General features: G+C 37.1%; 1 protein-coding gene and 1 long non-coding RNA gene across 4 annotated transcripts; both read right to left on the bottom strand.

Annotated features, from left to right (window-relative positions):
* Positions 1 to 38,229: 38,229 nt before the first annotated feature.
* LOC140617735 (uncharacterized) lies at positions 38,230 to 61,213 on the bottom strand. 3 transcript variants are annotated; one of them, XR_012017954.1, is made up of 5 exons: positions 61,133 to 61,213; positions 55,265 to 55,386; positions 46,823 to 46,958; positions 43,057 to 43,151; positions 38,230 to 38,326 (listed from the first exon to the last, which is right to left on the bottom strand). It is a non-coding gene; the product is annotated as an uncharacterized lncRNA (long non-coding RNA). The 3 variants fall into 3 exon arrangements; XR_012017934.1 differs by lacking the exon at positions 46,823 to 46,958; XR_012017995.1 differs by lacking the exon at positions 46,823 to 46,958 and having other exon boundaries at positions 61,121 to 61,206.
* A 27,060-nt stretch (positions 61,214 to 88,273) lies between these two features.
* RFX6 (regulatory factor X6) lies at positions 88,274 to 143,413 on the bottom strand. Its single transcript, XM_072776857.1, has 19 exons — positions 143,171 to 143,413; positions 142,772 to 143,079; positions 139,690 to 139,813; positions 137,925 to 137,986; positions 127,091 to 127,168; positions 125,797 to 125,824; positions 110,854 to 110,961; positions 107,029 to 107,106; positions 106,809 to 106,922; positions 104,860 to 104,909; positions 102,396 to 102,555; positions 101,140 to 101,284; positions 99,853 to 99,962; positions 98,794 to 98,911; positions 96,639 to 96,761; positions 95,651 to 95,857; positions 94,013 to 94,525; positions 92,954 to 93,166; positions 88,274 to 89,204 (listed from the first exon to the last, which is right to left on the bottom strand). Exons 1-19 carry the CDS (start codon positions 143,411 to 143,413, stop codon positions 89,029 to 89,031), a joined length of 2,958 nt encoding a protein of 985 aa, XP_072632958.1. The 3' UTR covers positions 88,274 to 89,028.
* Positions 143,414 to 144,179: the final 766 nt, after the last annotated feature.

Here is a 144,179-nt window from a genome sequence, read left to right as displayed (position 1 = left end):
CCCTTATTTATTTTTAAAGCCATAACCCACAACTCATGAGGTGCCTGGAGCCTGGCATCATGAGCCAGGGGCAGAAGGGAGTGATGGAAGCTCACCTGGCAAGGACACCGCTGCCCATGGTGACCTACATGATGAAGTGGCTCTGGGTCATCATGACTTCCTCAGGGACTGAGATTCTGATAGGAAGAAAGGGGCTAGAGGGTCACTTCAATGATCCACTGAATGTGTTCCCCCAAATCCATATGTAGTATCTTAATTCCCAAGGTGATGGTATTTGAATGTTGGCTCTTTGGATGGAGTCCTCATGAGTGGCATTAGTACTTTTTAAAGGAAGTCCCAGAAAGTGCCTTTGACCTCTGCTGCAACATGTGAGGACATAGTCAGAAGAAAGTTGTCTAGGAACTGGGAACTGGATCTTTTTTTTTTATTTTTTTTTATTGGAGTTCAATTTGCCAACATATAGCATAACACCCAGTGCTCATCCAGCCACATGCCCCCCTCAGTGCCCATCACTGAGTCACCCTAACCCCCTGCCCACCTCCCCTTCGACTACCCCTTGTTCATTTCCCAGAATTGGGAAGTCTCTCATGTTTTGTCACCCTCACTGATATTTTCACTCATTTTCTCTCATTTGGGAACTCGATCTTACCAAACATCTGATCTGCTCACATCTTTACCCTGGGATCCCCTATCCTCCAGAACTATGAGAAATAAATGTATGTTGTTTAAGCCATTATAAAAATAATAATAATAAAAATAAACATTCCTTAAATTACTCAATTTGAATGTGCCATTCATTTTTTTTTTTTTTTTTGCCTGGCTCCTGATTGGTTTATTCTCCAAATTCAAGATAGTGAAACAGCATTTGAAAGAAACAATGTAAATATTCTTCCTAATTAATGACCCACAAGGTCAAACTTGGAAGTTTTGTCTTTGCTGGAACAAAATTAACAAAATCATTCAGCTATACAGCTGGAAAAGAGCATTTTTAATATGGACATGGAAAGTCATGCGGTCTCATCCTATGTCTTGAATTGAAAATGAGTTAGTTCTTTCTTAAGCTGTCCAGAGCCATTAGAAGTAGGTCTCCCTACCCGCAGATCTTGAATTCCTCATGCCCTTCATACTGACACATGGCAGCTTCAAGAGAAGCCCCAGAGCATCGCCCTCAGTGGGCAGGCTCTTCCTGAGATATAGTGGGCCTCGGTGCATGGCAGGTATGGATGTTATTGGAAAATTACTCTTGATCTAAAATTTATACCAGGAGTTAAACTCTTTCTAAGACTGTAACTTAAAAAAGACAAGGCCAATTTATAATCATATAAATAGATCTACAGGTGTGGAGATAGTGTTAGAATCTGAGCAGTATTTATTTGGCAGTGAAAATTGTGCATTATCTGTGGAATCTACTAGGAAATTATTTTCCTTTCTGGCTGAGATTTCTTCCTGGAACTAATAATAAAACACAACGCAAAAAGGCAGACTTTTTAAAAAATAGGCAATTAATTCATTAAGCTAATAGTTCTAATTTTTCTACCCTATGTAAATAGGTATGAGATGGTCACAGAGGAAGACATAGACATGGCCAACAAGCACATGAGAAAATATTCTGCATCACTTGCCATCAGGGAAATACAAATCAAAACCACAATGAGATACCACCTCACACCAGTGAGAATGGGGAAAATTAACAAGGCAGGAAACCACAAATGTTAGAGAGGATGCAGAGAAAAGGGAACCGTCTTACACTGTTGGTGGGAATGTGAACTGGTGCAGCCACTCTGGAAAACTGTGTGGAGGTTCCTCAAAGAGTTAAAAATAGACCTGCCCTACGACCCAGCAATTGCACTGCTGGGGATTTACCCCAAAGATACAGATGCAGTGAAACGCCGGGACACCTGCACCCCGATGTTCACAGCAGCAATGTCCACAATAGCCAAACTGTGGAAGGAGCCTCGGTGTCCATCGAAAGATGAAAGGATAAAGAAGACGTGGTCTATGTATACAATGGAATATTCCTCAGCCATTAGAAACGGCAAATACCCACCATTTGCTTCGAGGTGGATGGACCTGGAGGGTATTATGCTGAGTGAAATGAGTCAATCGGAGAAGGACAAACATTATATGGTCTCATTCATTTGGGGAATATAAAAAATAGTGAAAGGGAATAAAGGGGAAAGGAGAAAAAAATGAGTGGGAAATATCAGAAAGGGAGACAGAACATGAGAGACTCCTAACTCTGGGAAACGAACTAGGGGTGGTGGAAGGGGAGGTGGGCGGGGGGTGGGGGTGACTGGGTGATGGGCACTGAGGGGGGCACTTGACGGGATGAGCACTGGGTGTTATTCTGTATGTTGGCAAATTGAACACCAATAAAAAATAAATTTATTATTAAAAAATGGTAATTATGTGAAAAAATAATAGGTATGAGATGGGACATAAACAGAAATATATTTTGCAGAAAAATATGTAAATATCAAGAATATAAAGGAGTCAATGCGAAGAGAGATATGAATAAATCAGACAATAACTACTTGAAGGAGAAGTTTTTGTAAATTATATTATGCTATATTGGCTTGTTTTATGCCTATAGTGCATCACTGGAATTGACAATGTTTTAAAATCACCATAAAGCTGAAATAGGAAAATAATAATGATAAACAACATGTCTACCTTAAAAAATATGAAAAGAAAACAAGAAATTTTTGATAAGGACTTGCTAAAATTCAAGACAACATTTACCCAATATGAGCTAAAGGTCAATGTTTTTTCTCTCTCTAGCAAATGCTGCTTTGGGAGGAAAATCAAGGAGCACTATCCCCTGCACTTGCTTTGAACAAAGCTTCCATTAGTAGAACTATAACAGTATTAAAGTGGTTTCCTTCCCCTTGCATATTGCCACTACTTTTAACAGCCTTGGATCTTTAGAACATGAAAACAACAACTTTTAAAAGCAAAGCTTGCATTGAACTTTATATTTTATCAAATGAAAACTCTTATATGTATTTCTTTTTTTTTCTTATATGTATTTCTGAACCCCTTTGGCCTCCACTTCTTAAAGAACAAAGAAGATAAAGATGCTAGTCTGCTAACTGTTTTTGTTGTTGATTTTTTATTTTATTTTATTTTTTATTTATTTATTTTTAAAATTTTTATTTATTTATGATAGTCACATACAGAGAGAGAGAGAGAGAGGCAGAGACACAGGCAGAGGGAGAAGCAGGCTCCATGCACCAGGAGCCCGACGTGGGATTCGATCCCGGGTCTCCAGGATCGCGCCCTGGGCCAAAGGCAGGCACCAAACCGCTGCGCCACCCAGGGATCCCTATTTTTTATTTTATTTTTAATCCAGTAAGTTATGCAGTTCTCATGGGGAGCTTTTGGGTCTTTGCTAACTTCTGAAAGAGGCCATCATTGAAGTCTGGATTTGCCTTTATACCCATGTAAACTTAAGTTCTCCTCTTTTCTTATCTCAGCCCTGAGATAAACTTTTTCTGAGATCACTGGGGATGCTTCTCATGAGGTACAGAGAGATTTCTCACCACTCCTTCTAACCTTGAGTCATCTTCTCTCTTCTGATTCTTTCTCTATTAGTATTTAAGTTTGCTCCAAATTCTCTCCCCTGGGAAAGAAAGAAAGAAAGAAAGAAAGAAAGAAAGAAAGAAAGAAAGAAAGAAAGAAAGAAAGAGAAAGAAAGAGCAAAAAACTCCCTCAACCCTGTATATACCTCTAGCTACTCCCCATGAGGAATGTTGTACAGTGTTTTCCTCAACACCTCAACTCTCACTTATGCTCCCACCCCTTGTAACTGTCCTCATTCATCCCTAAATTTATAAACACCAAGATCAATGATGACTTTCTTACTGCACAGTCAAATAAGCCCTTTACAATCTTTATTTATTTGACTGATTAGCAGCATTTGAAACACTGACTGATCTTCACTCTAAGATTATGAGATTAATATTTTGTTTGAAATATATCAATCACATTAAAAGTTGTGGGGTTTTGGGGATCCCTGGGTGGCTCAGCAGTTTAGCATCTGCCTTCGGTCCAGGGCATGATCCTGGAGTCCCGGGATAGAGTCCACATCAGGTTCCCTGCCTGGAGCCTGCTTCTCCCTCTGCCTGTGTCTTTGCCTCTCTCTCTCTCTCTCTCTCTCTCTCTCTCATGAGTAAATAAAATATTTTAAAAAGTTGCGGGGTTTTGTGGTTTTTTTTGGTTTAGTTTAGTTTAGTTAAGATCTAGAGTGCCTGGTTTCAAACTCCACTCCTCCATTGAATAGCTATGTTATCCCAGGCAAGTTATAAAATTCTTTAACTTCTCAATTTCCTCTGCCATGGGGAACATACTACATTTGTGGTAATGATTAAGACAATGAAATCAAGCTTGGAACAGTGCTCATCAGGTTTTCTTGTAAACACTGTTTTTGTTATACTCGATAATTTGATTTCTTCATTAAAACTTGTTCCCTCAGCAGTCTTTCTCAAATCCTGGCCAATGAGGTTGGATGACACTTGTACTTGGAAAGACAGATTTGGTGATACAGACCACAGTTTACTACATAAAGGAAGCCCAGACAATAAGAGGAGGTGAACCCAGGTCTATCAAAGAAGACTGAGTTGAAAGTAGGAGAACAAAATAATTAGAGATGTGTTTAGATTCCTGAAAGAAGGAAGTTAGGTAAGTAAGTTAGGTAACTTAGTTGTTAGGAAGTAGGTAAGTTAGAAGGAACATTATTTTGATGGAGTATGGACTTCACTTTCTGGCCACTCTAGGTTGCTGTGTGGTGTGGCAAGATTCTACAACTTCCAGAGCCACAGACCATCCTCTACCAGAGGACTGGGAAAAATTGGAGATGGGAACCATTTGGCTAGTCATGATGGGGGGCTAATGGGTCCCTCCAGAGGCTGGGGTGTACCACCTAGCCTCAGATATCTGAGGAGGACCTACATGCCTCAGGAATTTGCAGTGCCATTGAGAGCCATGGGGGGTGTGGTAGGGGGGCTGTCAGTCCTGCCTGTTACCAGTCTGATCAACCTAAGAGAGATGAGGTACTGAGTTCTACTAGCTGCTAACTTTAGCTTTGGAGCCAGTGGAACACCAGCAATGGGAGAGCCAGAGGACAGGGTGGAGACATTGCTTAGATCCAAAGACTTTTTCATTCTGAGCTCCTAAGGTCCCTTGAGACCTGATGGTTATCTCTCTTAACTACTTCTTTTTTTTTTTTTTTCTCCTAACTATTTCTTGAATCTCTCTTCTTTATGTCTGGAATAGGAACCTTCATTCTTGTCTGAATTCCTATAACAATAACTAGTCTATCTCTCTCCAGGCTGGCTGCTTGCAACCTTTTATAATACTGGTCAAACTGAGCTTTCCTTCTAATCAGGCTGATCTTTTAAGACCACAGATCTGATTATGTGACTTTCCCTATAGATATACTTCGGAGGCACCCCTCATTTTCCTCACAAGGCCAGATTCCTTGATACGGTTTACAGGACCCTTCAGAACATGCAGGCTCCTCTAAATTCACTCCCTTGCCTCTCCTCCACTTTTCTCTAGAACTCTCATCCTTTTCAGCCTTTAAAATTATACTGGGGGACATGGCTTAGGTGAAGGCAAATGGTTTTCTAACTCTCCCTTGAAATAAATGTATCCTTTAAAATATCATTTGTTCCCCCACAGGAAACCTAGAGCAGATGGTGACAGTGGGCAATTGAATCCCTAGGGACAGATGTTGAGGAGACAACATTGTACTTTTACAGATTCTTCTCAACAACACTAATCAGGGGAATCGCTGTACTCACTTGGGAAAAGATAGTGAGGGGAAGGGACCAATGACCAGGAGTATTATGCTGGTACTGGAACCACAAAGCCATGGGATAAGACAGTTTTATATCCTAACCTCCTCAAAAGAGGGAGGACTCATCCTATTCAATGTCCTATCTTGGAATCCCTGGGTGGCTCAGCAGATTAGCACCTGCCTTTGGCCCAGGGCGTGATCCTGGAAACCCGGGATTGAATCCGACATTGGGCTCTCTGCATGGAGCCTGCTTCTCCCTCTGCCTGTGTCTCTGCCCCTCTCTCTCTGTGTGTCTCTCATGTCTTTAAAAAAAAAAAGTCCTATCTCTACCACCTAGCATTGTGACTGGCATGAGTTGACACTAGAGTAAATGTTCATTGAATGGACATCTTCAATAGTTCTGATAAAGACCTACCTTTGTAGAAGATCTAGGCCAAATGACCTCTTGAGATTTTAAGTGTCATGAGCTAGAGGGTTAACTAGTAGTGGTTGCAGTTTTTTCAGAATGTGTTGCTATATGGAGGTCACAATTAGTGTTCTATAGTTCAAACTAGTCAGATTGCCTTGTTCGGCTTGTCCAGTGATTTTAAAAGATTTCGAATTAAGATATCAAGAAATCTCAAATAAACTTACAGATCTTTACTGTGTCCCAAAAACTCAGAAGATATGTTAAAATGTACTTATATTCCCAAATACTATATACAGGGTGTTGAGATTTGAACAAGTGTTGCCTCTTTACATGGGGTATGTCCTTTTATTCAAGCCTAGTGTCTAACCCCCTCCTCCTGCCCCACTTCCTGCTCCCACCTTATTGTCCTATACCTAACCTCAATTCTATCTGGTTATGTTTCCTGCCTGGCCCTATAACCACTGGAATTTGTGACTCTGTACAAGATGTCAGAAAAATTGCAAATATAGATTTCTCCCCAACAGAGTCAAAGCACACTTTTTCTCTGAAATATGTAGTACGTGTTTTATCCCCTTTTTTGAAATTGCAATGGCTGTAATCACCAGGCTTCATTGCCATGGAATAGGTCTTCAGAATGAATTAAAGTTTAATTTGATTGGGAAAAAAAAAACTTCCTTCTTTTATTAGAATCTATTCATTTCTCTTCATTTACAAGAATCTTTAAGGAAATTCATCTATTGCATAAAGCAAGGTATATTTGATAATGGAAAAACCATTTGATTTCCAGAGCTTAGCTCTCTTGCTATTTGTAGCTTGTTCCTAGGAGTAAGTTAAGACCTTCCTTTGCTTAACAGTTTGTCTGAAAGGTGGTATTGCTATCCTTATAAAATGAGGGCAGTGATTCATATTGGCTGGGGTAAATGGTACGTTTGCAAAACACTTTGAGTTTCTCTTATCAAAGGGCTATACAAATTTTCTGAAAGGAGTAAGGAGATAATTGTGATCCTATGATCATAGAAATTCACATCACACGTGAGGAGGCAAGATGAGTATTTACAACAAAAGCATGCACAAGGATTCATGTAATTCAGAATCAAGGTAAAAGGGTCTCATGTCAGAAACAGCACTATTAGAAGACAGATCATTATAGAGGTTGTTTAATTAATTCTTTATGGTGAGGAGAAATGCCATTGACACTTCATTATTTTGATACTGAAACCACAATTGGGAGCTTTCAAAATGTGTATGTGAAACCACAAATAGATCGCCTCAGTTCTTTGTGAAGGGAGCTTCTATTTCTCTATTCGAAAGCGCTATCTGCTAGGGATGTCCTTGTAGTTCTTTCCTAATATGTTTTCACACTTTGTTCTTGGGGGTCTGTGTTTCTGTGAATTATTCATTATGGTTTTTATAACTGAAGAAATCATATCCTCAGCATAGGATGGGAAAATAGGATGAAAATAACTAATAACTTATTAAAATTGTTTCATTCAAGCAAAAATGGTGCTCATTGATGGGAAAAAGATTCTTAAAATAAACTGCTATATTAGAGAAGAAAAAACAAGCTCAAATCCAAGGCTCTGATTATTTTTATAGCTTCTACTTATTTATCACTTTAGATATTTTATGCGATTTATGCTTGAGATGGTGATTTTTCTGTAAATCTTTCCATTAAAAAGATGAACACATAGGACCAAGAAAGTGATTTTAAAATTATAAATTTATTTTCTCAAGCTCTGCTTTTTAAACTTATGTTTAAATTATTCACTAGTCTAGGGTGCCGGGTGGATCAGTCAGTTAGGTGACTGACTGTCAATTGCAGCTCAGGTCATGACATCAGGGTCATGAGATCAATCCCCCTCCCTGGGCTCCTCGCTGGGCATAGAGGCTGCTTAAGATTCTTTCTCTCCCTCTGCCTCCCGGCCCCCACTGCATGCTTTCTATAAATCAATCAATCAATCAATCACTAGCCTGATCATTTCCATGAAATAGTTCTTCAGATATATTTTTGGTCCTATGATTTAGGAAGGTGGCTAAAGATAGCAAGTATTCTTTTTTTTTTTTTTTTGCATTCACCACCATCCCCCCTTTCCAATTGGCTCTTAGGAGACTCTTTACTAGTTGCATGACTGGGAGAAACACACTGTGTAAAGGATTGCCTTAAGAGAGATGTGGGCAAGCATTAATAAATGATAGTAAGAATAAAGTAATAAAGAATTTTGGAACACGTTATCACCCTTTCAATCATGAGATATATTTTAATCTTATAGTCTGTGTTCAGTGTCTGAAACTGGACAGAAAGTATGATAAATAGCAGAAGAGTCCCGGCCAGAGCCAAATAAAAAGTGAAGAGAATTGATGAGTGACTTTTGTAACATGATCCATATCCTGTAGGTATAGTTCAACCTAGCATAATATACAAATACCTTTGTGTGAAAAAATACTAAAATAACTAAAGGAAATATGTATCATTTCAAGTGCCATATTCTATGTGTTATGTTGATTTGAACTAGATGTCCTAAAAATCTACTCTTCCATTGTTGATCAAATTAGATGAATTAATAATACACTTCACACTATTAGAAAAACTTGGAGATTGTTTAAGTCTTAAATTATTAACTAAATTATAAACTGTCTTAGTTCAGGGGGTTCTGACTTATGTTCCTCGCCTCCTTATGTTCCTCCCCACCATGTTCCTTTCCTTCTCTCTTATATTCCACATATGCCGTAGTTTGGGGTATTTCATTGAATCTAATTTCACAAAATGCCCACTTCATCCCTGTAGAAACTGATAGTAACTTAGTTAAAGTCCATTAAAATTGAGCACCTCCTGTGCACGCCACATGCCCTACCTTAGGAAACAAGATAAACAAGACCAAATACCACCCTCAAGGTGACCCAGGATGTGGGACAAATCAAACTAGAGAATAAAACAGAATGATAAGTGCTATGACAATAGCTGAATTGTCTTCAGGAGACAGTGAAGCCTTCCACGGAAGAAACTATTGAATGATTACAAGGAGGTTTAAGAAAACGCAGAGAGTATAGCAGTGACAATGGCCAGACATGGGAGAGAACTTGCCAATTGTCAGTTCTGGGAAATGAAAGTGCTTTAGAGGGTATTGGAGGAGGCTAGAGTCTGACCAGGTCATGGGAGCCTCTCCCTCTTGTACCCTCTGAATCAGGGAACAGTGCAAACCTCACACAGCTTCTAAGCCTGAAACCCTGGGGTTATCTTTGCCTTCCCACTTCCTAGCACCTCTCACATCTAATGAATTAAAACATGTTGTCAATTCTACTTCCTTAAGTATCTGCACAGATATGATTCCTTTTCTATCATGCATCTCTGTTGCTTCAGGAAAAAAAAGTTTAAAAAAGTTGGTTTTCTTTCTTTTTTCTTCTTTGGAATAGTTTTCTCTAATCACTTTTTAAGATTGTCTCTTATTCTTCAATTTTACAGAGATTCTTTTATAAAATGTCTACATATGACTTTCTATGTACTTTTCCTGCTTTGAGGTTTCTAAGTTTTCTTGAAATTATGCCTCAACGTCTTCAATTTGAGAAATTCTTGATCAGATATTGCTTGTGTGCTATTCTGTATCTCCTCCTCTTATGAGGCTCCAATTGCATGTATTTTTTTTCCTTTTCGCTGTGACCTACATGTCTCTTATGATCTTTTCTGTATCTTTTTTAATTCTTTATTTAAATTCAAGTTAGTTAACATATATTGTATTATTAATTTCAGAGGTAGAATTTAGTGATTCATCAGTTACATATAACACCCAGTGCTCATTATATCCAGTGCCCTCCTTAATACCCATCACCCTGTGACCCCATCCCCCCCCACCTCCTCTCCAGCAGCCCTCAGTTTGTTTCCTAGAGTTAATAGTCACTTATGGTTTGCCTCCCTCTCTGTTTTTATCTTATTTTCTTTTTCCTTCCCTTCCCCTACATGTATTTGTTTTGTTTTTTAAATTCCACATATGAGTGAAATCATATGGTGTTTATCTTCTCTGATCTTTTCTGTAACTTGCCCTCTTTTTTCTTTTGGTTAGTTAGTCTGGGTAGTTTCTACTGAACTTTTTTCAAGGTCAAGAATATTCTTCAGCTGTGATTGATCTATTGTTTTACGCATAAAGCAAAAGCATCTTGCTTTTTCAAAAACTGCAAGTCTGGGTTAAACTGATGGGTTTAACTGGTTTAAACTGCAAGATGTGTTAAACTGACTCCCTTTTGCCTTCTTGATCCGGTTTTGGTTTTATTTAGTTCAAAATTTCCATTTGACGTTTTCTTGCAGACACCAGTTCTTTGATGAAATTATTTTCATCTGTTTGCTTGAGCATAGTAATCATAGATATAAAAATGTCTAGGGTGCTTGGCTGGCTCAGTCAAAGGAGTATGTGACTCTTGATTTTGGGGTTCATGAGTTTGAGCCCCACATTGAGTGTAGAAATTATCTGAATAAGTAAAACTTAAAAGATTTTTAAAAATTCCAATACTGTTTCTAATTTGTTTCTCTTGTTTTTCCATCCCCTCTTGCCCTTGTGTCTTGGTTTGCCTGATAATTTTTTATTAAACCCTTAGGCATTTGTGTATGAAAAATTCTAAATAATCTAAATGGTAATATTTTTCTCTTTAATGGTTTTAATTTCTAGCAGGAAATTATAGGTATACATTGTCTTGATTTAATCAAGGATTGAGGCCTGTCAAGGTTGGCTTCCAATCTTGGTAAGAACTTGTCTATATTTCTGATTTGCTGTTAGAAAGTAGTCCTTTGGTGATCCCAACGGGAAGATTTGGATGTTTACCCAGGTTCTCCTTTTTTTTTTTTTTTTTTCTTGACAGCCCCTGAAGTCCAATTTTTATCTCTCCAGCACTGTGATACTGCCAGTAACTCTGTTCAGGTTCTCAGCCTTCTGACAGTTGCTTTGTGTTTCCCTTCTCAGACTCTCAGTCTGCACTGCTTTTGATTTCAATGAATGCTTCAGTGGATAAAGAGGCTCAGACTATTTGGCTTACTTGTTTCTTCTCCCCTTCTCACTTGTGTCTTGGATCCTCTCCAGATCCATTATTCCTACTGATTCCTTTGAATCTCATCTCCCAAACAAACTTACTACTTCCCACTGCCTAAACACGCTCCTCACATCCCTCCTATTTCCCTCACATGGTTCCCTCCACTGAGTCAATTCCTATGCCAATAGGTTAGTCTGATTGTTAAACATGTAGTACTTTATGTTGTTGAGTGGTGACTTCTCTGAGAATCTAACCCCAAGTAGACACCCTTTTTGAATTGTCCCCATACCTAGTGTGTATTTCTTTCATAGCAATTCGTTGAGATTATTGTGTAGATATAAATATAAAATCATCCTCTACTAAGGACTTTACTAATCTCCAAAATCCTTGAGGGAAAGACCGTTTTCATTTTTATATCCTCAGTAGCTTAGTATATTAAATGGGTTATAGTGGAAGGTCAATTAATATTCGTTGAACAAATGAACAAATTTCTACTGATATTATTATTCTAATTTACTAAGTTGTTTCTACTGATCTTTATAGCTCTATGATAGTTACCTGATGACCTGTGGACTCAGAATGCTCAATTTGCCAATTCTACTCAGTATGGTTAATCTAAATAATCTATCAAAATCCAAAAGCATCTTGCTTTTTAAAAAACTGCAAGTCTGGGTTAAACTGATGGGTTTAACTGGTTTAAACTACAAAATGGGTTAAACTGACTCCTTAAACCCATCATCCTATATGAGAAACAAGGAGACTTTATACACAACTCTTTTGCTTTTGGTAATTATTGTAACCTGTTTCACCTAATTAAGATTATTAGGAACAATTTAACTTTTTCTGCGAAAGTTGTTCATTATCATGAGATAATACTTCCTTAGAGAAGAACCATATATAGATTGAGTATAATGGACCTCATTGTTTTGAAGCTTTCTTCCCAGTATCTTTGTAAGAAATTAGTACTAATATGCTTTTGAGGAACAACTTCTGATCCTAGGACCTGAAAATCCAAGCCGTATATATTCAATTCCTCCTGTGCCCTGAGGATAGTACAGATTATTTTTAATTTTTTAAAGATTTTATTTATTTATTCATGATAGACATACATAGAGAGATGCAGAGACACAGGCAGAGAGAGAAGCAGGCTCCATGCAGGGAGCCCGGCGTGGGACTTGATCAGGGACTCCAGGATCACACCCTGGGCCAAAGGCAGGCGCTAAACCACCAAGCCACCCAGGGATCCCCTGACAGTACTGATTATACTTGTTATATTCACTGCTGAATTCCAAGAGGTTTTCACAGAGCTTGGCATATAGTAAGTTCACAACATACTTTTGTTAAATTGATGACTAAGTACTAAATCAATGATAAAATATTGGATATAAGTTCTGTCGATGTTAACACAATGAAGATAAGAATATTCCTCTAACCTGTCAGTTACAGAACTATAGAGTCCTGAAGAAGCAACTGAATATGATGACTAATTACTTTCAGAAATAATTGAACATAAAGTATAGGAAAGTCCAAATAATTGTTTTAAGCAGATATAATTTAGGATGTTTATAGACAATTTCAAACAACCTTATTTAACATGCTATTTCATCTTTTAATAATATTCTTGTTTAAAAATTAAGCTATTTGAAAAAAAAATTAAGCTGTTTGCAGGAAACTTACCGAAATATTTATAATGAAGGTGGTTGATTGGTTGCTCTAGTCACCAAAGTTTTCCAGGCTGAGGTCAACTGTTATATACTTTCTGGTACATAACTTTGGAATTTTAATAGAATACTTAAACATTTGAGGAGATCCCTAAAGAAATATTCATTAGAAAAATTTGATCTATAATTGCTTCTGTAACAAAGATATAAATCAAACTGGATTTGATTGTCATAATAGTTTGTTGTCATAATAAAAATTTCAACTTTTCCTTTATCTGGAATCTAAAAGCTATAGATATATGTTCAGTGAATAGCAGAACACATTTCCTGCAAGCATTTAACCATCTCAAACCATCAGGGGCATGGCAGGCACTGCTGATGGATGTTAGGAGTGTTTAGAAGCTGGGCATCATAATCACTTGTTCAGTGATCTATATCAGTATAGATATCAAAATAGTATCTCTATCAAGATAGAGTCTCAGGCCTTCTCTGCTGAACTTCTGATCAAGGATTGCACAAATTATATATTTAAAGTACTTCTCCAAAACAGAGAATAAATAATAAAATCATAATGCTGAAGAGGCCTTCCCTCAACTCTAATTGATCTCAAATGTCAAGCAGAACAGCTAAGAGGTAAAACTCTTTCCCTTTTATAAATCCTATAGAAACCCATTAACCAATTTCTCTTTACAATGTATCTCATCGTTTACCACCCACTTGAAGATTAGCACCTTATATTTGCATACTATACATTACACGTTTTCAAACGAATTCAGAACATTTGCAATGATAAGATGAAAACCTTTTTTCCAGATATATAGATTTTTAGTCCAAGCCCATGGTAATGGTGAGTTCTGACCATTTTAGGTCTACCCAAGAATATCCTCAAACATGTATCAGCCGCTAAAGTACAGATTTGGGAAGAGCTTCTTGCCTCTTTGTTACCGTAGTTGTTATTGTCCAACACAAACCCGTGAAAGCGTCTGCGCTTTAGCTTGTTTACTGTGCATTCTCAATGCCCACAAATGCAAACAGACAGATTAGGAAAAGAGGCAGCCATGCCTTTTAGCGGGCCTTGTGAGTACCACACAAATTGCACCTCAAATGCCTTCAGGTGTGGAAAGACCTGCATCTCCTTTTGTGTAATTGTGAGGCCAATAATTAGCTTCAAGCTAAAGAGGGACTAGCAAGACTTCCTCTCTGATCAGACAGAGAGATAAGAGTGAAACACTACCTGACAGGGTTTGTCCATGGTCCTCAGACAAAATGAAGATTTTAATGGGCTATGGTAAGCTCATTTACCTTAGAGGTGAGGGAAAACCCTTAACAATGAAACATTCCCAAGGACCAGGGAATTTAAAGCAAGTATCAAACATATTTATTGCACTTACTGAATGACAGGGAAATTGGTAGATAAGGGGCAGTGAGCCAGCGCAGATACGTAACAAAAGGAATGGGTTTTTTTTTTTTTTTTTTTTTTTTTTTTTTTTGGTCTGTGCTTTGGGACACAGAGGGAGGGGAAAAACCAGGTCTAGAGTTATGGTTGAAGAAAGCTCATCGGAAAAGCAGTGCTCCACTGGAGCACGTCGCACAAATTGCAACTGCTAACTTCCTCCACTGCATCGTGTCTACAGGCAACATTTGAAACTTGCACTGAGGAGGGGTTGTCCTGAAGCTGATGAGACATCTACAAAGGAGGCTCAAATGGCCATCATCCCTGGTTGTGCGGGCCCTGCGCTGTTGAAGCGCCCTGTCACTAGTCTCCCATCAGTGGCTCTCTTGGCCTCATAGTCAGAAACCTACAGTGGAAATAAAACACTTCTGCTTTTTCACACTACCCATGAAAGGAACAGAAAAGAGGTAGGAGTGTTCTGATCCTTTGAAACAAGCTCCCACACTTTGCTGTCTTGCAAAACCCTTGTGACGTTTGTTCCTGATGCACACGTCCGAGTGGCATTGTGTGCAGTGCATTAACTCAGTGCTTGTTCTGCACTTCACTTGCTGCCTCTCAAAACAGCCACCTTTGTGAGCCCTTTGTGCCAGGAGCCCCCTTCTCCAGCCTGGCCACATCATGTCAGCAGGGGCAACGGAAGTCAGCACTTAATGTGGGTTGACAAGAAGTTGGTAGTCAGAGTCTCAGCTCCGACTCCCTGCTTTTCCATAAATAGTCTTTTGTCCCAAGCAAGTCACTTTGCCTCTGGGCCCTCCGCTTCTCTATCTGTAAGTCAAGGGTGTTGGACTGGTTGAGTTTTAAGGTGGATTCCATTCACTGTAATTGTAGAATTCCACATGGCAAAATCATATCGGCAGGCAATATTTAGATTTAAAATCCTCCCTTGTGCGTTTTGGCAGCCTTTTTATATCCCTTCCTAGAAGAAGATGACTTGCTATGTGTTATTTATCTTTTTAAAGAGTTAAGCAGATTGTGTTCATGTGTAATTTAACATTTTAACTGCATACAACTCGGCTTTCACATGTTCCCAAGAATTTAGTTACCACTTAAGCGTTGTCAGGTTTAGACCAGCTCTGATTTTATTGATTTTATTTTATTTCCAGAATTATTGACACTGGCCAGAATACTTGGATCAAAAAATGTAAATGAGGGGCGCCTGGGTGGCTCAGTGGTTGAGCCTTTGACTCAGGGCGTGATCCCACGGTCCTGGGATCAAGTCCCACATCGGGCTCCTCCCAGGGAGCCTGCTTCTCCCTCTGCCTATGTCTCTGCCTCTTTCTCTCTGTGTGTCTCATGAGTAAATAAATAAAGTCTTTCAAAAAAATGTGAATAGTTTTGGATGGAGTGTATTTTTGTACCCACACCAGGAAAGAATGTGGCTGAGCTGTTTTGGGGGAGCAAATCTTTCCAATATCCCTGCAAGGGTCTCTCCATTGTTTTGCAAGACGTCCCAGGGAGGGGAGACCACTGGGCTAGCCCACAGCAGAGTGGAAGGACAGGGTTTGGTGAATGAAGGGTGCAGTGGGGGTGACTGTTATCTTTTTATCTGAACCAGGTCTCTGGATAAGTTCCTTACCTTTTCATTTTCTTTAAAATTTTTATTTTCATCAAAGTTATTTATATGATTAATTTAGATGATCAAATTGCTCAGGAAGGCTTCTTATAACAAATTATTTAAAAAAAAAAACAAAAAAAAAAAAAACCCAGCAGTTCCTGGTTCCCTGTGCCCCTACTGTTGATTCCAACTCCTTGGGTCAATTGCCTCCCACTACTCACTTCTCCTGCCGTCTGCCTCCACTCACCCATCGAAACTTTTATGGCTATAACTTGATTATTCAGCTTTGGACACTCATAAAGTTTGCTGGTACTGACCACTGACCATACTAGTTCTTCTCTTCTTCCTGGGTACATGAGAAGAATCCCAGTCTACTTGGGGGTTACATTAGGACCAAGGGAGATCGCATGTGAGCAGAAAATGAGAGAACAGATAAATCTATTTCTTTTTAAAGATCCCTGCCAGACACAGTCTACCAGCTTGCCACTGGCTTACTGCAGGCAGTACTGGCTACTGCTCTTCAGGCTTGTTGCTGCCAACCTAGGGCTTCCTTCCTTAGTGTCAGGAATTTCCTTCACCTCTTTCCTGAGCCAGATGCTCTGATTCCAGAATCTTACACCATCTTCTTGAGTCATTCTCTTACTTTGAGAGTTAACATGCTCAAGTACCACCCCCCCCCCCAAAGGTGCCCATTCTCTCGGCCTTTATAGATTTAAACACTCTTTATTCTTTTTTGCCCTCATTTTAGTCAGATTTCAGAAGGAAACTGAAGTTAGTATGTCTACTCAATCTGTTTCGCTCAACCAGAAAGAGGCAGACCAGTGATTTCTTTGTAATATAAACTCAACTTTAGATAAATGTCAACATTGCTATCAAGTGAGCAAGGCTTGCTTTACCCATTGAGGATATTGCCATATTGATTTCCTCATAAATGATAGTATAGTTTTGTTCACATTTAGATGTTGGATTTTTTTTTTCTGTGCTTTCTAAACCCACACCAAAATTCTACTTGGTGCTTTCTGCCCTCAAACCTATGCCTTCTCTCTCATCTTACTGAGATTGAGAGCATACAATCTCTCAGATCTTAAAACTCAGACATCTTTAGTTCCTCCTGCTGTCCAATCCTACATGTTCAGAAATGTAGGTTCCTTTCTAGCCTACCTTTTTGCATTTGGTCCCACCTTTCCCCCTCTTTTTTTTATGTTGGAAATATATAGATATATTAAACACCTTTTCTCATCAATTATTTATAGAATCAGTTTTTAACCAAAATGATGTAGATAGCTTGCTTGGGTAAACATTTGTTTCAAGAAGCCATTGTCAGGCCATTTTCAGAGTTGTTCTCTCTCTCTCTCTCTCTCTCTCTCTTTCTCTTTACTTATTTATATTTGAGTATAGTTGAAACATAATGTTACACTGGGTTTAGGTATACAGCTTAGTGCCTTGACAAGTTTACACATTATATTACACATTATACTATGTTCATTATCGATATAGCTACTGTCTGTCCCATTACAGTATCATTGACGGCATTCCTTATCCTGTCCCTTTTTTTAAAAAAAAGATTTTATTTATTTATTCATGAGAGACACAGAGAGAGAGAGAGAGAGGCAGAGACACAGGCAGGGGGAGAAGCAGGCTCCATGCAGGGATCCCGATGCAGGACTCCATCCCAGGACTCCAGGATCACACCCTGGGCTGAAGGCGGCGCTAAACTGCTAAGCCACCTGGGCTGCCCTATCCTGTCCCTTTTAGTCCTGTGATTTATTCATTGTATAACTGGAAGCCCGTGTCTCCCTCTCTTCTTCACCTATTGTACCTAACCTTCCACCCCCCTCACTTCTGGAAACCACCAATTTGTTCTCTGTATTTGTAGGTCTGACTTTACTTTTTGTTGTTTATTCATTTGTGGGTTAATTTTTAGATTCTACTTATGAGTAGAATATGACATTTATCTTTCTCAGTCTGATTTATTTCACTTAGTGTAATACCCTCTAGGTTTATCTGTGTTGTCTCAAATGGCATGATCTCATCCTTTTTTATGGCTGTGCAATATTCCAGTGTGAGTGTGTGTGTGTGTGTGTGTGTGTGTGTACACCATATTTTCCTTATCCATTCATTTATCAGTGGGCACTTAGGTTGTTTCTATATCTTGGCTATTGCAAATAATGCTGCAATAAACAACATTAGGGTGCATATTTTTTTCAAATTAGTGTTTTCATTTTCTCTGGGTAAATACCCCAAAGTGGAATTATTGGATCATATGGTATTTCTATTTTAAATTTTGTGAGGAACCGCCATATGTCCCACCACCAGTGGACGAGGCTTCCTTTTTCTCTACATCCTTCCCAACACTTATTATTTCTTGTCTTTTTTATTTTAGCCATTCTAACTGGTGCAAGATGATTTTGAGGTTTTGATTTGCATTTCCTTGATGATGAGTGACATTGAGCATCTTTTCATCAGTCTGTCAGCAATCTGTCTGTCTTCTTTGGAAAATTCTCTATTCAAGTCTTCTGCCCATTTTTTTAATCAGATTTTTTTGGGGTGTTGAATTATATTAGTTCTTCACATACTTGAGATATTACCTCCTTTCTATTTTTATTGCAACCCTTCTGGCTTTGTTCAGCTCTTGTTACAGCTCAGCCAGATTTCTGGGCCCTAACAACAACAAAAAAAAGTAGCGTGATTTCAGCTGTAAGAACTGACCAGTGGACTGAAAGAGGCATTATCTTAATTACAGTTCAATTTAATTAAAATTGATAAAATTTTTGATCTTTCCAATCAAGAAAGAAATCCAGACATAGTAGTTGTTTGATCGACGAGGAGCTCAATGATGTCATCAAGAACCCACAGGTTCTTGCTATCTTTTATTCTGCTATCCTCAGTGTGTCAGTAATATCTCCCTAGTAGTCACAAAATGGCTGCCACAGTGCCATCATGTATTCCTTCCAGTCCCCTCATCCCAATTTGACTTATCCCTCCTGTGTTGAGGGAGCTAACTGCATTCTTCCTTCTGTTATATTGCCTACTGGATATATTTACTCTTTACAATCATGAGTTTTTTAATGGCAGCAACTTACAAGTGTATGTATTCCCACAGTGTCTTGCTCATAGGAGGTGTTCAATAAATGTATGCCAAGTTAAATTAATTTACGTTGTTGAACTCAAGGTACTCAAAAAGAACTGTAACTCCAGACATTCCATCAACCTTCAAAGTGTCCTAATGAACTTATCTCTCACTAACATGAGCTAATCTCATTCTTCTTGGAGGGATTTTACTCTGTGAATGGTATATTGATGTTTGGCTGGAATGCAATTTACAGATTTGGAATTCCAAGAAGTTCAAAGTAAACAAAATAGACCAATTGAAGTGATTTAAAACAATATTAGAGATGTGCTTGCATTCTGAACAAAGTCAAGTGCTGAAGGAACACTTATAGAAGGTGTTGATTTCTCATTCTTCTCATCCTTAGATAGCTTTAAATGTTGAAAATGAGAACTGTTCTTTCGTGTTACTTTACTTTTATTAGGTCATTCAATTAATGTACTCAGTCATTCAAATGGCACTTAAACACATACCAAATAAAAACAAATTTATTATTTTTAATACAAGGTCATGCAGACAAGTGTATTAATAGCTATAACAAGTGTATCAATAGCTACAACTTAAGTTTATTTCTCCAGTTACTTGAGTCGGGTTGGTAGAAGAGATGAAAGAGGGTCTCTTGTGACAGGTACGAGATCTCAGGTTCTTCTGAGCTTCCTCTATGCACTAGGGATCTTCTGACATGAAAAATTAAGTCCCACCGAGTTAGGTCTCTTGTTTGGTTCTAGATGTTTCCCACCAGTGTCTTTTGACTTCCCTGAGCTAAAGAAAAAATTGGTGTCTGTTTTCTTGTAAACCTTTTCATAGGATTCTCCTGGTCTGCCATTGCTGCTGGCACTCATCACAAATAATGGCTTACTTTTCAACCTCCATCTAATTAGAAACACATCTACTTTATGAGATCATAAGGTTTTTTTGTCTTTATTTCTATCTACTGATCATTTACAACAATCATTTTCTAATTAAATATTATTTAACAGGGAAGATATTTTCATTCAGTGTTCTTTTAATATATAAACTTTCTTTGCCTCAGTTTCCCCCCTGTAAAATGAGAATAATAGCTATACCTAGCATAGGGTTATTGAGAAATTAATATATGTAAACCATTAGAACACTTCCCGTAGCTAGGACATACTCAATAAATATTGGCCAGTACTAGATTTTAAATCATAATTAACTTATTTTTAAAATGTCTAGTTGCCTACAAAACTTAAGTCAAACATCACTGAATTAATGGAAGACACTGACTAGATTTTATGTCTTTGTCCCATTTGAAGATTTAGAATGATTTTATTAAAAACTAGAAAAATAAGTATGTTTTTCTAGAACTTCTTGCTGTCCAAAGACCCTTTGGGCCTTACATCATGGTTGAAACAAATATACATTACTACAATATTTTTAAAGCACTAATGTCATTGTAATTTAAAAAATCACTATTAGTATTTTTACATGTATAAGAGCTTAAGTCCATTTATACATGGGCTACTAACAATGTGGCCAAATGGCTAATTTGTTTAATAGGTTAAATTTATTTTTCAAAAAAATACAACTTAGTTATTAAAAATGTTAAAAACGCATTTGATTGCTGTTAACAATTTTCGTTTGATTCATCGTACAACTATTATTTAAACTATTGTTAACAATTTTCGTTTGATTCATCGTACAACTATTATTTAAACTATTGGAATTCTGTAGTTTTGATTTTTCATAATTACAAGTAGGAATTAATAGTAGATTTTTATATTGCAAGCATCTCAAGTTTAGACATTTCTATCCTGACTTTACTCCTGACTTCTCTACATTTTGTGTGGGTTTTTTTTTTTCATTTTAATAGAAATTCTTAGAAGAAAGTTATTGAGGTTGTTCATTCAAAGGAAGATGTCAGCTTCAAGTAACAGAAATTTTGAGAATGAATCTTGTCCACTTAATGTAGAAAATGGTATTTAGTCTTGAACATTTAAAAGAATGGGATTGTCTTTCTAAGCTAGCCACATTCTTGTAAAATAGCCACTTTTTGAAACAGAAACATCAGGATTGTTTAGTTTTCTGTGAAGCAGCATGTTTGGTAAACAAATGGAGAGAATGGGAACATTTTTCAGCTTCCTGCAAAACCTTTAGATGCATGACTGCACATCTTCTCTCCAAAGAGAAAATACAAATGAGAGCAACAACTTAAACTGTCCAAACACACGCATTTGTCAAAAACATGAAAATTATGGAAAAGGCCTCTTGCTACTATGAGTTATTATCCTTCGTTAGACTTTGACTTTATTTTAAAAGGTAGATTTTTTTCCTAGCTGTTTCAGAGCTTCTTTGATGTAGCACTGGAAAAAAATAAAGTTTAAAATTAATTTCTCTAATTCAGATTTTTATCTGAGTTTAAAGTGCAATTTCCCGATTTTTTCAACAAACACAAATATACAGAGAAAGATAAAGAATCATATCAACACTAAAATTAAAATTGATAAGCCATTTCCAGAAGATGGTGAGAAATTTCACTTGCTTCCATAGAAGGGAAGGCACAAGACTAGGAAAAACAGTTGCAGAGTTTCCAGGTTGGTGAACTAGAGGAGGAGAGCAGGAGAGTGTTGTGTCTGGAAGGAAGGGAAGCTCCATACTCTCTTCCCCTGCTTTGCCCTATGTAACTCTCCCATCTGGCTGTTCCTGAGTTATATCTTTTTATATAAACCAGTAATCTACCTGAGAAATTGTGCCTGGACCTCTCATTGCTGTCAGGATATGGCCTCTGCTCTTGATAAAAATAAAAACCTGAGAAATCTGGTTTTAATAGCTTGGAAGACAATGCAGTTATCCTGCTGTGGCACCCCAGGAACACTGATTCTAGCCTACAGATTCTGCAGCTGGAAATGTACCTTCCAGCTCTGTCTGCTGTGAGAGTATGGTTTCCAAGCTCCTGCTCACCCAAAGTCTGAGATATTTGGACTTGAGGAAGAATGATATTGGGCTCAGTGGCACATTGCTCTACCATGAGATCTTTCTGAAGTGGAAATAGAAAACAAAGGTCATCTTGGAGAAGAAACAGAATTATTGAGTAGATATGATGACTAGGCTGGAGTGTCCAGCAGGAAAAAAACAAAATCATGAAAGTACTACACGACTGGAATTCTGAATGTTTTGATGATCCTGCCTCATCAACACAGTCAGAATTGATATGGTGATCCCCTGGATATTTTTTTCCTAAAGAAAAATTGAGAAATGATTTCCTATTCTGTGAGCCATTTTGAATCTAGAATGCTCAGTTAGTTCTGGAAAGTGGTGCAGGGCATGACTTCCGAACAGCTCCCTTGGAAATACTGAGGGTCCTGTGTTAGACATAGTCACTGAATTGGGGACATTATGCACATTAAAGAGAGTTCCAGCTCACTTCTATTCCTGGCTTCTAGTTGTCTTTGAATATGCCATGTTAATATTGTCCCTGGGGAATGTCTGTCTGAGGAGAATTTAATTTAAAATGTTACGGGATACAATTTGAAAACTGAAAGAAAAAAAAACCCAGTTGCAAGCCACCCATCCTTCACTAATTAAAAAGATTCACCTGCAGATGAACATAGGCATGGAGATTTTTATAACACTCCCTGACTATTGGAATCTGCACTGACCAACACTGTAGATACCAGCCACATGTGAATATTGAGCACTTTTTCAGTTTGGCTTCTAGAAAATTTAAAATTACATATCTGGCTTACATTTGTGGCTGTCATTATATAGAAACAATGCTAGTCTATAGTCTATGTAATTGCTCAGATGGCCACGGTCTATACCCACTATAAAACTAGGCAGCGTATTTTGACTTGGTGGAGCTTCTGTTTGAAGTGGCTGGAGCAGTTTTCTTCCCATTCCCTAGGGACTTGATCTCAGAAAGCAGGGCAGAAATTGGGTATGGAATGAGGCTGGTAATTAACTACTGATGGTTTCTTACATCAGGAAATTTGTGGAAAGGGAAAACAAAGAAACAGCGCTGGTAGCAATAAATAGATTGAAATGGCAGTTTTTCTTTTATAGCATCGCTACAGCATGTTTGCAAATCATCTAGGGTAATAGGACAAGAGCTACATAAAGCACTTCTATTCAATGGGAAGTAAAGTGAGAGCTATGCCTTTCATCATACTTTTTAAATTATAAATATGAGAAGTAGGTTTATCAGTTCCCATAGAGAGAATAAGAACTAACAGTAATTCTGGTGCTCTATCTGTTGGTAAATTCCAAATCCAGATAGATGTTTCTTCACTCAAACATAATTAAAGATTGGAGAAAAAAGAAGAAACAAACCACTTGGACCAATAGAAAAAACATCCTATGAAACAAGGGAGTAGAAGCACCATACTGAAGGCTTGGTGGAGGAGCATAACTCTTGGGGAAAATAAAAATTTCAAAAGGTTTGAAATTCACTTAAAATTTCACTGGAGCACTTCAGGAACAAATGATTGTGTGGGGACTTTAAATCCTGAGCCAAAGACAAGGTTAAAAAAAATACTGGGAAGTTTCTACCTTGGCCCTAAAAGAGACTATTGCTTCTTATAGTCACCCAGTTGATGTCACTGAAAATGAGATTCTGATCCTGCAGTTGATAATTAATTATGTAGTTGATTGATGTTACAACCTTGTCAGGTTTCATGTAAAAATGAAGGCTTTGGTTAGAAAGAATGAAACATTGAGATTTGAAATGGCTAAGTTTTGAAATGGCACAGCTTGGAATGCCTCAGGGCTCAAATCCCTCTGAGCTTCCTATGCCAGTAAAAGTAGTCCCTGCTGAGAGGCCAATCTTGCCTTGTTTAGGGACTCTATTATGACTTCATCCAAGGTAGCTAGTTTGAGAGAGGATGCCAGCTTTCTACATGATCTAACTTTATAACCCTTCGGTGTCTTCCAATCAATAGTGAGAGCTAGATAGCAGCATATTCCAAGGGGCCAATTATAAACCAACCCAGGAGAAAAAGGCTTATATTCTGAGAGAACTGTAATATTTTTCTAATTTATTTTGGATAGGACCTGGGGAGTATGGCTTCCAGTATGGAAGTATGAAAGTAATAGTTCCTAAGAATGCTAGACCAGATAGGGTAAAACATAATTTTAGAGTTTATTGATATAGTTACGCTTAACAGAGATTTTGGATTTTGTGTTCTAGCTTGAGGAGTTTGGAATTATCTTAATTACTTGCTTACTTGGTAAGCCAAAAGTGGACTCAACAGTGATTTGAACTGAATAAACTTGAGATTCCAAAACCATAATGTGCTCTAATGCAGAAGATGAAATACAAATGATTAAGGAAATAAAGATGGATATAAGGTGGATTTATCACGTATTCCAGTTCATCCTTGAACCTCGTCCCTGAAAGGGCTTAGAAGACAAACCCTTCATCAAGACATGGAAAAATACATCTAATAACAAGGCCCAATTCCCTAGAAAAGTGCTGCACTGGTGCCCTTTGAGGCTAGAAGGAAGGGTGATACTGCCTTTGAAATATGTTTCTAGATTTCAGTTGAAATAATGGGATCGTGGGGTAGCAGAGCTGGGAATCAATACTTAATCTCAAAGATCAAAATACAAAACCTTAATAGGCATCAGGCCTGAAATTTTTATAGCAGCTAATTGATCACTAAGACTGAATTACATGTATATCTCTCCAAAGTCTAAATTAGTCCTCATAACCAAAAGAACTTTAGATCTAATGAACCAAGGCCTGACTTGAATCATTAACTGAGTAACTGACAGACTCAGAGATTTCAGTAAATCTTCCTCCTAGTCTTCCTTAAAGGGATCTGAAACCAGAATCAGAAAATACTAATGATTAGGTTAGGATCAGAGGAAGAAATATCCAGAATTTTGGAGAATTACAGATCCCTGGCTTGGAGTTATTTCCTGGGAACACAGAATGCTACCTATGCTGGGCTATCCCACTTAGAGTGGAGGTTTATGGAATTCAGGTGATAAGTGTAGAATTAATCTCATAGTGAGCTAAGAGAGTCCATGAAACTATCAGTGTTTATTTCATCAATTCCTAAATATGTAGTTGGAATATATTTTCTCAAAGCATCTTTCAGGATCCCCAATTCCTGTCTTCGTCTCTAACATGTGGAGTAACATGGTAGTACTTATAGAAAGCATGAAGTGGAAGTCCCAGGAGTTCCCATTAATTAGCAAAATAGTAAATCAAAGCAATATTTATCCCTGACGAAATCAGGTGATAATATCTTATGAAATATTTGAATGATGGATGTTAGAGAAAAATAATTATTACAAGTTTAATCAAGTGCGATTTCCATTCTGGTTGATATTGCATTGAAGACTCTGGCACATGATAATCTTCAATAATCTTAAAAGTGGCTTGAATGGCTATATACATGGCAAGAATAACTATACACTTTTACCAAATGGCTTCAGGGCTATGTCAACACTGTAACCCTAGAAATTAGTCTAGATTGAGGGACTTGATAATTTTTCTTTCCCATAAGACATCAGGATCATAGAATCTGACAAGCGATAAGAAAGTATTTTTTGAAAATGTGATTCTCAGACCACCAGCAGCAGCAAATGCCTGGAACCTTTTTTAGACATTGAGAATTGCATGATTTGGGGCCTCATCATAGGCTTGCTGAAAGTAATTTTCATTTTTGCAAGATCTTTAAGTGATTTGTGTATACATCAACATTTTAGAAGCACTGCCCTAAATTCTTTAGAAGATGACTCTGTATCTGGATGTCCACTTTTCTCGAAGGACAATTGGTCTGAGGTACGAATCTTTTTTAAAAAAATATTTAGTTTATGTATTCATGAGAGACAGAGAGAGAGAGAGAGGGAGAGAGAGAGGCAGAGACACAGGCAGAGGGAGAAGCAGGCTCCATGCAGGGAGCCCGATGTGGGACTGAATCGCGGGTCTCCAGGATCACACCCTGGGCCGAAGTCAGGTGCTAAACTGCCGAGCCACCCAGGGATCCAGGTCTGAGGTACAAATCTATATTGATTCATGAACAATAGCTAATGATTTAGTCACATTATCAGGGCATCAGGAAAGGCAAGATTGGAGGCTCGGTGACAAGGAGGCCTAGTGAAAAGGTTTGTGGATGAATCTCTTTGGATAGATCTAGAATATGACAATGTTTGCCTTGCCTGTGGACCTCCACTGCAGAAGAGTCTCTCAGTAATCAGGTGAAAAGATAATTTGCTTGCCCAAGTTCATACAGTTCCTATATGAGGAAAATGAAATTCAAACAGGCATTTTGGCTCCAGAGTCAACATTAAGCATGCTTATGCCAAGCACCCTCAAAACCTACCTATAAGAAATTTAGTAGAGCAGTCTACTGTTCATGATGCAGATTTCTCAATGCAGGGCATGGTGAGGGGCGTTGCCTCAGAAGCGGGATAGAGGAAGATAAAAAAAGAAGAGGGGTAGAGAGATACTCTCTTTTGCTATATATGTGTTGAGCACTTGGGAGGAGTCTAAAAATGTGATTAAAGTGTTTAGATATATGAGCTGGAGGATGTTTGGCCAGATCACAATCCACACTCTGTTGCCTTTGTACCAAATTCACTTTTTGGACTCTAGATCAAATCATACCTAAAAGTCAGAATTAGGCAAGGGCTTGGCCAGAGCAGTGGAGCTCATATCTGTAGAAGTCACTCCTGGGAAGAAAGAAACTAAAGTTTAGGGTTCCCTTCCTGTTCTCCTGGTGCTGAACTCTACTGTTCCGAGAGTTCAGCTAAGTAATTCCTTGCTGGTTTATCATTCGGGAGTCCAGCCCCAGGGTAAATTAAAGATTTAAACACAAAACATGACACTTCCACCACTCACAAAGCTGGAAGAATATATCAGAAAATATCTAATTGATCTCAGAATTGACAAAGGAATTTAAAATCATAAAAGCAATGCAAGAGATAATAAGATGTATAGGATGGCATACATGTTTCATATTTCTAAACATCAAAAACAAACTTCAAAAGAAAATGGAAAACATATAAAATGTATTCATGGCAAAAAGACAGGCAAAGTGCCCTTAATAATAATAATATTTAATGACTAGGAAAAACCATGATTCTCCTTAGGGGAAAAAGGGGGAACTAAATAAGAAGACATTTGTAGGACCAAAAAAAAAAAGTGTATTTTAAAGTAATCTCATTTATAAGAAAAGAAATGGCTAAAACATTGAAAGTCTATTTTTAATTCATTAATCTAAGATGTAACCTAATTCTCAATGTGGCCAGATTTTGGTGAAATAGGCATTCTTATTTGTAGTTGGCACAAGTATAAACTGGTTCAGTTTTTCTGGAAAGCAGCACACCTGTGTGCTTCAAGAGACTTACACCTAATTATTTGACCTAGTAATTTCATTTCTAGGAATCCATCCCAAGGACATAATCATAAATATAGACAAATATTTGAGTACAGGGTTATGTGCTACAGAATTTTTACTGGGAAAATTTACTCATATAGTAAACCATAGGGAAATTGTTTAATAAATTATGGTCTGGCCATGTAATATAAAAATATATGAGGACATTAAAGTGTATATCTTTAAATAGCATCAATAACATAGTTTGAATATGCTCATGATAAATTGTTAATTCAAAAAATCTGTAAATAAAGACATAATGTGAGTAGGTAAGATAGACAGATATAAGGGTTGACATGCAACTATATTTAAAGTTAGCACTGTTCATATCAGATGGTGGTGCACTGTGGTCAATTTAATTTTTTCATAATTCATATTTTTAATATAATAAACATATGCTACTATTATTACCAGTAAACAATATGAATTTTAAATTACCTGGCCTGTTTTACTCATTGCTGTGATGGTCCTTATTCTTACCTTTCCCAATATTTTAAAGTACTTTGGGGACTAGCTATGAGATGAATGAATATGCAGAAGCACTTTGAAATATCTTTGGAAAGGTCATTGGTGAATTGTCTGTTTTTGAAATTTTTAAAAATAGGTATACTATTTTGGCCTGTGCAATCTCTCTACTATTTGATATTTATTTTAAAAGTATGTACCAGCTTCTTTCCTAAAATATTTTAAGGCAGTTTACAATACAGAATATATGCAGTTAGTTATTTTGTAAGTAAACGGAAATGTTATAAGCAAATGGAAACTTTGGGCTAGGAGTAAAAGAAAGAAGCAAATAAGTTATTGATAGGCATTCCCATAATTTCTGCAATTGTACAGTAGATGTGACTCGTATGTGTGACTAACATGAGAGAAAAATCATTGAAAACATCATAGATCTTATTATTAGGAAGGAAATGGCATGCTTGGGGAATGGGCTAGGAGCAGGCGGGGAACAGGTCATCAGAATGTTTGAGGAGTGGAGCATGTGTAGTTTGAAGTCCTCCTTCAAAGGTGATTATGGTTAATACTTCTGTGCCAGACATTCTCTCATCATTAATGTCTGGCAGAAATGGGTGTTAGGAGAAGACTCCACGGGCCTCTCATGTTTCTGCAAGTCCTCCAGCTAGAGGTGCTGATTACCTTTATCTTTACAAGGATTTTTGTGCAGGAGAAGCCTTTAAATAGGTAATGTCTCCCTCTAGAGCAGAAGGAAGGTTTGCTTCCTAATATGTTAAAGACAGATTCTTCCTCTGGAACAAATATCACATGAGTTTGCTTGGTGCCCATTATAAAAGATTAGGGTTCTCTACACATGAGGCTTTTTTTTTTTCCACATGGGGCTTTTCAGCTGTGATTCAAAGTCACTGTGTGTGCAGCATCCTCCTGCACCCCTGTCTCATTTTGCCTTGGGAGGCGAGGAGAAGTGTGGCAGGCAAGGTGCCTCTGCTGCCTGGTGTTTCATGAGTGATGAAGTTCTTCACGTTGACCTAGGATGCGGGTCTTTTGCTAGCATCTGTGAAACTGAAAGACTAGCTTATCAGCTTGAAAACTGGGTAAAACTGTAGACTCTCCATAGTTTTTGGCAATGATTTGAAAGAGGAGGCTTTTCATGAGGCCCCAAGGCTCACGGGCTCACATCTAGACTTTAATAAGCCTCTTGCTTCCTTGGGCAAGTCTGTCTGAATGGATGAATACTAAAGTAAAAGAAAGAGAAAGGAGGGAATCATGGAAAGCTAGTGAAGGCCCAAAGTAGATTTACTTAAAGGAAGCTAATTATAATGTATAGTATAGGAATTAATCAGATGGGTTAACAAGGCAGGTAATAAACAAATGCTAGTGATTCCCAAAGATCATTTACTACTAGAGATTAGTTAGTTGTTGAAGCAATGGCTCAAAAATTTAATTATTTCTACATACCTTCTTATTCATGCTGAAGAAATCAGCTAAAAGGATGTCTTCTTTGTGTATAACATTTGTACATAATGACACCAATGCAAGGCACGCTTAAGTCTTCACACTTCAAAGAAATGACCTTTAAGCCACACTTAGGGAAAGTAAGCTAAAATCAGTGGGCATTCCAGTTGCCAAGGACACTTGTAATCATTTCCTTAATTGTCTTTGACAATCTTATCATTAAAGATGTGGGACATTAATTAATGGCGGAACATCTATTCCTGGAAAACTAGGCCTTGGAGGCACAATAGAGAGCTTATTCTCCGTACATTCTTTGTGAACGCTGTTTCTACAGTGTGGGTCATCCATGTTGCAAGCGTTGCCTGGATGGCATGTAAACATTTGGAGCACTCGATTGTATGAGAATTGGATTGAATAAAATCAATGCTGATAATGCTGAAAATATGTTCAAAACCAATGTTCCCTAAAGAAGCTTTTATGCCTAGATTAGTATCAGTGTTTAATTGACAGCCTCTTCACTTGGTTAATTACTCGGTCTATTGTGGCAGGGAAAGGGAGAAAAGGACAAAAAGCATTTGTGTTATGAATAGTTGCCAATAAGGGAATCAAATGAGAGAAAGCTGAACTCCCTGCTACAGAATACCGTATTACAGAAAGTCTTCCTTGTATACCATATGAATTTTTTTGAATGACCGTCCTTAGAAAAATGGAAATTGTTGAAATAGACCCTGTCTTTCAAAACACAAATTAGCGCCTTTGTGTTCTTAAGATACCACGGAGGACAAACTCTGGGGTGAACTTTTTGCCTTCATGCACTTCTGATGGAAATAAATGGATACAGAAACTGAGATACAAAAACATATGTTGAGGATTTATTCTTTGTACCTCTGAACTTCTTTATAAATTAAATGGGTTTCTTTCTGCACAAAAGGAAATAGAAGTTGAGATAGTATGAAAACATATGCATACATTTATTCTTTATACCTTTAATTTATAATATTAGAGTTTATAACAGCTCTTTATTTTCTAGATTTTTTTTTGAAAGAATTTATGGCAATCCCTATTTATTCTGCAATAAATAAGTCAGTTTGAGTTGTCTCCTCTCCTGGCACATCCTCATCAGTCTGATCTCCAAATGTAGTTGCTCCCAAGGAGTCCAAGGCTTAGCCCATGGTCCTCTGCTCTTCTCTTTTTCCAAGTTCTTATTTGGTGGCCTCATTTAGCCTCTTGGCTTTAGCTATCATCTATACATTGATGACTCCCTTCATTGTATTTCCAGTCTGTGCCTTTTCCCTGAACTCCACTTGGATGTCTGTTGAGTATCTTAAACTTACCATGTTCAAATATAAAACCTCTGTGGTCCCCTTCTGCTCTGCTCCTGCCATAGCCCTCCTGGTTATTGGTCCATTTCCTCCAGACCACCCTATCATCCCTACAATTGGAGTAGAACCTAGAATTGGGTTCTACTCATAATTCTATGGGTTCTACTCATAATGTAGAAACATTGTGGGTTATTTAAAAATCTCTCCTCACTTTATCATTTCTTACCTATATATTGTAGTCCCCTAACCAAGACCCCTCTCCTATTCTCTTCTTCTCTGTCATATTATTTTTAGTTGCCTTTCTTTAAAACATAAACACTTTACATATGCTACCTCATTTTAATTCTCATAAAACATTCTGGCATGAGCACGGTTATATTGATTTTATAGATAACCTTAAGATCAGAGAGGTTAAGGGACTTAAAAGGAGCAGAACTTGACTTTAAACCCAGCCTCCCCGATTCCTATGTTTATGTTCTTTCTATTAAACCACAACACATATGATATTCCGGATATTAAACACCTGTTAACTTAATGAAAACATTAGTCAGACCAGTTGTTTTCTGTCATCAGATACTGATGGAATGAATATTTCATTTTCAGGCATTGGTTTTGTTCGACACAAACCTGTATCTAGACTTTAATAAGCCTCTTGCTTCGTGTGGGCTGGAAGCTGAGCAAGTCACTGTTCTTTGTGGGAAAAGCAATGGAAATGTTGGACAGGGAGCCAAGGAAAAGCAGAGGGAGAGAGCATGACTTGGCTCTATCAGTCAAAACCTGATCTGTGCCACAGATACTCATTCAAATGAATTTATGGGCTTTTTAAAAAAGATCATCATTAGTGCCAAAAATCAGAGCCAAAGAGTCATGCCATGCTGACGGATGTGAGGGACACTACAGAACTAAATGGTCAGGCAGGTCCTACAGTTTTATCTCAAACTGCATCATACTTGCATTAATATTTATTTAGGCAAGATGTTTATCTTTTTGTTTCAGTTGAAAAAAGAAATAGACCTCACAAGTCATCTAACTTGTCCTCTTTAATTTAGGTCTAGATTGGGTGGTGTCCAAATGAATGTCTACTGTGTGCTTAAAGATTTCTAGAACAGAATTATGCTCTTTTGCCTTATTCCATCAGAATGGCAGGGATCATTACACTGATTGTATGCTGATCTCTGTATATAGATATGATATCAGCCCAACCAAAGTCAAGATTAGAAAACATTTACTGAGCACTTCTTATATGCAAAGTAGGTATTATTATTCCCAGTTTACAGATGAGAAAATTAAGTCTCGCACGGGTTAAATAACTGGCTAAAGTCATACCACTAGTTAGTTGCAAACATTCTCTCTGGGCTCTACACCTGCAGCCTAGGGCTCTTCTCCTCTGTGATTATTAAAATGGTAATCTAGGACAACGACAACAGTAAAAGTAAACACCTTGCATTTTGATAATGACGTTTTATTTATATAGAAATCTAATCATTCTGCCTTGGTGAGCAGAGGACCTCATACACAATGGACATTATATCATAATGCCACTTCTGTGGACTCACAGCTGTGACTTTGTCCCTAGAGAATATATCATTCAGACAAAATAATAATGGAATATGCTTAATTTATGTATTTTCTGTGTATCCCCACTCAGAACATTCTTTTTAATCCATAAAAAGGAGTTTATTATTACTGAAAGTGGTTTCATATCCATCATTCTTAAATCCAGTTTAAGAATTGAAACCACCAGCCACTTTTAATAATAAAGACATAGCAGAATATTATAGGACCAGCCAGTCTCTACAGAATACATTGATACCATAAGATATCTTCTTAAAACTGGTAGATGCAAACAAAACTGCTTATCTAATTTGTTTATAATCCCTGCGTAATACATCCAATTTGCCTCTAGGATATACTTGGATTTAAGATTTACTATGCCAAGATTGCAGTGAGATTTCCTAGATATTTATCACCAATGAAAGAAACGCCTGTAATGTTTATCCCAGAAATTCACACACAGAATTACAGTAACCTGCTGCTCATCACAGGTTAAGAGGCACGTATGTGTGGAATTCAATGCCTCAGTGATAGTCAAGGCCACAATTTGACAGACATGGCTGTGTTCCTGCCAGAGACACAAGTCTCTATTTCAAAGAAGGCAAAATGAGAAGATAGCAGTAGAGAAAGGAAAGATCTAGATAACAAGTCAAATGAAAAAATGATTTATAATGTTTGGTGTGTAGCAAAACCAATCACATACCAGTTCTATTAAAAGTATTCCAAGTTATATTATAAATATACTAGTGGGTATCTGATTAATTTGACTATGATTGTCTACATTATTCATTTCGGGTCTTAATTCCTTAAGTCTAGAATTTTATTCAATTCCTATACACACATTCAGACACACACACATGTAACAATTAAATAAAATTCTAGATTTTAAGTATAGAATTCTCACCTCCTGGTCACTCTCTAAACCTTACAAATGAAAAAAAATTAAAAAAAAAATAAACCTTACAAATGAGCTGATTTTTTCCATCCGAAGAACTGAAACTCAAGTTCACCAATGTTCTCCATGTCACCAATCCCAATCGACACCCCATCCTCATCTTAATTTGATTTATTAACAGTGTTTAACCCAATTGACTATTCCTTCTTTCCTGAAATACTTTCTTCTCTTAGCTTCTATAAAACATATACTTCTGATTCTGGAGATGGAGGGAATTGACACTGTGGTATCAGACTGCTTGGGTTTGAATCTTTGCTTTGAATCACTGACTCTGTGATCCTGGGCAAATTAGTTTTAATTGACTATAACTAACAATCCTCATATGCTAAATGGAATAATACTAGCATTTACCTGGTAAGATTGTTATAAGGATTTAATGAGCTGATATTTATAAAGCATTTAGAAAATTGCCTGCCATAGAGTAAGCGCTCTAAGAATGTTAGCTGTTGTGATTATTACTAGCTGTCTCTGACTACTTTGTTTTGGTCTCCTTTGCTGACTCATTTTAACCTTTAAACATTGGCATTTCCTGATGCTAGATCTCCACTTATGCCCTCTTCCAGTTCCAGGGCTTCAAATTTCATTGATTTGTTGATAATTCTCAAATATAGATCATCTCTCCTCTGGACTCCAGACTCCCATAAAAAACTGCCTAACTCAAAATAGCCTCAACTATAGACAAATATAACAAGAAGTTCTAAGGCAAAGTTGTTATAAATAACAAGTTGATGGATTTAGCAGCTCAAGGATACCAGTACAGTCTCAGAGTCTTTACTTTTTTTTTTCTTTCACTTTTTTATCTTTAGCACATTAGCTAATTTCCTGGTCACAGGATAGCCATCACATTCACATCCAACAATGTCTAAGGCAGGGTTTCTCATCCTTGGTGATACTGACATTTGGGTCTGGATAAATCTTTGCTGTGTGTACTGTCCTGTGCCCTGTAGGGTGTTTAGCAGTATTCCTGACCTGTAATCGCTAGATATCAGTAGTATCCAGATGTTGCTCATTGTTTCCTGGGGTACAACATTGCTCCCAGCTGGAAATTACAAGTTTAATGAAAGAAGAAACTAACTCTTTTTGTGAGTCTCCTTTTATGAATAAAGGAACCCTTCCTAAAAAACTATCCTGAGGTCTCATTGTCACTTGCCTTTTCTTGAACCAGTCACTAGCCAGATGGATTGGATGGCTATCGTTGGTTTCTTAGTGATTAGCATTTATTCTGGGGATAAGAGTAGACACTTGAACAGAATTGGCTAGGCCTTCCAGAGAGAAGCTGGTGTTGGTAGGAATGGGCAGTGGCCAGGTTTCACCTACTTTGTGTTTGCACTGAGATCAGAAGTTAGTCCATGCCTTTCGTCATCTTGGGTGGACGAGCTTTCCTGATAGCTCTCTCTTTCCTCATAGCTTTCCTCATAGCTCTCTCGTCCAGCCACTCCGGTCTTCTTTCTGTTCCTCAAATACACATTTCCCATTCCCATTTCAAGCCTTCTGTATTTGCCATCGCTCTTCTTGGAATTCTCTTTCTTCAGTGCTCTTTATTGATGGTTCTTGTCATTTAAGTCTCAGATCAGGTAACTTCTAACCTAAATTAGCCTCCTTCTGTCCAGTTACTCTATATTTATTTTCTACATGGTACTTGTTACTTTTTAAAACATACTTGTCCATTGTTGGCTTCCCTCCAACAAAATGTAAACTGCTATGAGCAGGAAAATTGCGGTCTTTCTCCTTCATCATATTCCAGCACCAAAGACAGGACTTAGAATATCATAAGAACTCAATAAATATCTACTGGGTGAATAAGTGAATCAGTGAATGGGTAACCTGAGAAATGTGTTCTGGAGCATATGAGAAGAATCAACTGAGAGATTCTCAGAAATAGCCAAAGGACAATTTAGTGGGATAATTTTCAGTACTCGGTCTGGAATGGGCCTATTCTACAGATTTTGGAATGTAAAATAACACATAACCTGACTTCCACTTTGTGCCAAGATGAAGTAGCAGGGAAAGGATTTACCTTCCTACCTTACACAGCTATAAACAAGGCAAAACATAGGAAACAAGTGCTTTCAGACATTGGACACCAGGCAGGATGGAGCAGTAACTCTTAACAGATGGGAAACAAACCAGAGGAACCCTACCATGCCCAGCCTAATGCCTGAGGTGCCTCCAGGCCACCTTGCAGGGAAAGGAGCCCAGGAAGACCCAAGTAGTTTCCCATGGTTGAAGAGATGGAGTTGGGAGTTCAGAGATACCAAAGTCAGTAGAGTTTGCAAGACAAAGTCCCGGAGAGGAGAATGCTACACAGAGTTTGGGACATCTGCAGGGCCCCTCCACCCCCCATCTAAATCTGAGGACTGATCAGCTCATGCGTGTAAGGAGACTGAAGCTTGGGGGGAAGCACCCTCAAAGAAGCAGGAAGAGCAACCTGAAGAGCTGCCAAAGGAATAGTTCATGTTCCAAGAACCACACTGTAAAGTCCTTGGAATATATACACCATCAGGTAGACCACGCTGAAGGGCGTTGCCTCCATGGTGTAGAAACTTGCTTGAGTCTAAAGGCTGCTCCAACTCTGGCTGACAAAGCCTAGTGGCAAGGCTTGAAAGGACAAAATGATTTCCAAGTAACTTAACTGTCTATCAGAATGGAAACTGAGAATGCTTAATGGAATACAAGAGTATCTAACACTCAATAAGGCGAAATTCACATCCAGCATCTAATAAAAAAATACTAGGTGTACAAAGAAATAGAAAATGTGACTCATAAGAAAAGCCATCAAAAAGAATGAAATCTTGCCATGTGCAACGACGTGGATGGAACCAGAGGGTATTATGCTAAGTGAAATAAGTCAGAGAAAGACAGATGCCATAGAGTTTCACTCATAGGTGGAATTTAAGAAACAAAACAGATGAACACAGGGGAAGAGAAGGGACAATAAAATAAGATTGAACAGAAAGGGAGGCAAATCATAAGAGACCCTTACCTATAAGGAACAAACTGTAGGGTTGCTGGAGGGGAGACAGTGGGGGGGGGATGGGGTAACTGGGTGATGGGCATTAAGGCAGGTACTTGTTGGGATGAGCATAGGGTGTTATATGTAAGTGATGAATCGCTAAATGATATTCCTGAAACCAACACTATACCATATGTTAGCTAACTTGAATTTAAATAAAACTTGGAGAGAAAAAAAGAAAGAAAGGAAAGTCGATGAATACAAATAGATTTATAAATGTCACAGTTGGTAGAATTAATAAATAAGGACATTACAATTGTTATTGCTATAGTCCACAAGTCCAAAAAGGAAGAGGAAAGCATAAGGACATTAAAAGAGACATGGAAGACATTTTTTAAAAGCAAAAACTGATTTTTAAATGAATACTATAATGTCTAAGATGAAAAATACAGTACATTGCATGGGACTAATAACAGGTTAGATATGCATAAGATCAGCAAATTTGAAGAGATAATAAAAAATAGTTATTGAAGAGGGAAAAAATCCTGGAAAACCTCTACAGATTCAGTAATCTTTGGAGCAACTTTCAACAGCGTCATGTACGTATAATTAGAGAGCCCAAAATGGAGGGAGCAGGGTAACAGGAGAAAAAGTTGTGAACAAATAATGCAGGAAAACTTAAAAATTTGATGATAAGAGCAATAAATTCACAGATCCTAGGATTGCAATGAAACCTAAATGCAAGAAACATGAAAAACTATACCAAAATACATTACAGTCAAATTGCTTAATACCAACCAAAAAAAAATACCTCTTTTTTTTTAAGGGTACATTTGAATTCAGAAGAGAAATATAAGAAGACAGTGTACTTATTGTGATAAACACCAGGTGATACACAGAACTGTTGAATCACTATATTGTATACCTGAAATAATATAAACTGTATCTTAACTGTACTGGAATTATCTTAACTGTACTGGAAAATAAAAAATTAAAAACCCAGTGGGGCAACATTTTTAAAAGAAACCTTAAAAAATTACGATATAATTCACATACCATAAAATTCATCCTTTTAAATTGTACATTTCAATGATTTTTTAGTATGGTCACAATTCCTTGCAACCATCACCACTATCTAATTCCAGAACACTTTTATCACCACCAAAACAAACCTTGTTTCCATTAGCATGTTCCCTTGTTCCTATTCTCCCTCCCGGTGCCTGAGCAACTACTGATCAACTTTCTGTCTGGATTTGTCTGTTCTGGACATTTCCTATGAATGGGAACATACAATATGTTACCCCTAGTGTCCAGCTTCTTTCACTCAGCACAATGTTTTCACAGCGCACCCAGGTTGTAACATTGATTAGTACATTAGTACATTCATTAGTACTTTCTTTTTATGAGTGAATAGTATTATTGTATTGATATACCATATTCTGTTTATCCATTCATTAGTTGAGAGACATTTGGATTGGTTCCACTTTTTGGCTACTATAAATAATTATTCACATTTGATACCACTTTTTGTGTGGGTATATATTTTAATTGCTCTTAGGTAAATACCTAACAGTGGAATTGCTGGGTCACTATGGTAGTTCGGTTTAATTTTTTAAGGAAGTTCCAAATTGTTTTCCACAATGGCTACATCATTTTATGTTCCCACAAATAATGTATGAGGGCTCCTATTTCTTCACATTCTTACCAACATTTGTTACTGTTTATCTTACTGATTATAGCAGTCCTAATGCTGTGCAATGGTACTTATGGTTTTGAGTTGTGTTTCCCTAATGACGAATGATGTCAATTATCCTTTCATATGCATATGTGCCATTGGTATATATTCTTGGAAGAATTACCTTTTCAAACTCTTTGCACAATTTTTAAATTTTCTCATCTTTTTATTGTTAAATTGTAAGAGTTCTCTATATATTCTGGATACAAGTCCCTTATAAGATATATGATTTTCTCTGAATATTTTCTCCCATTCTGTAGTTTTTATACAAATTTTTTTGATGTTGTCCTCTGAAGCACAAAAGTTTATAAGTTCAATTTATCTATTTTTCTTCTTTTGCCACTTCTACTTTTGTTCATATTAAAAAGCCATTACCAGGGTGCCTGAGTGGCTCAGTCAGTTAAGCGTCTGACTCTTGATTTCAGCTCAGGTCATGATCTTAGGGTCATGGAATGAGGCCTGCATGGGGCTCGGTGCTGGATGAGGAGCCTTCTTAAGAGTCTTTTTTTTTTTTTTTAAGGTATTTTTTCTGCCCCTCTCCACCACTAAAAAAAAAAAGAGAGAGAGAAAAAAGAAGAAAAAACCCATTACCTAATCCACGTAATGATCATTTACATCTATGTTTTCTTCTAAGAGTTTTAAAGTTTTAGCTTATGTTTAAGTCTGATGCACTTTTAAATTGTGGCAAAAAACATATAACATAAAATTTACTACTTTAACCATTTAAATCTATAGTGTAGTGTCATTAAGTACAGCAACATTGTTGTGTAGCTATCACCATCATCCACCCCCAGAATTCTTGTCATCTTACACAATCAAAACTCAATACCCATTAAACCATAACTCCTTAAATAAGTTTACCCCTCTCCCAGATCTTGGCAATCACTATTCTACTTTCTGTATGAATTTGCTTACTCTGGGCACTTCATATAAATGAAATCATATAACGTTTGTCCTTCTTATGACTGGTTTATCTCACTTAGCATAATGTTCTCAAGGCTCCTCCATGCTGTAACATGTGTCAGAATTTCCTTTTTAAGGCAGAATAATATTGTGTGTGTGTGTGTGTGTGTGTGTGTGTACCACATTTATCCATTCATCTGTTGATGGACACTTGAATTGCTTTCATCTTTTGGTTATCGTAAATATTGATGCTATTAACATGGATGAACAAATATATACTTTAGTGTCTGGTTTCAATTCTTTTGTTTGCTTATATGGTAATTTAATTAAATTTTTTGAGGAACACCATATTTTTTACATAGCAGCTGTTCCATTTTACATTTCCAACAGCAGGGCACAAGATTTCCAATTTCTCCACATCCCTGTCAACCCTTATTATTTTGTTTTTGTTTTATAGTAGCCATCCTACTGGGTACAAGGAGATATCTCACTGTGATTTTGACTTGCAAGCATCTTTTCATGTGCTAGTTGGCCATTTATGTATCTTCTTTGGAAAAATGTCCTTTACTCATTTTTTTTATTCAGGTTATTTGGTTTTCTTTGTTGAGTTACAGAAGTTCTTTATATATTCTAATATTAACCCCCTACTGGATGTAGGATTGCAATTATCTTCTCCCATTTTGTGGGTTACACTTTCATTTGATTGTGTTTCTGAGGCACGGAAGTTTTTCATTTTGATGTAGTCCAATTTATCTATTTTTTCTTTTTATTGACTAGCCTTGGTGTAAATCTGGTCCATTTTGAGTTACTATTTTATTATGGTGTGAGATGAGGTTTCAAATTCATTTTTTTTTCATGTGGCTATGTAATTGTCCGTTTCATTTGTTGAAAAAGATTGCTCTTTCCCCCATTGAATTTTCTTGGTGTCTTTGTAGAAAACCAGTTAACCATAAATGTAAAGATTTATTTCTGAACTTTAAATTCTATTCCATTTATTTATATACCAATCTTTATGTCAATACCATACTGTCTTGATTATAATGGTCTTTTTAAAAAAGATTTTATTTATTTATTCATGAGAGACACAGAGAGGTAGAGACACAGGCAGAGGGAGAAGTAGGCTCCCTGCAGGGAGCCTGATGCGGGACTCCATCCCAGGATCCCAGGATCCCAGATCATGACCTGAGCTAAAGGCAGGCGCTCAACCACTGAACCATCCAGGTGCCCCTATTATCATGGTCTTGTAATAAGTTTTGAAATGTGTGAGTCTGAGTTCTCCAACTTGATTCTCTTTCAAGACTGTTTGGCTATCCTGGGTTCTTTACATTTCCATAGGAATCTCACAAAATCTTGTCAACTGCTGAAAGAAAAGGTAGCTGAGATTTTGACAAGGATTGCATTGAATCTGTATTTCATCTTGCAGATTATTTTTATCTTAATAACTTTAAGTCTTCCAATATATGAATATGATATGTTCCCATTTATTTAGATTTTCTCTCATTTCTTTCAATGATATTTTATGGTTTTTAGTGAGTGAGTCTTAAATTTACTTTGGTAAATTTATTCCTAAATATTTTAATTTTTTTTGAAATTGTAAATGTAATCATTTTCTTAACTTTATTTTGCTCACTGCTACAGCAGAGAAATACAATTTATTTTTGTATATTGGTCCTATACCTTGCAACTCTGATGAAAAATTTGATAATAAATTCTAAAAGATTTTTGTGGATTCTTAGTATTTTCTACATAAAAGATGGCATCATCTGCAAATAGAGATGATATTAATTCTTCTTTTCAAGCTGGATATCTTCTATTTCTTTTCCTTGCCAAATTGCCATCTAGAATATCCAATACAGTGGTGAATATAAATGGCAAGTATGAAAATCCTTGTCTTGTTTGTGATATTAGGGGGAAAACATGAAGTTTTCACATTAAATGTGATGTTACCAGTGGGTTTTCATATATGGCCTTTATTAGGTTGAGGAAGCTCCATTCTATTCCTAGTTTGTTGGATGTTTTTACTGTGAAATGCTGTTGGATTTTGCCAGATTCTTTTTTCTGCATTTATTTAGATAATCATGTGTTTCTAGTCTTTTAATCTATTAATATTGTGTATTACATTGATTGCTTTTGTATGTTGAACCAACCTAACATTCCTAGAGTAAACCTCATTTGGTCTTGGTATATTATTCTTTTGATATATTTCTAAATTCAACTTCCTAGAATTTTATTGAGGTTTTGGTATATTTTATTGTTATATTGGTATATTATATTGTTATAATATAATATATTGTTATATTTGGTATATTAAATTGTTATAAGTAACAATCTCTTTACTTGTTACAGATCTATTCAGATATTTTTCTTTTGTCAGTCAGTAGTTTTTGTCTTTTTAGTAATTCATCAGCTTCATCTAGGTTATATAATTTGTTGGCAAACAGTTGTTCATAGGATTACTTTGTAATCATTTTTATTTCTGTAAGGTTAGTAGTAATGTCTTCTCTTTCATTCCTGATTTTTAGAAACTTAAGTTTCCCCTCTCTCTTTCTATTTCTCCCATCACTTTAGCTAAACTTACATAAACTTGTTAATCTCTTCAAAGTAACAAACTTTTAGGGCACCTGGTTGGTTCAGTCATAGAACATTCAACTTGATGTTGGGGTCATGGGTTCAAGCCCCATGTTGGATGTAGAAATTGCTTAGAAATGAAAATAAAAAAGGACAAACATTATATGGTGTCGTTCATTTAGGGAATATAAAAATTAGTGAAAGGGAATAAAGGGAAAGAAGAGAAAATGAGTGAAAATATCAGTGGGGGTGACAAAACGTAAGAGACACCTAACTCTGGGAAATGAACAAGGGGTAGTGGAAGGGGAAGTGGGTGGGGGGTTGGGGTGACTGGGTGATGGGCACTGAGGGGGGGCACTTGGCGGGATGAGCACTGGGTGTTATGCTATATGTTGGCATATTGAACTCCAATAATAAATAAATAAATAAATAAATAAACAAACAAACAAATAAATAAATAAATGGAAAAACAAATCTTTAAAGAAAGAGAAAAAAAAAGTAAACAGCTTTTGGTTTCAAATATAGCCATTTATGGCTAAACATCCCTCTAAGCACTGCTTTAGCTACATCTCATGGGAGTTGGTGTGTTGTGTTTTCACTTGGTTTATCTAGAAATTCTTCCTAAATTTCCTTTTGATTTCATCTTTGACTCATTGATTACTTATAAGTATGTTGTTTAAGCTCCCAATGTTTGTGACTTTTCCATATTCTTTTCTGTTTCTGGCTTCTAATTTTATTCCATTGTGGTCAAAGAACTTACTTTGAATGATTTTAGTGCTTTTAAATTTATTGAGACTGTTTTATGGAATAACACATGTTATTCCATGTTCCATGTGCACTTGAGAAGAATGGGTATTCTGATATTTGAGGTGGGATGTTTTATAGATGTGTGTTAAGTCTAGTGGTTTATGTCGTAATCAAGTCCACTAATTCTTTGTTGACCTTCTGTCTAATTGTCCTATCATTGAAAAAGGAGTACTGAGGTATCCAACAATTGTTGAATTGAATGTATCTTTTTTCAGTTCTGTCCTTTTGGCATTATGTATTTTGGGACTCACTTGTTAGGTGCTGTGCTAATAATTATTATATCTTCTTGATGAGTTAAAGATACTTTTTTATTATTGATAATGGGATACATAAAATATGTAAATTCACACACAGATACATCACTATCTGTAGTTTTGACTAAAGCTTACACCTTACCAATACAAAAATTCTAATAATTTCTATTTCATGAGATTCCCATCACAAAGGGAAAAAATGTGGTGAATTTGCAATAGTCTGCACTACATTACCTTGCACAGTCTCCAGTGGAATAACTTTTTTCGATTAGGTAGTAATGAAAATTGAAAACTTGGCTTATAATTTTACATATCAGATAAGAGAAAGAGTTTTCTAAAAACTAGCTTCTACCTCAAAATAGTTAAGACCTCATTTCTCCTCTACTGAACATTCTTTGGGTATTGGGGTTATAGGACACTGTTGGAGAATTTTCTCTGCCAGCAGGGTATTTTGTTTGATATTTCCTCTGTTCCTGGTCCTTTGTGTCACAATACTGAGTGAGTTATCCCAGTAGGTAGAAGTAGTATTCCTAGACTTAGCTACACTCAAAAATGACTGCAAATCACATAACTGTAACTCACTAGACCATAGCTAACTACATCTTCAATTCTACTTCCTGTTTGGTTAATTTGTTAACCAAATTCCAAAAAAGATCACATCTATACCATAATGCCACCTACCCCCAACATGAAAGTAAGAGAGACCAAGGGAAGGTCAGAGTGGAAAAAGCTAGTAGTCTTACCTATTGTTGTTAAATTATCTTTCTTTTGATGATTTTACAGATAGAGATGACACATGTACACATTGCTAGGGTCTTCCAGGATCTTGGAAGGAGACCTGCACAAAAGCGAAGGGACCTGAAATTTAAGCTTATGTAGTTTGTTGTAAATCCACCTCTCGTCCCAACTCAAGAAGCTTTGTAATAACTGTCATTCACATATAAAAGCCATTCCATTGCTGAATGTTAGTGCTCTTCTTTTTTTGAAAAATTTAAAAAGATTTTATTTATTCATGAGAGACACACAGAGAGAGAGAGAGGCAGAGAAGCAGGCTCTCTGCCTGCAGAGCACGCAGAAAGCACGACATGGGACTCGATCCCAGGTCTCCAGGATCACAACCTGGACTGAAGCCGGAGCTAAACTTCTGAGCCACCCGGGCTGCCCTAGTGCTCTTCATCAAACCTGATCACCAAAAATTCTTTTCTCTTACACTCACATTTGGTTAACCATATTTACTGAGCACCTACTATATACTATTTTTCTGTACTCAGCCCTGGACATTCAATATTGTACAAGATATACATGTTGCTTCCACTCAATGAGCTTAGAGTCAAAGGCAATACCTATCCCTCTCTAGCTCGAACACTTCAGGTTTGCAAAGGCCTTCTTAGGCCTTGTCCCACTGTGACTAATTCTTTAGGCTACATTCAAGCTAAGCCTCATCTGGATCACCATACCACAGCCCAGCTCAGAGAACCAACGTGGCTTCCCATCACACTGGACTTTAAGGTCAGATTCCTTATCTTCAGTCACAAGGCTCCTATTGCATGCCTCTGAAAGATTCAATGGGTTCATTTCACTGTGTTCCCTATCCCATTACCCCCGTTCAACTCATGAGAACTTCCTTCTGCCATTTGCCCTTTCCATTCAGATATTCCTCTTTTGGATCTTCATTACCTCACTTGCAGAATTATCTCACTCTGTGCAGAATGCTCCTCACACTGGGCAACTATTTCCCTCAAAACTGCCCATAATATGTCCCAAATCCTCCCTGGATCAAATGAGATAGTTTATCTTCATCACTTACAATACACTTTGGGGATAAATTATGTTTTCACTTTCTACATAAAATCAAATTACTAACTATCATTTAGTCCTGAACAGAAGCATGATACTATACATTTAGTAATTTTTTTTAACATGTGGCTTTAGGTAATACTTTCAATGTTAGCATTCAGCTAAGAAATCATTCTCTTCTAACTGGAATTTTGGAGGAAAAAGACTTAGAAATGATTAAACCTGGTCATATTCATACACAACAGCAATCTTTATTATATGATTCAGAGCTAGAGTTCATTGAAGTGGTGTTTGGCTGGCTTTGTTAGGCTGTCTCCCTAAATTAGCTTTGCTTTCCAATACAGATGTAGATATGTGAAATGGTCACCAGCCAAATGCAGAAGGACACACAATCTGGCTGCAAAATATGATGACCTATCTAGCAGAAAGATGAAACTTGACATAGACCTGGAGATGGATGGGCTCAAACTCTTCCCCCCTCCACCCAAGTGCCTAAGAATCTGGTAAGAAATGCATTTAGACCTTGAGGGGAAATGGTGAACTTGAAAATGTACTAGCTGAAAGGTGCAAAAGGCTCAACCCAACCTTTTTTGGAAAGGCAGTCTCTGTCTTTGAGGATTTGTAGACTAAATCTATTATCATTACTGCGGCCCTGCTGATGATAATCGAGGCTCACATAGACTGAGCCAAAATCAATTATACGCAAATCAAATATTCCAAGTGCATAAACAGTCTCTGTGAATCGATGAGACATGTGTGGCCCTGAGGATGAGGGGATAACAGGTGTATGGTCGTTGTTTTCTCAGGGCTGGTCACATGAAAGGAGAAAGCAATGATGCGTGCAGCTGTATTTATATCCTGTATTCAATCATGGAAAATGCAGCATTCAATTTCATTGTCCACCCATTGAAAGTAAGTCTGGAATAATTCTTTTAGGAATCTTACAAGTTATCTGGACACAGAATTTAGCCCTCCACTCTTCAGCTCTGTTGGCTTTTAAAATGTAATCCTGGTCAGTAAATAGAGTATTCTGAAATCTGTGAAGTGGAGATAGTTAAGACACATATATTTTGTGAGAGTCTCTTAGAAATAGTGGCACCATCCCATCTGAACAGGCACAATGCCTCTCTTAACAGATGGCTGGGAGAGAAGGCAGCCAAAAGACCATGTATGAACAACAAATGTGCTTGCTAAGGGCGGGAGTCCAAGTGGTGAATGTCGAAATTGTTTTCCATCCTAAGCTTGCAGGCCTGTGGCAAAGGGAGTGGGGAGTCAGTTGACTCTTGTACGTTAAAGTAAAATGACCAAACAGCTCCCATGACTATGGGGAAGGAGACCAGCAGACTTGGGAGTGGCAGAGGGCTTTGAACATGGAGTTACAAATGCTCATCGTTTCTATATGTGGAAGTCCCTCCTGCTATCTGTTAGCATTGTCTTTTATCTTATTTTCATATATATAAGCTAAAACATGACTGTGCCATGTACACAGGCGATTTGGCATCTCTAGAGATGAAAAATATTTCCACTAGAGGGATCGGGTACAAAGTTACAGTGTCCAAAAAGAGATTATTTATAGGCGAGGAGCTGTCTTGGATGGTTTGTACCCTTCTTGTTGCGCTCATAACTTTCTACCAAGTAAATGTGGGTATAACTAGTTTATTATCTTCTCTCTTGTTCAGGTGCTAGAAGAAACATCCTAAGTGTTGCCTGCACACGTCAAGACCTCTGGAGTAAAAAAGTGCAATTCATGTGAATTTTGAGGCTATGTTGTTGAATGATAATTTTCACATGAATGAGAGTTTTTCAATATAGTCTATGGCTGGAATGAACATTGTAATAGAAACACCACTTTATTGAAGTCCAGCGTCAACGGGCAAAGGATATGTAGGGTGTGTGTGTGTGTGTGTGTATGTGTGTGTGTGTATGAGGATGGGTGCTCTATGCAAATGACTATGTACATATATAAATAGGAGAAAGTGTTAATTGTGCTGAATTTAGCTAAGTTAATTCTTCAAACAACTATATTGATTGACTTATTTTCAGTATTCACCTGAAATGTTACCAAAATGTGACAAAAGACAGAGCAATGAGATAGATAACAGGTTCCATTGTAAAATGACATCCTTTAATTTTAGACTTCTGTTGTGAGCCTTCTGAGTTCTTAGAAGTGATCCTGCTTTTTTCCACTATTATATATTCACAATGAGTGAAGGTAAGAGGGAAGGTAGATCCATTTGGAGCCATCTGTGCAAGTCTGTAAATAAGCCTAGTACTGCTTCTCTAAGAGTAACCCTCCCAGCTGATACCCACACTCCTTCCAAGAACATTTAGGGAATAATCAGTTTCAATCTATTCTTTATCAGATTAAGTATACTCTCTATCATATTATTATTGGGCCCCTTTCATGTTACATGCAGTATGGAGATAAAGGCATTTTAAAAATATCATGTATTTTTAAGTGTTTTAAATAAATGAGAATCTTTACATAAAATAGGACTGGGTTATTAGCCCAAGAATTATCCCATCTGCTAAATCTAAATAATGAAGCAGATATTATTTATTGATAATCCTAAGACACTGATGCAGTTTTGTGAAATACTTTCACAGGAATTCTTTCCTGACCTTATTGCCGCATTTTGTACTTTGAGCTTCTAGGATTGAAAATCAATCACACTGACGACTCATGCTATTAAAAATATTGTAGGAGGGCACCTGGGCGGCTCAGTGGTTGTCTGCCTTTGGCTCAGGTCATGATCCCGGGATCCTGCGATCAAGTCCATGTCAGGTTCCCTGCAGCGAACCTACTTCTCCTTCTGCCAGTATCTCTGTCTCTCTCTGTGTGTCTCTCCTGAATAAAGAAATAAAAGCTTTAAAAAGAATTTAAAAATATATTGTATATAATTTACCCAGTCCAGAGATATTTTCCCTGATATTATCAAAACCTAAATGTTATTTATTATGGTAGCAATTTTGAGTTGCTTGTCTCTGGTTTAAAATAATGTTGCTTTAAAACAATGTAGTTTAAAATGGCCATTATCGAAATTCCTAACTGCTGTTCAGAATCTAGATGAGAAGTTTAAATTTTTAATTACTTTAAATTTTGTAGAACTACAAAATAGAGTTAAAGCTTACATAGTTCTGGAATAAGAATTGTGATTTTATAAAAGTAGAAGATTTCATTTAAAATGCTGGAAAAAAATCAATCGGTTTAATATAAGGAGACATCAATGACTATAGGCTGAGTTATTTAATTTTTGAGGCAGTGCTGCCCTCTACTGATAATATTAGAAAAAAACTTGCTTTATTTATTTGATTATAATTGTCATTACTCAACACCCAGTTAATTTAGGCTCAAGCACTCAATCCTGCTTGCACATTAGAATCACCTGGGAAGCTTTTAAAACAAATCCCATCCTCAACTCCTAAAAAATGCTCTTATTTATTCACGTGTGGCCTGGCATCAGGCTTTTTTGTAAGCTCCCCTGAGATTCAGATATGCCTCATACTAAGAAATGCTAGTTATGGCACAGAAATGAAGTATTCATAGAAAAAGTTATACTTCTGCCCAGCTTTTAACACATCCGTGAACACGAGTCTCTGTTACCTGCTCTGCTCTGTCATTTTCAGAGACGTAGTTTCTGGTCCCCAAATTTCCCTGATTCACCATCGGCCAGGTCAGCACTCATGCACAGCAGTATATACAAACACACAAGCAGAAACACATATGCATTCACAGTGGCGGAAGCCAGCTTATCCTTCTGTTTCCTCTGCACCTCCTCTTACTGCCAACTTCCAACTGAAACACAGCTTTAGTGCTATAACTTGGAAGGCTCTAAAATTGAGGCCAGTCCTGTTGGGAAGAAGAAGGAGCAAAAATAGGACGATGGTATTGAAATTGAAAACAGAAGGAGATGTGTGTATGTGTGTGTGTGTGTGTTGTCTGTGTGTGCACATCTGTGTGTGTGTGTCCATGTTGGTGTGTGCATTTCTGTGTCTGTGTGTGTGTTTGCGTTTCCTGACTTCTTCGCTGGAATGTAAGTCCAAGAAGAAAGGGATTTTTATCTGTTTTAGGACAATGCTTGGCATGCAGTTGTCACTTAACAGGCATTGTTTTATAGACAAACAAAGAAACGACTGAATGTGTGGCTGAGTATGTTTATGTGTGTGACAAGGTGAGAGAGTCTGATTATAAATAAATGTTCAGGGTTGTGCAAGAAAGAAGAGGTAAACACAAGCTGAAGGAAAGAAAACATCTATCCAACTGAAAGATTGAAAATATACCTCACTGTCTGAAAAAAAATGATAAAATTAAAAAAACCTAATTAATCTATAATTCATTTGTGGAAATCTGTGAATTATGTCAAAACCCAGTTATTCCAAGAGTAAACTTAGGGGTTATTTAAGAACACATGGCTAGGAATGAAACTAATTGGTCACCTCTGGAGGATTCTAGGGAGCTAACTCATTGTTTTTATAACTGGCATTAATAGAGAAATAATCACATTTATCTTGCTTTTTCTATCCAAACTCTATCACTGGGTAACCAAGCGCTAGTAGACTTCTACGGAACTATTCCAGTTAATAAATGAATAAGAAGTCATAGAATTAGAGTATATTATTTTTCTGCCCACAATGAATGAATGGTTTAGGCACTGAGCATCAACAGCTGGCGAAGGACAAAAGGAGTAATAAACAGAAATGAGACGCCTCTAGATGGAAGAACATGCCACTACCTATGAAGCAGTCTTACTAAAAAGAGCCTAAATCTGCCAACCTCTAGATCAAAATAGCTATATTTTTCCCAAAATGCAGTATTTTATTTTTACATAGTTACACAAGATACAGAAATACAGAGGAACAAAAGCACCTCCAAACCCATTAAACTATACCACAGAGATGCAATCAACAAAATCTTATCCTAATTGAAGGAAATTCTATAAGACAAAAACCTGGTTTCATAAATAATAAATTGCAAAAAAAAAGGAGAGTCAGTGGAGGAATCTATCCATTATAATATCTTTTAAAAATATATCAACTAAGCACAGTGTGTGCACCTTATTTGGAACTTGAGTCAAACAAACTGTACAAAAATTAATGACATTTATAGGCAATTGGGGTTTGAATACTTACTGGATACTTGTCATTAAAAAGTTATTAAGTCTTAGGTGTAATAATGATATAGTTATGCTTTAAAAATCCTCGCCTTTAAAAATAAATATTGACATATTTGTGGGTGAAATAATATGAATGAAATTTACTTGAAAATAGTACAACTGAAGGAAGCTAATGGGGGTGTAGACACTGGATTAGCCCTCTGTTGAAAACTATTGAAGTTGGATGGATATGGAAAGGATTACTATCTTTTAATTTTTGTGCAGTTCTGAAATTATCCATAATAATATTTTAAGAAGTTATCTTATGGAAAAATGTGCTTCCTCACGAGGATAGGAGAGACTGGGGAGGGATGTTCATCTCAAAACTATTTTAGAAATGGAGAACAAGGAAAGAAAGAAGGTAGAAAGATGGAAGAATTTTTAATAGATTATATCATGCCCATGGCAGGCTACTTATTCTTGCTGTTTTTCTCTGAAAGTCCATTTAAATAGTATAATATGCCCTTGAAGCCAGCGTGCCAAGAGCATTTTCATTTGCACTGAGGAAGAAAGCAGCACGCTTGGTGCTGGAGGGGGGGGAGGTTGTGGGAAAGACAAAGAGGAGAGGAAGTTGTGCAAGTGTTGTTTCACTAGCAGGTGGAGAATATTCATTTGTGCTTTCCAGGAATATTTTCATATTGTTGCTATTTAGAAGGTGTTTCTACTTGGGGCCCTTATATTTTTCTTTCTGTGGAAAATTTTTGTCCTATCCTGTCACATGAACTGGCCTCAAGATGTAAGGAGGCCTCGCCCTCCCTGTCGCATCAAAATTCACCATTTTGTACTTCAGAGCGGATGCTTGGTTCACAGAGGGCAGATTAAATGAGCTGGACTTTAGGAATCTGGTCATCTATTCTTGTGGATCCAGCAGAGGGAGCAGTAAGCATGGATTTGCAGACCCCTGGGGGACAATGAGGCTGCTTCAATGGGACAGACTGTAGTTAGACACTGTTCGTTTAAGCGCTGGTTTCCTACTTCACCTCTAGTTTGCAGACCCTGGAGCTGCGGGTTGGTGAGGGAGTAGCCACAAGCAGATTCTATTCAGTCTTTACCCCACAGACAGTCATATAAGATTCTCGTGCTGATGGGGAGTCAGGGGATGGACATCCAAGATCCCCTCTTTGTGCGTGATTTTAATTCTTCTGCAGAGCTAGAAACTTCTTTTAATTCTCTCCCTTTATTTAGTTCTCCAATACCCTTGTCTTCTTTCCTGTTTCTATGTCCTCAAAGCCTGGCCAACAGTGAGGAGCTTATTTTGGTACTACCCACTTTAGGTGAAGGGCAGAGGGTCAGATAGGAAACATGCCCTGTCGCGTCCCACCACTTGCCCCTTGACATGCCCCCATGGTGAAGATTGGAGGCATAAGCCTTTCCCGGAGAGGCCTCGGACAAGTGGGGCAGCTGCATCTTCGTGTACTTTCAGTCAGCAAAGGTGAAGCCATGATGGGTGCTCCCTGTGCAGGGCTGTGGGGCCATCGGCTCCGGTGCACAGGCTGAGACACTTGGCACCTTCTCCACTCCCCGCCTTTGAAAATGAACCAAGCCACAGAAAGAAAGGCTTAAGGGGACCACGATAGCAGCTGATCCACTTTGGCCTCACTGTAACACTCTAAGAACACACCAGTCCAGCTCTGTCAAATCCTCATTCTATAAAAAGCAAGAGTGCCCGGCACCAGCTTAGCTGCTTTGGTGACAATGAATGTGGTTTAACTCCTGGGCATCAGCTGCCTCCTCCATTGACCACTCTGCCCACAGAATCCAGGCAGAGAAAACTCGAGACGTGTCCCATTAAGATCATGTTGTTGTTGCTGTTGTTTAGGGCACTGTAAGTTAGTCCTCATTGTGTCTCTTGTAGAAAGAACTTTCCCTCTTGTATCAGAAAATCTATATTCTAGATTAGTGCTGCCAGAACTTTCAGTGTACGTAGGAATCACTGGGAGATCTTGTTGGACTGTGGTTTTGGAAGAGGACTCGAGATTCTGGAAGGGTCCAAACCTGGCTTCTCAGTGTGTGGTCCACAGACCAGCCCCACTGGCATCATCCAGAAGCGTGTTAGAAATGCAAAAGTGAAGCAGCACAATCATTTTTTTCCTCCCTTTGTTCAAAGATCTCTGATGCTGAGGTGCTACTGCTTCTGATAATGATAATAATAATAATATTAATAATAATTTTAAAGTTCCTCTCATTGGGTGCATATTGCATGGTAGCAACAATATACATATTCACTCTAATGAAAATAACATTGTCTTTATTTTACATATGAAAAAACTACAGAAACTAGAGCTAGCATGTCTGAGTGGCTGTCAGTTGAAACTCTGACTCTTGGTTTTGGCTCAGGTCATGTTCTCAGGTTAGAGGGATCCACCCCAAGTCGGGTGCTGTGGGCAGTGCAGAGTCTGCTTGAGCTTCTCTTTTTCCCTCTACCCCACCCCTCAATCATGTGCTCTCTCTCTCTCAAGCAAATAAATAAATATTTCAAACAAACAAACAACTAGAGCTCTAGGAGCATATGTAATTTCTCCAAAGTCATATGGCTGGTAAATGCCCCGATCCAAGACTGCCAGTGCCGAAGCTAGAGCTGTCTTTGTCACTCCATGTTGCAATAACTAAGATCTTTCATCCCACCACTGACCCCCTATAAGGTTCCCTGACTGCTTGCTTCCCCACCCCCACCCATTGCTTGATCTTCCCACTAGTTTTTTCCCATTATACTCGCTTTGTCTGAAGTATCTGCACGTGACCCTGTACAACACAGTTGTTTAAAAGCAGTCATTCATTCTTAGGGCATCCTCTGTACTTGGCTCAATTGGGAGAGATCACTGTGTGCCCTTGAGCAGTTGACCAACTGTCTAATCTTAATTTTAGAGTAAACAAATTTCTTTTCTCTAATGTTTTACTAAGGGCTTTAATGTTTTTTTTCTTCACATTCTGAGCAATTCCCTTTATTTGTAGTCTCCTTTTATGTGCAAATTCTCATGTTGCAATATTTGATTCAAGACAACTTTCCTGTAATCCATTTGCTGAGGAGGTATTTTCATTTTCTTGTAAAAATTGAAAATCGTCCGACTGAAGATTTACAGATTCTTATGGGCTAGCTGCAAAACTTTTCCCTAGTCTTTCCCCAAATGCCTACATATATTCACCTGATAAATACTTTTTGAGCACCCGCTCTATGCCAGACATAGTGCTAAGGCCAGAGAATATAGTTTTAGTAAAATATACATGGTCTGTGTTTCCATGGAACTTCATTCAATTATGATCTCCTGGTAGGTTGGCTTCTATTCTTGTGAGTCTTTCTGTACAACAGCAAAATTAAAATCTCAAGTGTAAAGCCTGAAAAAAAGACCCAGGACGTTTTAAGTTTTGTGTGGAGTGTGGAGTAGTAACAAGAATCGATTGGGAATTTGCACACCTGACGTCTCTATTTTCTTCTCTTCCTCTCCTCCTTTTCTCTTCCTTCCTTCCTTTCTTTCTCTATATTCCTCTCCTTCTTCTGCCCTTCCCTCACCCCTCCTCTTTTTCTCATTAACTATGTGCCCAACATTGTGGATACAGCAGGAATCAGGCCTAAAAGATCCTTGTCCTCACAAAGCTCCGAGCCCAGTGGAGAAGGCAGACAGGGTTCATTTCAATTGCCCTGAGCTGGATGAAAGAGAAGCATAGGATACTAGAGGCACAGGTCTTAAGCAGACCTGACTTAGTTTGGGTTTTACCTATAGAAAAGATAGGTTCTGATTAAGCTGCCAGAAAATTGTATGACAGGTCATTCAATTTCTCTAAGGCCTTGTTTATCTATTTGTTTTTAATTGTAAACATTGTGTGGGTGTGTGAGATGAAGTTGAATTTAACAGTCCTTTTAACCCTTAAGTTCCAATAGTCTATACAAAAGCTTTACCACAAAATAGATATATTGTTTATTATACAGAAAAATCACAGTGTCTTTCTTTCATATATAAAAATTCAATGTACAACATTATAAAGAGAAATATGCCTGTTTGTAGTTTAAAACTCTTCAGAATTGAGTGAAGATACAAGACACATGACACAAGATAATCTCCTCCTTCAAATTCAGAAATTTTACTTTTTTTATTTTTAGAGAGAGAGAGCAGGGGGAAAGGCAGAGGAGAAGGGAGAGAGAACCTCAAACAGACTCCCCACTGAGCACGGAGCCCAACTTGAGGCTCAATCTCATGACCCTGAGATCATGGCCTGAGCTGAAACCAAGAGTCAGAGGCTCAACTGACTGAGCCACCCAGGCACCCCCAGAAATGTTTTGATACCACATTTCACTAAGAAGTGCCACTTTCCCTCCTTCAATTATGTGACTGGAATATAATCACCTGTCTGGTGAATGATAGCAGCCAAATAAAGCAGTAGAGTTGCATTTCTGAAACTTGAATTACAAATAAAAATTGTTTTTAAAGACTCCCTTCCCAGTGTTAACTTAAATGGATTTTGTATATAATAACGTTATGCATGTAAAGCCAGAAAACTAGATATAAATCTTAATAAACAAAACTAAATTTCAAATCATATATAAACAAAACTATAAAACCAACACTATTTATAGTAATATTTAATTTAATATGACAGGTGGTTTTGTTTTGCTGAAACCTAGTGTCTACCTGAAACCTGAAATGATGCTGACGGCTGGGTATGGGTTCTTGCTGTGGGTGTGCTGGCACAGCTGAGCGACATCCAAACACTCCATTTCCCACATTTTGTGGATTTTGATCTACTATGATACTGTCATTCATACTGCATGCACATCCTTTGGCCTTCACTTGGCATGAATCACTTAGGTCTGCTTTTATGCTTTTCTCATTAAGACACAAACCATGAAATCATATGCATAAACTTAGCTGTAAGCACTAAAATCCAATGACAATTAGATTAGACAATCTTGATTAGAAAGTGAACATCCAGGGGTGCCCAGGTGGCTCAGTGGTTGAGCATCTGCCTTTGGCTCAGGGTGTGATCCGAGTCCCGGGATCAAGTCCCACATCGGGCTCCCTGCATGGAGCCTGCTTCTCCCTCTGCCTATGTCTCTGCCTCTCTCTGTGTGTCTCTCATGAATAAATAAATAAAATCTTAAAAAAAAAGAAAGTGAACATCCAGATGACTGAGGTACATATACATATATGTATAATTATATTATGATTTATAACATATATAATTATGTTTATAGATATATGATTTATGGATGGTATATAGATGTATATATAACACATATGATTTTATATATATAAATGTAACTATTATGTATTCTATATGTATAGGTCACATATGTATAATTTATAATATGTATATGTAATTATGTCTATATGTGTATACTGTATGTGTTTATAATTTTATTGCATGTGTAAGTATGAATGTAGAAATATATGTAAATTTTATATTTATACATTTGTATAAAATAGCCTACTGATATTTGAAACCATATCTGAGATTGCCAGTGTGAGTAGAAAGCACTGGAAGATATTGGTGAGTGATTCATAAAAACGAATCTGAAGAGCGAGATCAAATTTACAAATTTTGTCTTTGAAGAAATTAGCAAAATAAGGACCATGAAGGCAGATTTCTGTTGAAATGATTTGCTCTACTTTCTGGGCAGGGAAGGCCTTTTATTCTGAAATCATTGGCTTCCTAACTTTTTTGGCAATGACCTGTCCTTTCAGTTGTAAGATGGGAGCACAGTGCAGTTTTATACAGAAACATCACTGCTTTAAAGAGTTTTAAGCCCACTCTGAGTAGCTCCAGATCAGCCTGACAATTCGATCTCATCTTGGTGAAGTTAAGTAACCTGGAAAACTCTTAGGCTTTGCACCAAATCTAGCATTGATCCCTAGCATGCTGCTGCCAAGTCTAAATTCCTTCCTCTCTCTGGGTCTCTATTCCTTAGGGGTAAAGTGGAAGCTCTCCTAACAACCTCATTGGATCGTAGTGGGATTCAGGGAGAGGACATATGGTATTAACCTCTCTACATGAAGCAGCAACTCACAGAGTTCGGGTGGCCCTCCCCTCCACCATTGGTCAGCCTTTGCAGGAGAAATGTCACTGAGACAAAGTTTTAATTCAGAATTCTTGTACTTCAATCTTGAGATGGGATCAACCAACGGGTACCTGTATAAACAAAAGGATATTTTCACATTCTTTCAGGTATTCCCCATAGAATCTCAAAGTGTTTGCAGGTCTGTTTTCTCAGGAAGGAAGCAGGTTTCACAACCACTCTGTGGGCTGTAATTCCTTCAAGACCAATTGTGTAGTGAAAAAGCCGTGAGAGCACTGAGGTCCCCACCTCGGAGAGTACTGCCCCCGCGGAGAAGTACTCCGGTCAGGACTTCCACTACACATCATCTCTGGTCTTGGATTCAGCGAAGTCCAAGCCAGCAGTAAGAACCTGAGCTCCAGATTTTGGAGGTGAATGCCTCCCAGTGACTCTGATCCTCTGTCCCACCTCAGTTTCCTTCCTTGGGACACAGGCCTGTGACACACGCCCCCCCCCCCCATATGATGACTTTCTCCTTCTAGAGACCATGACAATTTTTTCTTCTTTAGCAGTTGAAACTACTGTTCCTATCAATGCTGTCAGAATTTCCTAACCATATGGAGACATTATTCTTAGCCAGACGGCCTCAGCCCAACTTATTTGAGGTTTCTGAGAGAAGGTATGTCCCCTGACTTCTTCTGAGACAGCCTTCGACTCCAAGTCTGACTTTTTAGTTACTTTTATCAGTGTCATCTCTGGTTTATGTTTCAAGAACAATCCAGAGTTCCTAAACGACAGATGGTGGTGACAATGTTGAGAAAGGGGAACCCTCTTACACTGTTGGTGAGAATGCACGCTGGCACAGCCACTCTGGAAAACAGTGTGGAGCTTCCTCAAGAAGTTAAATGTAGCTATCTTAAGACCCAGGAATTGCGCTACCAGGTATTTGCCCCAATGATACAAATGTAGTGCTCCGAAGGGGCACCTGCACCACCATGTTTCTAGCAGCAATGTCCACAATAGTCAAACAATGGAAAGAGTGCAGGTGTCCATCGGCAGATAATGGATAAAGAAGATGTGGTATACATATACATGGGAATATTACTCAGTCATCAAAAAATGAAATCTTACCATTATAAATCTTAGCTTATGTTAAGCAAAATAAGTTCATCAAAGAAAGATAATATCATATGATCTCACTCATATGTAGAATTTAAGAAACAAAACAGAGGATCATAGGAGGAGGGAGGAAAATAAATAAAACAAGATGAAATCAGAGAGGGAGACAACTATAAGAGATTCTTAATCATAGGAAACAAAGAAGGTTGCTGGAGGGGATGGGGGTGGGAGCACGGGGTTCCTGGGTGATGGACATTAAGGAGGGCACGTGATGTAATGAGCACTGAGTATTACATAAAACTGATGAGTCACTGACCTCTACCTCTGAAACCAATAATACATTATGTTAACTAATTGAAATTAAATTTTAAAATGAAAACAAAACAAAACAAAAGCAAAAAAGAAAAAAGAACAATCCTGAGTTCCTGCTCTCAGCTCAATTCAGCTTGTGGGTTCTAACTATGTTCTCTAGGCTGGGATGAGGTTTTCCTGTTGACACCATGGCCCCAATTCTGTTGCACAGGTAGTTTGGGGCATTGGACAGAACACCCAGTGGGAAGCCCTGAGTCCAAGGCTGTAGCCCAGTTCTTCCACTTGCCGGCCTGATGATCCTGACAAAGGGACCTTCTTAGGCCCTTTTCTCATCTGTCAAATGATGTACCTCAGCACATGTAAAAATCATCCCAAGGATTGGTAAAAATTGCAGATTTGCTGGATCCAGATCTCTGTGTTTTTAAATAAGCACAAAAAAATCTAGTAAAAATTGGTCATTGAACATCACTTTGACAAATCCTGGATCTATAATATTACATTATATTGAATATATTGTATATTATATTGAATATACATATATTATGTTGAATCTCACCTTCTGGCCCAACTTCAAATACTGTCATGTTCCCCATCCAAATACCCATTGCCTCCCCTCCCCATGCCTGCACCCTGCCCTTCCTTCCTCCTATGGACAATCTTACCAGCTGCTTTCTGAAATGTTGATTACCCTTTTCAGTTCTGATGATTTTCTTAGTTGATCTAGGTCAAGAATTATATTAAGAAGATCAGCTGGTAGTACTAATTTACAGGTGTGATGACTACTCCACAGTACACAGCACTTGACAGAGTAGATTTTCAACTTATTTTTATAAAACAAATTATCAGTTTAATGCATTAAACCATGATGAGAGGGCGAGTTGATTTTAAAAAAGAAGGATGCATTTTAGTTAATGTTGATTTCTATCTAGAGACATTTTGGACATTAAAATTAAATAAACATCCTCCGACATAGGTGAGTGAGATAATTTGAAGTCGGGGATTCTCTCTGGGTCCCTACCAAGAAGTAGGGAGTCAGAGCGCCTGAGTCTCCCCAGGGTACCTGGAACATTTTTCACAGGTTTTTCTGCACAGCCACTTCCACTTCCCCACTTGTTGGATCGCAGAAGTGTTCACACAATTTTTTTTTGGTACAAGTTCCTCTGTTCTTGCAACACACCTAGCCCTTGTCTTGATTGCTATTCTCCCCAAACCCCATCATAAATTTCAGGCTCAGAATCCCTTAGTAGCTCTTGATTTTGATTGTTCTTGTGATGAAGTCTGAGCTCCTCCATGTGGTACATAAGACACTTCAACATCTAGCTTCTGCCCACCTCTCTGGCCTCTGTCTTATCCCACACACACCCTTCCCACATATAATGACATCCCCATATTCCAGCTATTTGGAGTGACTGGCCAGAATTTTGTGCTTCCCAAACTGGTTTTTTCCCCTCCCCTTCCCTGCCCTTGCCAGCCATGCCCTCCTCACTTGGTCTAATGAACTCCCAATTAATCTAAAAGACTTAGGTTAGGCACCTCCTCCACAGTAGGCAGAATCCTGTTTCCTCAAAGATGTTCATGCCCTAAGCCCTGGTACCTGTGAATGTGTTACTTGCCAAGAGTGACTTTGCAGATATAATTTACATTACAGACTGTAAAATAGGGTCATTAACCAGCATTATTAAGGGGGCCCACTGTAATCACAAAGACTCTTAAAAGCAGGTAACTTTCCTGACTAGAAGCAGAAGAGAGATGCAGCACGGGGGGAGTTGCTGAGATTCCAAGCATGAGAAAGACTTGAGTCGCTGATACTGCAGTCAGAGTACAGGAAAGCCCAAGAAGAAATGGAAGAACTGTATGGAAACAAAGAGCAGATCCAGATTGACAGCCAAGAAAAAAGGGCAGGCTTCAGTCTGATAACCACAAGAAACTGAATTTGGCCAACAATCTGATTGAATTTAAAAACGATTTATCCCCAAGACTTCCACAAAGGAACACTGCCCTGCTGACTTGTTGATTTTGGCCTGTGAGAATCTAAGCTGAAAACCAGCTGAGTCCAGGGGACTTATGAGCTACAGAACTGAGAGATCATAAATGAATGTGGCTTTAAGATGTTAAATTTGAGGTAATCTGCGATGGCAGCAATAAAAACATAGTAAGTCCTCTTCCAGAAAGACTTTCCCTAAATCTCCTATAGCTACCCCAAGTTTTTGTTACATGTCTCACCTAGATTTCTGTGGTTTCCTTGTGTTTCTCATCAAGAACTTAGCCCACTCTGCTATATTTTTCTGTTTACTTGATTGTCTCTTCCACTACATTTTTGAATGGTCTGAAAGCAGGAGCCATGTTTTTCAGATTTATATCATTAGCATATATACAATGCCTGCCCAATGATTGTTTGCTAAATGAATTTAAAAAGTAGATGTTCAATTCATTCAACAGATATTTCTTGAACACCTACCATGGGTCAGGAATTTTTCTAAATGCCAGAGTTATAAGAACAAACAAGAAAAAAATCATAGAGGAATTAGAAGAAGCAAACAATAAATGTGAAAATGAAGAAATAATTCCTGACAGTGATCATTTCTAATCAGAACATAAAATAAAATAATGGGATAGAGTTATAGGGTGGGAGACAGGCTACCTTAACTAGAACGATCAGGGAAGGTGTCTCTGAGGAGACATTGTGCTGAGGCATGAGTGACAAGGAAGCAACATGTGATGATCTGAAGGAAGGAGTTTCCTAGGCAGCTAATAATGAGTACAGCCTGTGAGGGCAAAGTCTTTCTGAAAGAAAGCACAGAAGATGAGCCAAGAGACTTAGATGGAGTCCAGAGCCTTGTAAACCATGAGGAAAAGGTTTTAGACTATATTATCATCCAATGGGAAGCCTTTGGAGGAGTTTAATTTACATGATCAGACTTCTGATTTTAATAGTCTGTTTGTCTGAATATTTAATAGTCTGAATATTTGACTGGTGTCAAATAGTGTTTGACACCAGTATGAAAAGCATGGGGGTGAGGAGAAGGGTTGGAGCTAGAGATCACTCTGTCCAAGCGAGAGCTGGAGGAAGCTTGGGCTAGCATTGTAGCCATGAGGATGGAGAGAATGGGTGAGACAGGAAGTATGTTTTGTAGGTAGAGGACTAGCCTTGCTGATGGATTAAATGAGGATATGAAGATTGAGAGGTATAAAAGATGACCTCCAAATTTTTTGGCCTAATCAACCAGGGATTGGAGTAGGGACTGAGGGACTAACCAGATTTGGGAAGGAATGTAAGAAAATCAAGAATTTCTCACTGGACATGTTTGAGAATGGCAATTGGTCATCCTAGTAGAAATCTCAAAGACAAATGGATATATTCGTCCAGAATTCATTGGTCAGAATTCACTTTAAGCTGGAGATATAAACATGGGATTAATGTCATATCAATGGTGTTTAAAGCCACGAGAAAAAAAAAGCCATGAGACAGGATGATATCATCTAGGCAGTGTTAGCAGAGAGGATAGGAGTTAAGGACTGAGGTCTGGGATGTTCTAGCATTTAGAGTAGAGGAAGGGGAGAAATGTAGAAGTAAGACGGAGAAATAGCAAAATGGAAGGGAAAGAAGAGTGTGGTGTCCCAAAAACCTACAGGAAAAAGTGTTTCACAAAGGAAAGTGTTCAGGTGTATCATATACTGTATTGTCAGGAAGTCCTAAATTTGAAAAAATTAAAAAACTATCACAGAATTTGGCAAGAGATCGAAAATTATCTTTTAATTTTATTGTAATAATATTCTGATTCAGGTCTCTTCACTAGTCCCATTCAATTAATTCAAGAAATTTGAGTTTTTTTTAAATACTGTGCTAGGTGGTATGGGGGATGAAAAAGTGACCAAAACAGAACTCTTTTCCACAAAGAACTTACAGATTAATTGAAGATACAGACTTAACAGTGTGATATAAAACATGATGATATAAAACATGAAGATACAGAAGCTAACAGTGTGATATAAAACATGATAATTAAGCAATATAATTCTGAAAGAGAGGAGCAGAGGGAATTGGGAAGTCTCTAGGGAGAAAAAAACATTTCAATTGAGTCTGACTTACTAGTAGTAGTTCAGCCAGCTGAAAGAAAGGAAAGGGTTTTTGTCATTGTTTTACTGTTTGTTTTGTGGTTTCTAATCAACAACATAGAGATAATGGCAGAAAAGTTTCTAAGCTAGAGTCATGGCATTGGGAACTGGAAGAAGGAAGAACGTGAGAGATGGTGCCATCAGTGTTGTTTATATACATGTGTTAATGGAGGATTATCATCATTTCCCCATTTTACAAAAAAAAAAAAAAAAGGAAATTAAAGCACAAATTATCCAAGAAAAACAGACTGAAAATGAACACAGTAACTAGTATGCATTGTCAAAGAATCTCAAAGACTTAAACATCACCCCAACACACACCACAATACACACTGAGGATGGAAGGTAGATGGCCTCTGATAAGATTGCCAGTTGCCAACTCAACTCATCCAACTACATCAATGGAGGTCCCAGACAAACCTGTGTGATGTGACATTGAGACCAATGTTCAATCATCAAGTTCTAGAATGTCTGATGGATAATACTGAGGACCTACACAAGGGGTAGGTAAAAGACATTTTTTTTTTAGAGTTGAGAAGAATGATTTCAAGGAGCATGACATATCTCTGGTATGTGGAATTACAGAAGTAGTTGCACAAGATTATTTAGCATGGGTTAGGATGGCCCAAGATGATCTCTTTTAAACCTCATGTGCATCATTGACCATTTATCCCATAAACTTGGAAAGACTGAGACCTTGAATCTCAAACAGCCAGGCTGGGAGCAGAGGCACTTACTTAATAAAGGAGGTAGAAAATGAACATCTGATCTCTTATGTCCCTGAAGGCACCTCTGCAAATGGTAAATATCTTCTTAGGTTCAGCCTCACAGGGAGGAAGAACACTTTTGTAGCTGGTAGACCTTATTTTATAGACTAGGGATGAGTAGTCTTAAGTCAGGCAAGTCAATGGTTCCTTTCAGTAGAGAACTTTTAATGCCATTATTTGGACTCTATAAAGCTAATGAGTCTTCAAAACAAGCACTTGTTCACATGCCTTTTCCAAATAAGAACTATCAGTTTAGGCTTAACATTCAGGAATGATGGAGGCTTTTTCTTTTTCCTTGAGATTCTATTTTATTTAGCTCCATGATAAATCTGACATTGCACTTGAAAATAACCCATAGAAGTGATAGAGGAAGGAGCTGAAATTCTCCTACCTGAATAACATGATTATACAATGCTATCTCCTTCACCTCCAGGTGCTGTTTTAAAGACTTCCTCTTGTACAGACGGTAACACAGCCAGCTTGAGATGCTAAGTGATATTTAACCCTTGGCATTTTCTTATTGGCATTTGATTTTTGTGATAAGTAGGTCTTTTTTCTCTCAATGAGAACTGATTGACACTTATGTTCCCCCTAATGCAGTAGTAAAAGATTTAATAGAAGTGGAACATGGTTGCTACAGTATATTTTCAGGCACTAAAGTTCGAGCAGAATGGAATAAGGGCCAGGTGGCGGTATCTACAAACTGTGCTAATAGCTCCATCAACAGATGTTTAATGTACTTAGAGTTATTCTCCACATCCTACTGTTGCTAATACATTTCCTCCCATACCTCCTCTCAACACAAAAATTTTGAGAGGAAAGGAAACATTAATAACCCCAAAGTGTTTAATTTTAAAGGATATTTAGATCTTAATACTGATCATAAGGTGACCTATTTGACCACTGGATGGCTTATTGCAGGCTCCAATAATTTTGTTGCCATCATTAGTAAAAGTTGTTAACCAAAGGAAGGCTTAAAAATGTATAATATTCTCCTATATTTACCCTTGGATTGCATACTGCTTTAAAGTTATTTTTCAATGGATCAAAAATACAGAATTGCTATAGAGTGATATTTTAGCCTTGGGTGCAGATGAAGCCAACTAGCTACCTCACCAAGTATGAGAAGGGTGCTGGCCTGCCAGGGAGAGCCCCTGCTTTCTCCAGAGTTTTCAGTTCTACGGTCAGTCCATCAAGTCAGGCAACCAAGATGGAGTAGACAATTTTAGAGAGTGGCAAGTCAATTATCAGGGCATGCATCTATTTTTTTTACTACAGTGGGAAAAAAAGAATGGAGAGGTGACTCCCACCTGGCGCAGCACCATCTGTAAATACCTTAGGAGGTTTATTTATAGGATTATCCAGGCTCCACGTTGCCAGATAGAGAACAGGGCCCTGGGGAGGTGCTGAGCTAAAGGACAGAGGAAGCGCTGTGAGAGAGTTTGGGAGCATGTGGCGATGGACTTCTCAAAGCTTCTTTGAGCAATTCAAAGGGAACATGGCAAGGGAGGGAGTGGACAAATGTGGGCCAGCCCATAGAAGAGTCCTCTACCCAGGCAGCTACATGGATAGGTCCTTGTCATGTACCCCATCCTTGTTCTTCTGCATTTCTTTTCCTCACCTGATCAGATTGTCAGCTTTTTCCATTTTTAGTATTTCTATATGGTGGAAGAGGCCTCCAAATATGCTTCAGGCTCAGGAAATCATGATGCAGCAGTGCTTGAGCATTCATTCCCATTTGACAAATTTTAATCTGTTCTATAATTCAAAGTATGCGCAAGGTGAGTTAGCTATAATTTGGTTCATTGGCAAATGAGCACAAGAGAAAAGGCATCCTAAAACAAAATCATAGCATGTGGGTTTTCTGTAACACTCATTTTAAGTTAGATGTCAACAACAATAGAAAGAATAACTACCCCTCTAAAATTAGATTGAATTGGAAGCACCATATGGTGGTTGTAAGAGCTTTGGAAAGAACGCCAATGATGCCATCTCTAGATTTTTCCTAACGAGGCCTTAAACAGTTATGAAATGTTGGGAAGGTCACCAGCCTATGTGGTCATCAGGGCAATTCAATGGCCACTACTGTCCTTTCTAAACTGTAAAATGTTTCCTGATCCTTATCATTAGGTTCTGTTTCTGCTTGAGAGAATGCCCGCTGACATTTCTGCTTGTGGTCTAAAACAAAGGGCAAGTTAAAGTAGAAGCAAAATTGAGTAATTTGAATTCTTGTTCTAACACAGATTAAAATTATAGAAGGGCACTGTTTTATGTGAGATCCTATTTCTATTTAGTTAGATTAGCAATTATCATTTAAAATATTTTCAAGGTAGTTTAGACATAACGATTTGCCTAATTAAGGCATGAACTTGAGAAAAGACATCTTTAAATGAAGCGACAGGATGTGGGTATTTCCCATAATCATTTAATTCTACAGTATGAAAAAAATATCAACAGTTAGCTTAGCAGGAGAGGCGACTCCCTTGAGAAGGAGCAAGGGATGTGCTGAGTCTGAGTAGGTCTTTCTAATGAAGAAAGGCGCAGAGTAGAAGTAGAAGGCCAAACAGAGAGGAAGATAAAAATTAAAACAAAGTAATATTTGAAGAGACTACAATACTATTTAGCTCAAACCACAAATAATAATTATAAAAACAATGATGTGAAGTATAATAGGAAAACACGATTGTGATATAAAAATGTTTTCTAACACTTTTTAAGTCATGTTAGTGAGACAGAATTCATAGGTTACATATTCTCTTTTTTTATTTAGCCTTTTCTGGTTGTCATATACTTGAAAATTACAGAAAATATCTTTTAAAAAGCACCCTGAATCCTATATCACAGTAAACACTATTTACATCTGGTATATTTCTTTTCAGATATATACATTTAAAAAGAAAATTTGGATCATAATTTATAAACAGGATTATATACTTATTTTCCCAGTACTGATTTTCATGAATATTTCCCCCACAAAATCAAATAGTATTTAAAAAGCCTAGCTTTAAGTGGGCCTATAGTATTTGTTGTCCAGATGAAATCATTCCCCTGTTGTTATAAAAAGTCATTAGTTGGTGCACCTGGGTGGCTTAGGAGGTTAAGCATCTGACTCATGATTTTGGCTCAGCTCATGATCTCATCTCCATCATGAGATGGAGTCCCAGTTCAGGCTCCACGCTCAGCAAAGAGCCTGCTTGAGATTCTCTCCCCCTCTCTCTCTGCCCTCCCCCCACCCCGCAAAAAATAAATAAATAAGAGAAACTTAAAAAATAAAAGTCACTATTCCTCATCACATGGGTATGGGCAGTTAGAAGCAATAGACTCAATGCTCACATAGCAGCATGCACAAGTTTTAATCCTAAATGGGAAAAAAGTAAGTAACACAGTAAGATATATAACATGGAACTATTCATATATGTAAAAACATGTGCATGCCAGAAAACAGTTTACAGGGTACAAAATCAGGGCTGAACACAAACACTCCCTGCGTAATACATCTTTAGCCGTATCAACTACAGAGGAACATATTGTACACACGGTGACTTAAAGTTCCACTCCTAGGCAAAGGCCTGATAGATCTGTGGACATATGTTCACCAAAAGATGAACCAGAAGCTTCTTAGCAACACTATTAGTAAGAGCAAAACCAGAACCTACACAAATCCCAACAATAGAATGGCCATGAATAGCGAATAGTCACAAACTGAGCTGTTATACAGCAATAAAAACAATCTTCAATAGCACACAAGAACTTGAATGAATCTTAAAAACACAATGTTGAACTAAAGAAGATAGATATGTAAGAGTCCAAATGGTATTGTCCTGCTTATATAATGTACAAAACAAGCAAAATCAATCTCTCCTGCCAAGTCAGGATGGTGGCTCCCCTCTAGTCGGGCAAGTGAGTAGAAGATGCCCAAGAAACGCTGGTGGGGTGCTAGCCACAACTGCCCCTTGATCCTGGGGCTGATGGCACAGGTGTGCTCAGATTGTGAAATTTGCCAAACTGCACACTTAGAGTTAAGTGGAATTGTCTATATTTTTTATGATATTGCAGTACAAAAGCTTTTTTAAAAAGTTATGCATTAGATACATTAGAGCGGTTGCCTATCAAGGAGGAAATGAAAGAATGAATGAATCAGCTTTAAATGTATGGTTTTCAAGAACTTATTGCTATGGAATATCAAAGAATTTTCTCATTTTGTTATAGGTTTTAGAAGAGTAGGTTGCTCATTTTTGCTTCAGGGCTTTTTAGAAAACATGTGGCAGAGGTTGAAATTATGTAAGCATCTGGATATGTCTTGTTACTAAGATTTTGAGTAATTGAATCTTAATAGTTCTCCCAAAGTGAAATCAAGAGTGGCAATTATGATTTAGAAAGCAACTTCTTAAAAAAAAAAAAAAAAGAAAGCAACTTCTTTTGCCTTAATGTAATGATTTAAAAATTGGATCTTTTAGTTATTTCCATTTTTAGAACACAATATTTATTTCACTTTACTTTTTCTTTTCTTCATTTTCGCCTCAACAGCAACCTTTCTAAATATTGTTGAACATAATCACAGGCACTTCCTGCTGAAAGCAGACATTTTTCCTTCCAGAACAACCTAAACAGATTAGAAATCACAAAATGCTTCTAATTTTAATTCCCAGCAGAGAATTGCTAGAAGGGTTGTTTTAGGTTATCCTGGTGACATTTATTAAGATCAGAAGGTGCAGAGATAAGACCATCAGAAATGTTTATCTTATTTAACTATTTAGATCCTCCCACACCTGCTTAGCCCAGTGACCCTAACTCTCCTATAATTGCCTATATTAAATGTTTAGTGGGCATGAGGCAAGAACATGCCAGCTGAAACAAAACGCGTGTGGCTTTCTTTTACATCAGTTTCTATGGATGGTTCTAATTCCACTTAATGGATAAGATAAAAAGACTTTCACTAATTGAGTCACTTATTATATGAGTGTATTGCTAGGCATGTAGGAAAGCTTTCGCCAGGTGCTCTAATTTTATTTTTCAGTAGTATAAATGTAATTGGAATCAAAATTTAGTCTACAAATAATTTTTGTCTCCTCCAATCCTTTCTGTTTTTTTCTGACAATTTTTATAAAGAAGTCAATTGAAATTTTGCCTTCTTGCGTGACTTTTTTAAAAAGCAACTTTATAAAACATTCAGCAATTGAATCATTTCTTAGTATGTCATTGCTCTTTCTTTGCATTCTAAGCCACAACTGGCAATTTAATGTTGAGCATGTGACTTACGAACGTATAATTTCAGAATGACATCCTTTAAAAAAAAAAATGACATCCTTTTTGATGAACTGAAAACCCACCCCTGCAACAAACTCCTTGTCTGTATTTTTATCTTTTTCTAATTGCTCATTTTTTCTAAAATTGCATGCTCTGTCATAATACGGGTTCCAGTAGACTTTACCAGGTCTTGTTTGTGTACGTGTATCTATCGCATGGGAAATAGATGCACATGTATATAACTCTTCGTTCTTGAGGACATTCAATGAATAAGAACACAGAATCATGTGCTCTATAGTTTACTGAAGCCCCATGGAAAACCCTACTGCAGTAGCTATGCAAAGTTCTGGTTAAACATTGTCCTAGCGTTTGCACTGCTCCGTCTGTTGTTTTTACGCTAGACTCAGCCCAGGTTGGAGGCAGTATTGACTTTGTAATTAAACCATTTTACCTTCAGAATTTTGTAATCACTGCATTTAAAGCCATCTGTTGTGGTAAGAGGGTAAACTCTTTTTCCTTTCTACCTTGAAAGGAAAAAATCTAAGTCACCCCTTTTTTTTTTCTTTTTTAACTTTCAGAGTCCTGATTTTAGGGCCTCGATCTGGTAACATGTTAGTAGAGAAAAAAGGAAGAAATTCTCTCTGAGTGATAGAAAAGGAAGTCTGTCATCGAATTCACAATAAATACAAACAGAATACCTGCTTTTTGCCAGAGGTCTATTTTTCCCTCTTAAACATGTAGAGCTATTGTTAATTTATTAGAGGAGAAATGGAGTGATATTAAAGACAGATTTTGACATATTTCGTGGTGTCAGATATTTTCCTTGCTAACTTACCATGATATTGGCAGGACTCTAAGAGTGTGCCTTTGCTGTGGGTAGCATGGTTCTTATTACAGCGAGTGAGGAGGGCTCATGACACAAATAGGATGTTCAGGGAAGGGGAAAATACTTTTTAAATAAGTGGCTTATCAAATGTATTGCCTTCATAGTGATGTGTCTTTCTCTTCCCAGAAAGAAGAAACACAAGAATGGCCTAATTTCCATCTCTGGTAAATCTATGTAAAGGGCCTGAAATTAATCCCATCCCTCACCCCCACACAGTGGATGAGCGTAGTGTCCGAACTATGATAAATCGTACTTTTTGTGTTTAGGAAATACAGCAAAAAGAGTTTGGAAGTACGAACTTTAGAGTCAGGACAGGGCCCAAGTCATGGCCTTATCACTTTTTAGCTTGTGGTCATGGAGGAGTCACTTAACCCCCCTAACCTGAGGTCCTGTCGTCTATAAAATAGGGAAAAAAGAAGTACTTCTGTCGCAGGTTTGCTGTGGGGTCTTTATAAGATAATGTAAAATGCTTCACATGGTGCTGGACATGTGGGAGGCACAGAGAAAAATCTATCTGTCTCAATCAATTTCACGTGTAACATGCAGTGTAGCTCATCAATCAAAATACCTGGATATGTGGTTTAAAAGTGGACTGTTAAAGCAATTTCATAGTTCTCGTTGGCTCACATCTATTACGTATGTCCATCTGGGCAGAGAAACAAGACAGGGAAATAACTGCCAACTATTGTAAAATTCATTATTAATTGAATAGTTCTTCCCCACTCCACCCCCCCAAATAATTTGGAGACTGAACGAAAAGTGCAATTCAGAGATTCCTCTTAAATGGCCCATGGCAAGCCAACAATAGCTGACTATGGTTTGGGACAGGGGTGAGATGGGGTGAGGAGCAGCGCATGGTGTCATCCCCGGCAGAACCGTATAGTCTCAGAATGCAAGCTTTCACCTCCTGATGCCTGGCTTTAACTTAGCCTTGCTGCTTACTAGATGTGTGACTTTTGGGAACCCACCTGATGTCTCCAGTATCTAGTTTCCTCATCTGTAAAATGGAGATAACAGAAGTACCTACCTTATAGAGCTGATGTGCAGATGTACAAAGGTAATGCCTATAACCTGTTTAGCACCTTGCCTGGCACAGAGTTGACACCCAGTAGATTTATTTTTTATTAAAAGAGCCCCATAATATGTGATGACTGCCTACTGAACATTGGAATTCAAGATAAGAGAGTTTCTAGTGATGTCATGAAGGTTCAGAAATAGTTGAGTATCCAATTTCTCTTAAAAGTTTTTCATCCTCTGCCAAACTCAAGGATAATTTTTTCCTTTTATAGTTATTGTGACCATATTAGTAGGAGCTATTATTAAAATCTTGCTTATGTCAGACAACCAATAGGTCAATGATCCTTTTTACCCTGGAATGGAAGATGAGTAATTTACCTTTAGCAGCACACTGTGCTAGGCACATAAAAATTACTTAAGAAGTGTGCATTCAGTTGAGTGTATCAATAATAAAGTTGATCCTTGAAACCATGGATGTGTGAAAATGTTTATAGGATAGTTCTGATTAAAAAATGATATAAAAAGTCAAGCAAAAACTTCATAAAATATATCGTATTTATATTTAGGAAATGATATGAAAAATTTTATCCATCATCTGTTATGATGAGCTTGGAAGTCTTCATAGTAATCCAAAACAATTCTGATACCTATAAAAAGTATTGTATAGGACACCTGGGTGTCTCAGCAGTTGAGCATCTGCCTTTGGTTCAGGTCATGGTCCCCGGGGTCCAGGGATCAAGTCCTACATCGGGTTCCCTGAGAGGAGCCTGCTTCTCCCTCTGCCTATGTCTCTGCCTCTCTCTGTGTGTCTCTCATGAATAAATAAATAAAATCTTTTTTAAAAAAAGTATAAACTCATAATCCAGCAACACATTAGGATATGTAACTATTCTCATTGTTAGAAAACTTTAGAAAATCTATGAAAAAAAAGTAAAAGTATGTAAGCTTCAAATAAACTAAAGCTAACATGAGGAAAAGAATTTCTGAGTAATGGAAATTATTTTGGCAACTGGGGGGATTTCTGACTGAACATTCTGTGGGTTTAAAAAATCCTATTTCATGTTCCATAATCAGCTCATAAAACAATATTTTCTAGAATGTTGAATATCAAAGAATTTCTATCTTCCCTAAAACTCAATCTGGTTTACAATCCCCATGGAGTAGGGAATTTCTCCCCATTGAGAAATAGGAGCTTTCCTGAACTAGCCATAGCTTAGCAACAGATCAATGATGCCCCCTTGAGCTACGGACAAATTCCTTCTCTCTGAGCACGGGAGGTACAGAGAGGTGGGATGGAAAACCTTGTAGTCTTTCTGGAGAGAAAACTGTGTGTCCAATAGGAATCACAGCTAAAGGACCAATGTGACACTGCTTGGGGGGTTACAAGTATTCCTTCAAGCGATTATGTGAATATATTAATAACATGCTATCATTAGCCTTTGTCCAGTTCAAATACTTTTCTTATTCTTATCAGCACAGATAAAACGAGGTAAACCAGATGTGACGGAAAGCACGGGAACCCATCAGCTGTGCATCAGCCACCCGATTGTTCTTCTGTGGCTGTGGTCATCTTGCCAGTCAACCAGTCACAAAGTCCACAGCTTTGATCTCAATCTGACTCTATTTGACAAAGCCAGTTGCAGATGCTCTTCATGGAGACAGCAGATTACAGACAATACCATGCTAAAGAAAAGCTATCTTCTAGCCATGGATACGCTGAAAGCTATCTCTTTTAATCTGGGATATGCTTGTTTCGAGGAGTCGGAGTAATGAGGTGGCAGGGGAATGGAAGGCATCTCTTTAACCCAATTACAAAATCTCTCTAAGGAAGACCGCATTTAACAGCAACAACTAAGTAAAAGTTGTATATGCCATAAAAATCATGTAGATTCATTCTCAAAAAGTGGCTGGAAAGATTGACAATACACCCAGGCAGCTGAATAGGCTCCACCTTTCCGCAGAACACATCCACTTTGAGCCTTTGCAAGCGAGCAACAGTAACAGAAGCAGATGATGGGGAGTTAACTTGCAGGCATGCGATACAAATCTTTAAAAAACCAATTTTGACCTTTGCTATCCCCGTGACTTAGGCAGGAAATTTGGATCTCACTTAGGCCAACAACTATAGAAGGAAAAATGTCACGGTAACAATTTAGTTGGAAGTACTCTTTAACTACAAGATATATGGCTTCAAGTTGTTACAAAGCACAGAGCCCTTTTCTTTGTCACTTGAAATTGTACTATCAGAATTGAGCAAATGGCTCTGTTGATGTCAAAAGCATGACCTTTGAGTTTGAACCTCCTGTTTAGGTGGGCACACTGCAAAGTGTTCAAGTCCCACCCCGCCTCAGCAGCCCTAAAATGTCAGATAAAATGGCATTGCATTCATGCTAGATTTTGAACTCTTAGTCTCTAATCTTTTAAAGTTAACGAATAAAACTGAAGCCCTTTCTCAGTTGCACTTCCTTTCAAAAATTGAAAGAAGATACACTTATCTTTAAGACATGCAATCTCATGCTCAGGACATCACTCTAGAGCTGACTTGGCACTTCTCCCCCCACTCTTATCGTTCGGCCACTCCTCTTGTCATTCAAATTTGAGAGCTTCTCACATTCTAAGCTTACTATTTATTTACCTACACATTCTACAGAAACTTTTACCTGTCCACATTAAGCAGTTACTGTTTTAATGCCGATTTTTAGCTGGAAAGGTACAAATAGTCTGCTCTATTTTGGTTTTCATCTTGCCTTTGGCAAATGCAACAATATCTTTAAAATTTATTGTGTGCGTATTTGTCATGGACCAATCTATCATTCTCCTTGACTTGGGACCGATAAAATGGGATAATGCAAAGAGTTTTCTTAAAAACAAGGCAAGTATTAAGGGTTTTTCTGTCTATTCATCTGGTCCATCCGGTTCAAACAGGGCTTGCTCAGTGGCAGAAATCTCAAGAAAACACACTTTAGCCCCAGGCCACTAGCAAACATCTCCTTTTGTAGAGTATTTGCTTTCAGAAATATCTAACATTACTCCAAATGCCTACCGAATGTGTTAAGCTCAAATGAAAAAGAGGAAGATGTTGCCCAGTGAATATATTACTCTCCTTAAATGAAAGCATTTCCAAAGGCTCAAAGAATATGGAATATTCTAAGCATGACTTCTCATCCGTACTGCAGATGGGCAGACCACAGAGGTGGCTGCACTGACCCCGGCGTATGGGTGTCCTCTTACCAGGGATCACCGAGAAGTCATGAGGAGTAACTGCTCTCTGGCTCTTTCCCTATTCTTTCATTTCACATCTCACCCCCTTCTGCTTTTTTCTATGCACATATTATGTGACATTTCTAATTTGAACTTGTTGGAGATTATCATTTCCATTACAAGAAGAGTAAATGATGTATTGGGAACCACTTTCATCCCATCTCGATGTTCTTTTTCAAAAGTGAAGAATTTGAATGCATGTACTCAGATGATATGCAAATTCATATAAGAATATCTATCTTGTCTTAAGTCTTCTTTCTGTTTCTCTTTTTTTCTTTCCTTTCTTTCTCTCACTGTGGTAACCAGGGCATAAGGGCAGCTTGAACATGTGGCCTTTTATTTGATCAAGGGTAATGATCAACCAAGCCCAGAGGAAGGTAGGCCAGCTTTCCTAGTTCACCTGTGAAATAGAATCTTTTTACGTGCTCTCCAATTGTGAGTCCATCTGTGCCACCATTAAGAAGGAAAAATGTACAGAAATAAAGGGGCCCCGAACACAACAGGAATGAATATTTAAAGTTCATTTGAATATGCATATGTAGGGGCTGCCACTCTATGAATGGAAATATGTCCTTTGCTCCTTTCTGTGAATCAAAAAGAGCCACAGATGGGTTACTTTTGTTGTTTGCTTGCTCTTATTAATTTTCTTCTCCGGCATCATCATTTTTGTCTTTGCATTTATCTTTTCTTCTTTTTTAGATTTTAAGCAGAGGGCACAATTCTCAGGATTATACCAAGAAAATCAAGCCATGCAGTTATATATTTGCTAATCATAGTTTCCAGTACAAATGGGCTTCATTTGTGAAGAAAGACAAAGTAGGGGAATTCATTCCTGGGCTTTCTCGATATTTGCTATGCTAATATGTTTTTTCCAGCACTTGAGGAAAATTTGTTTATACAGAGTCTTGGAGTTCTAATAAATCTTGACTATTTTTCAAATACAAGTCATTCAAAATGATGTTAATACATCAGATTTCCCAAGTTTCTGATGTAACAGCTCATTAAACACCACTGGGCATCTGGGCCATTCTGATGCTACAAGCACCTTTCTTGCTCATGTCTGATTCTATATGCTTTTTCTGGGGCGAAAGACTCAGATTTTACTTAGTAGTACTGCTCTCTGTGCAGACAAGCACCAGATAATAAAATGAAGTATACCTGTCAATGGCTGTTGGCTCCGGAAACCTCATGTTAGCACAACTCAGGGTAATAGCGGTTGGTGCTTAACAAGACTTGTGGATTGACATACTGATTACTTCGGAAAAGGCTTCTAGAGCTGCCAGTGGAAAGAAATGATAGTTGGCTGTGCGATGGAGGCAGTGAATAAAGAATTGTCATGTCAGCTATGAGCTTCAGAAGGGAAAGATGGGGAAACAGAAACTGGAGAGGTTCATCGATAGAAAGTGAGATGATTAGAAATGAGAAGAAAATAGAACAAAGACATCTAGAAAAGTCACGTCATCCTAACAAGACTATTTTGATGTTACAATTTTCACATTATGACTATTCTAACTTTTATATGCATTCATGAAACTAAAAAGACAAAGCATTAAATTTCCAGGTTAAAAGAACAACCACATTGTAAGCATAGCAGGACACCTTCACCACATTTCTAACTCTCACTCTGTCCTCCAGGTAACACTGGAGATGAAGGAGTGAGTCTGAGGGCTGGACTGGAGGTCAGGAGTGCAGTAAGGATATCTACTGTGTGTTTTATAAACATATATCAGAACTTCTTACTTCACCTAAGGACCAGGAGAACAATATATCTTTGCATGTTCTCTGTACACATGTGTGTAATGCATTGGCTTAAAACCTACCCTAACTCAACTCAGGAAGCCCGAGAATCCTGTGAGATATGCCCATTAACTTGGATTTTGCTGAAATCTCCCCCTCATCATAAAGCTTTGTAGCTGTGTTGCTTTGATAACTGAGCTTGTCTTTTGGATGAGGAAAACCAAATCATGAGGTCATTTTACTACTGATGTAGCAATTTCATGACTGGTGTAGCAAAAGAAGACAATCCAGTAGAGAAGTTTTTCTGGCTAAATGCTGCTTTTACTCACCGATTACCAAGTCCATCCCATTTTTTTTTTCTGCCAGGATTTTGCAGGAGAGCCTGGAAGAACAAGACTCACAAACTCCTGTTGCACGTTTTGCCAACATGTGGGAGTAGATGGTGAACAGCGTGTGAATAGGGGATGCTGTGGCAAGGTAGTGAGAAGACCATAACAATCAGTGAAGCCTAGTGATGCAGCCAAGCCCAGATGAGAACATCTCTTCCACTATGTCACTCCTTCATTACCTCCACCTCTTCTATACCCTCAACGTCTTCCACTCTGACAGTTGTTTCCCTGTAATCCAGATGCTCGCTTAAACTTCTCTCACTCAAAACGAAGAAAACCCAACCACGCTCTTTTAACTCTATAGGATAGTTTTTAAAAAAATGTTCCGTACTCACTGTCTTCCTTTCCTCACATCCCATTTACAACTCAGTCCAAACTCATACAAGCTGGCTATTGCTCAGAACCCTCCACCCGATCGTCCTCAAACAGCCCATCGATTTCCACCTTCCCAAACCCAAGAGATATTTTCTAAACCTTTTCTTATGGAGCATCCCTACTATGTTTGTCCTCTCTGACCATCATATATTCTTGAAACTCCCCCACTTTCTTGACATCAGGTCACAACTTTCCCCTTTCTCTGCTCCCAGCTCTGATCATCAGTCTCCTTCATGAACATTCTCTGTATCTTCTCTTTAATTGCAGGACTTTTCTCAGGAATCTTTTGTCCCACTGTTCTGCCTACCTATGATTCTCCCTGGGGAATAGCTTTGTCACTTACAGTTTTAACTAATACCTCATCATAATGACCAACAAGTGCAAATTTCAAGCCATTGTAATTCCCCTGAGTTTCAGGCAGAAACGGGCCCTCCAGGCATACCTCAAAAGCACCTCAGAATTCATTTGTGTTAAAATGATTATGTTTCTTGTGACTCTTCACCCATATATCCCTCATGGAAATACCACACTTGTTCATATTTCCTAATCACTTGTTGACGTCACCACAAACCAAGTCTCAGATCAGCTCTTCTCTTTCTCGTCACCCTGCCCACAAGGTCCATTCAATTAATCGAGTCTGTCTTCTCCCCTTTTTAACCTGTTGAATTTATCACAAGAGTTGAGACCTAAACCACCTTTTACCTGGAATATTGTAGTCTCTTCCTCACTGATTCAACAAATTGTAGAAACCCAAAGAATTCCAGGCCCTGCTTTCATAGGACACATGGGGCTTCATCCCATGAGTTATTTGTACTCCAATAGAAGCATGAGCACACAGACCTGCCTCAGGAAAACCAGTCCAAGCAGAAGTTGGTTTCCTTAGCATAACTTAGAAAGTCCTTGATTGTTGGATGTGGTAGTTTGCATTGACCTTGGGTGGAAAATTGGAATTTATTCCTTCGTGGGGATGTGCGGAAGATTTGTCCGAATCATTCCTTTTATCTAAGGGAATGTGTGATACATCTAGCCTTGAAAGCAGAAGGCAGATGAGTTGCTAGGCTATTGAGAGGTGTGTTTGCATGGATAAATACTTTCAAGGGAGGAAGCCAGGTGTTTATAACCTCATCAATATTAACTGAACTTGAAAGAATGAATTGTGACATTGATATTGATAGGGGATCAAATCATGACCTCCACAGTGCCTGACTCTCACTCAACAAGGTTGCTCAACTTGTCCTGCTTCACTTCTACTTGCTTGTGTTCTCCATTGGGTATTGTCTTCATCATCTTTTGCCTAGACTACTAGCATATTCTCAGGGATATGTGAACATGGATATTCCTCTGTCTAATTTTTGACAATTAGACCAACAAGACTATTTTGTGATTGTCTATTCTAAAGAAGTCATAAAGCAGTTTCTCTTGACCTTCAGCATGAATGTTAATGGAATTTGTTTAAAAATGATTAGAAAAGACAATTTCAGTAATACAAACAAGCTTTATTTAATACTTCATGAAACGATAGTTTCCATTCAGAGAACTACAACATGGGACGGAAGGCAGGAAGCTTTTATGGGATAAAGAAAAAAGAACAAGGAAGGAAGCAATAAAGCCCAGAGCTGGCCTGACGTTTAGGGATTGGCTTACTGGTTATACTACATTTCTGGTCAAGCGCAGCATTTACAGAAACACTTAGTTGTCTAAGTTTCTGTTTGCTGACATGGTACCCTGGGCAGGAGCAGCTCCATCTTAAGCCCAGAAACTTATTTCAATATATAATAATATCATATATATAAATTGAATAATATTATATTATTATTGGTTGTGAGGTTAAAAGTTCATATCCTGTATCAGTACTATTAATATTTTGGAAATAATTCCCATTTAAAATATTTAAATAATGTAGTCATCCCTTAAGAATTTTATTTTAAACACTTTCAGTGTGACATCCCTTTCCCCACTTCCAAAATAGGCAGATCAAATCATTATGGAGATATATGCATAGCCCAGGCATTAAAACTTCCCGACATGCTCGTAGATGACCAAGATGTCTCAGGAGTTTTGTCTCCTGGACCTCAGACATGCCAAAGGCACCTGGGAAATTTAGTTTATTATCTGGATGATTCCATATGTTAAAAAGAAATCAAGTGTATAGGTTTTCATGTTGGGGTTCAGTGAAAACAATGCCATATTAGAAAATATTCTAGGCCATATTATTTTCAGTGAATCAGGAAATTACTATATTTTTCTTTTTTATCAGTCTAGATGTCTTTTTTTAGTCTAAATATTCAACTGTAGGAAATTGGATAAGTAAATTATAGTATAGCCATATGAAGAAATTCTAACAGCCACTAAAAATCTTCCGTCAAGGGAAACTAGCAGAAAGAATGTTCATCATCTCAGTGTAAACCAAGTATGCACAGAGAAATGCTCCTAGGTCATACGTGCACATAGGCATGTGCATGTGTGTAAAAATTAAGTTTATAGATTTATTTGTAAAAGTAGGATTATATGTGGATTTTCCCCATTATTTTGCATTTCTGAGCACCTTTTGCTTTTGGAATTAGGAAAAGTATTTAAAGTTCTGTAAAGGAAAAACATTCTCCTCCCATCTTATCTAACAAAACCATTCATTACTACCTAGCTGCCTCTCCAGAGATGTGAATATTTGCCAATGAGACTTAAACTGCCAATAATATGTGTTTTATTCCACTCACTGCTACACTGCTGAACTAACATCTATGGATAAAGTTTTAATTTTTAAAACTGAATAGGTTCTCTCCTCTTGGGACTCACTTTTCTCCACTGTAATTCAGGAAATAATTATGAAATATTTAAATCTATTAAAAATACACAGAGGGCACCTGGGTGGCTCAGTTGGTTAAGTGTCTGCCTTTGGCTCAGGTTGTGATCCCAGGATCCTGGGATAGAGCCCCACATCAGGCTCCCTGCTCACCAGGGAGTCTACTCCTCCCTCTTCCCTTTCCCCTCTCTCCTGCTCATGCCCTTTCTTGCTCACACTCTCTCTCTTATTTTTTTTTTACACTCTCTCTCTTAAATAAAATCTTTAAAATAAAATAAAATAAAAAGTATACATAAGAATATAATAAACACCAATGTACCCATCACCACACTTTAGCAAATATATAACATATTGTGACATTTGCTTCAAATCTTTTTTTTAAGAAATAAACTGTGTAAGGTAAAATTGAACCTTTACTCAGTCTTCCTATCCAAGGTAATCATTATACTGAAGATAATATACAATTGACCCTTGAAACAACACAGGGGTTAGGGGCACCAGCACCTACCCCTATGCAGTCAAAATCCACATGTTAAAAAAAAAAACCACAAGTAACTTCTGACTCCCCACAAAACTTAACCAGCCTACTGTTAAATAGCCTACTATTGACCAGAAGCCTTACTGAGAACATACACAGTCATTTACCACTGTTTTGTATGTTATATGTATTATATACTCATATTATTTATTCTTACAATAGCTAGAAAAAAGAAAATATTATTTAAAAAATCCTAAGGAAGAGAAGATACATAGATAATACTATGCTGAATTTATAGAAAAAAGTCTGCCTGTAAGTGACCTGTGCAGTTCAAACCCGTGTTGTTGAAGGGTTAACCATATACACCTCCCAACCACATATCTATACTTCTACCACATATGCATATCCATAAACAAGAAATACTTTGTTTTATGGTTTTTTAATTTATGCAGATCTTAGATTTTACCTATTCCTTGAAACTTGCTTTTTCCACTCAATATGATTATATTATGATTTATTCTTGTTACTAGATACAGGTTTAATTCATTAATTTTGCCTAAATTATAGTATTACATTGCATGAATTTTTTTCTTATCCATTTAGTGATGGTCATTTAAGTTCATTCTAATTTTTTTTTCTATTACAAATAATGTTGTTAATACCCTACCAGCTCTCTCCTTAAGCAAAAGTGCAAGCATTTATTTAGGATGCGTATCTGGATCTTGTGACTCACAAAGGCATTTTCTAGTCCTCTACAATCAACCAATCAGTGAGTTAATCAATATTTACTGAGAACCTAGATTACTAAAATAAATAACTAGATCTTAGTTTTTAGAATAGAATTGTGTTTCGACCTTATGATTCAAAATCAAATCAAATGTAAAGACAAAAAGAATAGCCAACTTTCATCTCCAAAGAATGCTTCAGATTAGTGACGATGCCAGGGTAAGCCCAGTTTCAGTAAATGTTCCTACTTTGTGCAGTTCTGGGTCCCTGTCAGAAGAGTGATTGTTGATTCACCTGGGTCTGGCTTCATTGTGTTGTTTGGCACACAGCATCTTGAGTAATGAACCCAAAGGTGATTATTCATTCTGTGTTCAGAAGTGTTCCCTACATGCAATTTTAATCAAACATGAGTTTATTATAGAAATGCATCAATAAACCTAGCAATCACCTCAGCCATCCCAAGATTTACAGTCAAGTTCAAAAGAAAAATAGCATATTAGGTGTCATGTTGGAGAAGTAAGTCTAGGACCTAAAGGCAGATTATAGGAGGGACACTAACCTGGACTTTAGGGTTTCCAGGGTAACTTCTTAGACAATGCAACATCCAAACTGGGAAGTTAAGTAAGAATCATCCAAATAGAGGAGAGGCAGATGAAGAGGAAGAGAGTTTATTGTGTTTATTGAATTCCTGTGTATTAACTTATTTTAAATCTCAACCTTAGCCTCAATTAGGTCTCTATCTGCTTATACATCATTGTGGTCTATCTAGGTCTATTTCCTCAGCCTTTCAATAACACTTTGTCACACATTAGAAAGACGGAGGATAGGCCAAAATTTTCCATTAAATAAGGTTCCTTCAGTGTTGTTTATGTCAAATGCTAATGTCCTGAAATATTTTAAAGCCATTAAAGCTATTGATTTTTATAAACATTTTATCTCTATTGACCATTTATCATTCATATTCCTACACTTTCTACTCTGACCATAAAACATAAAGGAAATCCTGGTACCTACACAGTGATTACTTTGACATCTAAAAATCCTATGAACCTTCCATCTGCAGACAAAGTTCCAAAGAGCATATGCATTATATTGATTAATATTAGTCCAAGAAGGAAGAGTAAAAAAGCCCTAGGCCCATGCTAATGAGTTTGGGCCTTGTTCTGAGATCACAGTAGGGGCAGAAAATGGTCTTGAGCAGCAGTATAGTCTGTTTAAGGAAGATCCCTCTGGAAGTGATGAAGAAATGGACTGAGTTGAGGCTATTACCATCATCCTGATAAGAGATGAGTTTGTATTCAGATGTTGTCTGAGTATGACAAAGATGAGAGCTCAAAAAAAAAAAAAAAAAAAAAAGAAAGAAAGATGAGAGCTCAGGAAGATAATTAGAAGGAACAAAGTGACCAGGAAAGGGAGCAAGGAGGGGGAAGTTAGCATAACTGGCTTCTGGCTTCCAGAGCACTGTAATGACAAGAGGGAAAACATGAGAACACAATCTGAGAATAAAGCAAATGGCTCCTGGCCTATTCATGCTGAGCATTGGGTGCCTGCACAACATGTTGGAGGAGATGCTCAATAATCATTGTTGATGTTCAGTTTAGTGGCTTCAGAGAGTGCTTTTGGCTAAGGTACAGGTTCCCTCGTAGTAATAATAAAGAGAACCTTGTCCCCAACCTTGCAGTATGAAGGCATTAGAAATGTCCAATACTTCATAAATTTTAATATAAACGTAACTATTTATAATCTTTTGAAATACTACTTTGACTTTTAATGGGGAATAAAAGTTAATCAATGAAAAATATTTTCTTCCTAATATAAATTTCCACAGAAAAATCACATATTTTTCAAAAGATTTTATTTACGTATTTGAGGGAGAGAGAAAGAGAGCACAAATGGAAGGAGGGGCAGAGGGACGAGCAGACTCCCCGCTGAGCGTGGAGCCTAAGCATGGAACCTGACAGTGGGCTTGATTAGAGACTTGATACCAAGGCCCTGAGATCATGACCGAGCTGAAGATGGATGCTTAATGGACTGATCAGGCACCCCAAAATATCACATATTTTCATAGCTGTTTATTACAGGTCTGAGAAAGCAATCGGACTGAAATAAACATTGATAGCTCACTCCCAGAATTATTGATTAATCGAGGAAAAATTTGCATCATTGTATGAAACCAGTAAAATATATATAAACAGATTATTTTAAAATATTGCTTGTAATAATGTTTTCATATCTAACAATCACACCATATTGTATCCTGTGAGTGTCACTTCTATGGAACCATATTGGAGTAGTTAATGATTTACTACATTTTGCCTTTTTCCTTTACTTTTATATAATAAATTCTTATTTAATTACACTAGCTTAGGTTACCTTGCTAGACAACTCTAGCAGCATAGCAGTCTACATTATACATAAAGGCACACAAGAACAGTTTGCATTGCATTCAATAACATTACTGATTCCATTGGGATTTGAAGAATAGTGACAATTAATAACAGTTACTGTGTGTTAAGCCTGTGCAATATGACAGAAACTATCTTGCTAAATATTTTATAAGCAGTAGCTCAGTTAACCCTCAACCAAAACCTTTCGTGACAGTATTATAAAGCCCGTTTTACAGATGAGAAAAATGAGTCTCAGAGAAGTTACTTGCCACACAACTAGTGTGGTTTCAAAACACAGATTTGTCTGACTCTGTAGTAAGCATTTTAAAGTGCTTCACAAATAAGATCAAGTATTTTATCTCTACTTTGAAATCACAGTTTAGGTTAATCCTTTCTTCATATTTTAGCAGAAACTTGAAAAACCACTTCAAAGCTGTTATATAAAGGCAAATCGGTGGTTCTTGGAGTGGTGCCTTTCCTAGAACTCAAGGCTAGCCTATGTCATCTTAATACTTCTTAGTCCTTACTGAGCCCTATCTGAATTTTTCATGGTCTCAGCTCTTCATAGGCAGGGAGCAGAGGAAAAGCCATACAGGAGTTGCACTAGGGCAAGTCACTTAGCATAGACAGGCTATTCTAACTGGTTTTGCCAATTCACTTGTCCATTGTTGGCCATTTCCCCCTTATGGTCCCTGGGGAGCATTAAGATGCAATATGCCAAGGGGTTATCTTTCATCAAAGGATCAATGAGCTCTCAGAGGGTTTTCTTTGCTCGATTGTTGTCCAAGGGCCCTCAACCCCCCAGGCAACTGAATACTCAACTTCCTGTAAAAATACATCAGGTACTATCTTCAGGCACACTTTCTAGGTGAAATTTCTTTGGGGGGTAGAAGGTTGAAATGAGTATTATAAATTGTAGAAGTACCCAGACAGTGACAATGAGTGTAAGTGAAAAACAGTCTGTGTGTGGGGAGAGGTGATGGCAAATAGTACAAAATATATTGCCCCCAAATTCAAAGGCAGGGTGTCTTGCCATTTTGCAATATAAAATATAGAAATAGTTTTATTTTCCACAGGGATCACGCGTAAAGCATTAATAAGCTAAAGCACACAAAGCAAAATGACAAATCTTGATTAGCAAACTACCCACGAAGCTTATATTTGCCCCGGGTGTGTTTAAAGATGCTTGAAGGCTGTAAATCTCTGACCCTCATTCTGACTATTGATTGGTAAGAACACCACCCTTGTTTTCAACTAATAAAAACAATGGTTTCTCTTTACTTTAGAGCAGGTATCATATTGAGTAGTTAATTTTTCACTTTTGTAAACATGTTCCTCACCCAATTCTCACTTAAAGACTCTCTGACATCTACTTTAAGAGGTAGAGTCACCATGTGACACTGAGAAGTCTTGGTTTTGACCTTCTCTTCACCTTTAGATCCCTTCAATTTTAGGGTCAGCATTAATCACATAGGCAATACAGAAAAATGCCACTTAAAAGCAATAAAATATTTTTTCTTATCTGATATTTAAACATCCTTTCCAAGGGAGGAGATCTGGGATCGAATTTGTGGAAAAGGAATAGAGAATTCTATTAAACCTAGTTTTGCTGGCTGAAATCATAATTTTTAAAAAGAGAACCAAACTAAGGCTTCATGAAAACAACCAACACCTAACCCTAATACAGTGTGACATGTCAGTTATACCTCAATAAAAAAAGAAAACCATGAGATTAATTTTCTTACTTATGTGTTTTCGTAAGAACATGTGAAAGGGACTTAATGGCTATTTTTAGTAGTAGATTCTAGGAAAGCAATGGCATTCATTGGAAATAATTTAGCATTTTAGAGTTTATAAAAAAATCTCAGCTGGACATTCTTACCATCCTCGTCTAATATTTTATATATTTTCCTAATCATGTTTCTTCTGTTTCATCAATAAATCACTATGACCATCCTTAAAGTTTGAAAGCCTCAGAGGTATCTCTAGATTCATTCTGGCTGCTCTTCCAAACTCTCCGGGCTCCGTCACAACTTTTCCTCTTTTACTTGCAGTTACTGGATCCCTTACAGGCTGCATTCCTGTCCTGAACTCGTCCTTCCTGTTCAACCCTTCCCCCTCCACCATCTCCTTCCCCAACGTCACCCACTTCCCACTTATTCTTCCAGTCTCGGCATGCAACTTCTTGAAGAAGTTTCCCTATCCACTTTCCCCTACCCCACCCCTGCCCTGAATACATCTCCATGGGCTCACCTCTCATTAATTCTCTGAGCAGCCTTTATCTCTCTTCACAATGTCAATGAATTATTTCTTAGTTGTAACCAATTGTGGAAATGCTTGGCTTAATGTCTGCCTTGCCTCATAAAATGTAAGATCCATGAAGGGAGGGCCCTTATCCTTTTTATCAGTGTGAGCAGACATTATTTGTTAAAATGTGGGATAAAACTGAGTATCCTTTGGAGCTTTCAGCATACAAACTCTTAAAACTCAACCAAGCCTAAGAACATGACCAAAATATTTCATTAAAATAGTCAAGCAATAAATAAATTTTAAGTCTTGACATTAAATCAAACATTTGTAAATAGTGAGATAGAGTTTTTAATAGGGACAGGAATCTAGAAGTATTCTGTATTTATATATATGTCTGAAGCTTCCACTACTATTGAACAAACAGAACTAAAACCTTCTAGTTATAACAGAACTTCTAGATATGTCAAGTAAAATGGTCAAACTAATGTGTGGTCATTTTTATTACCATAAACACCTGCATGAATATGATTGAAATTATAGATATTAGAAGAGAATTTTGAGGAAAAATAATCAGAAATCTCTCCAACTGGATTAGATTGTACCAAACAAAACAAAACAAAACAACACAAAAAACCCTAAATAAATTATATTCGCTCATTCTGGTAATGGACTTTTTATAATGAGAAACATTTCTACCATAATATTATATGCCCAAGATCAATAAAAATTAGCACTGTTGATAAGATTTTTTTCTTTTTAAGATTTTATTTATTCACTTGAGAGAGAGGAATGTGCACACAAGGGGAGGGAGAGTCAGAGGGAGAGGGAGAAGCAGACTCCCCACTGAGCAGAAAGCCAGACATGGGGCTCGAGCTCAGGATCTTGGGATCATGACCTGAGCCAAAGGCCTATACTTAACTGACTGTGCCATCCAGGTGCCCCTATTTATAAGATCTTGAGATTGGAAAACTAATTGAAAACCTTTTACCAGTCAGAACAGAGATAGGACCTTATTTTATAATCAAATATCTCAAAATTAATGAATAGATTACTCATTGCAACTAGCAATCTTTTCCAGGCATTGCTAACACCTATAATCAAGGAGTAACTGAAATTTATTTTCTTTTCATTTAATCAGTGTGCTTTTGGAGCAGACAAGTTATGTTCTCTGCCATTTACAAACTTGAGGATTTAATTTAGAATTCAATAATTGAACGAGATAGTACAATAACCTTTTATATAAACTCATCATTTCTTATCTTTCTCAAAGCACAAAATGTTCTATATGCTATAATCACTATTGTTTACTTTCCTAGAAGGTTTTTGTTTAAATTTCTATAACTCACCTGTGATTATAAATTTGCCTTCAAAATATAGTATGATCAGTTTGCTACTCCAGGCTTCAGAAGAGCTCATAGCTGTTATCATGAGACTTGTATGACAATTAATTTTGCTCCCTGTTATATAGAAATCTGATTGCTTGTAATATCCCTTTCCAAGGAGTTCAGACATCAGTCTCATTTGTCTCCTGCTCTTTTGAAAAGTTGGAACTTTGGGTTTGGGCTTCAGAATCCATTTCTCTCCAAGAGTTTTTCTTTTTTCTTTTCTTTTTTCTTTTCTCTCTCTCTCTCTCTCTCTCTCTCTCTCTCTCTCTTTTTGAAGGGGGTGGGTGGATGGGGAGAATGTACTACCTGGGCTCACTTTCAAGAATTATTGGTTTTCTTTGTCTCTTTTTTGTGGACTGCATTTATATGAGCATAAATTCAATGGTTGAAAAACATCACCAGTGAGCCTCTAATTTACTGTTTATCAAGTTTTTCTGAAGAAGAGGAAACACATGCTTCTGTGAACTAGTGGTGTAGTCAGAGTAGGTGTACTTTGAATGGCTAAATGGAGACCATGTCAATAAAGGCTCCAAGGGTAAATCTGAGAGGGCAGAGGGGAATTGGGCATTGTGCCCCACTGATCACGATGGCATAGTGTCAGCTCTGGTGTCTAGAGGTCTAGCTCTGGCCACCTGTTGTCTCAGCGTCCTGTTAGAGGAGCCCACTCGTGGCTGCTTGCTGGACCCCTCTCACAACTGGCTTCTCTCTAGCTCTCTTTCTCTTTCTCCCTGCTTCTAGTCCTACTTTTCTGCCTGTTTGCCTCTCCAGGCTGTGCATATGAGTTTCATAGTCACAGTTCCTGAAGAATTCATCTGATTGGGTTAGATATCATTTAATTTGGAGCACCACTACTAGGCAAAGTTTGGGGACATTCATCTCACAGCCTACTGGTCTACCTCCATTTCTCCATAGACGTGTTATTGACTTTTGACATGGGACAGTTCATTGTGTAAATCTGTCCCACACATTGCAGGATCCTCACATCCTTGGTCCTGACACTACATGTCACGCGTCATGGCAATAAAAAATATTCCCCTTCCCATTTCCAAAATGGGCTCTTGACATGGATGACCTTGAGGGTCTCATGGACTTTCTCTTTCAAATCAGAAACAAAAAGAAAGATTTTACATCACAACTGTAATTAGAACTTAGCTTAAATAGGGATCCCTGGGTGGCGCAGCGGTTTGGCGCCTGCCTTTGGCCCAGGGCGCGATCCTGGAGACCCGGGATCGAATCCCACGTCGGGCTCCCTGCATGGAGCCTGCTTCTCCCTCTGCCTGTGTCTCTGCCTCTCTCTCTCTCTCTCTCTGTGTGTGACTATCATAAATAAATAAAAAAATTTAAAAAAAAAAAAAAAAAAAAAAAGAACTTAGCTTAAATAATTTTAAAAAATGCCTTTCTAACCAGAAAGCATACTTGGGAACATACAACTGAGGAGAGCTCTAACTTTTCTGAGTATAGTACTACCCAGAGAGAGGAAAATAAACCAGATCTCTTCTGATCTGTAATTCTATGTTAATGATATACCTGGGTTTTACTTTTTCTTCAAGCTGTTATAAACCAGGCTCTTGGTGTCTGAATCGTATCAAGAATCCACTGAATTATTTGGAACATTCACTTCTCATTATGCCATTTATCTATAGTTACCACTATAACACAAGATTTAAAAGGTAGTACCCCAAGAACTGAGATTATAAACCTCTAGATTTTTTTATTTCTTACCTTAATATTGGACTTCCCATAAGCATTAGCTTGAACAGGTCACTTCCCTATAACTGATACTTCACAACTTCTAAAAATTACTTGAAGAATCATTTATTTACTTTCACAAACAGAAACACTAACAAACTAGGCCAGATCCTTTAACTGTATTAAAATTAACCTAAAGAACAGCAGAAAATGCCTTGAGCATCCAAGCTTCAAATCCTTGAAAGAAACAATTCTTAAATGATGACTGTAGCTGAAAGGGAGAAAGGTATTAAATGTCTCAAGCTCCCTCTAGGTAAAATTAAAGATGCTGTCACTTCATTCATGAAGGACTGGCCCTGCCTCTCCAGGGGCATTCAGAAATATGGAAGATGTTTTCAGTTGTCACAAGGCTGGGTGAGGGGAGTGCTTTGGTATTTAGTGTTTGAGAGTTGGGGATACTAAATCCTGTGCAATATGCAGAATAGTCCTGCAAAAAATAGGACTGTCCTGCCTGCAAGCCAATAGTGCCCACACTGAGAAATGCCATTATACATCTAAGAGAGAAAAGCTCAAGTGCCACTGCCTGGGGGAAAGAGCAAATCAGTCTTCTTGATGTCAAAATTTAGCACCTCGTCATCAGCCAGACACACATGAGGCCCAGAGATAACGTTCACTTATCTTCTGGACTCACCCGGCTCCAGATCATTTCCCCCTTCTACAAAGGGGCCATCAATCTAGAGTCAGCTATTTATACTGAAATGTTCTGCAAATAGGGTTAAGGAAAACTTTAGAGCCACTATTAATGTATTCCTTTGTAATCCCTTATAATCTAGTAAATTGCTAATCCTTCAATTGTACTAAATGATGCTCATGCCTCTTTGAAACGATGCTTGGGCTTCATTCTCCTGCTCCCTTCACTCTGCTTCCATGTAGTCTCTGCGCTTATCTGCTGAATATCTGGATGAGAGAGATGGTCTCAGAAATAGCCCATTCTTGGGTTAGCTCCTCCTCCATCTGGTCCATCTCCCTTTCCAGCTGCTGCTGGCTATTCCCTAAACATCACTTCCTCCATTTTACTCTTTACTCAAAAATCTTCAGTGAGTTTCTGTTTCCTATCATATCGCCCCTTCATCGTTACATTGGAATTTAGTAAAAGTATTGGCAGAGTTATTTTATAGTCTTTGTATTTTCATTTTCATCTTTTTCAACTTGCATCTTCCAATGTGTCTGACACAAAATACATGCTGAATATATAATTACTATACAGTGGAAATTTGGTTCTTAATTTTCAAGACTTATATCCAAACATTTCTTAAAGCTGTTTTGGTTTTTACTTCATCCCAAGCCCTTATTAATTTCACTACCCTTTGTACTCTTCCAATATTACTATAGCAAGTAATACAACATCTATTGCTTTTCTCATGATTTGTTGCTGTTGCAAAATTCTTCTGCTCAATTAATTAGCTCATAAACTACATGCTACTAAGCACGCTACTGAGCAAATGGTAGCAACACTCTGACAAGTCCACAATTCATTGTTTATTGTTTGCTGAAAACAATTCCACAGTTTGTCTTCACCAAATTACATCATGATGGATAATGGGCATTTGGGGCTTACAAATCCTTTAAGAATGTACCTGGAGATCACAGTATAACCCAATCCTTAATACAAATAATCTAAGGGCTGTTGTAAGATGATAGGAAAAGCCTGTGAAGTTAATAGAGGTTTGCCATTACAGGCCATAAGTCCTACTACAGACCTCTCAGCTAAGACATATGATAAAGAAAAAAAAAAAAAAGAGTTAGATAGATGGTGTATCAAATTTTCTTAACTCATATGGAATAAATTCCTCACTTTTAAATTTCTCTTTGCTTTCAGATGATCCCTGCTTTCAGATGATCATTCGCTCTTAGTTTCTAAGCCACGTACTTGATTAAAGACTGCTTTCAAATCTGCAGAAGTTCAGTCTATCAGCTACAATTTCCATATATATATATATATATACACATATATATATATATATATATGAATGGATATGATATGGAATGTATTCTTGAATTACGATGTTTTGACCAACCATCTTTAGTCTTTAATTCAATATTCAAAGGAGCTTCACCTGAAAATCCCAAGCATTTTTCAGAAACAGTAACAGCTCTGAGAGCAATCGAGCCTTTAAAAATATTTTCGTACTTTATTTCTTTCATTTCTTATCTTTCTTAAATAAAGTGGGAAAGCATTTATAATCTCCATTCAGTTACATAGAATTCGAATACTGCTATGTAACAGAAATCATCACACTAACGCACAGGATTGAAAGTCAAGCAACTTTGGTCTAGGCTGAATTGAATTAAGTCTTGACCCTGTAAACATTTCCATAGGAGGTAGTACATACACATTTGACTTTTGGTCAAATAAGGGATAGTAAACAATGATTCTGAGACCCTAATAAATTAAAGTTATTTTAAAGGCATTAAATATTTTTTTCCTTTTATAGACCAAATATGAAACAGCACACAGACTTTTCAATAAATTAGGAAGCAAAATATTAAATCTTCAGAGTTGGAATGTTTGCATCTTCAAAGCTCCACTGGTTCCATTTGATAATGTTTGAAACTATAATTAATAATGAGATCACATTTTAAACAATTTGTGGGCAAGCAAAGTCTGCAAGTATCTCCACTCATTATGGAGTTGTCCAAAGTTTTGTAACAGTGACTTGAAAAACAATGTTTTGTCACTGTATATTCCATTTTCTTTACCCTGATAGCAATCTGAGTGAATAGTAGTTGAGCAGTAGAGATTTTTGGTTTCAATCCCCACCCAACATTGTTGGTTTAAGTGCCTCCAGCTGCTGTTCCCATGAACACAGTGTTGATGGGTGGTAAAGAGGACACCATTTCTCTACCATTCGCTCCATGGGAATCCAGGGTCTCTTGAGCTGGATACTGACTGGAAGTTCCATACATACACTGAGATGAGGAGGAAGGAATTGGGGTTTGCAAGCTGGATGCTGTAAAGGAAAATATAATCAGCAATTGAATATTGACTGACATTTTTTTCTTTGCAAGTGCCACTCACTTTAAGTCTCTATGTTTATGTTTGCATTGATCACACATATTTATTCTATTTTCCTAGAAATTGTTTTTCCTTCTACAGATTTCATGAAGAAAACTCAATTTCAAACTTAAATTCAGACAACCTTATCACCCAAATATATCCCAAATCTACCTCCTCTTTCCACCCATACTTCTTCCATTGTTCAAACCACCATCTTCACCACTTTCTTACACCATACACAAAAATAAACTCAAAATGGATGAAAGACCTAAATGTGAGGCAAGAATCTATCAAAATCCTAGAGAAAAACACAGACAGCAACCTCTGTGACCTTAGCCACAGCAACTTCTTGCTAGATGTCTCCAAAGGCGAGAGAAACAAGAGCAAAAATGAATTACTGAGACTTTATCAAGATAAAAACTTTTGCTCAGCAACAAAAGCATCCACAAAACAAAAAGGCAACCTACAGAATGGGAGAAGATATTTGTAAATATCTTATCAGATAAAGGGCTAGTATCCAAAATCTATAAAGAACTTCTTAAACTCAACACCCAAAGAGCAAATAATCCAGTCAAGAAATGTCAGAAGACATGAACAGACACTTCTCCAAAGAAGATCTACAAATGACCAACAGACACACGAAAAACAGGCTCAACATCATTAAGCATCAGGGAAATACAAATCAAAATACAATGAGATACCACCTCTCACAAGTCAGAATGGTTAAAATTAATAAGTCGGCAAACAACAGATGTTTGCAAGGATGTAGAGAAAGGTGATTCCTCTTACACTGTTGGTGGGAATGCAAACTGGTACAGCCACTCTGGTAAATAGTATGGAGGTTCCTCAAAAAATTGAAAATGGAACTACCCTACAATCCAGCAATTACACTATGTATTTATCCAAAGGATACAAACATACTGACTTGAAGGGGTACACGCATCCTAGTATTTCTAGAAGCAATGTCCACTATAGGCAAAATATGGAAAGAGCTCAGATGTCCATCAACAAATGAATGGATAAAGATGTATATATGTAGAATGGAATATTACTCAGCCATCAAACAGAATGAAATCTTGCCATCTGCAGTAATGTGGATGGAACTAGATGGTATTATGCTAAGACAAATATTGTGTGATTTTACTCACATGTGGAATTTAAGAAACAGATGAATATATGGGAATGGAAGGAAAGATAAAATAAGACAAAATCAGAGAGGGAGATAAACCATAAGAGACTCTTAACTATAGGAAACAAACTGAAGGTTGCTGGAGGGAAGGTGTGGGGGGATGGGGCAATTGGGTGATGGGCATTAAGGAGGGTGCTTGCGGTAATGAGCACTGAGTGCAACTGATCAATCACTATACCTCTGAAACTGATAATACACTGTATATTAACTAATTTATTCTAAATTTAAAAAACAATAACAGGGCAGCCCGGGTGGCTCAGCGGTTTGGCACCACCTTCAGTCCAGGACCTGATCCTGGAGACCTGGGATCGAGTCCCACGTCAGCCCCCCCCCCCCCCACAGCATGGTGCCTGCTTCTCCCTCTGCCTGTGTCTCTGCCTCTCTCTCTCTCTGTGTCTCTCATGAATAAATAAATAAATAAAATCTTAAAAAAAAATAACAAAATACCCACCATCTTCTCCTACCTGGACCAACACAGCAGCCTCCTAACTGGTCTCATGACCTCACCTTTGCCGCACCTTCTCATTCTGCAGGGAGCTGCCAGGTTAATGTCACTCAAGTATACAGTAAATTGTCACTCTCCTCAAATGCTACAATGACTTCCCACTACGCAGGACAGAATCCAAGCTTCCTGCCCTTATTCACAACATCTTCTGTGAACTGGTCTCTGGCCACTGATTTATTTTTTACACTGTCTTCATTCACTATGCTCAAAACACCCTGGCTTTCTTTCTGCCCACTGAATTTTCCTTGTTTCCATTTCAGAGACTATGCACTTGTCATTTCTTCTGCCTAGAACTCCATCCTCAGCCCTTTGTGTCATTGCCTCATCATTCAGCTTTCAACTCTAATATCCCTGCCTCAGGATTCCTTTCCCAACTATCTGACTGAAAGCAGTTTCTCCATCATTATTTGTCATTTTACCCATTTAATTGACTTCAGAGTATCCAACGTTATCTTTGTAATGCATTTGTCTATATACCCATTGCTCTATCTCTCTTCACTAGAATGTAAACTTCTTATAGTCAGGAATTCCATCCCAATTGCCACCATAACCTCAATGCCTAGAATGAAGTTTGGCACATGTTAGTAAGTTCCTGAGAATCTGACCAACTGGCTCTCTGACACTGCATTTCCTGCATGTGTGGTTGCTGGCTTCTCATTGCTGTTTTTCTCATTTTTCTGACTACCTTCTTTGCTGTCCCTGAAAACCAGGCTTTATAACTAAGGAAGCAGACAGTGGGTCCTCCCTTCACTCAGAAGCCCTCTCTGCCATTTACCTGTAAGCCACCTCTGATGACTAGAGCTTAGAATCCATCCTACACCCAAGCTATGTTCCAGCAAAGCTTCCACTATCTCTACAAGTAAACAGAACTAATAGTAACAATAGCAACATGATACATTTTAGTCTCACGGTGAGGAAACTTCCTGAAGTGGAATTTTCTGCTTCATTAGAGTAACCTAGAAGCAATGACCATCTGCAGATAACAGGAGATGAGCTGCTAGATTCTGCTCAGGGAGCATCTGTAATGGTCACGGGAAGGGAAGAGGTGCTTCCTATTGAGTTATTGGAAAAGCACACTGAGGAGGAGAGATGGAATGTGTCTCCTTCTCCCTTATGCTCCCATTGGGTGTCAAAGCCCTTTACTTATCCTAGCTTGAAATCCATTCCATTGGAAGATTTCAACCATCGCATATAAACATTAACACTCTGCCTTGACACTTACATGCATCTATACTTGCATGTGATCCCTTATTCCTAATACAGGAAACTGCTTCTACCCATGTATTTTGCCCCTTTTTTTCCAACTCACTGATGTGTGGAGTTCCTACTATGTGGCAGACACTTAGCTGGGTACTGCTAACACATCTAGTACAAGTCTCAGGATTTTCCCAGGGAGAGCAACCCAGTTAGAAGAAGATGCGAGGGGACTTCATGGCAAACACACAGTTTTGCTCATTTTTTACTTAAACCGTATGTAGCAGAACAATAAAAGGAGCAACATTTTCTGCAAAGCTGTCTAATCACATTTTACATATTATTGAGAAAATGACAGTAACCTCTATCACAAATCACCATTATTTTGAACCTGGAGTGGTTTAGGGTACTGCTGGAGATTATGGGGTCCAAAGACACCTCTTGGCACTGCCCCTGCATCCAACAGTGAATCAGAAAGAGGGAGAAAAAGACATCATTACTGCTTTCATAAAAGGTAAAGTCTTTAGACTATGGCTGATGGGTTATATTTCTTTTTTGCAAACATAAAAGGTGCCAGCTATTCTCTTTTAAAGAATAACAGATTTGGCAGTAGGCTGCACAGTGACATATATACTGAGAACGGGGAAGACTATTATCAATAGATACAAAAATTAGACTTCAGATCCAAAGGGATAGATCACCCGTGAGAGCATGAGTGCCCAGCTCACCTCAACAGTCACCCTCCAGAGCAAAACTACATACCTGATATTCATAGCTTTTTAAAATGTCTCCAAGAACTACTAAAATAATTTACCTACTACTGGAGTTCGACACGCAACGGAAGGCGATGTGTCTGCGTAAAACGAGCTGGTCTGCTTTCTACTACTGTCATCTAAAATGTTAAGTGGATCGTGGATGTCATTGTAGGGAGGCAGTGAGCGAACACTGCTGATGACGGAAACGTGTTGATTCACCATCGATCCAAGCCTATGAGACTCTGGGTAGTTTATGTTACTTCCATAGTATCCTAGAACAGAAAATGTCAAGAATGTTCTGTTCACTTATTACAAAAAATATTACAGGAAGGGAAAAGGGACAAGGCAATAGAGTAGAGCCCTAAAGATATTGCATTATAAACATGACATTCACAGCTACATTTACTATATAGAATTGGATTTGTGCTTGTATAATGGCTATGGTTCACAATGCTGGCTTTTTATTTTTAAAAAATACAAAGGAGTTATTCTATTGCTAATTTTCAGATAAAAGACTACATCTCTCTCATATTCTCCTCATCTACATTAACAAGATCTTCTTTTAAAGAAAAAAAGCACTACTAACCTCTCGCAAAGATTACACTGCTTGTCAAATACCAGTTGTATCTACAGAATTGTGTTTCTGGAAGAAGGACTGGCCTACATTTAGGAAAGAGGACGCAGAGCTGCTTTGGCAGCTGAAGTCACGGATCTTTCCAACTCCCTAAACTTTAAGTGTTTTATCAGACTAACAGGGAGCACTGTTTGGGTCCTAAGCTGTAAGATCTGCTGCTAGTTCTCTAGAAGAAACATTATTCAATAGGAATATTTTCAAAGGACAAAACATTCTTCTTTTGGGCTTATTAAGGGAGATCTCAAACACACGTTTGACCTAATATTTTTATCATTTGGGGATTTAGAAGGGCAACTTTAAAAAAACCACAAGAATTAGATATATGTTTGTATATGAAAGAAATGAGCTTCAAACACCTAACATTCCAAGATCTTTAGAAACTTTACATGGGATGACATGCTGCTCAGCAGAGGTAGAGCTCAATGTCTGATTTTGCCTTACTGCCATCTCAAGAACCAGGAAAAATTCTTTAAAATTTCAATACCATTAGGTGAATTCGGAGGCAATGTTGCTCCTTGGCAGCTGGCAGCCCCTGTGTTGCTCAGAAAATTGAAGCTTCCTGTATTTAAAAACTGCATGCTGTGTGAATCTTGGCTGTGTGAGGATGGTCCATAGCTGGAAGGTGGTCGAGAATTATATGGAGACCCAGCACAGCTGCCACTGAAGAAGTCTCTAGAAAGCTGCTGTTCACTCCAGGCCATGCATCGACCATGCTCAGGGCGATGAGGATAGAGTCCTGATGGGGGGTGAGGCTGTGCCCTAAACACAGTCTGATAGTTAGAGTTGGTCCCATAAAAGTCATGGTTGCTTTGAGGGTGGGTAGGATAGATGGACTCTGGGAATGTTGAGCAGTGTGAGGAGGCTGACAGGACTGGGCCCACACTTGGAGGTCTCCCCGCCATTGGCCCTTGGTTAATGACGCTTCCTCGGCTTGCCATGGCTGGAGAAATGGGGGGTGTCATCAGTTGACCAGTGCTCTGGGAAAGCTCCATTTGACCTGGAAAAAAATTACTGCAGCATTCATCAGTGGCATATTAAAACAGATGGGTGCACATCTTTAAAAATTATTCAAAAGATTTATTAATATTTTTCCCGATTTGGTTCATTCCTATTCTCTAAAAACAACAAAACCTGGTGTTTTGGGGAACACCAAAAACCTAGGTTTCAAAGATACCATCACAATAAATAAATAAATAAATAAATAAATAAATAAATAAATAATAAAACCATCACAATACATGTCTATTTCACAACAGTGAAGACTTTTGGAGTTAGTAATTATGCATGAAAGTTTGGGAAGGCCTCATGCTTCCATGGGTACGAAAACGGTTAGAGCTCAAGCATGGGAAGGTCAAGGGCTCTGTTCTTACATTTTCCATAATTAAAAAACAAGCTGAATGCTAACTGGTTTGATTTTTAGGGTAAAAGAAAAAGGCAATAAGGTCAAAATGGCATGGCTTCAAAGCAGCCAATTCAAAACATCATGCAAACACCACTGATGAACAATGGAGTTTTGATGCCACCAAGTTCCTTGGTGTCTGATTCTCCATTGGTGGAATTAGGCCCCTGAACTAAAAGGCCTTCCAGGATTAAAATTCTGTGTGTCCAATGAAATTATATCTGTGAATTAAGGCAAGTAGTGGACTTAGAACAGTATTATCTAGTAGTGAGTACAAGCCACTAAACATTCAGACTGACACAACGGGGACTCCAGACCAAAGAGGAAAATTATTGAAGTGGTTATCCTAAAATGACCAAATCTACTTTTTAATGGGGGAGAAAGAAAATCTTCTCAGAAGCCAAAAATAAATAAGAATCCCATTTTTTTGACTCTCAAGGCATCTTCAGAATCTTATTTATACCTACTCTAATTTTTTCTTCCACTGAATGAAGACAACTCATTATCTGTACTTCCAATATAACGAAACGACCACCTCACAGTGTAGTACCTATGTTAATAGTGGTATTGATAAAAGCGTGAATGACAAATGATGAAAATCACAAAAATATTATAAAGCTTTAATAGAAAGGCAAATCTTTTAAAATCTTGCAATGGCTAGACGTTATCAGTTTTGAAGAAAATAAAGGAGATGTGGTGAGGCCCAAGCATTTCACAGCATACCTGTGAGTGGCATGTTGTCTGTATTCCCAGCAGGGAATGGGTGCAGAGCAGAGGGTAAGCCTCCGGGGTGACTGGATGACAGAGGAAGATAGGTTGTTTCCACATGGCTTTCATTCTTCACAGTGTCGCTGGAAACGGTGCTGCCTTTATTACGGTTGGCCAGAAAGCATGAACTTGGAGAAGCAGTGAAGGCAGCTTTACTTGCATCTGGAAAGATTTTTTTTTTAAATGGGAAAGCTAACATCATTCCCATATTCCTAACAAATAAGCCCAAGAAAAGGAAACTGAAAATGTTTTAGGGTTGTGTCATAAATCTGGCAACTGCAGAGAAATATCTTCCATGGGAAACGAGGCTGGCAGATGTTTGGTCATGGCAGTGGTGCTGGGGTTTAGTGGTCATTGTTATCTGCACAGTTGTGAGTGTGAAGTGTGTTCTGAGGAGCACTTAGGAATCTACTCTGGAGTGGACAGACTTCAAAATGCAAGTCATCACATCTCAAACTGAAATGTTCTCTTCCTTCTCTAAACTTCTATAGAGGGGATCCCTGGGTAGCTCAGCAGTTGAGCGCCTGCCTTTGGCCTAGGGTGTGATCCCGAAGACCGGAGATCTTAAAAAATTAAAAAAAATAAACTTCTATAGAACTTATTTCTACACCATTTATATGAGGTGGTGTACCACAGGTGTTGTCTTGAATTATGGTTATTTTTTTGTTGTTGTTATAATCACCTCTCTACCTTCGTGTAAATTCTCCCAAGAACATCAATTTTATATCCTCCAGAGCTTCCAGTAAACTCCTTTGACTACTCTATGTGTAAATGGTGGAGAGAAAAACTAGTGTTCCAATAGTGTTGACACCCTCTGTTAGTTGTGACACACTCGGGGAAAAAAACTGAGACTTATCGACCCACTCAACGTGTACTTACAAATTCTTGAATTTAGGTTTAAAGAAAGAAATATGCAAAAAATAAGATATACATTTTAAATTACCTGAATTCTTCATATACTTGTCCAATAAATTCTGTAACTCCTGTTCTTTGTCATTATTGAACTGGGTCTCCATGGCAAGGAGAATGTATTCATCAAGAAGCATTCGGATCAAATGGAAAGAACCTTGTTTGTGGATGGGAATGGGGAGAGGGCATTATGAGATAAAAGGAGGGAGAGAAGGAGAAGGAAAGAGAGAGAGAGAAGTCGAGTTATCTTTGTGACCATCTCACAACACTTTACAAGGAGCAACTGAAATAAACAAATACTTGTTGGACTTTAAATGACCTGCTAAGACCAACATGCTTAACTTGAGTCTCTAATCTTTCTGTGTACCGCCTGCCCAGCTTACTGTGTGTACTGTCCTGCCAGCTCTTTGGCCACTAATTACATCAAAGGAAAATACGGATGAAAGTGAGACATGCTTTATGCTTTAAGAGGGCACACATTGGAGTGTGATAAGCTTTAACCTGGGGAGAATGAGCTCTACTCTGCTCTATTTCTGTTTACTTTGTACTAAATAATTAGACAATGGCCACCATGGTCTGAAAAAAGTATCAAGAAAGATGTCTTTCTGGCCTGAAACAAAGTTCTCTTTGGTTTGGAAAAAAAACAAAAGAGTCATTTTCATTTGGAAGTTGTCCTGGAAAATCTTAAACTTCTTTGGACTATTCCACCGATTTCCCAACAAAAGTCTGGTTTCATAATAAAGTCAGGCTTCGGTGTTGTATATTTTAAGAAACTTCACATATAAGCAAGATATTTCAAATAATAGGCTCAATATGTTTTATTCATCCCTCCATGCAAGTTCACTGATTTTATCTAATTCTACTGAGAATTAAATAAAAACAACCTAGTTAACTATAACCTATTTATAATTTGAAGATTTCTAGAAAAGCAACTACTACTAAATGCAGAAGTACTGTCCATGAGCTAGCATCATAGCTGCAAACTAAGAATCCCAGAAATTTTAGGAAAATGAAAGTATTCAATTTCTGGAAGATCTGACTTGACTCAGTTTGTGGCACAAGTCAAATCGATCAGGAAAGATGTTTCAGAAACATATGAGAACATGTCTTCTCGGCTGCTCTTTGATTCTCAGAGTGCAGTTATGTGGTTCCTGGAAAAGATGCAAAAATTTGCCATACTTCAATGGGTAGTGCCTTTGGAAAATAATGTACTAATTATTGTTTACTTGTTTGTTTAACAAAAAAAAATTTATCCAAGCACTAATAGGATGTAATGATAATAGCTCCTATTCATTAAGTGTTCACTGGGTACTAGACTGTGTTTATATATATATATATAATCTCACTGTGTTTGTGTATATATATATATATATATAAAATCTCACTAAAGTGCCTACACAACCCAATAAGAGGAGTATTTATCCTCTTTTCTTTTGTGCTTCAAGTTTTTATTTAAATTCTAGTTAGTTAACATACAGTGTAATATTGGTTTCTGGAGTAGAATTTAGTGATTCATCACTTACATATAACACCCAGTGCTCAACACAACTAGTGCCCTCCTTAATACCCATCCCTCATATAGTCCATCCCCACCCACATCCCCACCAGAAGCCCTGAGCTGCTGCTCTAAGAACACTCTAGGGTTAAGAATCTCTTATAGTTTGCTTCCCTCTCTCTTTTTTTCCTTCCCCTACATTCATCTGTTTTGTTTCTTAAATTCCACTTATGAGTGAAATCATGTGGTATTTGTCTTTCTCTGACATTTCACTTAGCATAATACCCTCTAGCTCCATCCATGTCGTTGCAAATGGCAAGATTTCATTCTCTTTTATGGCTGAGTAATCTTCCATTGTATATATATACCACATCTTCTTTGTCCATTCATCAGCCAATAGACATTTGAGCTCTTTCGATAGTTTGGCCACTGTTGATAATGCTGCTGTAAATATTCATCCCCTTCTATAGGGAGCAGAGCAACTTGAGTAAAAACCAAGCCAGAGAGAAGCAGTATTAGGATGTAACTCTGCATGCGGTCTGACTCCCAAACCCAGGCTCATAACTACCATTGTCTACTGGCTCGATAGATTTGAGAAATTACAGTGCCACATGTTTAAAAACTGCTAGGGAATGCAACTGGAGAGTGAATGATGTATTCAGGTAGGAAGAGCTTTATCAAGCACATAGGATACCAAAACTGGATGCATTGTTCAAGGTGAGGTTATGCATCACTCGAGCACCAAAAAAGCTCCACTTAAGCAGAAAGTCTTGAGCCCTCTTCTTTAATGATCTTCCATTTTGTTTGCTGGTCTACAAGGAAGAAAATGAAACTATAAAATCTGTCATCTCATTACTACATGCATCCTTCATAAAATCAAGGGGTTGATAAGCTGTCTGACAAACAGACAGATGGCATGACATGCAATTTTTTTATCAGATATAGTGATCTATCTGGGGAATTTAATGCTCGTCTCTCTTTGTTGTCATTATTAAGGTTAAAAGAGCTTCATTCCATATGGTTCTGTTACCTAACAGAACTGGGCACCAAAATAAAATAATTCACAAAATATTTTATCTCTTCATTTTCCTTTGACAGAACTTTAAAAAGAACAGAAGGTGAAGTGTCAAAGAAGGGTTATATATTTCTGTGAATGATTAACTCTGACTTCTCTGGTCCTGAATGATAATCTGTTTTCTTTCCAGGAGAAAAAAAGTCCCTACGCTACAACCGTTTCCTTGATATGGAGTGGCTAACACTGACTGGTGATGGATCTATTTGCTCTTATTGCCTTGTTTCATGATGGATGGCTTGAGGGTTAAGTGAAAGAGTTGAAAAAACATAGAAAATACAAAATACTGCACTCTCAGAATTTAAAAATGGAAATACTTAAAACCACATTTTCTGCCAGAATTTATGAAAATTTACTCTTTAGAAAAGGGCCAAATCTGTCCAGCTTTTATCTTTCACTACTGAGGTGACTCTGCTGTAGCATTATTGACTGACAGGGAAGGCATAATATCTGGCAGTCCTTTGTCAAGAAAAGACAAATAGAACTGAATCTATGCCCAACACTCTCAAATCTGGCCTATTCCTAAATTGATATTTGGGCCACCTTATTTGCAAGTCTTCAAAAGCTCTTCAAAGCATTTTTACACACAACCATCCCTCCCCCACCACTCAAGAAATTACAGCCAGTTTAGCATTTACCATTAACAAAAGTTCTATTTTGTGAACCTATCATTGAAAATACCTTAATAACTCTCTGCTCTACCACGGTATCCAACCATTCAATAAAAGCCTCCACAGTGGCATTCTTCTTAAGAAGATCTTTCAGTTCTTGGAACACTGTGATAGAGTCATCTACCACATTAAAACAAAACAAAACAGAACACCAGATCATTACTCTACTTTGAATCCAAGAGAAAACCTAAAACTAGAAATCACTAAGAATTTTATGCATAAAAGGGAAAGACAGGTGAAATTAAATGTGCCAAATTATTTCATATCCTGAGAACAAGTAACAAAAAAATCCTTAGTTTTTTACTCTTCAAAATTTTTAATAATAACTATATGTATCTTGGTACACACTGAAATATAGGCTATATATTATATAAGTATGTATACCCCGGGAAACAGTAAGTTGTCATTTGCAAATGATTATTCAGTCTGAATCTAAAGCTTTCATTAAATGCAATAGATTCATTGAAAGCTAATGAATGACTAAGCTAAAGTTGCTGATTTCCTGCTTTTTCAACTGTCCTTTACCTTTAGGAAAAAATTTTGCACTGTGAAATCGAGCCACTTACATGAATAATCTTTTACCTTGTAAAAATTAAAGGGGCCATTTAGGGCTATCACTTATTAAAGAGTTTGAAGTTTACTGAATCCCAAAGGCTAATATAATTTTATGCTAGGAAACGTAAAGAAGGGCTGATGTTGGACCACCCCAGAGAGCAGCCCATCATTTGTGCAACAGCCTATCAGAAGCTGCACTTCTTGTCCTTTCAGAGAGAGAGTGGGGAAAGAGTGGATTGCTATCCCTTGAAAACAGTCTGGTTGTCTAGTCATGCATATTGGCTGGGTAACCTCTGTCAGATGGTCCAAACTTGAGCAGGGAATTTCTGCTTTGAAAAACAGTATTGTGTTGACATATTATTTTGATATCCATTATATACCATATAATGCTAAGAGTGTAAAACACACAGAAATGTGTACGAAGGTAATGTGAAACTGGAAGAAAACCCACAACACTAAAAAACATTTTCATTATTTCCAGGTTATATCTAGGCAATGAGATTATGAATGGCTTTTATTTTCCTCTTAATATTTTCTATATTTTCCAGGTTTTCCAAAGTCTGTAGCTACAATTGTTTTCAAGTACAGGACAATTTTTTTAAATTAAAAGGTTTCTATAAACCAAGGTTTATCAAACAGATATTTTGTAGTCTAAGGGGACTGCCAACCCCACCCCATCGAAGACTTATCCAGCCCAAAATATCAACAGTGCCAAGGTTGGGAAACCCAGCTCTAAACTTACGTTCAGTGTAGATATCAGATTCAGTGTCTGTGCTGCCAGAAATGGTGAGAAGGGCCTGTGATCCAATACTATTCAAGTCAACCTTTTCAATATCAGATACCATAGAATTCACAACATGCTGGTCAAAGAGAGCTGGTCTGGCGATCTGCATAAAGAAAGTAAAAATAGACACTAAACCATATTATTGATAGTCTATCTAAAGGAAAGTTTTGGCTTCTAGAAAAATAGTTTTTTGAGAGAAGAGTATCATAAATGTTTCCTCATTTTGAAACTAAAAGCAATAGTTGAAACTCATGATCATCTCTGTTAAAGCTTTGAAAACTATTTTTGAAATTAGAAAATGAATTTCTTATCCATGATCATACAATTAGGATTTCACAATGTTATATTTCTTATCTGGAACTATCCCAACAACCAAGTCTTTTAAAATTTAGAGGACTAGAAATTTTTTCAAAGCAAACAATCATGTGAAAGGATGGGAAGTATATTTTAATGATATACAAACATACAAACAGTGATTTAAGAATTACATTTTCACCCTATGTAAGATAGCCAAATTTGTAGGTAGTTTAAAATGTGTGGTTTGTGGGTTTCACAACATCAAATATCACATGGGCTCAGTCCTCACAACCTTAATCTTTTATTAACTGGATTCATATAGCTAATAGTTTTGCATATTACACTGCTTTCAGAAGCTTTGTGGTTTCTGACTTTTTATTCTGAAATAATATTAAATTTATAAAAAAAAAGTTGCAAAGAGAATGCAAAATATTTCCAAATGTTCAGCTTCTCCTAATTTTATCATCTTACCTAACCATCGTTTATTGCCAAAATCAGGAAATCAGCATGCTACAAAACTGGTAGTAATTCAATTTTCCCACTAATGGTTTGTTTTTTGTTTTTTGTTTTGTTTTGTCCTAGCATTCACTCTGAGGTCTCACATTGCATTTTTTTTTAAGTTTTTTTATTTATTTATGATAGTCACAGAGAGAGAGAGAGAGAGAGAGAGAGAGAAAGGGAGGCAGAGACACAGGCAGAGGGAGAAGCAGGCTCCATGCACCGGGAGCCCGAAGTGGGATTCGATCCCAGGTCTCCAGGATCGCGCTCTGGGCCAAAGGCAGGCGCTAAACCGCTGCGCCACCCAGGGATCCCTCACATTGCATTTAATTATTTTCTACTTGGTCTCCAATCTCAAAATTTCTTATTCTGCTACCTGATAATTCATTTTTTATTTGATCACTCAAATACCAACGTACCTGAGCAAGGTGTAAGAAAGATGTTTGTCTTTTCAGGGAAGATACAAATCTTCGCACAATAGGTATCTTCTTATCAGTTAGAGCTTCTGGCAAGTTTTCCAAGGATGAAACAACCCACTGTTCCCAATTTTTAGCAAAATTCCTTATATCTGCTAATAAGCTACACAAAAAAAAACATTACATATTAAATGCTAAATTGTTTAAAATGCATTACGTAAATGCAGTTTAACGGAGGTATACTGTTATTCTATGATTCCAAGAACATGACTTTGAAGTCAGATAGATTCAGCCTAGGTCTGCCATTTATCTCCTTGGTCAAAATACTCAATTGCTTCAAGCTCTGATTTTATCTAGTAAATAAGAATAAGATTAGTATCTATATCACAAGATTATTATATATAAATAATTCATGGAAATTTATCCAGTCATTTCTGGTATACAGAGGGTAACCAATAAATAATACCTTATTATTAATATTAGCTCATGGTTCAGTCACTTTCTATAAAATATTTCTGGGAAAATGTAAGTATGCACCTGATTTTGCATATCTTGGCTTCTTGACAGACATCACATAGGGATCATAATTTCATTTCAGGCATTTACCATTAGTTCCTAGTAACCTATTCCTATAATCCAAATATAACTGTGGGATACATTATCAAAAATGTACTTAGAAAACGGCAAATGTTGGTTGTGTATATACACAAACATTTATATGTAAACACAAAAATTTAAAAATCACTCAACAATCTACACACTATATCTCAACAAAACAGATCTAAATTTACATTTGGGATGCTGCGCACACACTGGCAAGCAGTAACATGATACAGGAAAAAGACTGAAGCAGAGTTCAATAGCCCTCAGTTAAAATTCTGGCTCTGTTTCTTACGAGTTAACTGACTCTGGGCATAACTTCTTTCTGCTGCCAGTTTCCTCATTTGTGAATATGGGATCATAATAGCTACTGGGAAATAGTCCGACAAGTTGTGTTTTTAAAAAATAAATTGTTCAATGATAAGGAATTAGTTAAATATAGTATTTTTCAGATGCTGGAAATCTATGCAACTATTTAAACAGATAACATTGATCTATATTTGTTGATATGAAAGATTTTCACAGTATACCACAGTAGTATATATACTATGATTCCGTTAAAGACTTTATATATTTACAGATATTCTTAGAAAAGTCTATGAGATAATAACCTAAGACATTACGAACATGGAGAGATTATGAGTGTTTTTTTTAATGCATTTACCCATTTTTTTCATTTTCTACAATGAACAATTTGCATACTTAAGAAATAAATACATAAATAGTCACTTCAGGCTGGTTGTAGGAATTAAGTGAAATAATTTATGTAGTCTCAAAGCCCATATTATGTTTAATAAAGGCCAGCTATTATTACTATTAGTTGCATGGCTGGAGATCTGCCGCTAATTAAGTACAGCCATTCTGCTGTGACATGGAAGTATTAAGAGTACTTAATTTAGAGCTCAGATTATATGTTTAAAGATTACATATTGATAACTGAAAAAACTACTGATCAGAACAAAACTATTATATAAATAAATAAAACAATCTAGAGGAAAAAATAATTCAAGTTTGTTTTATCAATCATTAGGCATTTACTGAGCATCAACTATGTCCATCTGACACGTATTTATGCCCCAGAATACTAAAATAAATTTAACTTTTTCATTAGACTTTGTTTACAAAAAAAATTTGACTTTTTATTTTCAAGTTTTTATTGTTCACACATCAGAAGATTTTGCGAAAAATCTTCAGGCATCATTTCGAGATTTTTTTAATTGAAGTATAATTGACAAATATTGTATTAGTTTCATGGGTACAACATAGTGATTTGAAATTTGTATACATTGTGAATTGATCACCACAACAGTCTAGGTACCATCTGTCATCAGTTGCCAGAGAGGACACGGATGGGGGCAAAATGGGTGAAAGGGATCAAAAGGTACAAACTCCCTTGGATGGAGAATACAGTCTATTTGAGATCTTATTCCTTTGTTAAAAGAAGGTGGTAGGTCCATTATGCTACCTTCTGATTTTGCAGTTAAGACCAAAGTTAATAATAAAGATTTAAAAAGTTCTTATAATTTTTATCACTGTGGTTATTTTCCATCAATTACCCCCATTTATCTTCCTCTGGCCAGTTTCCATTGAAGAACTTCTCAGTATTTCAAGGGCAATGACACCTAAATATTTATTTTCCACTTGGACATCTCTCAGATTAAAAGGATTTCAGGATTGTTCCATCAATTATGTTCATCAAGGTTTGAATATAAGGATTGAGGCACATCTTCTAGCTAATACAAAGGGACAGGAGCAGGAAAATAATCTTGATAAACGAATGAATTTCTACTTAATGTTTTACTTTAATACAATGGGTAGGGTTAAACCCTACGGTAAGAAACTATCACATTTTATTAACTGAACCTACCTTTCAGGCATTTCTTGCATTGTTGCAGGAATGAGTACATCTGTAAGAACCTTAATCACAGCAAAAGAGAGTTAACATAAATTCTTAGTATTTTTGTAGAAAGACACTTAGTTGTCAATTAATTTTTATTCCCAGCTTTCTAGAGAATAATATGTTAACTCATTTCAGGAGGTTACATTTTTATCTCTAAAATGAATGTATGTGTGAGGTGTGTGTGTGTGTAAGAAAGGTGGAGTGGCAGGGTGGGGGACCTAGAAACATTGCAATAGTAGGTTAAACAAGTACCGCTAATACACTGGGTCTGGAGAGTTAATTGTCAGAACAGAAAGGATACTGAAAGAAAGGGCTAGACTTAGGAATGAGATTGGTAGGAATGAGATGGGTAGGACCTGAATGAGAGCTAGTAGAAAGAAGAAAGTAGGTAGTGCTCACTGATCCAGCTCAAGAAAAACTAGAATAAATAAGGAGGTGGGGACAGAATAGGCTATGAGCAATGTAGATCCACAAGGCTGGCTGGTAAACTGAGTGGTCCAGCCTGACAAAGAGGACCAAGAGGTCTAGAGGAAAAGATATTTCAAAATGTGGATAGACACTAATCTACAAAGGCCTGTATATCCTACTAGCAAAATGCACACGTATTGCATGTGTATGAGACAGAAATGTATATGCCAGTATGTTCGTTACCAATGAATTGGCCTTGGTAATCATGTGCTGTTTTATAGACTAAAAGCCGACCACCCTTTAGAAGATAGAATGAAGACTTGCAGAAACTCATTCTACTGTGCCTCTCTGGGTCCCCTATGAGGACGGAAAACTTAGTTCATTTTCAAGGTCCTTAAACTCAGGACTTTCATGTTGGACTCAAAACAAAAACAAAAACAAAAAACAGAGAAACCCAGACCGTTTGTAAAGAAAAGAGAAAAAGAATACATGTAAGGATATTTCTCAGAGGTACTGAATGAGAGTCCAAACAGCTTTACTTTGATAGTGATAAATGTGTATGCTTGAGCCCTGGGTCTTTTCTTACGCCCTCTCTAGGAGCCGCCTTATTTCCCTTTCCTGGTTACTTCTTCAGGTCTTAAGCACTGCAATCAGTTACTGCAAACTAAACCTTTTCCCTCTAAATAAAGATATTCCAACCCCCTAGAATGAGACAATCCTTCCTCTCCTTCGTTCTTCTTCCATGTGATCTTGAACAAAAGGTAGAGAATATACTGCACTTGCTCCATCCTCTTATTTTGTAATGAGGGAGGACTGGATAGAGGATGAAAATACGGGGCTCCCCATTCTGGCTCAAGCCTACCTACCAGTTCTTGGTGAGCGAAGTTATTTCTGGTCTGAGTTCAACTAGCTTCTGCTTCACTTCTCTGCAAGGCTGAGATCCTAATAGTAGCAACTAATTGAGGAGGATTTTATTTGCTAAATGCTTAACGGGATTCTAGTTTGGGTTTTCTTGCTAACTCAGATCATGTTTTAAAAGGAAAGCTTTTGGGATGCCCAGGTGACTCAGCAGTTGAGTGTCTAGCCTTTGGTTCAGGGTGTGATCCTGGAGTCCTGGGATCGAGTCCTGCATCAGGCTCCCTGCATGGAGCCTGCTTCTCCCTCTCCCTGTGTCTCTACTGTTCTCTCTCTGTGTCTCTCATGAATAAATAAATAGAATCTTTAAAAAAATTAAAACTAAATAAATAAATAAAAGGAAAGCTTTTGCTTTCCTCATGACACTTTCACGGGTAAATGCAGACAAATGTAAACGCCGATGGATTTTGTTTGAATGTACACTTACATTAAAATACGTACCTATTAAATATTGCTTACTCATCAGAAAAAAATAATATCGTATCTCCAGCCAGAAATAACAAGTGTATTGAAAATATAATGGAAACATTTAGATAGAATGCTCATTAAAAAAAAATATGTGGTTCATGTTTAAGACACCCCAAGGAGCTTACCTTATAAAGAATTGAGTCACAAACACAGAAAATGTCAATGATAACAGGGTTTTCGAGCAGGGGAAGAAGATGATCAGGCATTCCTTGCCAAAAGTGTAGTAAGAAATGCTGGATCTAGTCATAAAGCAAAAAGCATATACATTAAGATCCTTCCTTAAACACAAGCTCATAAAGAACAAGACAAGAATATGAGCAGCAAAGCATTCTTTGTCACCCTTACCTCTTCAAAGTTTCCATTAATTGCATTGTCCAGGATGCACTGGCAGTGAGTTTTATACATCATTATGAGGGTATCAACCTATTTCAAGGAAGAAAACGCTTAACCGAAGAGTCTTTTCAACCCTGCCTTCATTTATTTATTCATTCATTTGTTCATTCACTTATTCAGCATGCATTTTCTTAAGCTCCTTTTATGTACCCGGCATTGTGCTCCATGTCGAGGAACCAAAAACAAAGGCACAGTCCTTATTTCCAGGAGCTTACTGCTTGTGAAAGGAGAAAGGCAAGCAAACAGACAATTATGGTATGACGTCCCATGAACGATGAAACAGGTGACAGTGCAGGGAGCTGGGAGCCAAACCAACGTTGTATTTTTCTACCTAAGAAGAAAATTACCTTTGGCTGCAGAAATAAACATAAAATGGTAAAAGGCATCACCTCTTCACAGAATTTTTGTATTAAGTGGGTGCTTGGGCAGTGTGGCATAGCGGTTTCCAAATCGGGTTCTATCAGCGAAAAAGGAGCACCCAGTTCCCTGCACTCCTGTGCACATGCTGCTCTGTCTCTGAACCCTAAGCTTTTTCTCTTTAAGCAGGGTATGAATCATATATTACCCACATGGCATTAAGAGGATTAAATAAGATTTGGTGCACATAGAGCAGGGCCTGATACACAGTAAGATCCTACTAGCTATTACCTGAAATTAGTAATATCAAATGACTTGTAAATTTACCCAAAAAAGATTTAAATAGTGTCTATTATACAGGGAGCGGGGGGTGTCTCTGTTTCCATGTTACCACAGACATTTGGATAGCATAGCTAAAAAGTTGTAAACATATTCTAAAATTTGCAATGGATTAGAACTAAATAGTGTTTTAACAAATTAGTAATATTCAAATCCAAATGTATTTTATAAGCTAGAAATATGACTCCCTGTTGCCAGCTGTATAGTCTAAGTGAATGAGAACATGGCTCAGGGGTTACAGGTGTGAGCTTTGCCCATGGACTACTACCTGGATTGAATACACAGCTCTGATCTGCCACTTACTAGCTATTTGATGTCAAGCAAGCTACATTAACATTTGCGTGTTTTAAATTCTTCATCTGGAAAACAGAGATGATAATAACAGTAAGTTTCTAATAGGGCTGTTATGAAGACTAAACAAAGTAACACGTGCAGAGTGGTTGGAATAATCCATAATACATGTTGACCGCTGGAGCTATTTTTATCCTGACAGTAACTAGGGTAGTGATGGTGACAGGGGTGTCCTAGTCTAACCCTCTGCTCTCCAGCCTCTATTCTTACAGCCTAGTGACAGCACACATCTTTGTGCTTTAGCTCAAGGCTGTATCACAGTGACGTGCAAATTACTAACCTCCCTGCAAGGAGGTAAGGCACCTCTAGCAGAATATATCACCATTGGTGCAACCGAGACATGCTCTAGAGTTTAGGCAATGATATTATATTTTTAGAAAGGTTGCCAAGACATATTTTTTAAAATAAGGATAAGGACAGTATGAAAAATAGAAAGGAATTCATAACTGCTGTCAAAAATTAGCCCTTTGATTCCTGAAACCTACCGAAGTACAAGGAAGCTTCTATCCTCACAGGCATTTCCATATATTTATACTCATTGATATACAAATCAGCAAAAGTTTTTAATCTATTGTTGCTCCATTTGCTTATTTAATATTTACACGGTCTTAGGACAATAATTTTTTATTGTGGCATACTTTTACTTCTAAACATAATTATGCCCACTGTTCTGAGACCAGACACCATGGTTATAGAGGGCAAGAGCAGAGGCGAAGTTTATCTCGAGAAAAGTTCTTGAGTATGTGGTGAGGCATGGCAACTGCCTTGAGTGACATGATGATGAGGCAGAAAGTGGCCCCAGCCCCCACCTCACTGGGATCCACTTCTCACTGGGAAGTCCCATCCTTTCTGCTTCAAAAAGGCAGATGCCTAAAGTGCTTAACTTCAGCCTCACCCTTCTTGCTAGAAACTGCCAAGTTACCTGGGGAACTTGGCTACTGGCTACGAAGGTAAAAAGCAGGGTCCAGCTATCTTCAAGGGACAAAGAGAAGTGTTTGTCCCTAGCGCTCATGATGAGAACCACTGGGAATGAACTCAGAAACCAGGTGTTACTTAAGCATCCTGATATCTGAGTAAGAAATGATCTCCAGACCAGTTTCCAGTGGACAGGTAAGGAATTCCTTGGAGACTAGTAGAGAAACTGCAATAAACTAATGGAACGTGTCCTCACTTCTCCTTTTCCCTTTGTTGCCCTCCCTGTCCCTCTCTCTCAGAGGGCATATTTACATAGCAAACATCATGATTTGTTTGCATGTAAGCAATTGTCTCCACAAAGGGGACCCAACCATGCCCTCCCGAAAGAACCATGTTCCCTAGAGTGCCACTGATTTCCACAGGCTTCCCCACAGACTGCTACATGTCAGCGTGTCCTGGAGATGTCTCAAATCTGAAGTCATAATATCACATATTATCTATAAGGTAAAAAAAAAAGATGTGATAACCTTGAGAAATGTGATGGGAGAGGAGAATAGTAGAAAGTGGACATATTCAGGAGACTTGCTTGGAATCAGCATCTGAGAATTATATTCAATATTTTGCCTGTTCTTAACAGGAAGAGTAGATCCTCAGAATGAACCCTGGAAGCTACTGTGCATCTCTACTTATTTGCCAATAGATCTTTTTATCAATGTGTTATTTTACTGCCAGTTTCCACAGAAAGCCCACTGCTAATCAGTTGGACATTAGTTACTCATATTCCCCTGAGGTGCTGTCTTTGCACCTCAAGAATATGAACTGACTTAACATATATTAAAGATATTTTCCTTAAGGGGCCCCCGGGGTGGCACAGTTGGTTAAATGTCCTACTCTTGGTTTCCTCTCAGGTCATGATCTCAGAGCTATGAGATCAGTTTGAGACTGGCCCTACCATGGGCTCCCTGCTCAGCTCCGAGTCTTCTTAAGATTTTTCCTCCTTCTCTCTTTGCCCCTCCTGCTGCTCATGTGCTTTCTCTCTCTCTAAAGTGAGTAAATAAATCTTTAAAAAAATATTTTCCTTAAATACTAATAAAAAACTAACTTCAGTTGAAAGAAGAATGTAGAAATCATTATGCCTTGGCTTAATACTAATAGCAGGAGCTATTAGTTATTCAGTAGATACTAAGCAAATGAATTTAGAAGTTCAGAAATACAGGATTTACTCTTAGATTTTACATATAAGCATTGAAAAGTCACACTGAGGTTTATGTATAAAGTGAATCCTATGAAACTATTTCTTTCTTAACTTTTAAAAAAATTGCAAATACAGGGAGCACACAATTTTCTAATGGAAAGGAATCTTTGTCAACTTCTAGTATAGTCCTTGCATTCATCTAGGTATCTCCCCCTCAATTCTTGGAACAAATTCTGTCTTAGAGATGTGCCTAATGACTATTTACTAAAATTATACAGAGTTAATAAAAAAATAAAGCTTATAATTAAAGAAACCACATGTGATAGACACATTCTAGTCTTTTCTTCCGTGATACTGAGTTTTAAATAAAAAATCATCTTTGGTCTTTTGAGATTTCTTTTGCCAACTTCTGATTACATACTATCATGCAGATGGTAAATAATTAATTGGAAAGTGTTTAATCAATGTTAGTAAACATTTGTCCCTCCTATAAATCAGTCAATTACGTTTGATTATGCATATTTCTGACTGCTTCCTGCAAGTGCCATCAGATTCCCAGCAAACTGAGATATGGAACCAACATATCAGAAAATCAATAGAGAAGTATCTTTAATTGATACCTTGTCTTTAGAAATGCATCCTTGGTACACGAGGTGTTGTGCACTAGGGAATTCTGGAAGAAGCGTTCCAGTTTTTGAGCTTAGTGAATATTTACGTGTGAAGCCACCCTATAATTAGAAAAATATGAAGAAGTCATTATCAACTAGTTGGCTCCAAACTATATTTCTAATATAATAAAAACCCATACAATTTCATTCTTCTTCATTCTGCAAACCATGACAAATTAGGAGATTTGGGTAAACTGTTTAGATCATTCAACTGAATAAGCAAGACATGTCAGTAGAATTATTGTTTCCAAACCACAAATAATTTCATTGTCAGGATATGTTTCCTATTACTTTGTATTTTAGTTTTGAATATTTGTCAGTTTGCATAGCTTTTAGAAATTTAATTTTAGTTCACATTTGTTAGTGGCATAAGTTTCGTGATATCCACTTTTAGAACTGTTGAAATTATTTTAACTATAAGAGGATCAAGAATTGCCAAATCCATTGATGGATTACCAAGTCATTTGTGGATTACGTAAACAAGATAATAAGAAGTTAACTAATTTGTGGAGTGTCAGAAATAATTAGTGGTAGAATTGTGAGTGGAGTCTAAATCTTGTTTCCCAAATTAGTACCATGGCCTTTCTAATCTCAACCTTCCCCCACCCTAAATTTGGATATATGTTCTTCTTTTGAATCCCTTGAGGGAAAGTGCACCTCTAGTAGTTTTCAGAAAATTAGAAAAGATGACAAACAAAAAATAACATGTAACTCTGCAGGGTTGATGTACCTAAAAAAAAAAAAAAAAATCCACACAGAAACGGAGAATGTATATTTGTGACAGAATCAGAGCCTCAGCAAATCAGTCTCCTCAAGTCATAACTGATTGTTCCTGGCCTTCAAAGAAAGTTTTAACAAACTTGTTTGTAATCAAAAGTTTGGGAAAAGAATGAAATTGTGACTATGGAAGAGGAAGTAAGGTATTCCTGGTAAAGACAAAATTTCATTCTTTCCCATGGTTTTCCTAGATTTTCTTCCAGAGTTTTTGTGTTTCTTTGTCTGTCTCTGTCATAGTGAACATTTATTACTTATATAGGTTGGGTTCCTACCCTGTCTTACCATTCCCAACCTTTGTAGAATTACAGACTTACATGACAAATCAGAAAGATCTTTTCAGTCTTTAAAGCACATATTTTAGATATTTTTCTTATTGACTGATTAAAAGTACAATAGAAATCAATTTCTTTCAGGTTAGGTTTTAGTTTTCATTCTTGCTGTCCTTTATTTTCAAGTATGGATAGAGAAGAATTATTCTGATTAAATAATTTTTAAGAAAATGATAAAGAACTACTATGTACATGATTAACTATCATAAGCGATATATTAGCACAGTTAATCCCACTCTATTTAATCAGTCTTAATAATTCAAGATACGCTTCAAAGATTTTTAATCCTTGGATTTATCATTTATGAGCATGAACTATCATTGTGCTGTCAAAGAATGGTAGTGTCAATAAATTGGGAAAATAATAGAATGCAAAAAAATAAAGAATTTAATTTTAAAGAGAAGAAAAAGTATTTGGCAAAATATGAAACTAATACTTGATAGATTAAACATAACAAAAAATACACTCAAATTCTAATTTTAGGAAAGTTTGTACTTTTTCTTATACCTTTTCTCATGGGTGGAAGTCATGTTTACTCATCCCAAGAAGTAATTTAGTGAGATTGGAAAAAAGAGAGAAACAGAAACAAACAAAAAAAGTCAATATATAGTGTTGTCTTAAATCTAAGTTAGGAATATGAGAATAGTCTCATTTCCATTAACAAATATAATTAGTAATAAAAAATCTTTCCTCAAAAGGGGTAAAAAATAGGCTCAGAAGATTTTTAATAAGTAAATTTTATCAAGCATTCAGGAAACCGGTATTTTCAAACTTAAAAGATTTTTTTCCGGACAGTGTAAAACAGGAAGCTCATCCCAATTCATTTGAAAACGTTTATGCCAAAGCTGAACAAGGACAAGAAAAGAAAGAAACATCATAGGCCAATCTTGGTTATTATCATATTTGAAACAGTACCAAACAAAATATTAGCAAACCAAACCCAGCAATCTTTAAGAACTATCATAACCAAGTTAGGCTTAAAATCACACTGACAGAAGAATAAAAGGGGAATAGAGAATACCATATATAATTATTTCAACTGATACAGGAAAAGCATTTGTCAAAAATTCAACTACTATTCACTTCTCTCTCTCTCTTTCTGCCTGTCTATGCTAGAAACAGAAGAAAATTTCCTTAATCATTCAATAATCAAAATATATAAAAACTATCAAAATCTCAAATCAATAATCTAAATGAACAACTTAAGGAACTAAGAAAGAACACACTAAACCCAAAGTGGGCAGAAGATAGGAGGATAAATAGATGAAATAGAGAATACATAAACAACAAAGAAAATCAATGACAAAGTTTAGTTCTTTAAAAAGCTCAAAATTGACAAATAGGTAGATTGACTTAAAGAAAGATTAGAGGAGACTCAAATGACTAAAATAAAAAATGAAAAACTACTGAATCTACTGAGAAAATATTTTGAGAGTACATGAACAACTGTACATCAACGAGCTGGACAATCTAGATGAAGTGGATAAACTCCTAGAAATACAAATTCTACCAATATTGAATCACAAAAAAGAGAGATTATATGAATCAATCTATAACCAGTAAGGAAATTGAATCAGTATTCAAAAATCTGACAAAGAAAGGCCCTGATCCTAACAGCCTCACTAGTGAATTGTACCAAACATATAAAAAAGAAATAACATGAATCTTTCTTGAAGTTTTCCCAAAAATTGAGGAAGAGGGAACACTTTCTAAATCATTCAATGAGGCCAAAATGATCTTGATCCCAAAGTCAGACAAGGGCACCACAAGAAAAACGACAACAAAAACAACCACAAAAACAGACCAATACACTTCATGAAGATTCCCGCATAAATCCTCAGCAAAATACTAACAAAGTTAACTCAGAACATATTAAAAAGACTATATACCATGACCAGTGAGATTTACTCTTTGAATGCAAGGATGGTTTGACACAAAAATCAATCAGTGTAATATACCACCTTAACAGATTAAGAGGAATAAACACATGATTATTTCAATTGCTGAATTCGACAAAGTTTGACACACTTTGATAATAATAATAATCAACAAACTAGGAATAGAAGTACAGTACCTCAATGTAATAAAAGCTATATGAAAAACCCACAGTGAACATCATATTAAATGGTGAAAGATTGAAAGTATTTCCTTTAAGATCAGGAAAAAGGCAAGAATGCCCACTTTCACACTTCTATTCAACAAAGTTCTGGAAGTCCTAGCCATAACATTTAGGCAAGAAAAAGAAATAAAATGCATCCAAATTGGAAAGGAAGAAGTAAAATTATCTCTGTTTGCAGATGATATGATTTTATATGTAGAAAACCAGAGAGATTCCATAGAAAAATTCTGTTAGAGGGACGCCTGGGTGGCTCAGTGGTTGCATGCCTGCCTTTGGCTCAGGGTGTGATCCCAAGATCCAGGATCGAGTCCCACATTGAGCTCCCTGCAAGGAGCCTGTTTCTCCCTCTGCCTGTGTCTCTGCCTTTCTCTCATTCTGTATCTCTCATGAATAAATAAATAAAATCTTTAAAAAAAAGAAAAACCCTGTTAGAAATACTAAGTGAATTTAGCAGAGTAACAGGATACAGTCAACATGAAAAGAATCTGAAAAGAATTTAAAAAACAATTTTATTTACAATAGCATCAAAAACAATAAAATACATGGGAATTAAGAAGGTGATAGACCTGTATAATTGAAATTACAAAACAATGCTCAAAGAAATTAAAACATAAATAAGAAGACATCCTATGCTCATGAATTGGAAAACTTATTGTTAAGATGTCAATAGTACCTAAAGCAACCCATGGACTCAATGCAAAATCCCAAAGGTTTTCACAGAAATAGAAAAGTACATCCTAAAATTCACATGGAATTTCAAGAGACCCCAAATAGTAAAAATAACCTGGAAAAAGAACCACATTGGAGAATTCACATTTCCTGATTTCAAAACTTCAAAAGAAACTAGAGCTGACACAAAGATATGCATATAGATCAGTGGAACAAAATAGAACACCCAGAAATAAACTCTCACAAAAACTGGTACGTGATTTTTGACAACGTGCCAATGACATTCAATGAGGAAAAAGCAGTATTTTCCACAAATGGTGCTAGAAATACTGGAAATTCTCATGTAAAAAATGGAGATAGGCCTTTCCCTAATACCATGAAAAAATTAACTCAAAATGAGTCAAATATCTAAAGTATCATACCTAAACTATACTACACTTAGAAGAAAATATAGGGCAAAATCCTCATAACATTAGATTTGTCAATGATTTCTTAGATATGACAACAAAAACAAAAATAGACAAATTGGACTGCATAAAAATTAGAAACTTTGCGCATCAAAGAACACTGTCAGCAGAGTAAAAAGGCAATCAATGCAATATAAGAAGGTATTCTCAAAGCATATGTTTAATATGGGATTAATATCCAGGACATAAAAAAATTTGTAAAACTTAAAAACAAGACAAACAATCTGCTTTAAAAATGGACAAAGGACTTGAATAGATACTTCTCTAAAGAAGATATGTATTAATCAACAAGCATATGAAATTATATTCAACACTACTAATCATCAGGTAAATATAAACTGAAGATACCACTTCACCCTCGTTAGGATGACCAGTACTAAACAAACAAACAAACAAACAAACAAACAAAAACCAGAAAATAACAAATGTTGATGAGGATGTGTATGATTATGTGCTGTTGGTAGAAATGTAAAATGGTATAGTTGCTGTGTAAAACGGTATGCTGGTTCCTCAGAAAATTAAATAAGGAATTACTATATGATGCAGTAATTCCTCTTTTGGGTATATGTCCAAAATAATTGAAAGCAGGGTCTTAAAGAGATATTTGTATACGTATGTTCACAGCAGTATTATTCAATCCAAGTGTCCACTGACAGACTAATAAATAAAATGTATATACATGCAACGGAATATTACTCGGCCTTTAAAAAGAAGGAAACTCTGACACATGCTACAACATGAATGAACCTGGAGGAATGATCTAAGTAAAATAAGGCACACAAAAACACAAACACTATGTGATTCCACATATATGAGGTACCTAGAGGAGTCCTAATTATAGAGACACAAGTAAAATGGTAGTTTTCAGGGGTTGGGGGGAAAGGGAAAGGAGGAGTTATTGTTAAAGAGCATAGCGTTTCAGTTTTGCAAGATTAAAAGAGTTCTGGAGATGGATGGTGGTTACAGTTGCACAATAATATGAATGTATTTAATATCATTGAGCTGTGTACTTGAAAACAATTAAGATAGTCAATTTTGTTATGTGTATTTTACAATAAAAAAATTCAAAAAATTGCAGATGAGATAAGGACTTAAGTGTTAGAGTAACTTTCTACTTTTGGAAGAATATATAGAAAAATATTTTAGTATCTGTACTATACACAGATTTTTAAAAACAAGATACAAAAAAAAAACCCACTAACCATAAAATTAAAAACTATCTTCATTGAAAAACATTTTAGGATGTTGAACCATACCACCAACCAGATCAAGTTATTTACAACATATAACCTAGAAGATATTAGTATCTAGACTATATAAAGAACTCCTAAGAATAAAATATTTTTAAAGATTTTATTTATGTACTCATGAGAGACACAGAAAGAGAGGCCGAGACACAGGCAGAGGGAGGAGAAGCAGCCTCCATGCAAGGAGCCCAACGCGGGACTTGATCCCAGGAATCCAGAATCACACCCTGAGCCAAAGGCAGATGCTCAATTACTGAGCCACCCAGGTGTCCCCTAAGAATCAAGTAAGAATCAGATTTTTAAAATAGAAAAATTATGTGAATTGAGCAAATATTTCATGGAAGAGAACTAGCCAATAAAAATTCAAAAATATGCAAGCCTACCTTTTTGATGTAGTTATTAAAAACAATTTTCAAATGAAAATCAGAGGTGCCATTTTATACCATGGGATTGGCAAGAAATAAAATGTCATTCAAGGCCAAGTATCAGTGAAAAAGTGGAACAAAAGGCATGCTCACACACAACTGGACAGACAGAAATTAATGCAACCATTTTGGAAAACAACTTGATCTTAACCAGTCAAGTCACACATAAGCATACCCTAGAACCTAGAATTCCACTTCTGCACATGTGTACCTGGAGGACATTCATAGGAATATTGTTTTTCAGCAAAGAATAAATAAATAAATAAATAAATAAATAAATAAATAAATAAATAATAAATCCATCAAGAATGGAATGAATAAACGCATTGTGATATTTTCATACAGTGGAATATTATAAGCAGTACAAATAAAGGTGTTAAAACTACATATACAGCAACATTGATGAATCACAAAATCTAATGCTGAGAGAAACCAGAAAGTCATCAAAAAATGAATCCATTCTATGTAGGGTAAATAATAAACAATGCATTGGTAATAATAAACTGGGCAGTAATGAACAATACATAGACCTATCCACCACTTATAAGTAGACAGCTCAGTGGTATGAAGTGCATTCATATTATTCTGTAGCCATAACCACATTGTTTAGGTATATATTCATAAACAATCAACTTTAAGGAAAAATGAAAAGAATGATTAACACCCAATGGTGGAGAGAGGTAACTTTTTCTAGGCAGGGAGTGAGATCTGATCCGGGTAGGGGTACAGAGAACTTCTTTCTGTTAAACTGTGTGGTAGGTCTTGAGTTTTTAATCTTATGGTTATTTTTTAAATGCATGTGTTATGAACAATATACTTCCCAATAAAAAAAATGTTAGAGTGCTAAGGAAACACATATTAAAGAACAAAGTATGTTATATGTCTTTTATTTAAATATCTATTTGAAACTCTCATCTTGATAAATAGTAGTTTTGTGTAATAGAAATATATGACCACATGTGGAACACCAACAGGAAGCAAAAATGCCCACAGAAAAAATTTTTGATTAAACATGTTGGATACGTTAACAATCATCTGCAAAGTTGGGACAAATCAAATAATAATATGCTTGTGTAGAACATGTGGCACAAAAAAGAAAGGAATGACTGATAAGCTGGGGGGGGGAAGCAAAACATGATCATCTTAATTACACTAATATGTTTGCAATTTTAATTGCACTAAAATTGGTGCCAGGTCATAGGCCAGCTACGGAGGTCCTGGGGTGTGTGTTGGGTGGGGGAGGGTTCCCCTCATCTGATGACTTCAGTACTCTTGAGTAAACTATTAAAAATCTTATTTCCAAAAGAAAACAAGAAGAAACCTACAGAAGAGAAACAATATGATTAGAAGGCAAGAGAGTCTGATTTATGAGGAAAGATTAAAGGCTTTAAGCAGCACAGTTTGGCTAAGTGATGACTAAAAGAGAGCATGATAACACTCTGCAAATATTTGCAAAGCATATACCAAGGAGGGAGGATTTGTTATTTATCTTGGTACAAAGTTGTTAAACTGGCCATGAATGGTCCATGCTAAGGAGGAGGAAATTCAGGCTATCGGGGATACTTCCTGGTTGAAATGTACAAAATCAAGGGCCTGACTCCCTAAGAAATAATGGCAACTTCACAACTAGAGCTAGTTAAAACAAAATTCGGCTCACACTAGGAGATTCACGGGAAAAGAAAGGCTCTCTTTGATCAGGACAAGGTATTGAGAGTAGGTTTTGTTAGTTTTACTCCTGAGGATTAAAGGACTCTGAAACATTCTCTAAGACATTTCTGAAATTTGAACCACTACACTGACGAATAAAAATGTAAAATAATCAAAATTCATACCCGTAACGGATAATTACTCTTACCATCCTCTTCCTGTCTTTTTTGCTTTGCTTTTCTTGATTTTTTTTTTACCATCCTCTTCCTTTTTTGTTTTGCTTTTCTTGTTTTTTTTTTTTTCATTTTTTCTTTTATATTACAAACTATTTAAAACTTGAAAAAGGTGTAGGTAAAAAGTAATAAAAAGTCATGTACTAACTAGCCTGGTTGAGACATTACATATTTGAAATATTGAAGCAGACTCTGTAGCCCTCCTAATCTTCTTCCCTTCCTTCCCCACAAGAAATAATGTTCTTCATTTAGTTTATATCATTCCTATTGAACCTCTAAAAACTTATCTCCTATGTAAATGCTCTTAAGCAATATATGCTATTGCTTTAAAACTGGTACCACACAGCATATAGTCTACATTTAATGAGTTTTTTTCATTCAACTGTAGATTTTTAAGATGAATCTAATTTGATTCTTATCCTATAGTATATTCATTTCCAAAGCACTGTAGTATTACCTTGTATAAATACATTACCATTTATTCTCTCATTATATCATAATGGACATTTTCCAGCATTCTGAGATTACAACCAATACTCCCATGTGCCTGCTTGGGCACAGTGTGAAGGTTTCTGTAGAAATGCAGTCATAAGATGTGCACAGGGAACCCTGGGTGGCGCAGCGGTTTAGCGCCTGCCTTTGGCCCAGGGCGCGATCCTGGAGACCTGGGATCGAATCCCACGTCGGGCTCCCGGTGCATGGAGCCTGCTTCTCCCTCTGCCTGTGTCTCTGCCTCTCTCTCTCTCTCTCTGTGATGTGACTATCATAAATAAATAAAAATTAAAAAAAAAGATGTGCACACCTTCACCTTTACTAGTGACTGTCCTTCCTACTGTTCATGAGAGTTCCTTTGCTCCACACTGCTAGCCGCACTTATTTTCAGACTTTTTAACTGCTGTTATTCCAATAATAGTGAAATGATTATTCATTATGGTTTTAATTTGCATTTCCCTGATTGAAGTTTAAAATCTCCCTGATGAAGCTGAGTGCTTTTCATATGTTTATTAGCAAGAATGACACTCAAAATATTTGTTGACCATGCGTTACAAACCTTGGTCAATCAGAAGGGGCGCATGAACACCAATACTATTTCTGGTTATTCTTTTTCATCCTGTGTGAATTACAGGATCATATAGCAGGCTATATTTCCACTGAGGTGTCTTTTTATCACAGAGTTGAATATTTTATGTATTCTAAAACAGTGCTGTCCAACAGAACTTTCCATGATGATGAAAATTTTCTGTCTCTGCAATGTCCAATACCGTATGCGGTTATTAGGGACTTGAAATGTAACTAATATGGTAGAGGAACTGAATATTTTATGTAATTAATAGCTACATGGGGCTACTATTTTACACAGCAGAGTTATACGTATTAATCCTGTCACTCATCTATGACATATAAATATCCAGCTTCATTTACATTTTCAAAGCCATAAATACATATATTTGCTTTTGTGTCCTCTTTTCTTCCTAATTAACAATTTCTGTGTTATTTAAAAAGACTCTTAATAAATGACATAATATTCAGTCCCATAAAAGTCCTATAAATACTGTAGCCATTTCTTTATTAGTAGTCATTTAGGTTGTACACAGTTTTTCATGGTAGCCAATTACAATTATTGTGCAATATTTTGTAAGCATTTTCTGTTACTTTATGTGAGATTCATACAAAAGTGAATCTGTGGGAGAAAGAGTATGAGCACTTTAAGGGCTTGCTACAGGCCTTCCAACTATTTTCCAGAGAGTTTGTTCAGTGTTCACCAGAAGGATATGAAAGAGTTTATCTCACCAGACCTTCACAGGCATCATAATAATTTCTTAATATCTGATAATTGTATAATTTAAAATGTAATTTTAAAATTATTTGGCAGTCCATTTTTTCATGCATTTATTGGCTTTTCTTCCTTAGGTGTATTTTCTTTTCTTTTTTTTTTAATTTTTTTTCTTAGGTGTATTTTCTATTCATGTCTTTTACTATTTCTTGCCTTCATATTTTTCTATAAATTCATAGAATTTCCTTATTTAGTGGAAGTATTATCTCATTGTCGTATTTGCTGAAAACATTCTCTCCAGTCTTTCTTTTGACTTCAAATTTTATATATGATGCTTTTGATACAAAGTAGTTTTCAATTTCTCCATTTTATATTTTTCTTTTGGAATTTCTTAAATTGTTTCTATCTTAGAATATCATTACCCATCAGAAATGAAGTAGATATAAGTGTTCCCAGGTATTGTTTTTATATTAATAATTTAAATGAAATTCAATAATTTATATGAAATTCATACAAGTTATAAGTTTTTTTCCATAATGTAGAATTTAGATGGGATGGATCCATTTGATTGTACATTAAATTCTTCTGTATACTAGGGTTTTTTTCAGGTATCTAATCTCTGTCATAGATTTGTTTCACCTACAATTAAGTCTATATCAAAGTGTCATAATATTTTGATATCTACCAGACAAGTCCCTTTAGACTATTCCTGTTTACATTTCTCTTAACTATTACTTTATGTATATTCTTCTAGATCAAGTATACAGACATTTTAATCATTTCCAGAAGTTAGTTACCCACTCAAAATTTTATTGGGGTATTATATGTCTATATTAATATAGGAAGAATTAGCATGTTTATAATATCTAGCATACTTATCCAGGCACGTGGTATTTCTTTTCACTTAAAATTTCCATTTAAAATGAAAATTTTCTGCACAGTCAAGGAAACAATCAACTAAACTAAAAGGCAACCTACTGATTGGGGGAAGACATGTGCAAATAACATATCTAATAGTTAGTATCCAAAATATATAAAGAACTGATACAACTCAATATCCAAAAAGAAAAATCCAATTTATAAATGGGCAGAAGACATGAACAGACATTTCTCCAAAGAAGACATGCAGATAGCCAACAACACACGAAAATTTGCTCAACATCTCATACTCAGAGAGATGCAAATCAAAATTACTATGAAATATCACCTCACACCTTTTAGAATGGCTAAAATCAAAAACACAAACAAGTGCTGGCAAGGATGTGGAGGAGGAAAAAAACCTTTGCACTGTTGGTAGGAATGCAAACTGGTGCCACCACTGGAAAACTGCATGGAGATTGCTCAAAAGATTAAAAATAGAACTATCTTACTATCCAGAAATTGCACTACTGAGTATTTACCCCCAAAATACAAAAACAGTAATTTAAAGGGACACATGCACCCTTATGTATATTTTACCTTTATTTACAATAGCCAAACTACGAAAACAGCCCAAGTGCCTATCAATAGATGAATGGATAAAGAAAATATGGAAATATATCATATATCCATGTATCTATCCATAGCTCCATGATTAAAAAATAGTTTTAGAACATAAATAAATAAAATTTTCTTTTATGCCTGTATTTTTTTAAATAGGTAATATGCTTCTCTTATTATGGTTTTGCATTTCTGCTGGTTCCTGCAATTTAATTTTATAATGTCTTACTTTTCTTGTTTTTAACAGAGACTGTGCCCCCTGCACCCCCTTAGTAGGAGATCTGTGAGAAAATTAAATACGACAGAAAAGGATTTAAATGATCATTTTCAGAATTTTCCGAAGGACAGCACTTAGCCAGTACCATTCCATTTTGCCTAAAAGAGCTGGTGCCTTACATACATTCAATCCTTACATACAATGAGTCCCTTGGGATACATCTCTGCAGACATCCTGACTGAGAAGAACTGGGACTTTCTTTAAGCTCTTCAAACTCTTTTTTCCCCCATGATTTTTACTCACTGCAGATGACCTAACTGATTAATAATACCTAAGAAAGAAATATAAAAGCACCAAACTATCTCACTGTCTTACCACTAAATCTACAAATCTACTTGCATCTGAACTTTTAACCCTTTCCTCTTTCCTGTTTTAATGAGAGAATTGTTCTTCTCTCTGGAGCCACTTCCTCTACTCGGAAGGTCTTCCCTGTGCCCCTCTTTGGTGACCCTGTGCTCTCAGCTTTCTCCTCTCTTTTGTATGTCCATTCTCTACTCTCTACTGAATCTTTTCTACCAACATTCGAATGATAGTCCAATCATCCTTTAAAACTAAATTTCAGGTCCTCCTCCAACTATTACCCTCAACTTGACTAAATTTTCTACATTCACTGATACTTCCCAGTCACTTCACAAACCAATCAAACCCTAGCTCTCCACTGAAAATGTTCTTCCTAAAGTCATTAATTATCTCCACTTAAGTAATTCCATAGATCTTTTTCAGCCCTTATCTTGATGACTTTCTAGCACTTTTATAGCAGTGACCATTCCCTTCTGCTGAAAGCATTCTTTTCTCTTGCTTCAATGCCACTAAATTCCCCTCCTCTTCTTACTTCTTTGGGTTCTTTTCAATTATCTTACTAACCCTTATTTTTCTTCCCCACTTTTCACAACTCTTTTCTCATAGCCTATTCTGTTATCATTTAGTTTTTTCTTCCCTAGACACTTTTATCCATTACCATGGTTTCAATTCCCATCAAAGTAAATATCTAACTAAGTCCTCTTTTCCAGTCACATATATCCAGCTGCCCACTTCAAGTCTACACAGGATATTTCACAAGCACATCAAATATAATGAGTCCCAAATTGAACCCATCATTTTTCTATTTCTTCTACCTGCTTCTTTTCCAGTGTTTCCTAGCTAAAATCAGCCACTTCTCTCCATCCCTAGAGCTATTATCCTAGTCCAGATATTTTCTCATCCGGACTTATTTATGTATCTATAACATGATGCTCCTCTTGTTTGCTTTCCCATATGCCAGTGGTTGACATTTGGTAACATCAGAGACATTTTTGGTTGTCACAAGGGGAGGGTGTAGAATCTGGTGAATGGAAACCAGAGACACTGTATGTGGCTAAACATCCCACAATGTACAAGACATTCCCCACAACACAGAATTATATAGTCCAAAATGTCAGTAATACCAAGTCCAAGAAACCTTAACCTGTACTGTTACATCTATTCCATCCACTGTTCCGCTCTTCCCCAACTCCACTCCTCGAAGCTCTCACTTATTCAGTTCTTTCCCTAAATGTCACTTCCTATGGGAAACATCCTTAACCACTTCAAATGGATTAACACCCACGACACCCTTTGTAATTACATATAATTGCTTTTTAAGACATATTTTCCTGCTACTCTGTAAAAGAGAAAATCTATCCATTCACTATTTGTCCTCAACTACCTATTACCTAACTACCTCCTCAACTCCACATACCTATTGATTAATATCTTGCCCGTGAGTTTTAAAAAACAGAATTTTATTCAGAATTTTTTAAAAAGCAAATACATCTCTCAGCCTCACAATTCTTGTAAATTAGTATGCTAACACCTATTCTCCTTACCTTACAGTTATTAATGTTCAAATGAACTAAAGTATATGAAGGTTTACACTGAAAGTCTCACGTCCTGAGCAAAGTATGATGGGTGATCGCCCTAGGTACAAAATAATTTTTTAAAATTTCAGCTTTGTTTAACAAATATTCTATTTTCCTTTTTAAAGGTATTTAGAGTAGTTCTGAGCCGTTAGAAAGCCCTTGTGTTCATTTCTATAATCATAATAACAATACTCTATTATTGTTTTGGGTGTCTTTGGAAATAAAGCTGTGTAGCCTTAACAAAAATATTTTATTTTAAATTTATTAACAAAATCTGTACCTGAACTTGTGGTGTGCTCTTCTAAGGAGGAAACAGTACACTTAAGAAACATTTTTTTCTTTTATTCTGCAAAGTGAGCCTTCCCGTGGACAGGATGTAAGAGCTGATGGCTCACTAGTACCACCAGCCTCATCAAAGTGGTAGAAAGAACACCTGAGAGAAATTACTTAAATTCCCTATTGACATAAACTTCAGTCAACTGAAGTGTATTTCTAAGTCAATATTTTTGCACTTTCACAATTGTTTATCTAATAAAGAGCTATTATTTCATTGATAAAAAGAGCAATCTAGAGGATTTTATTATGTAATTAGCCATTAACTGTATTAAAAGCACTGGTGGGAAGAAATTGATCATTTCAAAGGGTTGGGGGCTTTATATTATTTCTTAAGATAATATGCTTGCATCATTTCACCAAACTAATGGGGCTACAATTTACCTCAGGTCCAGATTTACCACACAACACATTGCCATGTGCCCTTATTTCTGTGGCACCTCTTTTAATGATTAGATAACTTGAGGATAATGAAGGCCTTATCATGTGCCTAATTAGCCATGCAGTCCCTAATGGTAGTCTAACTCATTTATTTAGATAAAGTCAGTTTGCTGATCTGTTCCTTGGTTGGGGGTGGGGACAGGGAGGGGAGTCTAAGGAGAAAGTGTGTGTGTGTGTATGTGTGTGTGTGTGTGCGCACGCTAGAGACATGTACCCTTTCTCCCTAGCTCCCACCTCTGCCATCCACCCCATCCCCACATTGCAGAAGAGATCAGCAAACTGAGTACACACACACACACACACACACACACACACACTCACATACAAAATAGTTAAAACAAACCATAGCATAACATTTGGGCTTTTTGATAACTATTAAACCTTTAAGTTTTGTCTAAATGGGTATATTCCAAATACCAATTCCTTCCATATCCTCTCAGCTTTAGCTGTTCTGTTTATATTTAAATAGAAATGGACATTTCTTAGATCGGTAATGGTTTTTTTGTTTTTTGTTTTGTTTTGTTTTGTTTTTTGCAATCTCTTAAGTAGCTGATATTAGGTAAGAATAATTGAGAAATTACCCTTCCTAGGCTAATTGGAAATTGTTCAGTCGGTCCATATAAAGAAACACCAGTTGCCACAAATCTAACTTAGCTCTGTCCGAGATTCTCAATCACTCAATGGGCAACTAGTAAATTAACATTTATTTCTATATTTGTCCATGAGGATGGCTAGCACTTATTGTTTGGTTTGTAGTACATTTTATGGCAGACACAAAATAGAAATGAAAATAATTCTTACCTCATTCTTCAGCTTGCTTCCAGAAAACCTTAAAAATCAGTACATTTTCCATTAGTTAAAATATAAATATACAGTTATAGCAATCAAGGAAATGCAGAGGACCTACAAAAAGTGGTAACTTCATATCATGATTAGTGAAATAAACCTGGAGAAATCTGTTTGATTTTCAAAGAGACCCAAGCATCCTTCTCAACTTACTTAAAAAATAAGCTATTATGGGAAAGTAAAATGAAGAATACTTAAGGAAGTCAAATAGGATCTGAGGTAAGCAAAGAACACTTGATACTAAATATTCATTTTTGTTCCAGGCTGCATTTTCAGTTTATAGTGAGGATAGCCAGTAAGCTGCCATTATGTTCTTTATCATGTTTGAGTTCATCTTAGTAGGACTCAGGTAACTAAAATGATTTTTTTATACAAATTACTTTACTTTTCAAATTAATTTACTCTTTTGTGAGCTAAGAGCAGTTCTCAGTAAATCATACCATAAAGCCATCTCAGGTACAGATTTAATTATTCAGAATTCCAGTATTTAAAAATAATAATTGGATATTATCACTGGTTTTGTTGAATGTCACCCTACTTATCAATGACCTCCTCCTGATAGCTAATGGCAGATTAGAGTAGTGTGTTCTTTATACTCATTTTTGTTTTTCCTTTCACACAGACCCAAACAGGTCAGTAGCTTTATTTCACTTAAGGTAAGCTGGTATTCAAAGTATGGATAATTAGAGATAATTCATAATAATCTTTTCATCTTTGTAAGGTGCTGATCAAGCACAGATTTTTATTTTATTTTATTTTATTATTTTATTTTTAGTAGACTGCACACCCTATGTGGGGCTCAAATTCAGGACCCCAAGACCAAGAGTCACATGCTCTATCAACTGAGCCATCCAAGCACCCCAAGCACTTAGATTTTTTAAATAGCTTATTTCTTAGAGGAAAAAAAATGCATTTTCTACTTTACTTTATTGAGTCCAGCCTGAGAACAGACTCAGCCTTATGAGTAAATACTAATTTTAAAGCAATTCTGCTTCCTTGATTTCTCCTTTTCATCTTTCTGGGACTCCCTGTCCACTATTAATTTCTCACTAATGGTCACAAATTATATAAACTCCCCAGTAATCTAGACCATATCATTGTAAATGTCCATACACAGTTGAAATTAAGGGCTGATGCTTAAAAGTAAACATTTCAAAATAAGCAAAAATGAAAAAATATTTTATTCAATTGCTATTATACATAGTTAAAGAAATGCAGAGAACTTGTCTTGAAGAAAGTAGAACTCTACCTTGTCAGGCCCTTTCCAGAATAAACGGAGTGGTAATATGCACTGCTCTCTTTGATGCCAATCCCATAATAATGATACCTAGAGCAAGGACAGGAACCGGCTCTGTGTTAATGAAGTTTTTTGAAAGGGAAAAGGAAACTAAAGTATAGCCTAGGGAAAGCGCAAGCACTGCAACCCCTTGATCACCTTCCTTCCCTGATTTTTTTTCAAGTAGCACAATAATGTGCTAAATCCCTTTGATGGTCATTAGTCCTACTTGTGGTCATATTTCCGGCTTTAGGGTTAAAACAGGAGAATCGCCTACTGCCAATTGCCTTCTAATCCCTAAAATATGAGATTTCAAAGACCAAAAAATTGTCAATGTAGGCATCTAAATGTAACCACTTAAATTTGTAAATGTCAACATTGGGTCCAAGTATACCAAGTGTCTATCTGCAAATGGCTCCTTCAATTTGAATGTAGTCAACTGAATGAAAAAATGATAGGTTTCCTTTACAGTATATTTATTGGATGGAGAAAATACTATGACCTTGTTTGGAGGAAGATATCAATGTCATGCATAGAAATGTGTGTGAAGCATGTGACCTTTCAAAAGTTCTTTTCCTCATGAGGAATGAGAAGCCCAATTCACTGTCATTATCATTTCAAACTTCTCTGCAACAATGAGGGGAAAATTCTGTCATGAATCAATTGAACTATGAGACATGGAATGTGACAGTGTTACAAATAATTTCTTATAAATGTGTGTATGGATCCTGAGCCCCAGACAAGTCTAGTATTTCATCAGTTCTGAAGTTGTAGCTCATTCTCCTAAGCTGCACACTTCTGACTTATTGCATACCCAAGTACAAATGCTACAACTATTGTACAAAAGTTCATCAAATAGTGGGGCTTAAAAAAAAAAATAGTGGGGCCTTTCAGTAAGAGTGCCCAACATCTGCTAACCTCCACCTTCACTCTCCTTCCCCACCCCTAACCCATGCAGAGCACTACCTGCTTGGCTACTTATTATTTCAATTTGCATTCATCTAAAACCAGACAAGGAATTAAATAAAAGCAAGTTAGGGGACTTTCATGGACTCCAGTGTAACCATATTTAAAACTTCATTACTTAGCATCATTATCTGAGTTTAAAGCAGACAAGATAGTGAAGGATCTAAGTTTCAAGGCCTCTCTTCTGATCTTAGCAATAAAGAAAAGAGTTGGCGAGTGAGTCTACCCCGAAACATTTTCAAGGCCCAGGACGAGAGTACAAATAAAAGTCCACATACCATATGTCTAAATATTTAAATATAAGTCAAGCTAACAAAGTGCTCAATAAAATCCCCCTATTCTCCTATCTTGACAATTTACCTCCATAGTGATCTGGTAGGTGGGTTTGAATTTAGAATTCTTCCACATGTGAACATGGTGGTGGGAGAAGAGCCACCCTCCACCCTTCTCTTCCCAGTCCCTGAGCTTCTTTTCACTGTGAGGAGCCTCTTGTGAACACACAGCCTCCATGTCCAAGATTGATCCAATTCCCCAGCTACCACCACCACCACCACTAAAGAACTACTACCTTCTGGTCACCTCTCAAATCTACGTATATTGGTGGAGCACAGCACCCTTCTCAGGATGAATTGGGGAAGAGTCCCTTATAGGAGGGAGAAGGTAGGCCTGGGGGTGTTTGGACAGAGAATTCTGGGGGCCCTAGGACTTGCAATGTGGGATAGAAGGAGACTGTGGTCTTTTGGTGGACACATTTACTCAGGCTTTCAACTCCTTGTTTCCTGGGGAAGAGAACACCTGGAGGCCCAAAATGAAGGCTTTTAAAGTATGAGAACCAGAGATAGGTTCCCTCCCACTGAGTTCTAAGGGCAGAGAAGTCACCTCTAATGACCCTGAGATACTTAAGATGGAGAGGAAAGAGTTTTAAAATATCAAAACAAAAAATTACATATATTATGATAAATGTTTTCAGGAAGAGCTGTTATATTTGAGAAATGGTAAGGAGGGATGATCAAGGTACATGGAGATACTTTATTGCTGCACACTGGGAACACATTTTTTTTAAAGATTTTATTTATTTATTTGAGAGAGAGAGAGAGAGAGAGCAAGAGAGCAAGAACAAACAGGAGGAGAAGCAGAGGGAGAGGGAAAAGCGACTCCCTTGCTGAGCAGGGAGTCCAACGTGGGGCTCAATCCCAGGACCTTGGGGTTATGACCTGAGCTGAAGGCAGACCCTCAACCAACTGAGCCACCCAGGCACTCCTGGGAACAAGTTTCCAATGCAAGGACAATAAGCAGTTGTCAACCTGAGCAGAGGAGGTTTATAACTGCTCCAGTTTTACAGTACAGAAAATATTTCAATAGTAGATGAGGAAAACAGAACCCCTAAGGTAGATTAGAACAAAGGGGGAAATGAAGAAAGCACAAAATTTTTCTTTTAAAATTTATTTTAAATTAATTAATTTCTTTAAATTTTGGAACAAAGACATCAGAGGGAATGTCTTTGTATTAGAAGAAATAAAACAAGAGATTGAGAATAAGGGGATCTATTACAATGGAAATATATTGTAATTTCATGTTCTCCAGCAAAGTTTTCTATTTAATCTATAGATGCTAGAGTTTAAATAGCTAAATTTTAACCACTTGCCAAAGCAATGTATGTTAAGCATTGCTTTAAAAGTTGATAATTTTCTTTTATTTTGATCTTCTTGTTTCTCATCTATAATCCTTTTTACAGCATGTAGATAATGTTATACCATGATAAGATGGTTTGTCATGCAGATTTGAGAAGAAATTCATTGCCTGGTGGTAGACAAAAATCATAGGACAAGTCCAAAGGATGACCAGGAGTTCAACAAATATTAGAAGACATACTGTGCCCTGACAACTATGCTAGATGTCACTACAATGAAAAAACAGACGTGGAGAATCAAATCAGGAATGTGCTTCTGAATTCACCCCTGTTTATGGCTTCCTGAGCCAGACCACTTGCCAGTCATGGAACAGTGACCACACTGACCAGTACTAAGGCATATTTTACTTCCATTTTCTAAAATCATCTTATGATCACTTTTTGTAAAAACTGCAACATCCTTTAGGACTCAATAATATTGACTAATACGAACTTGTAAATTTTTTCTTATGACTTTTAAGGAAAGGTTGTTCTCATTACACAATTCATTTGCTTCTTATTTTTCTAAAATGATTGTATTATTTTGCCCCCTCCTTTCCAATCATTAGGGAAAAACATCTTTAAAACTGGAAGGATATAACGCTTCCAACTACCTTCAGAGTTAAGATTTTATACCTTCCTATCCCTGGGGCCCCAATTCCAGCAAAAGAAAATCCTTTTCAAATAGTGTATTTTATTCACAGGCCAAATGTAAATGACACTATCAACCCAGACACAACTGAGCACTTTTGTTTCAACTGACCATGTTGCCTCCATACTTAAGAAGCAAAGGATATTATATCTTTTATATAATTTTGTATCTCAAGTTTATTTGTCATTAGAAATTCTTAAGTGAAAATGTTTTGAGTACATTTGCATTCAGCATAAACGCTGTCTTCTAGCTCAGCATAAATCATATTAAGCAAGCATTGATAACAGGAATCGCTAGGACCTATAGCACTAATTTGGATTTTTCATATTTGATAATCCATATATAAACAAAGATTCCTTCTAGAATGTAAGCTCCCTATTATAGGAAATCAATAAACATTTGTTGAATAGATAAATAACACGAAAAAAGTGAAAAATAACAATGTGTCATAAAGAAAACTTTATAAACAGCAATTCTTAATTAAGGCCATGCATATAGTATGATATATTCAAATATAATAGCACAACTTTAAATTTGGTAGAGATTAAAGGATTTCTTGTCGAACATGTTGTAAGGAAATAACTCCTTTAACCCTACCATGAGCACTGTATAAACTCACCTATTACTGTCACAATGACTTGCTCTCCATAAATAATGTGTTTTCTCTCCTCGGCACCCTTACTTTAATTCTTCATTGGGAATGCCCTTCTTCCTTTCTTTCCTTGTTTCCCGCTCATATCTTAGGCCATATCTTTAATGCATGAAGCTTGCTTGGTTTCTCAGACAAATCTCATCACTCTGTCCTTTAAACTCCTTTCTTGGTCATTTATCTTATGTAGCTTTATACCTCATACCCCTAGTGTGTGGATACATGGTTTACCTCACCCACTAAACTATAAGGTGCAGAGGAAGAGAGCTGGATATTTTCCTTCATTGATTTCCTCCTTAGAAATTACTGTATAGAAAAATCTTCACGTATTGGGTGAATCAATGACTCCTGCTAGAAATTTAGACACTGATAAAACACAAATTCCCTTAAAGCCAATAGTTTCAATAACTGCCTGGTAGCACTATGCTTTTCCAGGTTACCAGTAAAATATTAGAGCTGAACAAAAGTTGTATAGCTAAGCCATGTATACCAAGGGCATGAAATCGGTGTATTTAAGTAGAATGACTGTTGCTAGGAATAGAAATTTTAATATTTTGCAATGATCATTGTAATGTTTTGGCACTGTTATATCTAGTTTCTTCTGGAACCAATAAAATAATCTTTCTCCCTTAATCTTCCTTTTAGTCTACTAGATACATGTTATCATTTGAGTGATGATTTAATGTCTTTGAGACCAGAGAAGAGATAATAAATGAGCAGCTCCTAACAGCTAAAGGTAAACCTCATAAAACTAGGGAGAGTAATTTCATGCAAAGTATACATGGGTTTTTCATCTCAATCTCATCACTTTACAACATTATTTTATTGTTAATATATTCCCCTAAAATGAATCTTGCTAGGAAATATTTGCCAGGAATATTCTAGTATAACAAAGACATATGGTTGGTGCATGTTAAACAAAAAGTAAGGTCTGTATAAGTGTGCAATAACTATTTTAATTTATATACCACTATCCAATGCCTGTTCTGTGGGTACTCTGAATAAGGATTCCCAATCATTTCACAGTTCTTTCTCCCAAATGACTCTTACCCATTTTTATTTAAAAAGATATGTGAAAAGTGCTTAAAAATCCTGGCTATGACTAGCTAATTTCTTTAAGAAAATGTTTGCATAATACAGGGACCTTTGTGACTATCGAACAAATTGTGTTCATTCATTAGTGTCAACCGTCCTTAGCCTTATATCAAATGACAGATACATTTACATTTTAGCAATAAAGATTTATTAATTAGTTTTTATATCCACATTTTAAAGTAAACATGTTATAAAATATAAAAGATTTTTAAAGGACAAATGAAATCATTGTTGCTCTTACTATTAAAATATTTGCATTGTGTCTAATACTTTTCTTCACTTGCTGATAAATTTCTACTTGCCCTAGTTCTTCTTTTCTAGTTCAATCATTATATAGAATTCCTGAAACATATGTTTCCACTGAGTTAGTAGCCCTGATGTTAGTTTACACTACACAAATGATCACTGATAAGGAAATGATGGGATTAAGCTGTTCAGGGACTTGCAATAACTTACTACGATAAGGGCAGCTGCCGTATCAGTTTTATTAACCCACTAAATCACTACTAATAAATAAGATAATAGCTTTTGTCCATCATGTCTGAAAACCAAGATTCGACTGATCAAAGTCTACAAGAAATTAAAATGTAACTTCTGATCAAACAGTCTACCGTGTACATGAAATCTGCTTGGTGGTCTTCACTGTGTTCCCCCCATCTTCTTCTGAGCTATTCTGAGCAATGGTGGGATAGAGGCTCTTTTTCTTCATCATTGTCTTCCTAAGGCCTCATCAGCACCAAGACACTCAATGAAATGCTTATTAAATAAATGAATATTAATAGTGGAAGTTTTTTTATAGCATATACCCTATCCTACTATTTGCACTTAAAAACTCTTTAGCACCCTGCTTTGTACACTGATAAAAATATGAATGGATTATTAATATAATCCATTTGTAACATGAAATAGGCAAAAATTTCTTTTCATTGGATGCTCTTTTGTGCTTCCACGATTTTCTTTCACTGTTACTTTTTCAAAATCCAAATTTAAAAATACTACACAGGAAAAAAAAAATCAGGTGTATATTTTGGTATCAGCAGTATACCAATACCAAAGAGAAGACAACAAAAAACTCAAAAGCCAAGTCAGTCTTTATATTGGTATTGAGAATGTGGCATTGGGGCTTCTTGGCAGCAGGGGGACGGTGACAGGGAAGGGACAGAGAGCTGAGCTGCTAAGGACCCTGCAAACTGACTGGCTTTGTCCCCAAAACACACTCAGGTTAGACGTCCTAGGGCAAGGCTTTCTGACCCCGGTGTTAAGTTTTAAAGACCTTTTCAGTAACCAGCAGCAGCAATGGCTTCTATTGTAAAACATCAGACCTGCCACTGGAAACAATTTATTCAATTTTTAGTTGTTTCTAATTTTGACAGCGCATGATATTGGTGATATTGGCTAATCTATGATATCTCCCTAGTGATTCTGTCTGTTTGGATTTTATGTTGTTTTTAATGTATGTTTTGTGTATTTTATCTCTTCCTTTTGGTCAAATTAATTTTTGCCTTATTTTATTTATTGCCTTTCATTCTTATGAGGGAAAGAAGTAGCACCTGTACAAAGATAAGTAGTGAGGACTGATCATTTTAATATCCAGTTACGTCAGAACTTAGAGAAACAAAACCTGGAAATAGACACAAAATTCACTCCTAGTTTGCAGATCCTACTAATCAATCACCTCTTTATCACAAAGATCAATGTTTCTCCAACTTTCGGATTTTGTACAGGGAGTAAAATTTGAAGGGTAACATTGTTCCATGAACCCTAAAGGCGTCTAAAGACAGTTTTAGAAACAATGGTGCTATCTTCTACCCAGAATACAGAAGAATCTTTTGAGTTAATCATGTCCTAAAATAAATTCTGTCTGTAAGACTCAAATGAAAAAAATGGACATACTCAAAATTCTATGACACTTTGACAAAAATTGAGAGCTTATGTTTTTAAATAACCATCATTAAGCAGTTATATAATGTTTATAGATTTTAATATATGATCCACAGAACTCAAAATAAAGTAATACTAAGCTTATTTATATTTTGGAAATAATTCAATAAATATTTAGTGATAGTATGTTAAGGCACTAGAATAAACAACTACTTCAATAAAATAAGTTTTACAAAATTAATGGTAAAATTCGGAGAAATTATAAATTTCTCTTTCTCCAAAATATGCTTACTTCTTCATTTATATTTCCGTGTTTCACCAATTGTTCATATTTCTATAAACATAAAAATATTTTCCTAAGATCTAAATTTTTGAAATACTAAATAGCCATTAGAAATGATGATTGTGAAGATAATACACTAACATAGAGAAATGTTTAGGACAAAAATTAAAGGCAGAAAGCATAATTATATTTGTGCCACAAATTTCCTTTACATAAAAACATAAATATCTCTAAATGTAAAATAACTTAAAATACCTTATGATTGAGGCCTCAGAAAATATTAGCTCTTTGAAGAAGAATCTATTAATAAGTTTTTAAAACAGAGTAGGCAACAGACAAAATATATACCTCAAAAAAATCAAAAGTTCAATTACTTTTTGATTACAACTACAATAATTGTTTTGTTGATATGACTGATATCAAAAAAAGTAGGATTTACTAGTTGACAAAGCACAAACTTTAGAGTCAGATAAACTTTGATTTAAATGCCAACATTGTTATTTTATAGCACATGTGTAGCTTTGGGCAAGTCAGTAATCTCTGAACTGCAGTCTCCTCACTTGTAAAACACAGCAGTTCCAATCTTGTATTGTCATTGTAAGGACTTGAGAGTGTGTGGTTGTGTGTGTGTGTGTGTGTGTGTGTGCATGTACAGTGCTCAATTAATAATGACTTTTAATTGCATTGCTGATTTTTGGATGGATTGAGAGATTAATTTCATATTATTAAGGACAGTCAGGTTGAAAGCATATTCATTTATCCATCCATTCCTATATTTCATCTCAATTTTCACAACAAACCTGTAAAACACATACCATGTACCCTCTACTGATGAAAAACTGAACAATTCAACTGGTATTACACAGTGACTATATATGATATGGGATTAAAGCTTAGATCTGTCCAACTCTAACCTGCCTGTTCCTAACTCTAGGCAACTTTTGGACATAAATAAAGACCGGAAAACTCTCTAAGAATAATGACATCAAAGCATTGCCAATTGCAAGATACACAAACTCTACATCTTGCCATATCCCTCTACATACTTACTTTACCTACAGAAAAATATTTTCCCCATGATATCAAAATACCAAAAATATAACAAGCAAGTTATAAGAAACAAATGGCATATCCGGAAGGTAAAAAAAATTTTTCAAATTATTAATGCTTTGCTCTTGGGCATATCTGCTCTTAGATACCAAACAAATTGCCTGAAGTTACCACATGTTGTTACATAAACCTAAACATCGGAGCCTCTCCGTGTCACAATGGACAGGGTTAATGATTTATCCCTAATCCTAAAGGCTCCTTCTAGGATTAATTGACTTTCTCTGCAGCCTGCCTGCCTTCCCTCTTGCAGATCCTGTGAAGAGGATTTCTCTGCATTGCTTTGCCTCTTTTTTCTACTATCTACTTCAAACACTATCTGATCTTTCCTCCACCTACACAATTCAGTAGGAATCAAAACTCAGTAGAAATCAGCCAGTTAAACTGATTCAACTTTGACAAACAAGTCCTGACTTGGTTAGAAGGAAAGGGCCAATTTAGTCATTTTCAATCTGGCATTTCATTCCTCTTTCTCAGACCACAGGTTGTTAACATGAATAAGGATCAATTAAATAAACTTTAATTGACAATTGATTATGTAGCCCACAACAGAAAGGATATGAAAATGAATGAGACAAAGTCTCTATCCTCAAAATACTATCTTTTGAGGGGAAGAAATAAGCTAATTTCACATTAAGATAGGTACCAATGAACTGCTGGGAGGGTACAAAGAAAGAGCCTACAAGAAATCAAAAGGTAAGTAAAAATTCAAAAGAGGGAGCTCATCAGACAGTCTTTTCAATGGATAAGCTTTCAACATACCAGTAGGGGAGAGGGCATCTTCCATGGAGGAAGACAGCATAGACAAATGAATGGCATTTGAGGGTGAAGAACAGGGTACTTGGCATTAATGCGGTGGGAACATAGGCTACACGCTGAGAAGGGAGAGTAGATAAGGTAGGCAAATGAATGGCACTAAGCCTTAATGGGCCTTGAATGTCAAAGTGAAAAATTTGTCATGAGCTGCTGAAAGTCTCTGAACATGACAGAGATATGATTGAACTAAAACTTTAGAAGGTTAGTTTGGAAAAATTGTATTGAATGGACTGGAAAGACAGAGGCATGGCTGTATTCTAAAAATGAGAATGGAGAGAGACCAATTCAAGAGAATTCATAAGGGAAGATTTATTTTTTCTGGCAAGTGACTAAGGCTGGGCTATCCACTAGGGTAGCTCCCAGTCACATGTGAGTATTGACCACTTGAAATGTGACTAATCTGAATTGAGATGCACGATGGGTCTCAAATACACCCTGGATCTCACACACTTACTAGGGGAGAAAAGGATGTAAAATAGCTCAATAATTTTAATTTTGATTCTATGGTGAAATGACAATTCCTTGGATATACTGGATTAAATAAAACATTAAAAGCAAAAAACATCTGTCCCTTTTTACTTTTTTAATGTGGCTACTAGAAGTTTTTGAATTAAATGTGTGGCTGCATTATATTTCATTGGGCAATGCTGAACTAGATGTTAGGACAGAAGACGCCACTGGAGGAGCTAGCCAACAAATGATAGAAGAGGGAGGAAGACCTGGCAGTGCTGCCACAGAGAATCCACAGGAGAAATTTTACACGTTGATTTATCTTAAGAGGGCACTGTCAGTAGGTTCACATGCTAGGCAGGTGCCAAGGAACATGAGTAACAGGAAAAATAAGCTATGGAGTTTTTGTCCAGGTAAAGAAATCGGCTAGGACACACAGGCCTGTGAAGAATGGTAAGGGAAGTGAGCAGAGCCACTTTCCAGGAACAGCAACGAGATGCAAAATAACAGAGCAATTGTGGATAGTACAGCGGGTTTGGAATAATCTTATTTTTATCAACATGAAAGAGTCCTGAATATGTTTGTAGGCAGAAGGAAAGGAAAAACGGGAAACACAGCAGACAGATGAATGAATGAATGAATGAATGAATGAGAAACTGTAAGTGGGGTTCCTACAGAGATTGCCACAAGAGAAAAGAAAATGTAAAGTTATCAAGAGAGAGAACTTACTTTGTTTATATTTACATTAAGAGGTGACCAAAGAAGTCATTTGTGCAGGTCATTTGTCTTGAAGGGAAAAGAAGAGGATATGAAGAAATTATCATCTGCAAAACTCAGAGGAAGAGCCTGAACCACACTTCAACTCCTGGCTTTGGCCTTACCTCTGAGAGTGCTGTGGGTTCCATCTGGCCACTTACTTAACCATAAACACTCCCCCTTCAGGACACTGGTGCCTTCGGTAGTGGCTTTAAGATTATGAAAAATGATTCATTTAAATCATTTTATCAGAAAAAATAACATACTGCGATTTTTCAGTAGAAATTTTGCTTTTTAAACATTATTCTAAAAGCCACTTTTTTTTTCTTTCTAGTTCTTACAGTTGGTAAAAATCTGCTTCATCAAGAAGAGAATACCTGATTCCATTCACTGATAAAGATAATCCTTATTTTACATGTGTCAATCCTCAGGTACAGGGTATCACATGTACAGATCTGATACATGCTCATCAGTGGGTCTTACTTTGAATGGCCTCTTGTTCCGAGTCGCCGAGTTGTCAAGAGGGGAAATTTCTGGCGAATTGTCTAAAAAGAAAGTCAATTAATTTAGTTTTTAGGAAGTGTGTGGTTCTATTGCAAGCAACTTGCAACTAGTTAATTGGAGAAAGTAAATGTTAAACTTTGAGCAAATATTTAGTCTGGATGAAGTAATATCATACATATTACTATATTGATAAGCAATAATACATCAGCAGAGGCAAGAAGATGCTTTTTGGATGAGATTATCTTACTGCTCTTGTCTCAACTTCCAAAGTGGATCATACTGGTATCTACTTTTGCTTAATGTTATGATCAAAGTAATTATTATCTTACTCATGTACTTAAAAGAAAAATTTGAGTACCTTTATAGTAATTTTATGCAGAGGTTTGCCACAATTAAATATCCATCTCCAACCATGAGAGAACACATGAAACATTCTCTATCTTACCAGATCTCCACAGCAGTGTTTTAAATTTTTTCCTATATTCCTTTCTCTACAGTTTACTAAAAATTAGCATGTGATTAAAGAACGAAATCTCTTCTACATGAAACAGGAAATTGTATGATCTCCTAAGGGCTCCATGGCAAACTTCTTGCATATGTTAACTTCTGGGGGACTGGTTCTGTAGTTTTAACCAGATTCCCAGAATCTGAGAAATCTGAGTCTGCTCCATGACTCCCCAAACAGTTAAGAATACTGCCATCAGGGGGACTTATTAAACAGCAGTGCTAAAATGAATGTTAGAATTTGTCTTACACAATTTCCTCATTTTAGGGAATGAGTGAACTGAGTTTTGAAATGGTTAAGTGCTTTTCAGAAGGTCTCACAATAAATTAGTCACTGGCTAGGCCAGAACCTATATCATGAGATTACCATGTACCCTATCACACTGACTCCCATAGGCAGATAGGTTCTCAAAATAAATTTATAAATTATTTATTTTCAAAAACTGAGAAGCCAGACTATAGTATTCATTATTTTCTGGACAATGAGTCCCTCTACAGGTTAGAATTTGGATTTCAGTTTACATGAGAGGCAATGTTTGAGACTTAAGCTTCCTATAGTTTTTCTAGGCTATTTATTGTAGGTTCTTAGCAGAGCATGAGAAGAATCACAAAGAACAAGGCTTTCCCAAGAGATTGTTTCCTGATTCTCAAAATAAGATCAACATACATAAATATAGTAATGCCAACTCTATAGATTCCCATCCTAACCATACAGGTTGGGCAGAAAGGAATGTTTTTAAATAAGCAATATTTAACCAATCCTCTTGCAACATCTTGGAGTTTGGGGTGTAAACATACTCAGTGAAATAGAGAATCATCAAGGGAACTATTTATGAAATGAAGTACAAATCTATTAAAAACCATATGGTTGGACTAGCTAAACAATAATCACGATTGTGGCATCAACAAGATACTTGTCACCTCTACTTAATTTTGCTTCTCAATACAGGCCATACCATGCTCTTTAATACATTTTTCTTTGAACTTTCTTTAATATTACATTAAATCTTCTGATAGCCAGGGTCCCAATGTTCAAAACACAAAGTAGCTCAAGGTAAAAACCTATAATAGGTAAAATCAAAATAAAACATAGAGTACACCCGTAAGAAATTTCATTTATGCTTATGAAACAAATTTCTCAATATTCTATAAGAAAACTTGCTCAGATGAATGTGTTTCTGCACCGTCTACCTGACATGACTTTAGTTGTAAAGTAGTATAGCCAATATATGTCATCTACCTTTCCAAAGGTGGCTGCACAGGCTGGCTCCAACTTCTCTTTCCTGCAGAAATCTAAATAGTGTGCATAAAGGATGCACCGTGGTAAGCAGACTCCTTCACATACGATGTAATTCTCTTCAAGCCTATAAAAAAGGGGGGGACAAAAAATTTGGTCAAACCTTTTCTTTATTTCTCCTTTCCTTTCTTCTTTCACATTGGCTTAATGATTGTTTTTGAATACAGACTCTTGCCTAAATGAGTTCATGGGTAGACATGAGTAAACTTCCTTTATTCTGGATATTATTAAGTCAGATCACAAGAACTAAGGTTAGAAGAGCAATGAACACCTGTTAGTGCAGTTAAAATACCATGGCTAACATAAAACCACTCCTGCCTGGTCTATATCCCAAAAAAACAGGTCTTAAGCTTATGGAAATCCTCACAATTCATTATGGTTTGCCCTGCGAGGTACAAACCATGAATGGTGAAACTGAAGATGATGTTTTTTTAAAAGCATATTCTCAACCCTAAATGACTACCAGGTTTCAAGCCAGCAAATGCCTACAACCTCCAACTTTCATTCATAAACTAGTTCTGAATCCTAAATGGTTAGGGAAGCATGATGATGCATTTATTGGCAAAATACCTAAGAGTAAACTCACTTCACTTAAGTCTGAAATGGTACTGGTCTATTTCTACTCCTATGCTTTTTGCTATATTCAGTACTATAACTACCTAAAATATACCATACACTTGAAACATAATGTACATCTCTAGAGACATTTACAAATATAACATTTATAAATTCAACTGTTGTAAATATAATCATGTAAATTTTGAAAATTTAGACCTAATTCTATTTACTTTGAATGTCTACAATTGCAATTAAACACAATTTATATACATGCAGTATATATTTAAGTGTTACAAATATCTGAACAGCAATCAAGAGCTCAGAACTTATAGATTGCATTCCCAGTTTTTCTAACAATTCAGTAGGTGATTTTGACTAAAATTTATGTATACCCTCTTTGTAAGTATAGTTAAATTATGATTTTACTGTATAGGAACAATGCAATATAGAGTATGCATTCAGATTAAAATTGAGTGCAACTATCCAAGATCTCTGATTTAACATATTTCCAAGATACAGAAGATAAAAGCTTAAAGTAATGTTCATCAGATATAAAGCATTAGCTGTCCATTTTTCTATGAAGAAGGAAAAAAAAAGAACCAAAAGCCAGTAAGATTTGCATCTATAAAACCAAGCATCTAGATGACAGTTGAAGTTACTCAGCCAGATTTTTCACTTCAATTTTCAGCTCTAATTTTTAACATCCCCAATAATCTACAAAACCCTAAGTGAAAATTCTCAAAATTCAAATATCTCACTTCATTTTTTAAAAACTATATGTAAGGGATCCCTGGGTGGCGCAGCGGTTTAGCGCCTGCCTTTGGCCCAGGGCGCGATCCTGGAGACCCGGGATCGAATCCCATATCGGGCTCCTGGTGCATGGAGCCTGCTTCTCTCTCTGCCTATGTCTCCGCCTCTCTCTCTCTCTCTCTCTCTCTCTGTGACTATCATAAATAAATTAAAAAAAAACTATATGTAAGACTCCTTTTTAGGAAAGGGTATGGAAAATTCAAACAAAATTACAGTATTTTATCATTTCAAAAAATATGAAATTCACTAAGAAAACATTCAACTATTTAAAATCATATTTTAACGGCATACATAAAATGTCAACTGTTCACCTGCTGTTTTGATGTTGTTGTAGCCACTGTCATTATCTTCAAAATACTAAATAATCTGAGCCATGACTACAATGCTAATTAGGGATATGATTTATTTTCTTTAATTACAGTGCAATCATATTTATGAAATAAAAAAACAAGTTTGTTTCCATTCACTTAATTTGAAATGAGAAACTGGAAGTGATCATTCAACAGCTCTCCATAACTTCTGCCCCAATTACCTGATAAAATAGTTGTATCCGAAGTATTCCAGATAATTAACTCAAATATTTACTGCTCCAGTGTATTTTTAACCAGTAAGTATGACATCAACTTCAATAGTTAAGCCATAACTTTAGAAGAATATTTGGTTTATATTTCAAATATTTGAAAAGGTTTAAGAATATAATCACAAAAATCCAGTATATGCAAATTATAACTCAATTGAAAATAAAATTTAACAGGTTTTTTGGTTAGTTTTTTGGATATTATTTTTCTTATTGTATTTTTCTAAGATTTAGATCATACTTTACATGTAAACATACAACTGATCAGTAAACAGACCTCTCAAATTATTTGCTTGTTATTTGTAATTTGGGAGGAAATTTACATTCCTATTTCTTCACACTATGTGGGGAAGCTTCGAGTTTTTACTTAGATCCCTCTTCCTTCTGGATAATATTACAAAATACTCTCTATATGTAGAGATCTTACTGATAAACTTGGTTTTAAAAAGATTTTCCACAAAATTGAGTTCATGATATTTCCCTGTAATAAATCATATATGACATGTGCCATAAAAATAGTTGAACATTTATTTAATAGTAATCTTTTAACCTATTTTTCGATGTCTTCTAGTTCAAACCTATTTCACCTAATGACCAATGCACAATTGTTAACTTGCCCTCATATGGATAAAGGCAATATTAAGATTCTTCCTCCTTAGAAGTTATTTTAAAGAATCAAGTTCTATAAACACAGCCCTACTGAATAACAAATATGTTAAGGACCAAATTGACTGTATGTTAAGCAAAAAAAAAAAAAAAAAAAAGTCATTAAAAAAAACATTCATTATTGCTGACATTTGACAAAATTATAGCTTGGGACAATAATGAACAAAGTGATGGGGTTTTGTACTGCAGATCGTTTTTCATCGATACCAGGATATGTCTCTATACCAAATATTCAGTGAAAAAAAGAAAGGATAAATTTCCTATTGGTATTTTAAACTTCCCCCAAAAAGTTTGAAGGAGGAGCAAATGGAGAAAAAGCAGATACTGAAGACTTTTTTTTTTTTTTTTTTTTTTTTAGGATACTGACTTTTGAAACTCAACAGGTGCTGAAGAGCACTCCTGCGGGGGTCTTACCACTGCAGGGTGAGCTGGGTCTGCTTCTTTTTATCCTTCATCATCTGCGTGATGGTTTTCTTCTGAGACAGGTGTAGATCGGCTGCTTTGGTTTTGCCGTCCTGATCCTCCGCATCCTCTTCTTCAGAGGAAAAGTTACCATTGCTCACATGCATTTCTGCTCGCGCGTTGCAAGGACGATAAAGAAAAATCAGAATGTAAAATCCAATCGAGTACCCCGGCGTGTGACGGGGTGGCCTGGGCGGGGGAGGGGGAGGAGGCGAGGGGGGTCGAGAGGAGGACGACGCAACACCTCTCGGAGTTAATTCCTAGTGGACAAACACTTTTCCTGGGGAAAATGCAAAGATCCGGGCTGCACGTCCTAGGCAAACGCGATGTTTGCGGGGCGCTCCCTTTTACTGCGGATGCGCTGCTTGGAATCGGGGCCGCGCACTCACCTGCCTTCACTCCCACGGGCGGCTCGGCCTCCTGCGCGGCGCCCCGCGGCCGCCCGGCCCCCGCCAGGTACCCCCTGGCCTCGGCGTGGACCAGCAAGCCCCTGCCCAGGAGCTGCGCGCAGCTCGCCCCCCGGGCCTCGGGCGACGCCTGGGGCGACGGCTGCGCCTGCAGGAGGGCGGCCTCCAGCTCCGGGACCTTGGCCATCGTCCGCGCCGCGGGACACCTGCGCACCCGCCGCTCGCGGAGCGCGGAGCCCGGGGCGCGGAGCCCGGGGCGGGGCGGGGCGGGGCGGGGCTGGGCCCGGCGGGGGCGGGGGCGGGGGCGGAGGGGGCGGAGGGGGCGGAGGTAGGCTGCGCTCGCGGCCGCTGGGACCCGGGGCCCGGCCGCCCTCCTGCCGCGTCGGGGGGCCCAGCCGAGGCTCGACTCGGACCTCGCGCCCCGCCCCCCCGGGGTCCCATCCCCGCGCCTCGCCCCCTCCTCCCTTTCTCACGTCCTGCGCGGGCCCCGGGGACTCCTGCGCACCCAGAGCTCCCCGAAAGGTGCGAGAAAACCCCAGGGTCCCGCCCGAGGGCAGAGCGGCTGCAGCGGCCGCACCCCTGCTCGGGGGCCCGCGCGCCTGGCGCTGCGGAGCGGGCGCAGCGGGACCCCGGGGCCGCGCTCGGGCTGTGACACCGACGCCGGGTCTGTGGATGCTCGGATCCCTCGGAGGGGGTGGTGGAGGCTCTCCCCAGACACCTGCGGACAGACCGCCCTGCCCCGGGGGGTGCCCAGGGCCTCGGGAGCCCGGGCCTCGCCTCTTTCCGGGAATCTAGCCTCGCAGCGTGGAGGAGACGATCCACTCGCTCCCTGCAGCACCTCGTGACTTAAAAAGCACCCCTGACAACCCCTCAACTAGTGTACCCAGGGGTGGGGCAACGGACCTCTGTCGAGATGCCAAATGCCAGATGAAATCGCGTATTTCATTTCCAAT

Source organism: Canis lupus, chromosome 1 (assembly GCF_048164855.1).
Source record: "Canis lupus baileyi chromosome 1, mCanLup2.hap1, whole genome shotgun sequence".
NCBI lineage: Eukaryota > Metazoa > Chordata > Mammalia > Carnivora > Canidae > Canis > Canis lupus.
The sequence above is the reverse complement of the archived record's forward strand: the minus strand, read 5'-3'. Positions and strand labels throughout refer to the sequence as shown.

Coding starts and splice junctions, on each gene's coding strand:
- RFX6 (XM_072776857.1), bottom strand. CDS start 143,413: ATGGCCAAGGTCCCGGAGCTGGAGGCCGCCCTCCTGCAGGCGCAGCCG. Junction 110,962..125,796: donor GAAGCAAGCTGAAGAATGAG/GTAAGAATTATT, acceptor TTCTAATTATAG/GGTGGCTTCACACGTAAATA. Junction 101,285..102,395: donor CTTTCTTACACCTTGCTCAG/GTACGTTGGTAT, acceptor TTCTTTATGCAG/ATCGCCAGACCAGCTCTCTT.